Source organism: Empidonax traillii, unplaced genomic scaffold (assembly GCF_003031625.1).
Source record: "Empidonax traillii isolate 1590-97213 ecotype Southwest subspecies unplaced genomic scaffold, ASM303162v1 scaffold440:size489645, whole genome shotgun sequence".
NCBI lineage: Eukaryota > Metazoa > Chordata > Aves > Passeriformes > Tyrannidae > Empidonax > Empidonax traillii.
This window is the reverse complement of record NW_020955633.1, coordinates 6,088-130,763: the sequence shown is the minus strand read 5'-3', so window position 1 is coordinate 130,763 and position 124,676 is coordinate 6,088. Positions and strand designations below refer to the sequence as shown.

At 38.6% G+C, this 124,676-nt stretch overlaps 1 protein-coding gene across 4 annotated transcripts; it reads right to left on the bottom strand.

Annotated features, from left to right (window-relative positions):
- Nucleotides 1-6,992: 6,992 nt before the first annotated feature.
- On the bottom strand, nt 6,993-115,746 carry CHID1 (chitinase domain containing 1). 4 transcript variants are annotated; one of them, XM_027894728.1, is made up of 14 exons: nt 115,619-115,746; nt 113,100-113,172; nt 108,621-108,763; nt 107,267-107,416; nt 105,843-105,975; nt 104,872-104,916; nt 103,477-103,583; nt 102,054-102,115; nt 93,317-93,409; nt 74,520-74,621; nt 73,149-73,304; nt 13,412-13,492; nt 9,353-9,395; nt 6,993-7,253 (listed from the first exon to the last, which is right to left on the bottom strand). In XM_027894728.1, the coding sequence occupies exons 3-14, from the start codon at nt 108,744-108,746 to the stop codon at nt 7,155-7,157; spliced, it is 1,197 nt and encodes a 398-aa protein (XP_027750529.1). In that variant the 5' UTR covers nt 108,747-108,763; nt 113,100-113,172; nt 115,619-115,746; the 3' UTR covers nt 6,993-7,154. The 4 variants fall into 4 exon arrangements, with proteins under 4 accessions (XP_027750529.1, XP_027750527.1, XP_027750526.1 ...); XM_027894726.1 differs by lacking the exons at nt 113,100-113,172; nt 115,619-115,746 and adding an exon at nt 111,890-111,939; XM_027894725.1 differs by lacking the exons at nt 113,100-113,172; nt 115,619-115,746 and adding an exon at nt 111,598-111,713 and having other exon boundaries at nt 108,621-108,766.
- Between the last annotated feature and the right edge of the window lie 8,930 nt (nt 115,747-124,676).

The window sequence follows — 124,676 nt, the reverse complement described above, 5'->3', positions numbered from 1 at the left end:
GGGTGCTCTTTGGAACACTGTCCTCTTCCAAGTCCTTACCTTAGAAGTGTACCTTTTTTTTTTTCAGTGCAGTTATCCCTGACAACCAAGGGCTCCTGAGAAGGAGAGGGAAAAGGCTTCTCATATAACTCTGATGAGTTTTTCTCATATACCACGATGAGTTTAATACTGCACACACTTGAAATTCAAATTATACGCTAATATGCGTACCTGGGAAGGCAAGGAGTATTTACAGTATTCGTGTTGTCATCTGCAAAATTCACTCAATAACTTAAAGCTCTGCCAAAAAGCACTGGGAGAAGCCATCAGAGAAGTAATGTCAGCTTTTACAAATATATATGCCAAGGATACAGCACTACCTGCCAAAGTATTTCGCAGTCCTTGGCTCCAAGACAGACAGTGCTCAAAAATGCACAGGGATCATCTTGGAACGCAGGGGTTTGGGTTTCATTTTGCTAAGTCTATCTCTCTGTGGATCCTACAAGAGAGAGAAAAGGAGAAAGGGCTTTTTTTCTAAAAGCAGTTGTTTTGCCCCATTCCCTCCCTCTCATCCCCCTCAAGCAGCCACAAGCACTCTGTTTGCCTTCTCTGCCCTGCCCACCAACTCAAGAGACATGGGCAGATAAGCAAAATAGCTGCTGATAAGGGGAGAAGATGAAATCTGAACACAAAACTGGGACCTTGCTCCTGTCACAGATTTAAGCACTCTATGTTAGACATAAAAGGAAAGAATTCATTCTGCAGATGATGAAGATTCTGCCTGCCACATTATATATTTATTTAACTTATTAAAGCAATTGAAAACTCTGGTCCAGTAAGAAAAAAAAAAAAACCTTAAAAATTCCTAATTGTTCCCTCTTGTATATGAAAGGCAGTAATCCCAAATCTGAAAGCAAATACTAAAGGTACAATTTAACCCCCAGTGCCTTAAAATAGTCAATAAACTTCTAAACCAGGATTTTGAGACATGAGCTCAGCCAGTGTTCTGTGTGCAATTGCATCCTCACGTCAACCACAATTTCAGGGTTGATGGGAATGAAGAAAGGAGGAATTAAAGGGATCCTAGCCCGCTGTTTGCCACAGAAACTCCATCTAATACAATTCTAAGCTAACAGCAAATGCAACTTAATTTTAACAAAAAAGTTCTGAGTTGAAAACCAGAAGCAATACAAGAAGGCCTGATACAGCTGACAACCATTTAGTGCTGTGGTTCTAAAAGCATCATTGAATAAAACACTTTCTAATGTTAATTCCAGCTAATGGTATCAGCAAAAAGTTAAAAAAAATTGACTAATTTTAAGTTGCATCTACAGTTGCAACAAATATATTTGGGAAGAGGGATGCTTATCATCTATGAAGAAACTATTTAACTACTTACTTAGCAGAAGTGGTCTGCATTAAATATACCAAACACCTCCACCTGGTTCTTCACCAGCACCAGCTCTAGTGCAAAACAAAGGCACTTTGGCTGAAATTTAGCCAGGCTGATCAGTTGTTCTAATGAGAGCAAAATGAAAAAGATTATTAGCACGATGGTTTTTTCACATCAGGACATGAAATAGCAGAGCAAAAATAACACAACCGCTTGTTTTACACAAAAGCTCCCATCACAGCAACTGAAACAGCAGTTATGTACCAAGGGGGAAATCAGCCCAGAGGGAACTGCCATGACCAGAGCTGAGCTTTGCCACCCTACCTACCACAGCATCACTGCAGGAACTACAGGGATTAAGGAGCCAGCTCTGCAAATGACATAAATTGCTCTCTCCCTCTCAGTGTGGTCACACAACCTCCCAGGCATCTTTTCCCTAACTGCCCCAGCACAAGAATGCTGATGCTGCTACTGCTGGCCTTTCATCTCCTCATGATAGACAGGCATGTCCACTCACAGCATTCGTTCTGTTCAGCCTCCAAAAGGAGCAAAGGAAAACACAAAAAGGTTGCAAAAACTGTAATAATAACTAAATAATCTAGAGCACGTGAGTTCACCTGAAAAATCGGAGAAGAAACATTAAAGATTAGGTGAAAACGGACATACACAATCCTAAATAATCTCCTACACTGGGCAGTAACTGCCTGTTGGCTACTTTGCCTTCCCACACTAGACAGCTGCTAAATTTTATCTTATTTAAACTCCTCACAATGGAAGGAACAAAACATGATAATTTATGTGGCACATGAAGGCAACTCCACTTTGGTCTCAGCAGTTCAGTGGGGAAGAAGTTCTAACATGTTGGAAGTCATGTTAAGAGCTTTCCTTAAGAGCTTCTAAGAAACTTTTTTGTTTGTTTCTAGGAAAAATAGCATACAAGTTTTTCTACAGTATTTTTACTAAAATAATTTTAAGTTAGATTGTAGCCAATTAGACATTAAAATATATCCAGAAAAACTGATAGAAGTAGGAATGTAAAACAACAAACTGTTTTAAGTTTTGAGTCTTAGGTTCCATTCATCCACATTTTATGCAAAATAACATTTTGTTATAATGTTCTTGTTCCAACAGAATGCATTTTAAAACATATTTTGCTTTTAATTTCATATACTAACAAGACAAGTGATGTTATTAATTTTTTGTTTGAGTAAGCAGTGTTAATCAAATTCTATTCTGGTTATTTTTTCATATTAAAGATTTCTATTTTTTTTAAAGAGAAGATACTTTTTTCCCCAGCATGGACTATCAAAGTGATTGCCTGGTAGACTAAAAAAACACCAGTTTGGGCTTACCTAATTTTCACTTAGTACATATAAAAGTGATCACTGAGGGAATGTTATTTTCAGGAAATAGCTGCATACAGGCTCTTCAAGCTGCAGAGGCAGAATCCATCTGCTTTGTGCTGCCATTTTTTTAACTGAAGTCAAAGAGCTGCACTGTGCATTAATCAAAATAGTAAACTTCCAAAGACATGTCCCAAATTCAGGAGAAGCTGTAATTACAGTTCCTGTCAACATCCATTAACTTTGCAGTCTCCACAGACAAGTGTGCACAAAATAACCATCCCCACTCTTACAAATAATTACCACTAGGAGCTCATAGTAGAAATGGCAAAGGTATTCTATATTTTCACTCCAGCCCACAAACACTAAATTGTTACAGCTTGTTCAACAATTCTTTATAACTCAGAAGGTTAAAGAACCTGCTTTCCTTTGGTCTCCCTTACCTCTTTCACTCCCAGCTTTCTTACCTGGAAGCTACACTGGGTTCTGCAGTTCCACACCTCTATATGAAAGCAAAAAAGAACTATAACATGAGATACCATCACAGATTTCAGCAAAGAACGAGACAAAACCTCTCATCTCACAATGAGACAAACTAAACAATTGATTTTCCACAATTCCCTGTTAAATCTGCTTCTGATTATAAAAACTCTACGGCAGCTCCAGTTTTCAAGACATACACTTTACCACAAGAGACACGTTTCCTGAGATAAGATGAGATGCTGTTGGCCCAGAAGAATGGTCCATGTGATCCTGCAAGTAGCCAGATAAGTCCTTTTGTCTGTCTCGATAAGATACTCAGCTGTGTCCAGACACACAACCACCCTCTGATACCTATTAAAGCCACGTGTGTGACAAGAAAGCATCTCTGGCCCGGCTCATCTCACCAGAGATGTGAGGAGGGGCAAATTTCAAAATCAAGCCCTTTTCATTGGGGTTCCTGACTGCCAACTCAACTGGTTTGAACTGGTGTGATCCGGTTGGAACCAGTTTGAATCGGTCTGAGCTGGTCGGAACCAGTTTGAACCGGTCTGAGCTGGTCAGAACCAGTTTTAACCAGTCGGAACCGGTTTGAACTGGTGTGATCCGGTCGCAACCAGTTTGGTCTGGTTGGAACCGGTCAGAACCGGTTTGAACCAGTCAGAACCGGTTTGGACCAGTTGCGACCAGTTTGAACTGGTCGGAACTGGATTTAACCCATCGGAACCGGTCTGTACTGCTTGGAACCGGTTTGAACTGGTCTGAACTGGTTTGAACCAGTCGGAAGTGGTTTAAACCATTTGAACTAATCTGAACTGGTCTGAACTGCTTGGAACCAGTTTGAACTGGTTGGAACTGATCGGAGCCAGTTTGAACCAATCAGAACCAGTCTGAAATGGTTGGAACCGGTTTGAACCAGTCTGAACTGTTTTAAACCGGTCTGAGCTGGTCAGAACTGGTCAGAACCGGTCTGAGCCAGTATCATGGATTTGCTCACTGGCCAGTCCCTGGGGCTGACGATGGTTTTGTCCAGGTGGATTTCCAGACAAAAAGCCAATCACAAGTTCAGTAACGCCTTTGCTGATTACATCTTTAAGAAAACAAAAGAGAAGGTTGTGGCACAGTTGAAATTAGGAACAGGAGCCATATAGGGAGAGAGAGGCAGGCCCCAGGTGGGGCCAGGCCTCCCTCCTCCCCGGCCCTGGGCTGGGGGCAGGTGTGGCACCTTCAGGGCCCAGGAGGGGTTAGACCCAGCCCTGGGGCCGACATAGAAAAGAGAGAGAAAGAGAAAGAGTTCCAGCTGTGACGAAAAGGAGTTGTCATCCTGAGATAACAGGAGAAGAGCTTTAGAGTGCTGCAGAGTTACTGAAAAAGATCTGGAGCTCTGAGAATGGAGAAAGAGACTGCTTCTCCTCCTTGGACGGACAAAAAGTGGGGAGAGGTACTTCTGTAAATACATAGGACTTTTTACTTAAATAGAATTGTTGTAGATATAGTTCTTTAGTAGTTTTTATCTTGCTAGTAATAAATGTTAATATCATTTTTCCCCAGTCAAGTCTCTTTTGTCTGCATAAACTTTCTCTCAATTTATAGTAATTGGGGGGGGAGGTGTGAGAACAAATTGACCCAGAGCAAAACCACGACAACCGGTCAGAACCGGTTCGATCCGGTCTGAACCGTTTGGAACTGGTCTGAACCAGTTTGAACTGGTCTGAACTGGTTTGAACTGGTCTAGAGCTGTTCAAACCAGTTCAGACTGGTTGAAACCTGTCCAGAGCTGTTCAAACCTGTTGAAACCACTTCAGACTGGTTCAGATAGTTGTTGTTTTGTTTCGTTTTGTGGGTTTTTTTGGTTTTTTTAGCAGAGAGCTTCTCAAGGAAGGCTAACACCAAGTTTGTTTCCTTTGGAATATTTTTTCAAAAGCAACAAAGATGTCCTGTTTTTAAAGACAAAAGGCCACATCCTTGGCCTCAAACACCCACGTACCATGGACAGCTCCAAATCTTATCTGCTACTTCTCATTTGGTATTTATCTTTCACGATACAGCAAGAGTTAGTTTGATCTTTTTGACACACAGAGGTATTTGTTCGATCTCTAAGAGTGGAAATGACATTTCTTTCTAACATAGCTGTACTCACAGACAAACTGGAATCATGAATTTCATGAAGAATCAATATAGAATATTAAAAAAAAAACATGAAAAACATGATAGATTACCTGCATCTCTTCTAGAGATGAAACAACAAGCTAAAATAAAATGCTATTTTCTTCCCCACATCCAGTTTTGAAAGCTACCTAACAGCTCATCTAAAAATGGATGCCATTTCAGAACACAACGCCTTCCACTTCGGAATATTTCCTTCTGGGACAATCTGGTTCAGTAGTGCTACGGAAAGTAAAAAAAAAAACCAGTGTGATAGAATTTAATTCTTAAACTTTCTAGTTGGTTCAAAAGCAATTTAAAGTCACTCTGGCAATGGTATCCAGAACAGCACAAGTTAATTGAACCCAAGGATTCATGTAGCAAATTATTTTACTACTAATGGGATGGAAGAAAGAAGCCTGATTAGTGAGCCCTGCTGGATACTCGCCGTGTGAGAAGTCGAGAGATGCCAGAACTAAATCAGAAAGGTGAAGATCAATAGTTCTTTAATCAATGGGGGATTACAGTGGGATTTATTCTTCTGAAAACAGCAGGGGCAGATGAATTCCCCACTGAGATTAATTACTAGGAAGGGTGGATGTGAACAGAGGAGCGCAGTTATCTTTGTGACAACTGTAAGTGGCAAGACCACCTGTGGGAGCACAGAGCTCTTTGGCTGAGTCTCTGCTGGTGACCAGTGACACCCTCATCAAATTCCCAGCATCTCTTAGTTCCTTGGAAGAAATTGCTTTGAAGCCTGTGTATTTCTACAAACACAATATTATAGACCACAAAGCAGGGACACACAAAATTTTTTTGGCCTGTTTTTTTAAACTGATCGGTCGTTACAGCTTTTGGGTTCATAAAAAAAATCTGCATTATGGAGAAAAAAAGCATCACTGTGTAGAGCTAAAGAATGACAGCTTCAGGCACAAAGACACTGACCACATTCACAGCACCTGGGGGTTCTCAGAGCTGCTGTGGGGCTCTGTCTGTTGGGGATGTGGAATCCATCGTGTCCATGGAATCCATCATTAGTGCGAAATGTTACAGCTCCCACAACCCAGCCATTAATGCATCATGCTCTAGTGCTAAACACTGTAAACTGAGACACTAAGCAGGCTAAGCAGAATAGAGAAATCACAGAGCATCTCTTGTAAAAGAACCGATTTAGAAACAAGCCATAAATTGAGATTACTGTGACTCTGAACTACTTAAGGAATTTACCAGTGTGAAAAAACAGAGCTAACAGCTTAGCTTGTCAGTGCTTGATTTTCTACTAGCTTGAGGGAAAGTCTTCTAACTGGTCTCTCCCACGACATTTTATGTTCACTTACCTTATCAGAAGACAACAAGATGCAGAGGGTCCAGCAGATAATCAATTTGTTGGATGTAATCTGATGGATTTATTTGTTTCCTTACTTTGGTTATTACCAGCAGCTTTTTGAGAGATCTCCGTCCGAAGCTCTGATCAGACGGAATCAACTTGCTCATTTTATTTCTTGTAGAAAATACTTCAGAAAACATTTTCAACTCTGACTCCATCCAGCTTTGTTGGTCTCTTTTTAATGACTCTGAATTCAAGAGCTTTCAGAAAAATTTCTGTGGTTTTTTTTACTCTGAATTTTATCAGATACCAACAATCACATCCATGTGGCAAATCACAAAAGGGTCTTTATTGGGAAAAATGCAAATTTAATACAGATATCATATAAATTACAAACAACATTTTAAAGATCACTTCTCTGGGATACCCAAATTATTGAAGGTGGAACCCTCCGTGAAGCAAACAAAGTCTCAGATCATCTCTCATTTTAAAGCAGGTCATAAAAATAGTCCAGGCCTTGTCCCAGTTCCCAGATGGATATTCCGGTGCCCAGTTCTTTTGCGAGCTCCAAGCGCAACTGGATGGACTAAGACAAAGACAAATAAAGCAATTACACGCGAGATAGCAGACACGCCACACTGCCATGACTTCATGCCATTATCAGACCTCTGGAAAACATCTATCCTTGAACCAAGTACTGAAAAACCTAGTCTGTAGTTCAAATACTCTCTGGTTAGCAAGCAATCATTCAGTAAGAGACACTTAATCGTACCAGTTAATTCAGTGACCTAATAAAAGATCACCAGCTAAACTGACAAAATGCCACAGAAATAAATCAGATTTATGAACTATGCAAAGGACTATTCTAATTTAGGCTATCGTTTCAAAATGTATAGAAATTCTAACCTTTCCCAAAAATGTCTCAGGGGTAAAATAAAACTTTATCACTAAAGACAATCAGAACAACTTGTCAAATACCATCAAGATCTCTTGCCTACCTTTGCCTTTTCCCAGGACAGAGTCACAATTTACATTAACACAGTTCTCTCTTTTAAGAGATTTTTGGAGATAATATTGAAAAATATCTGTATTTTATCTTCAACCACTGAGTTACAGTTAGTTTAGCCATTGGTTTACGAGGCAAGTAATGCCACAATTTACATTCTGCACTTTTTTTTTTTTTAATTCAAACAATAAAAATATTTATTTTTCAACCTTTTGCTTTCAGGTTTTCTTACTTTGAAGTGCAGCACTGCAATGTTTAAACTACTCACACTGGGGATATGTTTAAAACTAATTTCCATGGAAGACAGAATAAAGCATCATGGCATCATTAACAGATCCACTGGGCCTGGTGTTCATTACTGCTTTTAACTAATTTTGAACAAGCTAATTTCGAACAACCTACCAGCAATTACACCATTAATAAGAGAAAGAAACACATTTATTATGGAGTAATAACATTCAGTGTTTCCTGACCTTCTTGATCAATACTCTTTGATTTGCCCCAGCATACAAATCTCAGAATATTTAAATACAAGCCTGTTGAAAATGGAACCTGCATTTACCAGCTATCACAGCCGAGTATGTGTTAGAGAAGAAATAGTGAAAGAAATGCACAGGAGTGAGTGTTCTTAACCTGGTTAGAACTGGCAATGCTAGGGTGAAATCCTTCCACAAAGGCCAAAGAGAAGGCAGCATAACAGCACACAGCACAGTATTATCTTTTTGCTGGTATGTTCACAATGAAACTTTCTAACACTGTAAGGCAGGTACTACTAGGAAGAACATAGTTAGACATGGTAATTAATACCCCATATGTGATGGTACTTCCACCAAATTAGATTGATGAGGGGAAATATCCTTGTACTAATGGTGCTTAAGATAACGACCCTGTTCAGGAAAACAGAGACTTCGATAATTTCACATTAGTTTATCCATAAAAAATGTCTCTGTCCTCTGTAAATATTATATAGTTTCACTACAGAGGTAATTAATTCCCTTCCAATAGGAAAAGCCAGCAGAGGCTTAAAATACTGCCTTTAGTTTAATTTGAGAAAATCTATAGATAACTTCCTAGGAACTAAGGCTGCAAGTAACCATTTTATTCTGTATTCTGCTATATCACAGACTATTGTGTAGACAGAAATTACGTGCCCTGCCAAAGGACTGTAAGGCCAAATGCCTAAGTTTTCAAAACACTAAAATATATGCCCTAGAAACAGAACTGAAGAATATGGTGATGAAGGCTGATGGGGAGAATCGGGACCCTTTTACAGAGAAAGACAAAAGTTCTCCAAGCTTTCAGCCAACCTGACGAGAGGGAAAATTTCTTTAGTCTCTCGTCTGACAATCTGTTAATGATGTGTCTGATAGTACATTAACTGTGTACTTGAACAGATCCTCTCATAGCACTGGTTTGTCCTAGTGTGTCTTATCTTTAGACATGGTTTATCTTCAGAGATCCCAAAACCCCTTGATGCATGAGAAGGAAAAAACAACCTTCTTGTACAGGCAGCTGAAGCTTTGAATCGTAACAATCTACATAACATTTAGATGAGGGCAAACTTCTTTCACAAAAGCTTCAGCTCAGTTCAACATTTTCTGAAATGTCTCAATAATGCAACAAATCAAGTAAATATTTCTGTCCTCTTACAGCCCTCTGATGTGAAAAGTGACACCTACCTTCAGTGTTGGGTAGAAGACGGCGTGTTTCCCTCCTTTATTTCTGCAAAACAGGAAAACCAAATAGTTACAATAACTTTGATAAATTCCAAAAGGATTTTTTTAAGCTAAAGTTAGAATTCAAAACCAGTTTTATTTCTTTTCTACTAAAAGGAAACAAACTCAGTGCTGAAGAAAACCGCCAACTTTGTTTTGAAGAAGTTATTGGTAATAAAAGATATGCTAGTTTGTTTAGCACATGAGCACTAATACACATATACCAAAGACAAAGACTACTTGCCGTTTAGTAACTCACATCTTTGAGATTTCTCACCCAGTGTTCATTCCACACTGGAAGCTGAGGCACTGTTTCTATGAACTCAAGACACTTTTGCTATCAATTACCATTTATTCTGCACTCCGGCTACTCTGTCTCCTGATGGCAGGGTACAGCCAAAATCTTCTCTACTTCTCTTCCTCTTCTGTTTCAGATAAGAACTTCTATTCCTGCCCCTTTTCTACTGTACATGCAAATACATCACAGCATATAAATCCAAAACGCTACTGGGAGAAGGTACATAACATATCTAAAAGTTAAGTACATAACTGTGGCACCATCCTGCAGGTATTGGTTGTAGGTAAATTTGTCAGAAAGATTCTCCTGTCATGATTCAGATGAAAATCTCAAACTACTTTAAAAATAACACACTTCACCCAAGAACTGGTTACAACAAAATACAATATAGGCAGTCAGACAAGATACTTATTTACCCATACTAGTGGCCTTTAATGAGGACAAGTCTTAAAGGAGGTGACAGAGGCTTTTGACGCTGTCTCACATGATACCCTCATAGGCAAGCCCAGAAAGCACAGGCTCAACAAGTGGGTGGTGAGGTATGTTGAGAAGTGTCTGAATGGCAGATCCCAGAGGGTTGCGATCACTGGCACAGTCTAGTTGGTAACCTGTCACTAGTGTTATCCCTCCAGGTTCAATAGCAGGCCCAGTATTGTTCAATTTACTTATCAAGGACATGAGTGAAGGGGCAGATGCATCTTCAACAAGTTCACAGACAAAGCTGGGAGGAGCGGCCAATATTCTGGTGTGCAGCCCTTCAGGAGGACCCTGACAGGTTGGAGAGGTGGGAACAGGAGAACCCTCTGAAATTCAACAAAGGCAAATGCATCTGGGGAGAAAGAGCCCCATGCACCAATAAAGGCTGGGGAAAGCAGCTCTGTGGACAAGGATCTGAAGGTCCTGGTGGACAGCAAGCTGTCCAAGAGCCCTTGTGGCCAAGAAGGCCAACGGTACCCTGAGGTGCATTAGGAAGGGCACTGCCAGCAAGTTGAGGGAGGTGATCCTGCCCCTCTACTCAGCCCTGGTGAGGCCTCCCCTGGAGTGCTTTGTCCAGCCTGGGCTTCTCATCAAGAGAGATATGGAGCTCTCAAGGTGGGTCTAGTGGAGGGCAACAAAGACGACAGGAGACTGCAGCATGTCACCTGTGAAGAAATGCTGAAGGACCTGGGCCTATGGAGCCTTGAGAAGAAAAGACTGAGAGATTGAGATGGGACCTTATCAATGTCTATAAGTCTCTAAAGGGAGTCAAGAGTACAAAGCCAGGCTCTTCTTGGTGATGCTGAGCAATAGAATGAGGGACCTTTTGGAACACAGGAAGTTCTACCTGAACATGGGGTATAAAGTTGTCTGTGAGGGTGACAGAGCACTGACACAAGTTGCCCAGATAGGTTGTGGTCTCCTTCCCTAGAGATATTCAATAGCTGTCTGAATACAACCCTGAATAATGTGCTTTAGAGCTTGAGTAGGAAGGTCTGACTAAATGACCTCCAGTGGTCCCTTCCAACCTTAACCATTCCTTGATTTTATGGAAAGGCAGACATTAAAAATACAGGATCCAAGAAGTCATCTCACAAGAGATGGTTTGATATCATATCATAGTAAACACACTGAGATATTTTGTTGCAACTGGATGACAAAATTGTCAGACAATAAAAGAGAGTTGTGCCTACTAAATGCTCATCTAAAAAAGATGAAGACACTTTGTTTTCAGCTGCAAACTGTGAAAGATTTTCTGTGATTCCCTGAATTACTAGCTTTTTGGTTAAATTAAATGCTAGCTGTATAAAATATAGAGACAGGGCAAGCTATACTGGGGACAAAAACCGAGGCTGCATTTTAAACCCCTTATAATGAGAAGGACGAGCTACAAGTCATCTCACAGCACCACTTGAGCTGTTAGGCAAGGAGAAAATACAGAGTACATGGGCAGACTGAGCAGGAATTGCTCCTAAAATCTCACAGCTTACATAAATGAATACTTACCTGTGCACTTGGATGAGCACTCAGAGACAGCAGATTTCTGCAACTATTTGTAATAGGCATTCTCAGCCTGCTACATGAAATCGTTAGCTGTGCTTTTTCTTAAAGATTCATGATTTCATTCCTTAGCCCCTGCAGACATGCAAGATTTCCAGGTGAGATGCTTCAGCAGTGAAGTGAATTTCAGGCCTGGCTGCCATCCCTGTCCAATGTAACCGAACCTTTGTAAGCTGAAGTGGTAACTGAGAAAGAGTTCCCTTAAATAACCCTCCCCTGGAGCCAGCTGAACCACTGCAGAATCACTGAGCCACACAGCTGCCTGCCAAGCACAAGTGAAGTTCAGAGTGATTTTCAGACACAGTGTGCTTTATGCATCAGAAATTCCTCCAGGAAGCCCACACACAAGAACCTCCAAAGACTGGCTTTCAAAGGCAAATGATGCCACCTTAGTGACAACCTGTCCCTTTCCCACAAGTTCATTATGCAAGGGGATGTATCAGAAACGTGATTCAGAATCCCAGAAGCAAGCCATTCAGAGAGGGCCCTCAGGTTTACCCTTCTGAGAGCAAGTTTTCACCCAGCACTCGTTGTGTCTCCATTTGGATTGCGCATTAGAGATCAGCAAAGCAGAGTTTCTGGTTTATTCCCCTTTAGCTAACAAAAGACTTGTAACTGTTTGCTTCAAAGTAACTTTGCAACAGGATACCAAATAATTAAATATGAAGGAATACAGATCCCAGTCCTTTCAAACAAAACCAGAAAACAAATTAAAACATTGCTGAACAGCAGATTTTTTTAAATGCTTTTGCCTGATAAGAAATACAAGTTGCTGAGAAGTCAAAAGAAAATTACAGACTTAGAGAAACCTTGAAAATTAAACTAAAAATAGAAAAATAGAACATTTTTTAGGGCTTGGGGTTAAAAATATTTAAAACAAGAAAGTATTTTGGAAATAACAAAGTAGTTCTGATTTCTTTTTCCTAAAGCACCCTAAAATGTGTTTTACTCTACTTTTCAGTGGTGTGTCTTCACATTAACAATACATTGACTAATATACAAGACACAGATTTGCAGAAGTAGTAGGATTTGTTTGAATCATTTTAGTATATTTTTGTATATTTGCATAAAACCAGCAAATTATCAGAGGATTAATAAGATGTTCGGGGAGGGGTGTTAAATCTATTTAAATGGATTCTTCCTATATCAGGAATCCTCTTGTCATTTCATGATGAAAAAGGGAGGACAAAGAAAGTTATCATCTTTAATGCTCTCAGTCTTACTAAAAACTTTATCTGGGAGTCAATTTTATTCCTATTACATTTTTCTGTGGTCTATTTCATGTAGTGGAAGTTTGTTGCTTGAACAATCTTATCAGGAGGACTTGTAAAACCAGGCTCTTGTACCACAGATTTTTCTCAGAATTATTTTTGACTGAGTTATTGGTAATCACCCAACAGTTCACAGTGCTAATCTCAGAGGCCCTGATTAACTAAGACTCAATAGATAACTTTGATGGACAACTCCTGGAGATGTGACTCATCAGACTTGTCTTCCAAAGATTGGCTTAGTTCACGTAATTTCATTCATCCTTCTCTGATTTTCTTCTCTTTCCTGAAGCAGTTCAGTGTTGACATACAGATCACAAACAACAGAATTTCCATTTGTTCAATTCAGTTCCATTCTACAGTCACTGGGTGGTACCAAAAAAAAATTTGCAAAATGGTAAGTTAATAAATATAACTCACTTTTTATATTCAAAGTAGTGTTCAGCAATTTGTTCATCCCAGATAATTTTTGGTTTGTGTTCCTTCAAGGTCTCAATGTACCTGCAAATTAAAAACATAGATATGGAAGTAATTAGTCTAAGAAGTAGTTATGAAACTAAATTGCAGAAATTGCTGAAAATGAAGTTTTACCATGTTTAGATGCTGAACACTGTATCAAAAATATCTTCTTGTTGACAACTAATTTTCTTAACCATTTTATAATTTTCCATGTTTTTAGGTTTTTATATATAAGCGTTGTATATAAGTATCTGAAGGGAGGGTGTCAAGAGGATGGAGCCAGGCTATTCCTGGTGATGCCAAGCAATAGGACAAGAGGCAATGGGCAGAAACTGATGCACAGAAGTTCCATCTGAATACAAGGAAGAACACTGTGTGACCTCACACTGGAACAGACTGATAGAGAGGTTGTGGAATCTCCTTCCCCGGAGATGTTCAAAAGCTGTCTGGTCCCAAACCAGTCCCTTAACCATTCCATGATTGTGTGTGATTCTTAGAATTAATTAATGTTCATCAATTGCAAATCTATAAGGTCACATGCAGGCAGTGCTTCAGTATTTCTACAGCCTGAAACCCAAAAGCACAGGAACTGAAGTCATCTCTAGGCAGTGCATAGTTGTGTCCTCCAAGGCTAATCAATGCAATTCTTAATCATAAGCCACTAAATGGCTTATGTAATTAGAAAAGTTCTTGTATCAAACAGGCTTAGTTAACCTTCTAAAAATGCAACTGTCAAGGAAAAGTCACTGCTAAGTAACTCTGCATGAGAATTTTCTCCACCACTGGTTTCTTGGCATTATTCTCTTGCACGGACATTTTGAACATGGAACGGCCTACCTCACCTAGCACAAAGTGAGAATAGAGTACTGCTTGTACCCAAAAAACTGCATGGGGAACTGGTTTGGAATAGCTAGTGTGGAATAGCTAGTATGCTGCAAATTTATGTTCTTGGTTACCTCGCAGTATCATCTCAGTGTCTCCTTGGGTCTGTGTTTCTGACTGCAAAACAGAACCAAAGCTTCTGGCTGCCACATGTAAGAGGACCAGAAGATGGCAAGCTACTGCCAGTGATAGAGGCCACGTGGTTGTGACACAAATAAGAGATGTATTTCCCCCCTGTTTCTTCTGCATCTTTTTAACCTGCATCTTTGGCCATCTATTTTCGAAAGATCTGTCAAAGCCATCTCTCTCACAATAGGTCTCATTCTTGTAACAGTTTCTCTGCTTATGACAAGAACTGGATGGAGAAATTTATTTCAAATCACCTAAATAAGAAATTTCCCTCTCCTATGTCAAAGACATTTATAACCAATTTCCATCAGCCACTATCCTGACTGCATCAGTGCTGAAATTCTACCTCACTAATATACATCAAAAACCAAAGCAACAGTATGCATTTCCCAGTTTGAAAAGGACTTCTTCTCTTATTTGGTCTTATTCTAAATGCAAGTAAAGCATTCAGCATTGCCAGGATTATCTTCTCCTTTTAGCTGTGGGTTGCTTATTCATATACTGGCAAATTGTTGCCTACTGCTAGTGGATTTACAGAAGATTTTAGTTTAGTATTTACATCAAATGAACCCAAGCCAGACATGCTATTTACCCATCTACACAAGCAAACACATGGGAGCAACTATTGCACTTTTTCTCTCTCATACATATCCTGGAACAATGGACCTTTTCAAATAGTGCAAGTTAAGCCTTGGAACCTGCCCATAAGACATGCAAGATTTCAAGTTGCCCCACTAGAAACATATGCAAAGATATCTAGCTTTGTATATTTAAAATTTAAGGATTGATTTTACAAACTGTCTCATTCCACAATGACAAGGTCAGTAATGACAGGAGACAACACCCATATAGATTATGGGACCAAGATGTTACAGCCCAGAATTACCAGCCGAGACATCCTGGCACAGAGCTTTATTCCTGAATATATGACTGCAGATGGGAAGATCGGCTCAGTTAGTGGGGATTGGTGCTAATCATGTCAAGGTCATGGGTTCGATCCCTGTACAGGCCATTTACTCAACAGTTGGACTCAATAGTCCTTGCGGGTCCTGTCCAACTCAAAATGTTCCGTAATTCTGTGATACCTGTCTGTGAAATCCTGTGATACCTGTCTGTGAAATCCTGTGCCATATTTCCCATTATCTCTGGCGTATCTTACTATGTACATCCTAAGACGAAGGGTTCCTGTGTAAAACTGCAGCACCTGTAGTACAACACACTCACTGGAGTCAAACTAATGCTTACCAGGCACCCTTAACATATCATCTCCCAGCTGAGGCAGTACTGGACTCAACAAATGTTTGATGTGCATTGGTTTCAAAAAATCTAAAAAAAAAATTAAAATTAAAAAGTGAAATTTGCCATCACACTGAGTAAGACATGGGATATCAGTATGTCTGGGGTACCAGAGATCTGTATCAATTTCCAAGTTCTCAGAGAGAAAAAGGAATGGGCAGGGAGCTCATCACAGCCAGCTTTCCTTCTTTCCACCTCTCACCTTACTCTTCTCCTTTCAACTCATATTTATTGCTATTTTACTCTCCTCTCTTTATAATTTATCCCTCTTTCTGCTGCCACCGTCCCAGTTCACATTTGCTTTTTTACTCCTATCCAGACTAATTTATTTGCTTCCTCATCTATCAGCTCCTAACTTACTACCTTTCTTCTTTTACCAAGCTGCCTCAGCACTTGCGAGAATGATAAACACTGAAAATGCAACTTCACTGCCTTGCACTTCATATTTCCTGGGAAGTTTGTGACCATTTGCAGAGGCAGTCATGCTGTTTCTGTGGTCCTAGCCTGAAACAAAGTCAGAGAATCAAAGAATCAGCCTGGTTGGAAAGGACCTCTGAGATCATCAAGTCCAACCCTTGATCCACTACCACCATGGTTACTAGACTACGGCACTCAGCGCCACATCCTGTCTCATCTTAAAAACCTCCAGGGATGGTGAATCCACCACCTCCCTTGGCAGCCCATTCCAATGCCTGATTACCCTCTCTGTAAAAAATTTCTTCCTAATATCTAACCTAAACCTCTCCTGGCAGAGCTTAAGACCGTGCCCTCTTGTCTTACTGAGAGCTGCCTGGGTATCTGGATTATTGACGATAGCCTGTAATGAAGCATCAGTGCAGCACAGAGAAATGATAAATCTGCAGGGATCATCAGGAATAGTAACAAAAGGCAGATGTCACCTGCATGTCCACCTTGCAAATGCGTGTTCTGACACAGACAAAGGCCATCTGGATGGATTTAAGCTTCCACACCTCTTTTATAAGGGACACTTCCTTGGTCTACAGACACCAACTGTTATTTTTATCACTGATACTCCTGGTTACAAACACGCTGGGCATGGCTGGACTAAAACAAACATTCCCTTCCACAGAGCAAACGAGAAGCCAAAACATACATATTATGGAGTTGTAAAGTTAGTCCTGCCAAAGATGTGTATCTCTGAACAACACTAATGTTGTTACACATACACACTATTGCACATTCACCTAACATAAAGGATCCAGATGAAAGGTTCTCAAGATTTATGGCTGGTGTTCCTTTTCTAAGATGCTTTTCTTCCAAAACATGAAAAATGGCATAGCCCTGGAATATGTTAAGGGAAAAACTACAATCTGTAGTCCCCCCGAAGAAGGTATTTATCTTCACGGATAATGCTTTGTTCAGAATATAAAGGAACCAGTCTCTAGTATATCTTTTGCAACAAGAATATATATTCTAGGAAAACAGATAGCTTCATATAAAGTTCTTAGACTGGGATTTTTTTATGAAGGTTAACTTTTTTAATCCTCAGATGCTTTGGTTTACTAGTCTCGAGTCACTCTTCAACAAAAAACTTCAGTGGAAAGGAAACCACTACTGAGCATACATTGAATTTTGATGCTCTTTTCTAACACTTTATATTTTCTCCTCAGTTCTCACATGAACAAAACTCTGACTAAAAGCAACAGGTCTCTAGTCAGAATGAAGGATCATTTGCTCCTGCTGCAAGAAAATGAGTTTATCTTCCACTATAGAAAACTTGAGTGATTCAATCAAAGGATAAAAATACTCTTCAGCTTGAAAATCTCTGCCACACATTTTCTTTCAGTTTGCTTCAGTTACAAAAGACTTAGTTATTAAACTGTGAACCTACCAGGAATTGTGTCTCCATATCTATCAACAGTGTCTGTGCATGGCAACAAATGTTTAAGAGTCAACTGGATAGGGTTCCATCTTCCCCCTTTATAGGGAGCTGTATCTCTTAATAAAAGTAAGAGAAGTCACATAAAAGGCCATATTCTAAAGTTCAAGAGTTCAGATTTCTAATGCAAAACAAATATAGAGAAATAGCTACAAAACAGTTTTCACAGTAGTACTTCTAAGGACATTCTCTATCTTGCTACATATTTTCAAAAAAAGTTCTGGTCCGTCCCCCCACTGCTCTGTGTACATCACGACACTGTCTGAAAGGGCAAATGCTCACCATCAAAACAAGACTTTTCAGAGGGATATACATGTAACACCTGTAATTCAAACCCCTTTTTAATTTTATCTACCTTGACAATTCCAATTTTAGGCTTTTCTTAAACTAGTTCCTTTTTGGTGGGACAAAATGTCAAGAAACAATACAATCTGGAAACACTTAAAAAACTTACATTGAAAAGGTTTTAAAACTCAGAATTTATTTTGCCTTCTCTGTGTCTTAGAATATTATGTCTAAAGAACAGATGTAAAATTTTTGAATATCCTACAAGCTAGCAAAGGATTCAGCCATGAAACTAACAGTTTGGATAAACGATACCTTTGATGGTAATAAATGAAAACACAAAAGGAAGAAAATTATATAAAAAAAAGGATTTTACAGAGATTTTGAGCTTCCACTCAGTCCCTAAAATTGCAGCTTGCAAAAGGTAAAGATGCCCTGCAATTTAACAATCTTTAGATATTAGCCTTTAAAATAGTCTCGTGAGCATGCATATAGTTATTAAAAGCTTAGTGGCAGAGTCAATAACAGCATAATACTATATATGTGTATGTATATATATAAATATATATACACACAGCTTTACATAGTGTGCAGTAAAAAAGGTCAGTAATAGATTAAACAATTAAGTTTTCATGGAACTGGTTCCCTCAGGATCACTTAAGCACCTTTTTACTCATCTCCTCTCCCCATTCAACACCATATCTACTATACGTAAGCATAAAATTCCAGCTTTAAAGGTGATGAAGTTGCACACCACTGCATCTCTTGTTTGCATAATAAAGAATTCAGGTTTTTCTAACAGAAATCCCGCAAGTTCTTTCAAAAGCAAACAGGTTATCCAAGAAAAAGATAGTTACTACACAAGTTCTAAATCATCAAAGGAACGCATTTACATTAAAACAGTTTTTACTCTGATGATTTATGCATTTGAGAGGAGTGGAGAGCACACTGTATAAGCATGTTTACAGGGTATGTTATTTGAAATTAGTTCTGTTATGATCCTTGGATTATTTAATGTAAAACAACTTAAACCCAAATACAGTTTGCAGAGAGAAACCAATCTGTTACCTGTTAAAGCATCCAAATAGCAGCCTAGAAATGAAAAATCTATAAGTAAGTATTATCTTTCTCTACTAATCTCTGTTGCTGCTTGCACTTTGCTCTGCCAGTTTTAAAAGGCAATAAGAATATTTCTACTATTTTAATAGCAATAGGTTTCCAACAGAGTAGTTTCTCTGGGGGTGTTGCTTTCAGTAACTTTTATAAAATCATTCTCACTGATTTCTTCCCAATACTTCATGACTGACTTGATAGATGACACTTTCCAGTGTTTCCACACTGCCACACCAACCTCACACAAACCCACTAACCTTCTGCCTTCTGCCTTGATACCCCAGCCCAGTGAAAACAAGCAGACCCTCAGTGACATTTCTACCATTACTCTGGGCTCTTCAGAAGTGCACCTTGTTTAGCATTCTCAAAATAACTTAGAAACAATAATACTTTGGTGAACACAGCTGCAGAGAGGCAGCCAAGTATTCCTATTTTACAGAACTGTGAAGGCACAGAAGACAATGTCAAGCTTTTCAGAAGCATCCTTGTCTCTAGTCTCAAGAAAAAATGAGCACCAAAACCTTTCAGTGCCTTACTGTGGCTACAGAAGAAACACAAACATTACAGCATTTCTATGTATATGGGTTTACATGTTAGTAATGCCCCTTATTATCACTTAACTTGACAGAGGTTTTATTAAGAGACCCATCTGAGAGTGTACACAATGCTACAGTGGTAAATTATCCAAGCACAGCTGAAAGTGATGTAGTACAGGCTAACGTTTCTCAATATAACCAAAATGGTGGTTCTTTACCAAAAAAAGCTCACAAGCTCACAGTTAGATACTGATTTATGAATAGAAGTAATCACATACAAGGCAGAAAGGTGTGAAAATTTCTTTATATATTTAAGATTTTGACTCAAACTGACAGATATGAGAGGAAGATATGAAAATCTCCCTAAAGAAAACAAGATCTTTATGTCTAAGGCAATAAATATTTCTCAGACAATGAAGATGTAACTAGATCGAGGCAGAAGGCTGGCATATGTGTTTGTGTACCTTTTATAACACATTGCTGTGCAGCAGAATGACTGTTTCTAAAGGAGAACTGAAAACATGTTTTGTTGAGAAAGCCTATAGGAGATTCTTTCCTCAGTCAGAGTCAAACCAGTGCACTGACATTCCTGAGACTTAATGTCCATCCTTCACAGAAAAAACAAAGGTCCTAATAAATTCCAATAAGAATTGGTAAAAGTATTAGTTCTTCCTAGATCATACACCATAGAAGCTTAAATTCTGCTCCATCTCACCCAATAATCTGGTTTACTACAGAATCTGAGACAAGATAGAGTGTCTTTGCTTAAAAATACTTCTCAACGTGATGAAAACTAATGTTTGTTTATCCCTACAGGCTTCTTTCAAGAACCAGCAGGTTCATCCTAAAAATAAAATCTCTGAAGATAAAACTGCTAGTTTAAGGGCACATTTTCTGAAATGTTTAAGTAACACTCAGTTGGGGTTGAAGCTTTTTCAAAGACATTACTCCAAGTTCAATACTGTGCTCCAGTCTTCCAAGAACTGACCTAATAGGCACTTCATCTGAAAAAAGGGGGCTGTATATCTTTGGATGCAAGGCTGAACAAAGTTCAGATATGCTAATATATCTGCTGCTCATTTTTGGCTGTAAATAAGAAAAACTAAAACCAGGCTAGTTCTGTTGCGTATCAGATTGGATTTTGGGGGGTTTCTTTTATACACATCATAAAAACTTTACAGAGTTTCCTCTTGCTCAAAATATACATATCAGCTATATTCATACAGTGCTATGAAGATTATCTATAAAAACTGTTATACTGGATTTGGAGCCTGGACAGATTCAGATAATCTTAACTTAGTGCATAGGAAATGAAATTTGATCCACTCCAGCTATGAAGATGAAGTTTGAGTGCAAACTCATCTACTTTGATATTCTTAATTCTTCCATTCCTACTTGATTAAAAGGCACATATAGAAAAAAACACATTTCTTTTCCACCCTTGCCTAAAAGGTCAGATGGTCTTAATGCCATTAAATACCACTCCAAGCTCTTCCAGTTGCTTCTTGTGTCTCTCCCCAACCATTCCTGAATTAAAATCATCCCAACGCAATACAAGCTTAATAGCAACATCATCCACCAGATTTAACAACCACAAAAGCAGGCAGGAACATCTTTTCCTCACTCCACATCAGGAAAGGAGCAGTGCAGTTCTTCTTCCGAGCCCCTACCTCACCCTGGGTACCAGAGTCCTGTACCAGGAGGCCTGTGCCAGGCAGGTGCTCACATCCTCTCTTTCCAAAGGGTTGCTAAGAGGCCCTGGCTGGGACAGATGGCCAGGGACCAAGCCCCAAGCAGGGCACAGCCATGGAAAGGATACACTTGGCAGCAAAGGAGAACGAAAGGGAACGTACATTGGGTGCAAGCAGCAGAAAGCCCCAAGGATGGGACAAGGACACCGTGACCGAAGGGGAGCATCTGCTGGAGGTGCAGCTCCCAAATGACTCTCTAGTCAGGCAGAACACAAAACCTACAGGTTGCAGGACACTGGGTGTGTAAAAGTGACCCAGGTAAGCAATTGCCTTAAGAGAGAAATGTTGTCTCTGTTCTCTCCCCAGAAACAGGAGAAACAGTTTAGGCCAGACAGAAGCAGAGTTGTCTGAAAGGAACCAAAACTTTGGGTGATGAAAAGAAAAACTACAAGACTGAGAAAGCTGACTGCTGCTTGGATTCCCTTTGCTTCACAAGATGCTGAGAATGAGACACCTCTAAATAGCCTCAGAAGTGTGTTCAGATTCCTTAGCTGATAATCACATCAGCTCTACAATTTCCACTACTTTTGTCAATGAGTGATTTGGCTGCTTAAAGAAACACCATTAAAGAAAGATATTGGCAAAAGGAGGGTCTGAACACCAAGCACGGATAAAAAGATAAACACAGTTCAGGGCTATTTTCTTGCCATTAAGTAGTTATAGATGTGCAGCACTAAATTTAAATTATCAAGCACAATACAGCAGATAGTTTCCTATAAAAGAAATAATAAATTCCATCCTCGACTGGAAGGATTGTAACTAAAGAAGGTAACTACACTAAAGGAAAATCTGTGGCTGATCAGTAAATACTACAAACCTCCAGTGTCCTATGAAGCCATGAACTATATACTCTTTTCCATCTATTGGGACCAAGTGAAGTGAAGAGCAAAGAACATCATTGCTGACCTTCGATTTAATATTTCATACTTGGCAGAGGGACCTTTCTCCTCTCAATTGACAGGACACCAGCAGAACTCACGTAAGACTTTCAGACTTTGTTTTTTTGACAAAACAGAATTATGACAAATTCATGCAAATTACTATTAATCTCTCATAAAACATGCAAATCTCAGAGGGTTAATACATTTTTAACATGCCTTAGAATAATCTAGATGGCATATCATTCCTCCTTTTTTGACTTGAATTGAAGACAGGCTATGTAATAATAAACTATCTTTAAACCAGCGAGAGTGGAGGTTCATGCCCTTTTAAGAATCTATCTTCATCAGGGCAGTTAAGTACATATTTGAGAACACAGCTTTTAAATCTCTTGATATTTAGTTAAACAAATACATATTCATGTGACAGTGTTTTCAGTTTTAAAGAAAAGCCTGGCACTTTTCATCACAACAAAACAGCAGAACTTCTTCCATATCTTTGCTGTACCTCCAACAAATATTTGTATATTTTTATCTGTTTAGTTTCTGCTGAACACACATATCTCTTAAAATCTGTTAAAACTAAACTTTAAAGCAAAACACAATGTGCATCTATTTATTAAAAATTATTTAAAAAAACCCCCTGTTACTAAAATGAAATGGTAATACTTGGAGTGCAAATCAAGGGACAAAATGATGACCATCATATTTACTTTTTTTTCCTTTAAACTAACTGGAAATTTCAAAATCCAATACTATTTTTCTCTAACAGGCATGTATATATTTTATTCTTATTTTTAAATAAAACACTACTTATCACACTACCCCTAACTATGGCCCTCTCAGAGGATTTTCAGTTTGCTGAAGAAATTGTGGATTTAGAGGAACAGTGAAAAAGAGCATTATACTCATCATATGTAGGATCTGTGCAAAGTCTAAAATTCTGGGGAAGTTAGAAAATAAATCCTTTTGCTGTGTTTATATGACAGAAGTTTGTTTTTTGCAATTATTTGAGCAAATTCAGACAGTAAGTGTTCACAATTTATTCTAATACACTGATGAAGGTGAATCAATAAGGCATTTATGTATCTGAAGTTGTTCCATATGCAAACATATTGAATTGCAATAACACTTTCAAAATATCAGTTTGCACTCCCTACAGAAGTCATCCAACACATGGAGCAATCACCAGTACAGCTGTGTAATTAATAAAAGAAAAATGTCCTTTAAACACTTGCTAACTGTAAAGCCAAACAAATTAAATATTAACAAACACTATGATATGCATGTAACAAAGGTAAATGCTGAAAGCCCAAAGCAAAATTAAAGAGCCAAAATCCTGCAAGGCACCAATTAATAAAAATACAGAAGAAGAGAAACTGATACAACGTGGAAGGAAGAAACGTCTATTTTTAATTTTTTTTAGAAACAACTGTCAGGGAAAAAAGCTTTCATTTACCGGTTTTCTTCTGATTTCATCACTGAACATTGCTTTTTGCAAAGGCTCAAGAAAAACATCTGATTGCCTTAATTAAAAAAAAATTGTTTCTATTGAATTATGTTTGGCGAGATAGTGAAAGGTTCATACCCACAAACAAGTCAACTTTTCTACCTTAAGGCAGGCCTGAGGGGAGAAGTAAAGCTCTACTTTTTATTGCAAAGAGCTATTTCAAAACCATATGGCAGAAGTGCCACCTGGGAATAACTCCCTGTGTCCCACATACCCAATTATCACAAGCTCCTGCTACAGTCATATGCACAGAGATGACGTATGAATGACCTTGTTGGGTAAAGGAAACATAAAAAGAGGGTGATAGCAAAGCTCGGAGATGAGGAGAAGCAGATGGGACTGTCAGCTGTAGAACCGCAAAGCCCGACAATGCAAGAACACGGATAACGTGGGGAATATTGCTCGGATTAGATGAAAAAGTTCCAACTACAGTCACTGAAAGACTTACTGACCTACATTTGGGATTGGTGAGGCTTTTGCTGGGTAATATTTTAATTGTACTTACTTTTCTATAAAGCAGAGGGCTGTAATCTCTTCCTATTTCACTCAGCACAGCAGCTATTGCAGTAAGTGTCAGTACTGCTTTACACGTCATAATCTACAACATAAATACCGCGACACTTCAGAAGTTCTTTTATCACAATCCCCTCCTCAGGATGACACAGTTTTCTCTTTAAGTAAAGAACTGTTACTGCCAGATAATTCTGTACTCAGCATCAAAAATGAGAATCAAATCCAGAAGTCCTGAAGAGAAATAAGAATTACCTCCTCAGATCAGGAAAAAATGCAGGTTCTTGGCTTATTAATAGGCTTTAACTCCATAACTAGGATTGGTTGAACTAGTTTTTCTGATTGATTTGAGCACTTGCTGACTTGAAATCCCAAATATTATACTGTTAGTAATCTTTCCCTTCTGCAAAGCTCTTTATTTGTAGATTGTGATGATTAATGTCTTTGATCTCAGAATGTTTCCGTGTAGAGGATCAATACAGGAGGAAAAACATAAGAACCTGCTGCAACATGATTGACAGCCAAAATACAGAGAAACACACTGAAAAGTCCAAAATGGATGTTATGTGGCCATTTGTCTATGTGGGTATCACACTGGGGAAGAGCTAAATACATCACACGTGTTAGAGCTTTCTTAAGCTGAGAAGAATAGACAAAGGAAAAAAAATAGAACGGGGCCAAGAGGTAATTTTTATCCATTAATGTTTCTGAGCAAGGAACAGCAATTCAAATATACTGGATAATTTTTTGGATCCTGGGGCATGAAGAGACAGATTACCAGACCTATTAATTTATATTCATGAAACATATTCCAATTACAAGTAGTTTCTGACCCTTTCTGGCCCCATAGCCATTGCAAGAACCTCTTTAATTACTTTCCTCTTTTGCAATAAAATACAATTAAGCAGCACTAATTATTTGACACAAGGTATTCTAAGATGGAAGAGGCTAACCAGTTGCTATAACAACATAATTTAAGGAACTTGACTGGCAGGTATTACAGATTCTCCTCCCATGGCAGAACAGTTTTGTTGTGCACTCCCTTTTTCAAACGTATCATCGTTGTTGTAATTTGTAATTTGTTGTAAAATAAGAACATATTGAACAGAAGAGTGCTGAAAGAATTCATAAAACCATCAAATTGTCACAGCATTTCACACTTTGGGATGATGCATAAATATTAAGTGATTAGGATAGAGTTGGGAAGGTTACTAATTAAAATAAAGAACCTATGTGGAAGCAAGTTCTTCCTCTGAAAGGCAGAAGTCTGGGATAATGTTATAAATTAAACTAGACAAAAGAAATACCAATACAGTCAATAACAATGGGGATTTTATATGATATAACAGTGAATTCTCCCTCCATGGGCAGCAACTCTAGATGCCAAAATATATTATTATTCCTTAGAAATATTGCCACAGCATTAGCAAAAAAAAAAAAAAAATAGAAAAAATAGGACATATCTGAAAATTATAATTCCAAGAATTATAATAATATTATAATTATAACAAATATAATTATATTTCTTCACATGATTCCAGATAATCGTCATTGTGTCCCCTAAAAGGTCACAGCAGGAAAGTGGAAATTAAGAAGTTACCAAGTTGCAAAAGTATATTCCATGACAAGATTGTCTAACGCCAGGAGCGCGCTTTGTTCAATCTTATAGCTGCTGCAAATTCCACTGTTCACCATCTGAACTTGGTCAATCACTCAGATTCAAGTTTTATTTTTAACACAATGAAAGGATGAGTAATTCAAAAGGAATTCAGAAAGGTACTCAATTTTTACAGATACAAACTCATCATTCTTTAAAGAATTGGTTCTATAATTTTGAGTGCAGAAAGACAATATATGAGCTTTAGAGAACCAGAAATACTCTTTCATTCCAACAAATGTATGCTGTTTATAATAAAATACAAGCAACATATACAGGCTTTCTTACCTGTTCATTTGAGTTACTGGATAATCAAAATTAAATTTAAAGCTAACACAAGTTATTTGTGTTTGTTTTTACCCAGAGGCTAAATCATTTCTGGAAAAGATTCAGCTCTAATAATCAAAATTAATGGAAATTAGATTATTCAGAAATTCTAATTAAAATTAGAACTTTAAACTGTATTATCTGTCATTAACTACACCCCCCTACCATTTTTTCAGTATCATATCAATCATACCTCTCTTTCCTTGAACAGAAAAAGCCTAAACTCTGCTCCTCTGCTAGTCAATGTTTGCACACATTAGTGCACAAGTACTTGCATTTGGATCCACAAATATTTCCAAAAGAGAATTTAGTTATATCATAAATTAAGAAACTACTGAAACTTGAAGATATTTTAGTATCATTTTAAGAAACACAATAAAGTTTATAGAAATAAACTGAAAATGTTTATTTAGTAGTTAAAATTAGTTAAGTTTCATTGTGCAAACAGCAACAGCATTTCTGCTGTTTAATTTGATTTTCAGAATTTACAAGTGTCTACTATTAAATATACCATTCATATTCTGTAACAAAAAACATGTTCAAGGGTTTGCTTTCTTTTCAAAAGATTTTAAATCTTACATAAATTTCTTATTTTGAAAATCTGTAAGGAGCTTTAAAGATTCTCATCCTAAAGTCTATGAAATATTTCAGTATGACATCCTTGAATATTTTCATATGAAAGCTCATACGAGGACACACTGTATGAATTTCTGGGGGTAAAAACTACAGTAATATCACCATCTCTACCACCCCAGGGTTAATATGGAAGAACAGCTGATAGAACAAATGCATGAGAATTAATCACAGGATTCATATTCATGTATCATATTTAGAGAAAAGAAAATAAATTAAAAGGATCAAAGAAGTGATTTAAAAGGACATAAATATAGTAGGGCTAAAACCAACTATAAACACAAACTAGGTTTTGCTAGAAACACGCATAAGGGTCATTACATTTTACCTCCAATGTTACTGCTGTTCTACAGAAGGGCAAGACATCTACATATAATACAAATACCTTCAATTTTTCCACACAGTATTGAAGTCTACTGGCTCAGGATTTCCACCAGTATTTAAACAACCATCAACTACTATTTGAGCAGCCTGTAAAAGTATTTCCAAAGAGGGATAGAAGACTATGGGATCTGCTGTATAGTTTGATTTCCACAGCCACTAAGAAAACAATACATTCCTTAGTCAGGGATGAAAGTCACAACTCACAGGTGAGTTCTGCTGGACTGTAGGATGCTGTTATTGTAAACAGTAAAGATGATGATCTTCATTAATGCAAGCAAACACAGAATAACTTCACTTCAGCACCTCTTAAACTTGACTATTTGACTGCTTACCTTTGACTGCACTGAAAGTGTATTTTAATATAACTATGCAATCACTGTATGCAAAACATACCAATAACTTCCACCATTTATGTATTCCAAAGTATTATGAAGCCTAATGAACCTCACTGTCTTCAGCTATCCTGCAAGATAACCCGGTTAGACAGTCATCAAGAAGCTGGTTTCTCACACCACAAAATAGAAGTTTTCATTAATGGAGAAAATACTATAAAATACATCATGTAAGGTTTTCCTTATATGCTCGACCCTGGATTTTCCACGGCAAAGTCTCAGTCCTCTGGTTCCTTTTGGTAGTCCAGTCCTGATGCAGTAACAGACAACCAGCTCGAGCTGGTGCCTCAGAGCATGGGCCCCCAGCAAAGGAATTCCTGGGATTTTGTACCCTCACAGTCTGTGCCCGTGATAATCTGGGGTCTTCCTGCTGAGGTACTGGCTCCTGTTGTTTCTCGAGTGCTGGGTCACCTGGCCAGTGCCACAGGTCCCGTGTCCTTTGTGATGCAAAGGGTCGGCACCAGCTCACAGTCCCCTCCCTGGGGCTCCCACCATTTCTCCCCCCGCCCCCAGCGCACAACCTGCAGCTCACACTGCACTGCACACCCACTGGCACTGGGTGTATTCCTTAACACACCATGCACGCAGTTGCTTCCATGAAAAAATAGGCTCTTTCTTCCTCTGTGTGAGCAGTGGAAAAGTTGGTGTTGAGGATGTTCCCACCACGTGTGTTTCAGGAGGATTTCCTCTGGACTAGCCCTAGTCTGATTCCACAGGTGCAAGGTTCAGGACGCTGAACTAAATGCACTCACACAGCTCAGCTTCCATTTCAGTCTTGTCCAAAAGAAATGAACTTTGTGTGTTCCAAGACTGCTCTGCAATGTAAATTAAAAAAAGCAGGAATGGCAGAGGATATGGAAGACTGACTTTAAAAGTGTATCCCAGAACCAAACAAAAACACACCACACTATTTTTCAATGTTTCTCACTAAAGGAATGATCAGTGGTTTTTTTTTGATTGGTAGGATTTTTTACAGTCTATATGCAGTGTACATTTTTCTTTCTTCCCCTTACTGCATTTTAAAGTCCTTTATGAACTGCCACACTATATTTCAAGTGTCAAATCTAATTGAGTTATAATTATGACAAGGAATTATTACCTGAATAATGACTTGTATCCCAGAAGATGAGTATCCTAAATATGCATATGTAAGATCTTGATTTTATTGCTAAATAGTGTCAGAATTCAGAGTATCTCAAAAACAGAGCTGCAAAGTCCGATTTATCTGCATTACAGGAGAGTGAGGAAAATGTTTCACCTTTGGAAACATAAAGGATATAACAATGGTGATACAGTATTACACCTGAAATACTTGCATCCCAGTAAGTTCTATATTAAGTCATAAATAACAGGGACATTATCAATAGCTAATAAACTCATTTGAGTAGATCTGGGGCCCCCTACATAAGGAGATGGACCTGCTGCAGTGAGTCCAGAGGAGATCATGACCAGAGGGCTGGAGCACCTCTGCTATGAAGACAGGCTGAGAGAGCTGGGATTGTTCAGCCTGGAGAAGAGAAGGCTCCAGGGAGACCTCAGAGCAGCTTCCAGCACTGAAAGAGAGCCTACAAAAGAGATGGACTATTGACAAGGACATGCAGTAAAAGGACAAGGGTAATGGATTTAAAATGAGAGGGCAGGTTTATATTAAATGTTGGGAGCAAATTCTTTACTGTGAGGGTGGTGAGGCACTGCAAAAGGTTGCTCAGAGAAGCTGAGGATGCCCTTTTCCTGAAACTTTTCAAGGCCAGGTTGGACAAAGCACTGAGCAACCTGGTCTAGCAGAAGGTGGCCTTGCCCATGGCAGGGTGTTTGGAACTAGATGATCTCTCAAGTCCTTCCCAAACCAAACCTTTCGATGATAACATTTTTATATTCTATAAAGTTCAGGAATTATGTATAGAAAATGTGCATGCCGACATATAGTTAAAAATACTTATTTCAATTTTTAATGGGGAAAAAAGTGAGTAATTCCTGAGCAGATTTGCTAGTTTTGTTTATTTCGGAAAGAAACAAACTTTCTAATTCAGAAAAAAAGAAAGTTTCACAGAAAGGATCAAAAGTAACTTGACAAAGAAGTTTTATTCTTACAAGAAGACAATCTGATTTCTAAGAAACTTAAAAATTTCAAAATTAATTTTATTCACTCATGGATAGAAATAATTTTGCCTAAATACATCAGTTACTGACTGCATTCTGCAAACAAACTTCATTTGATAAGAGTCTTAAATAGATGTTTGTTTTCATGCACTTTCCTTGATATATCCTGAGTTCTTATTCCTGCAGTTTTCAGTCACCCAGTTCGACCTTTGCAATGCTTAAATAATTTTTGCTGAATTTAGAACTCCTGTTTATTTCTGCAAATCAAATGTGCATTTATATGAGTCACTATTTGGTGGTGCTTATTCTGGGTCTTCTGAAAAAAAAATCAAAGTGAAATATGGCAGGGTAGAGATGTCATTGCAATGGCACAGTCCCTTATCAGTCCCGTTCCTTCTGCCTGTTTTTAAACATCAAGTTTGAGTCTCCCCACTCCAGTTACATTCTAAAGTACTCTGTAAAATTTTAGCTTCTTCTCATAAAAAATTTTGCTAAATTTCTTAAAGATTTTTCTCGAAGTGTTTTCCCATTTTTAGAGAAAATACATTCTCTAAGAAGCAGCGTTTCAAATTAATGTTCAAAATGATTGTATTTTTATGCTAAAATTCACAAATCACTAAGTATGTATTATGAAACAGTTAATGTGACTGAAATTACTTAAATTTTGCATATAGTAAATATTGAAAAAAATGTGTACTCTTAAAAATGAACGCAAGAGAAAAGCACAGTACAAATCCAAGGTAATTTCATTTGTAGAAATCTGGGAGGGATTGATTACTAGCCCAGAATCAAGGAGAGAAGAAACTCATAGAGAGAGATTACGTATGGCAGAGGAAGAAAAAAGATACCAGGAAAGGACAGAATTGGGAGATTGAAAATTATAAGAATCTTCAGAACTCAGAATAGATTAAGGAAAGATGAACTGTATATAAGATCTAAGGACATAGATCACATAGAAACATTAGGATTGAAAAATAATTAAATACCAATGAGCCTAGTTATTAAAATATCAGTACTAAAAACGTCAATATACAAATATTAAAATACATTAAAAATGGAATACAAAACAATATCATCACTCAGCATACCAGATGTGAACAAAACAGACTCAATTTACATCATGGATTATATCTGTAGATAAAAGAAAAAAATACCTTTTCACTATCCTACTCATAAGAAACATTAATCTGTTGATAATGTGCTGAAACTTGCTGAAGCTCATGATGGTTTTGCAAGACTGAACTGGATGCTGAGAGCAAGTTTTGCTCTAATCAGTTTAGTAAATCTAAATGATTTACTAAGGAGGGAGCAGGACCCAGGACAGCTAGGACATAGGACAGCTACTAGAGTTAAATTCTCTGTTGCTGCTTTGCTACTCCTACCTCTCTTTCATGGTCACAGGCAAGTCATTTATCAACATGTAATATTCCCATCATAAAAAAAGATTGTACCCGCTTTTACTAGATACAGTGAAACTTCCCACTGAGTATCTTATTCACGTGAATTACTTCCAACATTATTTTAGAGCCTTATATTCAGGTCTAACTGGTATGTACTGTCCATAAAGAAATTTGGGAACTTTTTTAATATAGGAAAGGACCATGAAGGATTTGGCAGCAATCCTTGATTGGTGGAAATCTGATTTCACTCTGTTCCTCTGTCTGTATAAGTCAAATAATTTACAACTCCTTGCAGTATGTAAACAAAAAGTTAGCAACCACCTCTGGGAAAGGGTCTGGAGCACAAGTCTTATGGAGGAATAGCTGAGGGAGTTAGAGATGTTTAGCCTGGAGAAAAATGAGGCTCAGGAAGGACCTTATTGTGTTTTATGAGTAAAATTTCTGGAAAAGAATGCCAGTACAGAAGGTTTAACAGCAAATAAAAATTAAATATAACAACTTATCTGCTTTCACTGTGCTACCTTCTATCTTCTTTTCATTAGGAATCACAGAATCTCAGCATGGTTAAGGTTGAAAGGAACCACTGGAGGTCATCTGGTCCAAGCTCCCTGCTCAACCTCTAAGCACATATTACTCAGGATTTTGTCCAGACAGCTTTTGATTAGGCTTAAGCCTAAGGTAATGCTTCATGGTAAGATACTTGATGGTTGTAAAGTTTTTCAGTTTTTCCTTGGCCACAAATAGCTAACTGGAGAATCTCTAAAATTAGCATTCAAGAAAAGGCTACCAGTTGCTGATCAAGCCTTTCACAGCTGGAGTCGAAAAGTAAAGGGGTCTGGTACTTGTAGAGGAGAGGGAAGTCTAATCCTCAGCAAGACTCCCAGATGATGCTAAATAGAATCAGATGGCAAGATCTGTGTTAACAGTATGTCAAAGTGGTCCCCAAGATATTCATTATGGGCTGAATGTGAAACTCAGCTTTAATTCACTAACAGAAAATTAAATATTTCAAAGAAAATGCTGATGAGTGACATTCTGGCATTGGCTGTCCCAGTGAGGAATGTGAGCAAAGAGAAGTCAGTAATTTGTGGAACAATCCCTAGCTGAACCAGGTCAAATCCAGAAGAGGACTTCGTAAAGGGAAGTATGTGGGCTGTTTAGACTGATGTGTCAGACAGGACGATGGTTGAATTTAAATAAGAAACTTCTTGGGAGGGTACACTGCAGTCTAGTGGTTACACTGTGCTCAACACATTCTGTGACAAAATTAATTGCTGCATTTGAACTATCTGTAAATCAAACTGCTGGGCAGCTCCCTTGCTACAGTGACAGTCGAGTGAGTGAAAGGAATATTACTAAGGTTTTTAACAACAACAAGAAGAAGAAGAAAAAACAATTTTTCTCATTTCTTCATATCACAAAATCAGATGTACAGGAATAAGAGAACAATCAAATCTACAACTGTAAAAGTTCTCAAAGCTCAGACAGCAGTTCAATGCAGGAGAGAGAGAACAGCTCTGAAAGAACTTTGCTAACTGAAGGAGTTCACAACTTTGAATCAGAAAACAATATAACCTCGTTAAAAAGTAACACTGTTAAAGTACAGTCTTACACCTATAAATCCAGCAAAATGTCTTGCTGAGTTATTTCAGGCAAATCAGCTACAATCATCACAGCAAGTCTTAAATGGGCAGTGGCTGAAATGTACACATGGTCAAGGTAGTTTATTTGAGGGAAAAGAGAGCAGTTTCAAAGCAGCTGCAATGACAGCTTAGCAAGCTGAAAGAACTGTATCCTGTGGTTTGCAATTCACTGTTTCAAACAGCAGTGTTTGAAACAGATGCTGTTCAAAAACAGCCTCCAAAGAACTGAGTTTTGCAAATAATGAGTTTTACAAATATCAAGTTTTTCATATAGAAACACTTAGAAACCAGTATCTGAAAGGTACACTTAAGGATTTCTCTCAGGGAAAACCTGAAATCCTATTAAAACCAAAAAGACATCCCTTCATCCCACTTTTTCATTATTCAAAATGGCAGTCAGTACGAATTTTCTCCAAGTGTCCTGTTTACTATGTCATCAACAAATGCAATTTGTAAAGCATATAAATTGCACAAAACAAGATTAGAGGACCTAGACCAGTGCTCATACAGAACACCTGAAAGAAAGTCAGAAGCAGTACACAGCTATTCTTTTTTATCATTTGGATGAAACAATCCAGATCTGATAAATCAAGATTTATTACTGGTGTTTCTTAAATCTAAATTTCTATTCCTCCATGTCAGTTACAAAAAATAAATGTTCTTTTTAAAAAATCCTCCTTACAATCCTCAAAATACATAAATAAAATACTGTCTGTAAAGTTATACACACAGGGCCAAGAAACACAAATCAAATGCTTCCATCTCTGATTTGCACATGGTACAGTGACACAAAACCGGCGTGCTAGGTCTGATCCTGCAACAAACACACTGAGCACTGCCTTGCAGGTGGTGAAGCACAGAGCCTCAAATATTTTCACACAGTTCCCTTCTATTAAGATCCTTTGCTACAGAAGACTTCAGTAAGAACTAAGAGCTCAAATGCTTTGGGCAACCTGGCTTGCAGACTGCAGAGCTCATATCTAAAGTGATGGGGAAAAGAGAAGGCTCAGACCATGAGAGTTCCAAATATATCATGTTTTATTTTTAGGGTTGGTAAGGGACAGGGTGGTCATCTATCATGTCATTTAAATATACCTACAAACTTAAAAAAGCATTCAAATGAATAATTAAGAAGATCATAAATTTTGCACTACCTGCAAAATGAATGTACTTTACATTTTTCAAATATAAAAGAAATGCATATTTCATCAGAAAACAACATGGATTGTTGGTGGCAGTAAGAGCTGGGTTTATGCATTATTCACTCATAAAAAAATTCATTAACACAAAGATTGCCTTATGGTGCTCATGCCCTTCTGCAACACTAAACCTAAGGGGGAGTGAACGTATTTCAAACCCAAAACTTGGGTGTCACACGGTTTTGCTGGCAGTGGAATGCTGGGAAATACCTGCATGCCGTGCAGTCACTTCCAGTTACACGCTGATCTGCAGCCTAATGAGGGACCAACAGAGAGAATATGGCAAAGTTATGGCTGGCAGGCAGTATTTCTCAAGAGTAAAGTGCTGCATAAGCATTTTGCACGACCTGAGCATCCCCAGGTTCAGCACCCGGGGGGGGCGCGATGTCACTCACAGAGAACTGTAATGTGTGGCTCCATCAGCCTACAATTTCCTGCTATCCATTTTCTGTCAGCGGGTAAATGGGAGCAGAGCATGGCTGCAGATTAAATTGTGAGCATGTGAAATGACAAAATTGGAAGACAACAACTACTTTAATATAAGGAGACTAATCTGTGTGGCCAAAGGACATAGGCAGGTATCTCCTACTACAGGCAGGGCAAAGGCAGACTGCAAGTAAATTTGGCATACTGATGCATCCCTGAGAGAACAGCTGTTACATGAATTTTTGCCATAATTTTCTATTTCTGATGTCTCAGAAGCCTGGTTTTTTCTGACTTTAGACCCTCTCAAGATGGAAAGAAGATACCAGTAGGAATCCATAGTTCTGCACTGAATATGGCTTTTTCATCAAATTAATAGGCATGTGGACTGTTTATCTGACAACAGTGAGTGGTTGTTTTCACAACAGAAAGAATTAAACCACAGCAATTCACAAATATCCACATTGTGACCTCTGAAGTTCACTCTATATACATAAATATCTGCAAAAGTAAAAATTAGCAAGGGTGAGAAACTTGCTGATGATAAGAAAATATTCAGAGTCAATTAAAACCAAGCTTGAACGAAGTGAGTTGTAGAAGCTCAGAGAAACAGATTATGTCACAGTAAAATGGAAAACAAAGTTTGATGCCAATTAACACAAAATAATAACTATGAGAAAAATACCATCTTGGTTCTGAATAAGCTGCTATCACCCAGAAAAATGACCTTGGAGTTTATATAGGCAGTTCTCTTTTAGCACCAAAATTTGGTGCTAGTGCTCAAAAATTGTCAAGAAGTCAAACAAAATATTATAAATTAATAAGAAAGGACCATAGAAACATGAACTACAAGTGAAAAACTGTTTCACTAACCTAATACAGTATTCTGAATGCAGTTCCCAGCTCTAGTGCTCGGAAGCTCATGATATCTATCAAGTAGATTTTAACAAATCACACAGCAACTTTCATCTAAGGGTCACATTTAACCAGACTTTGGCCAATTTCCAGGCAATGCCATCGTCTGCTAAACATCCCTTTGAACCAAGAAATAAATAACAAACCAGAAATCATTTGTATTCCTTTGTCCATAAATACTACAATCAGTTCGGTGAATGTAAAACTTATCCTGGTTTGAGCACCTATTTCAATCTTGTTTTCCCACAGGGCAAGTAGTTGCCATTGCAGTAGATGAGGGAGACATCCAGGTAAATGAAAAAGTCTGGAACAGAGTTCCATCAGTCATGGTTTAATCTCCATATGGGAACAAGCACTAACAGAACCTGTCAATCACCTGCAAAGTTTGTGGGCTCGGGAGGAACTGGAAAAGAGCAGATGAGATTCTGAATCGCATTCCAACAAGTGCTGATTTGGTGCATAAACCTCACCTTGAAACCTACCAAACTCCAAGGTAAATCTAAGCAAGTGGGTTAATTTCAGAGTATTTAGAAAAGGATTAGAAATAGAACCAGATGGTTAATTTTAATTGCAGCAAACCTGGCATCGTACTGGTCTAATTTGCTGAGCAGACTGTACAATACACTTAAAGGATCAAGGGTTCTGAAATTTGGTATAATATTAATTCTTTAGAAACATACACCATGCAAATATGCTGGGAAATGCCTTAAAAAGAGAGTAAGCCCTGATGCATCATTTATATATGGGTTCTGTAACACCAACTAGTCATTAAACATGATCATATTTTTTGCAAATTGAAGTCTCTTAATGCTTGGAATTTAAGGACACAGGTAAAATGGCTGTTATTTTTAATCACTGTTATGGTATTTCAGCAAGTCAACTGCAGACAGAGATGAGCTACATTTTCTAGTAATTTGTTATTTTTTCACTTCTCCCACCGAGAGCATTACCAAGTTTCAAAACAGATTGCTTACCACTGGAAACTGGCTCTAAAAAGTCAATGTCAGTGTAATGTCAGTTAATATATACATGGATTTGTTACAATGATTTTAACTTCTCTATTAAAAACATTCAATAACATCAAAATTATTTCAAATCAGTGTGATAAAAAAGTAGCCAAAACATTATTTGCAAAACTCCAAACACAATTTGAAGAACATGATTGTGGCACACAAAAACTGCAGCCCAATATCAAAAATGGAGGTGGTACTGCAACGGTATCATGGTTGAATATTACAGTTGCAAGTAAGTTCACTGAGATATACTTCAGAAATTTCATGGTCTGCAAGTCATGTGCATGAGTGATAACACAAGATGATGCTGTGAAATCTGAGGATTTAAAAAAGAGTGATCAAAATTCTGGAAACTTGCAAGTGATAGCGAAAGATGAGAATTCTTTACTTATGAAATGAAAATAACAAAAACTCCATAAATAACAGGCACTTCAGAGATCACAAAGCACACATATTTCTTGCCATTCTGCAGTTTTAGGCTATAACACAGGATAATCCTGGCGTACCAATAAGTGCATAATCCCTCCAAGTTTCATCTTACTGTCATTGTTAACAAAGCAACATTTCAGGATGAGACATAAAACCATAAAATAATAAAGGTTTTCTCCCTGTCAAGAAAACCAGGTTAACCCAAAAAATGGTGCATATTTAAAAAGTCAACTGGCATGTCATGATTTAACCCCACTTTGTCATCCCTCCCAAATGAAAACACACCTTCAGGACTGTCACAGATTTTATTGGCAGCACTGAGATCAGTTACTCAGTCAGGATAAGTAAAATGGGTAAAATGATAAAGGAATCTGCACCAGAGTTTTGTCAGCATAAAACTTTGCTAGTTAGGAGAATAACTTTCATCACTTTTCTTTCTAATATTTTTGGCAACTACCAGCATTCCACACCATCATGTCACCTGGAGTAACAATTTCTTGCATCAGTAACATCTAACTTGCGCAGATTGCGCAATGTAGATGGAATAGCGAAAGAAACAAAATCAAACTGTGACTTAACTGTAAAACTGAAATATTTCAATGCAATTATTTTTCTCCATTTCACTACAGAGGTGGAAAAAAATCCCAGTGTTTTGAAGCCACTTGTTATTTTGTGCAAGTGAACAGACTAACAAAATAGTTAACTATGTAAACGTAGAAAATGAAAATTTTCAAAATAGTGAAATAGAATTTACCATATAATCCAAATGAAAACCTGAAGCTGGACAATCCAGTGCACCTCACTTCTTTTCTGCTTACAGCAACTCAAAAACAATGATGTATGCAGTCCATCTTCTCAGGTTTATAGATTTAAACAAAAACAGATTCTAGAATTCTTGTGCTGACTAACTAAAATTTGTGAAAGTAATAGAGATGTGTTTGCTCCTTCACTTTTCATGTCTTTCCAAATACTGTATCATCTGTTAATGCACTTCCACTGCATTAACAAGCCTTTGCATTGGCATTCCAACCATGTTCTATCCAAAAGCAACATCACAAGAACTTTTTCAGAACATTTTCTCATTACTTCTACAGTACAGATCATACAATGTAGTCCCCAATAAATCTTTTAAATTTCATTTCTTCAAGATGTATTTCCATCAAATACCTCTGACAATTCAGAGAACATCACTAAGTTATGAATTTTGCTTAAGGTTATCAAAACATGGCAGCATTTACGGCCTCAGGGTGTACACCCTCCGCAGTTCTCTGTCAGAGCAGCATCTGCTCTCCAAGGTCAGATGCAATGAAGAATCATGTGCTGACCAGCTATTCAGAGGGAGCAACCTTGCACGAGGGCTTGCTACACAAGATAAAACTCACTTTACTCTTAATTCTAGCAAGCTCTAAACACATGAACGAACTTGGCTCCTCAGACAAGGCTGCCTGGGAAAGAGAGACAAAGGATTATAAAAGGAGGGGTTGTGTAATGGCACCTTAGGGAGAAAATAGCAAACAGACAATACTTTTTTCCTAAGCAGAAGGGTAAAAACTATGTGCAGGAGGGGAATAATAAACTTTTAGAGGCTCTGACATTAACTTCAAATAGTATTTTACTGAGGAAAGTAAACCCATAAGAAATACATAGACTTTTATTATTTTGCCCTCTGTATGTTTCCCTTTCTAGCTAAACTGGAGAGTATTTGTTTTCTCAGACCCATTATCAAATCCCAGGGGGTATTTATTTGTTCATTTTTCCTGTAAATATCACAAATATCTGACAAGAGAAACTGTACAAGAAGAGCTCAGGAAGAGTCTGTGCTAACAGTCAATTTTCAGGATTCATGCATGTCTGGGAACTTAGACAGCTGCAAAGCACACTCCACCACCAGGGAACAAACAAGGATCTGCCTCCAAGAAAACTATCAGGGAAATAAGGAGAGTGACAGCACTGTAAACAATCAAGACCCAGCCAAGGTATGACTACAAGGATGATGCTAAACTTCAAATCCAGCAACCTGCAAATGCAGCAACAGAACAAAGTGGTGCTTGTGACATCATTTCATTGCTTGCTCAGCCTTTTTGTGTGCAGCTCCTGCAAAGAGTTGTCTAGCTAGGTAAGACCCAACTGCAGAAACATAATTTTTCTGTGAAATTTTTCTAAAGAAATCTCACCACATTAATTACATTAATTAGAACTAGTGCAAGCTGAAAATAAACATCTCACCTTATCTCAAAGATTGGGGTAAGCTGTTCTGAAGAACTTAACCTGTGTTCTCATTCTCTATCATAGGAACAGGCTATCACAGCTGTATTTTGGTTTTACTATACACCCCCACACAACCCTCACCTCCCACCCTCACCCCGATAAAAGATTTGCTCATATGAAATAGTTCAAGTACTTGACTACGTAACAGAAGGAACCCAAATGACCACAAAATGTAATTTTACACACTGAATTGTTTTGAATTTAGATTCTGTTTAGAATGAACACGAAAGAGCTGCTGAAGTCAACTGAAGCCAACATTTTAATGGTTTACCTACAGTCTTTATCTGGCTCTGTTCATTCTGCAGATAAGTGTGAAGTCATTGTAATAACAGATTTCACTTGAAGCTTTTCTTAGTAGAGTGGTTTTTATTTTTTATTTATTTATACTTTCAATTAACTCACCACCAAGAAACCAGAGGTAATTTTCTAGCAACAATTGTAGCGTAAGTGAAGTTTTTGCTGGGATAGCCTTGATGGTTATTAAGTGTGATTCTAGCCACATTATTTCTCATTTGCTAAGTGAAGGGATTTTTTGTGCCACAGTGTCTTTCACACAATTCACCCTGCAAATGTTTACCTGGTCGCTATACCTGCAAATATTTTTATTGCCAACTGCAAACATTTGCAGACTGCAACAAAATATTTTTAAAGTATACAAGCAAATATTTACAAAAACTCCGAGATCACCAGTTACTTTAGGGTCAGAAAATTTCCGTTAAAATTCTGTAACAAAGAGGAAAATATAGAAAAACCCTCCAGGAATGAAACAACTCTTAATTATAAAAAGACATCACACATTACATACAAAGACTACATTTTTGGGCAAGAATTTAATGTTGGAAATCTTAATGTTTGGACTTCATGTTACAATGAGGCAAGTGCTTTTCATGTATAGAGCTATAAAGAGATATATTAAGCAATTATTTTCTGTCTTTAACTCATGTACGTACATGCACACACACGGATCATGGCAACTCCCTGCAACAACAATCTGAATCTTCAGCTGAACCAACATTTTGGCAACGGCATGGCTGAAATAACAGCACTGCACTAACCACAAGAAAATGTGACATCAGAAATTAAAATAACATTGACACTGTCAGGAGATTTGGCAAGAACCTCCCATAAATTCACAGTTACATCAGTCACTCACTTGAAATCTTAGGAATCCCAGTGACTTTATCCTACAACAGTAAGACTGATTTAAATACGTCTTGAGTTCTTTACTACGTGTGGTATTTTCAAACTTTAGGAATATCTTATCTGTCAACATTTTACTTTCTACAACTTCTTAATCCTTAAATCTCTCCCTATTAATCTTCTATTTATTTATCTTAAAAAAAAAACCCTAATTGCCAGTGTGCAACATTAAATAACCTTTTTTGAGAAAAATAACATTCAGGCAATCAGATAAAAATATAGTACCAGGCAAGTAGTTACTAAAGTTACTTAAGCCCAGTGCTTTTAAGCAGTGTTTGCCCCAGAGACAGTTTTGTGTCATATAGAAGTATAGAAAACACATCCCTATCCCACCCAAACCTTCCTGGTTTTCTTTATCAGCTTTTCTGTGATTATGCTGTAACTCCACGGCTGGAAGTCTCACTCTTGACTTAATGACATGGAAAGATAATGAGATGCCCCCAAACCCTTCTTTTCAAAATGGTTGCTTTATCTGCTGAAGTAAATGATAAATATTCCCTAAGCTACCAGAATTTATTTGGAATGATGTCACCACTCTTACATTTGGCATATAGTCCACTTCCTCCTTCCATTTTCCAACAGTGAGGCTAGTTAGAATTAACAAGCATTGGTTATGATCCAGGCTGTTAATAGCAAGATTGATCCACGGGGTATTTTATAGCTCATTAAATGTTTATTAGCTATTGCAGATCATCAATAAAACCTGTTTATTTGGCTAATTGCTACAGCTGCTGCTGTGAGTGATGCTTGTGACTCTTTCCTCGTATAGAGCAGCATGTTCTCCTGAATTCCACCTGTCTGATACTCCTTTCACAGGAGTGAAAATTTTGTACTCAGTGATAACAGAGCAGCTTTTACCTTCTAACAGTTCCTCTGAGAAACACTGGATCAGGTTACAGCTGCAGTCAGAAGAATCTTTCTAAAATGTGTGAAAAATTAACAAATTTAAAGCCTTTCAAGTGTATTGGTTTGACAAGTAGTAACCTCTGAAAGTCAGTGTTTTGATGACTAGAGATTACTACTTTGTTCAAGCCTTTCTTGCAGCTGTTTCACCATCTCACAAAGCTAAGCAAGTATTTACACTGAAAAACATCCAGCAACAAAACATCTGGCCAGCTGGAATTATGAGAATGATATTTCATAATTATTATTTGATAGAGAGTATTTTTACTTGAATTCTATTTCAAGAGATAAAATTATCATATTTGGTGTGCAGAAACTTTTCATTTTCTCCATAGACAACTTACTCTAATTGCTTGTAATATGAAAACTGTGTTTAAATACATCAAGACTGTAATTTTGCTCACTAAAACAGCTCTTAACTGTTGCATGGGAACAGCTGACTGTCATGCTGTACTGCAGATGTCTGTACGACATTACCAGTTCTTCCAGTGTTCTCAGAGCAACCCAGAAAGTCAATGCAGCATATGAAATATCATCTGCATTTTGCTTATTAGAACCTGTTAAATGCTGTATATATATATCTCAGGGTTTCAAGCCTACACTAAACAAGTACAGCTACTTTATCAATGTGTATTCCAGGCAGCTCTGCCCAGGCTTTCACCAGCAAAGAGCACAGGCCAAGTATTCTTCTGAAACAGAAGAAATTCCTAAGAAGTAAATGCATACAGTGTTTACTTATTTATTCATTCATTCATAAATTCCTTCTGAAGATACTCAAACACTATATGCCTGAATAGATGGAAGCCCTCAAACACTGCTCTGAAGTATTTCTGCAAGACACCTCTTTAAAAGTTCTGAGCAAAGAGCACTGCATTTATTTATAACTGTACAAGTTCAGTAAAGGGAGGGGAGGTGTTTTAAGCCACAACTCCCTCTTGACCTTCCCATCGTGCTGCTGAAGGTTAATGTAAGAAAGCAAAATATACAAATACACAAGAGGGACTTAATTTCAGTTATTCCTATAGATCTTCTAAGGTTCATTTTAAAACAAGTCCCTTATCAGAGACTTGTTAAGGTTTGAAAAGACCTCTCAGATCATCAAGTCCAACCATTAACCTAAAACTGCTATCTTCACCACTAACCCATGTCCCCAAGTGATACACGTAAATGTCCTGTGAGCCCTGACCCAACGCCTGACCACCCTTCCAGTGAAGAAATTTTTCCAAATATCTAACCTAAACCTCTCCTGGTACAACTTGAGGTCATTTCCTCTCATTCTGTCACTTGTTGCCTGGGAGAAGAGACCAACCCTCGGGTTGCTACAACCTTATGCAGCACAGCTCTGCATTCCTGACACTCCAGTTCTAAAGCCGGTGTTATACACACCATACTCCACTGGACTTTGCCTTCCAGTACCAACTTGATGTTAATAAAACACACAAATATTACACTCTGAAATCCAGAAGCACACAACACATTGTCTTTGCTTGTTGAACAACAACAGTGTTGTTGTGATAACCTTTCTTTAGCGGCCTCCCTCTGCCCTGGATTTTGTGAGATGTGAGCACGATGCTTATGCAACAGAGTATCGTCCTAGCAGATTGTTAAATCTGCTTACTAATTATACATTAAGCATTGATCAATGCTGAAAGTGAATTAACTCATTACAAATACATGACATGTATCTTTAGCTACTATTAAGGCTACAGTCTTCTGAATAATAAGTGAAGTAACAATGAATTTTAACCACAGCTCAACAGGATAACCACTTTTCAGAATAATAGTTTATGGTATGAAAGCATGAGTGCTTTCAAAGCCAGTATGAGCTTACTGAGTCACAGAAAACTAGATCAAACACAATTGATATTGCTGCTTTAAGAGTCTTACACATATTACTTTAAATCATCTTTACCAATAAACTTAAATATTCAAATTTTAATCATGTTTCAACATTTCTTACCCTTCAAAAAGGTATCTGTTAAGTTTACTTCCACAAAAGGGCAAGGGAAGAGGAAGAAAAGATGTAACAATGTATGAGACCCTGGGAAGAGAATATTGTCTACAGTTCTGCCTCTCTGAGGTTTGAGAAAAATCACATTCCTGGATCTCAGTTCCATGTCTGAGATAAATAGAAACTCTTGAAGTTACAAGAAGCTGTGATGGTGGCTAGATGGAATTCATCCTGTGCACAGTACCAATGTCATAGGGCACTTTTTGACAGCTTCTGGGATTTTCCAGCCAAATAGAATCCTCTGTTCTATCCAATCAAAATAACTGAAAACAATATGTTGCATATGGAAATTTAAACTAGTATAGAAAATAAATATTAAGATAAATCATAGAGTTTCCTTTTAGAAAGAAAACTTATTTCTTGTTTTCAAACCTCATAAGTCTTCTTGATATTCACAGATATGCAAGAACTCTAGGAAAAAAATTTGAGTGTCAGCTCTTGATTATTGCACATCAGTACTGGGATGCAAATAATAAATAAAGTCCAAAGCAATATGATGGTCAACATAATGTTGATAAAGTAAAATAAAAGGTCACAGAACATGTACAGCTATACGACAAGGTTGAATTCGGAAAATGTCTAATTGCTTTGTTGAGAAATCCGAAGGAGAACAAAAATTGAGAAAAAGATGTAATTTCCACTGAAAGTTTTTCTTCTAAGACAGAGTCAAGAGGACATGCCTGTTATTCATCAAAGACTACGGATAAGCTCAGAGCAAAACACGCAATGACTGACTGTGTGGGTTACACTGCAATCTGTCACCTGTCCTGTTGGGCCAAAAGCTCCGAGAGATTTGTGATCTCCAAAATCTTTTACCACGCAACAGAAACCTAAACCCAAGGATCCTGATAGATGGCATCTTGAGATAGAACAGCCAGCCTAATGGTATGTGTTAGAACCACGGTTCTGTCAGACTTCAACTTTGAAGTCAAATTCCTTAAGAACAAGTGGTGCCAAGTAGGAAACGACCCAGATAAAATTTTCTTCTGAGGTAGCAATCAGCAAATCTTAAAAAAAGCACAGTGAACCTCTTCTAATACCATCTGTTAATACCAGATGAAGACGTGAGTACTGGGTTTCAGCTGTACCTGAAAACCCCACATGTTAGTTAATGACGCAGACTGTCTGCAGAGCACTGAATAAGTCCAGCTGGGCTGATTAAGAAAACCCAAATGGAGAAACAACTTTTTGTAGCACTCCAGGTTTTAAAAGGCTACTACTGTTTTCCTTTAATACAAAGACCTAAAAGACCTAACAAGCTCAGAAACACGTGCAAAAACACAAGCCAATCTGAAGGAAAGGTGCAATGAAATGCATCAAGGTTTTGTGTTGTGATTGACTGAAAGACAGTTTCCATCTGAAACAATACATGTTGCACACACAAGATGGTCGTTCATACAGTCCTTTACTAGGAACTTCATCCATTCTAAGGTAACAACAGCTCTTCCTGGTGACTATCTGCAACTGGAAACAAGATCTCTCAGATTTAATCAATATTGGCTGGTACAACAGTGAACACGGCATTCAGTATGATTAGAGAAGGGTTTTGGAATAACTTTTTTAGCTATTAACTCCTGATACAAGACATTACCTGCTAGTAACAATGTTTAACTAGTGAAAGAGAATAAATTAAGCATTTCCCACTGTGGGACTGTCAGTGTTCTTCCTGTAAGATGTTTATCATGCTACTGAAGATAATAATTAACCTCACTGGCACCTTCACAACTTCTCAATATCAAAACAAACAGAGCCCAGGAAACATAATTCATTCAACCCCTTGTGAACAACCCTTTTGGCAATGATAGTAGGTATGATACTAACTATTTGGTTAGAAACATTATTGCAACATAAAAACTAAATATAGGTACAATAGAGATTTTATGAGTGTATTACAGAAAATTCTCAATGTACCAGTCCAGTAGCATTTAGAACAAAAGTTTAAGGTGTGACATTGGGGTGCTGAATATTAACTAATTATAAAATATTTCAGTGTGAAAAAATCACTGTCAACCTTGCCTATTGACATAAAATGTGTATATGTTTCAAAAAAGTCAATTCAGATGTGTAAATGTCCCAATTACTAAGAAGTTTATTATACAGCCTCAGGGCAGAATCAACACAAATAGTTTAATCACTTTGATCTAAAACAGATGTATGTTCTGTTCATAAAAACAAACAATTTCATGGAAATCAACAAGTTTTAATCAGTATTTTTCAGTCTGTGGTACTGCAACAGTTTTTCTTAGAATGCAAAACTATACTTTCTTTTACCTGGAAACAGTGAAGCTGGTATTTTTCAGTTCATCAATCAGAGCAGCTTATTTCACAGGGCAAGAAATGAAGCTGCCCTCAGCTTTGCAATGTCCTCACGTGTTAGAATGTCAAAGTCTTCACATCTAAACAAGCATTTCAGGGCACTGAAATGTTTTGCAATTTTTGCACCGAGGGAATGATGGGGAACCCGACTTCATGCACAGATATCAGGCTCATAGCTAGAGCATGAATTTCACAAATTAAAGTAATTTGAGTTGGTTACAATTCCCTGTGCAAGTATATAATTAATAAAATGGGAATAAACCTTGCTGTACAATTGTGCCAGCACTTGCTCTAATTTTCCAGACAGCCACAGCCTCATTACCTCCAGATTTGTGCATCTCATTACGATGCTGACACTCACATTTGTGCGATTAGTGATGAAATTACGAATTCATCCTGATTTAGCGTGGTCTTTATTGCTGTTAATTAGGCAATGAAATGTGAAAACTGTTACGGCATTTTAATTATCTGAATGCAATGAGATTTGTTAAAACCCCCCAAAACAACAAACCGAAACCTAGAGAAAATATTTTCTTGGAAACAGTTACTGGTTTTGATGGAAACAGCTGATTGAGAGAAATTCGAAAATTTGTTCTGCTGCTAGTTGAGGTGACTCCTCCTGTCCATATCTGCCGTGTACAGTTTTATTTTTTGCAGAAAGACAGTTCAAAATTGCCTGCTTATTAAAGAGCATCAACACATGCAGTAACAAAACCCTGAATTAAATACGGACAAAAGAATTGCTTAATCTAAGTAAAATTTTTTGTATTATTTTGGCTAAGATACCTTTAAAAAACCCTGGAGGAACAGACACCAGCAGGCACAACTTATGTGCAGAAACAAAATCTCAAAGGAGGCAGCATCAAAACGCAAAGGAAATCGCACCCTTGTTGTTGGACTTAGGTTTAAGTAATTTTAAATTACTGATTGTTTTATAATTACTGACTGTGGTCATGCTGAGGGGTCAGAATGACCCCATTCTTCTCAGTTCTCTCGGCTAAGATGGGTGCCCTCCTGCAGTCAGATGTCACGGAAGCTGCATGGGAATACAACCCCTGTGGTGTAGCCACAGCGTGGGAACACAGCACGGAACTGTAACGAGTCCTGTATGAGTGAGCTGTGTGTCTGAGTGTGTCTTCTACTATTTGAGCTTTTCACTGTTAAAATTACTGTTTCATTGAGCACTATTGATTTGCTTCACTAGTTTTAGTTATTACTAGGCCATTAATTTTTTTCTACCATACAGTAATTGATTAATTGTCACAGCTCATTTTGAAGGAATTGGTTCATGGGCAGAAGTTGGCTTTAAAGAGCTGGAGAGCCACGTTTCCTTTCATGCTGGCACCATGTCTGCCCTATGACAGCGTACAGTAGAAGGAAGGCAGCCACAGGCTGCCCCTCAGACAGAGGTTCGCTGACCTCACCAGTCATCCTCCAGTGGCTGTGTACCCCTAGGCTTCACTTACTAGAATGCTTTGTCAGGTAGGCAGGTTACATGTGGGCACTTAAAGTGCACACAAACATTCAAGTCTGAATCCTCAAGTGCCCCACACTTTGAGGGTTTGTATTTCTGTAAATACTTAGTTCTATCAGCCTGTCTTCACAAGCCCCCAAGAGGATGCAGAGGCTTGCAATTCTGCAGACAAGAAGCTGATAATAATTGTGTGGAATTTGTAGAAAAGAACTGTTGTCCCACACTTTTTATTACTGCCTCAAATTTGTAGGATACTATTCCCACTAACCCATTTAAATCTTTCTTCAACAGTATAACCTACGTAAGTGCCACCTTATTTGATTACAAATAAATTTCTATACATAATACTTTTATTTTGACAATTCTGACTGAGCTATCTTAAACTTGTCCACTCCTTTCATCATATATTGGAGAGAATTTCATTGGTTTTTCTTTTACAAGATCTCATACACTCACACAATTTTCTTTGTAAAAATGAAAACGAACTGGTGTCACAGTTTCTCAATAGGCAGGAGATTTTAAATTAGATTTTAAACAGATTTTAAACATCAAGCATCATGAAATTTAAAAAGGAAGGTTCTCAAAGAACTGTCAAATTAAGTAGATTTTATATATATATATATCACACATATGCATCCATCAGTATTCTGTAACATCAAAATATAATTGGCAAGGTGCTACACTGGGAACTTCTCTGATCTCTCATTTACATCCTAATCTTCTGTACATTAAACTTTTTTTTTCTAATTAAATAGCCAAGGAGAATATTCTTAAGCAAGATTATATTTTACTGTTCTGTATACCTCTAGTGAAACCAAATTCAAAACATTAAGGTGAAAATACTCAAGTATTAGCATTACTGCTACTAAAAACCCACTAATTTTTATGATGTAAAAATCCAGCAAGCCTTTATCCATACATTTAGTGTCCAGAAAGCGTGAAAAACCAGAGTGTTTCAGAGATATTTCATCCATTGTTTTTCTCATGCTTTCTACGTCCTCTCTACATTTAATATCACAATCAGTTCTCTCAAAATAATTTTGGGAACTGCACCAGAAAGACAATATTATTGAATTGGGGCTTTTTTTGCCTGAGGAACTAAATATGAAAGAAATCTTAGAGTGATGGGCTTAATATATAGAAATAAACATTACTTTATTCAGCAATTTTTCACTCTAAAGCTAGCTTCCCCCAGAAGCAGTATACAAAAATAAGCACCAACATTTTTCAAATACTAGAAATGCAAATATTAGGCAGTTTGCCAAAGGCTACGCAAGTCAATAAGAGAATTCCGAGCAGAGTCCAGTTCCTCGCTGAATTCATTAAACTGCTAATCAGTAAAGTCCTTAAAGTCAGGGCAAGCAACACATATTTTCTAATATAAGCACAGAAATGATGTTGACAGAATATATATAAATATGTGCACACACTCAGTGTGATAGTACTGCAGCCCCTTAAGCTTCTTGAAAAAGTAGACTTCAAAATCTCTAAACACAGAAGCATTATTATCTAATTTTCTACTCAAAGATACTGCATAGTTGCCTGTTCCACTTAGCACAGTGCTCAAGATCACCCCTTTATGCATTGTTCCACAGGATCCTACCTTCTGGATCCCAGAAAGGAGATGAACTTGGTGTGTGCATTCTTAACAAATATCCCTTTTCCCTTGTCCCTTACACATTATTACACTGACATTATTTTACTTGCCAGACCGCCCTTTCTCTTTTTGACCATTCCTTTGCACACACACAAGTAACAAAAAATCTCCAGCTGGATACACACACCTCCTGGAAAATTTTACAGCCGTCACAAAACAGTAGAAAGGACAGTACTGGCTCCACTAGGCCAGCTGAGTGTCCCAGCTCACTGCATTTGTTGTTCCCAGTGAAATGGATGTATCTTCCTATGAATATGATCCTTTTGGTACAAAAATATAAGCACAGCCAAGTAATGTAAAGCAGTAAAACAGACTCCCAAATGTGAAGTCAAATGGATTTGAAGGTCCAACCTGAACAGCTTCCTTAAACCAGCTCAGAATAATGGACATCTTAAAACTGAAAGAGGAATGAAGCCTAAATAATGGAATATACTTTACCCATAACTTCGTACAGCCTTTTTCAATGACAACTAATGAAAAAAGCAATGAAGTTATTCCTGCCTTTCCCCTTATTTTTTGGCTCAGTGTGGAGAATGAGACAGTAAACTGTTATTTCTCTAGCTCAAAATCAAAAGGTTGATGTGTTACATCGAAGTCTAGAAGATACTTCGCCAATAAATTTGCAAGTTAATGGCTTACGTATTCATTATCTGGCAGACTGCTATACAAGTAGATTTTCCATACAATAGTACCTAATCAGTGCAAGATGATGCATTTCATTAAATGTTTTGAAATGACATGAGAATGGAGGCGCTCACATGAATTCTAAAATAAGCACACTGAACTTATCATAGAACTGTGAAAAAAACCCCTAATGTACCACCCCCCTAAAACATCACTTGTCCCTGCTCTCTCTAATGCTGATCTGTAAGTTCTCCATTGGCTCCTCTTCCATCCCCAGACAGAGCCTCACGCACTCCAGCTGCTCATCCACATAGAGGGTGACATCCACTCCTCATCTCCCCTGCCTGTGCTTCCTAGAGAGCCTGTATCCTTCCATTCCAACAGTCTAGTCATCATGCTGCCAATAAGATCATAGCCCCGCAGGCATACACACCTCTCTCACTCCTCTTGTTTACTTCCCATGCTGTGTGTGACTGCACAGAGGTGTTTAAGTTGGGCCCCAGTGAAGCCAACTTACTGGCTGGAGTGTCTGGGATTCCCTTGTGTTGCCCTTCAGGTGCTCTTCTGCTGACCCGTGACTCCTCTCCAGGCTCAGGGTGTTTACTAGTGGCACTGGAATTGAACTGCTAGGAGTGGGATGAACTGAGGTTTCCCTTCCCTGACAACTTTATTTGAAAGTCCTCTTCACTGTGTTGGCAAGCATGTGACCTATAATGCAAGGGGGGTTTGTCACTCATGAAACACTCCCTCCCTGAGCTTTCATCTCTTACCTTACCAGATAAGTGGTTTCCTTCTCCATATTCTTTTCTTGTTGGGACTCACTGGTTATGACAGTATTTGGAACAAAGGAAGATGGACAAGAAACATGTATAATAGAAAAAGTTAAATTTGCTGAAGAAACATCAAGAACTTAACTAGAGTCTTCTGCTTAGTAAGAGGGACTGTGTCTGTCTCTTGCAACAGTTCACAGAACTAGAGACTAGATTTGAGATTACAAAAAGCTCTGCTGAAATACAGCAACATCACAGTAGTGCAAGAGAAGAATTAAAAAAAGAAAGAAGCTCTGTGCTCTACTTTGCACTGATACTGCCACTGAACACAGAAACAGCTCAAAGAATGCATAAACAGTCCAATTTTAAGAATGGCTATGAGGGTGTTTCCTCAGCCCTTCAACATTATGCTTCAGCATCATCAGTACAGCACACTAATACATGGTTGATAGAGTACATATCCTTCCATTATCCAGCACCCCATACCCAGCCGATGTTTTCTCAGAGGAAAAGTCTGCTCAAGAATATTTTAAATTCAAGGCATATTTGTTCTACCACTTGTCCTCAGCCCCAAGATGACTGCTACATCTTTCACTGGATCTATGTAATTTGAACACAAAGAGGGGATAAAAAAAGCATTTGAAGCCTGTGATTTACAAAGAAAACACCCAGAAGAGGTGGGGAGGCTGGTGAAAAGTAGTCAAACATCAGTGCATGGCCCAAGTGTTGTCAAGGCAGCCTAGAGGGCACTGAGAATACTGATAGACAACAGCAACTACAGGGATGTAGTACATGTGAACTCTTTGCTGGTGGTAAGCATCACCTTTAGGTCATAAAGTAAGTGGTAATTTCATCCCAAATCTTTTTATGAACACATTAAGTTACAAAGGTTAACTCTAAAAAAACACCGTGTGATCATGTAAAGCACTTAGAATACGTCAAACAAGCATCTCAGACACAGGAACAAATAAAGTTAAAATGCCCTAACACATACAATGTTTATAAACAATCTTGTGGACAGGGTTATTCAAAACAGTGATTCAGATAAAAGAATCTGCTCTCTCATGTAAAACACTTCTTACCTGAAGGTAAGATAATTCTCGTTTTAGAGAAGTCAAAATATTATGCCTTAATAATATCACTTGGATCTTGAAATACTTCCTTCATGTAAGACAGTTGTGCTTCTGTTGGTGCATCACAAGAATTGTGTCCTTCCATCAAGGCCATCACTCAAGTGCTTGACACAATTGAAGAAATGTTGACCCACCTCTCCCTGGATATTACTTCCAAAATTACGTCAGCTTGAAAGAATACACAAAATCCGAAGTATATCCTCTGCTAACAGCCACTGTTAAAGGAAGTATACTTATTATCCAGTGCAATTAGATACAAGCTTCTGAAAGTCAATTCACCGCACAGGGCTCAATGACAGGAGGGGAACAGTCAGGTTGACCACTGAGGTCTTTATGAATTGCAGACATTAGCAAATCTCAGTAAGAAAATGCCCTGAAGTATGTATTTGCAATTCCACTGCTATTAGAGAGTCTTAAAAGTTATTCATATGCCACAGCTAGAATGAGACAAAAATAGAAAGTTTACATAAGCTTCTATTATAAAGAATAACTACTGACCGTAAAAGTAATTGAAAATGAGATTGTAGGCAGACACTGCAAGGCTCTGCTTGCCTTAGCTCTAAAAATACACAACAATGTAAAGGACATAGAGCTGATCCGCATCCATTTATAAACAGTGCGTGTGACCCGGTCACTGAGGTAGTTACTGTATGCTTATAGGAATTTGGTTTAGTAAAAGAGCTGTTCAGAAACTGCACAGAATCCTTGGATTTGCAACAATTGCCAGGTTATGAATGAATCCACCAGAAAACATCATTAATGGAAATACTGGCTGTCTTAAAGCTCAAAGCTGCAACAATTACTTTGCCAGAGACAGAGGTCTAAAGGACCTTTAAGAAAGTGTTTACTGTTATTTCAGGTGGAATGTCAAGTGTCCTAAAGTTTCCCTTAGGAAACATCTTTTCTCTAGCATTAAGAGTTTCCAATGATCAATATTTTGTATGGATTAGTCATACAGTGATTTTAAGTTTTCTTTGTAACTAACTTAAACATTATGCCTGGTAAATCGATAGGTTCTTGGCTTGCCTAATACTGTGAGAATACATATTTAAAGAAAACATTGGTTTAACAATTATTTAAAGTAATAAGATATTTCCAGAGACAACTCTTCTTTCTTAAACCTTCCAAAATAATTGTTATATAAAGGGTCATGATGCCCACTCACATTTCTGTAAAGCTCAGGAAAATGAGAACAGCAGATACAGTGTGGGATCAACAACCCCTACTTTCACCAAATTACACTGCTCATTGTTTCACAAACATCAGTTAAAGAACCTTCCTAGCTGCAACAAAGTGCTACTAAAATAATGAGGTGCTAGAAGGAGAAAGAAAAGGAGAAAGCAAATTATGTGGCCCTGTGATACTCAGAGATCACGGCAAATTTAATCAGCATGTGTTGCCATCAGTGCTATATCCCAGAGTTCAAGCTATCTGAAGATGAGAGAATATAAAATTAAAGCTGAACTGTGACTGAGCAGAGAGGTTGGAAACAACCTCCTTTCATTTTCAACTTGCCTATTAACCAAATACACTGTGTGCAATGGTGACCTTACCCCCTGAAGATGATGCACTAGAAAAATGTTTTTGTTTTGGTTTGGTTTTTTACAGTGCACATTAAGGAAGCCTTTTTACTGTATCTTAATAAGTATGTCACTAGTAGACAATGGCCCTTGTGAGAATACTCACTGCAATTTCAGAAAACAGTGATTTATTAATCACCAGTACACTGTTTTGTTTAACAAGAAAAAAAATGATCCCTCTAAAACACAATAAAGAATCCCATCAACTTCCAAAGTATCTCTTTAATTCCAAAAATACAAAGTAAAGCACCAGCAGGTACTCACAGTTAAAGACTTTTGAGACTTAAGGTCCTTAAAACCATATTAGCAATAATGTCATTCAACACTGAATCTCAAGGAGCTTTACAAATTATCACTCTGCAATGCAGCACATCTGTGCAAAAGAACACATTCAGAGTAATATACATAATGACATCAACCCTGGGAAAAAAAACACTGCCCACACAATGCCACAGGAAAGTCTGTGTGAGTGGAAAGAGGCTTTGCTTTTCAGGTCCGATGGAAGCCCCCAGTAAGCTGCATTTTCTAGAAAGTTACCAAGCGAACCAAAGTTTCTATTTATACACGAAAGTAGACAAGTATTATTATGTGTGGATGAGTATGATTTTATATGTCATTATTTTTAAGCAATATGTTACATTACCTCTGGTATTTAGCACCAGAGAAAGCAAAAATCTCTTGAATTAAAACTCATCACAAAACTAATGGCAGTTGGTCCTACAAAGGCACATCTCACAGGTGACTTCCAAATCATCCAGATCAGGAATTCCACATATTGCACAGCATAAATGCAACTGAGAACCACCACCAGATAGAAGTGATCTGTTCCTTTATAGTTATTCTACTGAAAAGCTGTTCTTCAGTTTAATATTCTAGGGAAAAATATCTTGATTTTTAGTAAAGAATAAGAGTAAAGGCACCCTTAAGAAAAAAAACCAAAAACATAACAAACCCAAAAAAGACCCTCCTAACAAACACCAAACCACGGAACAAAGAATTCTCTAGGTTGTGCACAATAGAACACAAATGTGTCTCAACAACCAAAGCAGGTGAGAAGTATTTTCATACTTCCTTTGTTGAAACAGGTACAACTTTCCATCACAGAAATAGTATGGGTGATACCTGACTAAATCTGTAAAACAAACTGAATTCCTGGCTGGAATTTTCATCATTGAACTCCATCTGAGTATTGAGCCATTGACCACTACTCTCTGGATGCAATCATCCAGCCAATTCTTTATCTGCTGACTAGCTCATCCATCTCTCTCCAACTTAGAGAGAAGGTTGTGTGTGGGATCATATTAAAGATATCACACAACTCCAGGCAGATGACATTCATATTTGTTCCCTTATCCACCAGTGTAGTCCCTTCATCACAGAAGGCCACTAGATTGGTCAGGTCAGGGCCTTGGTGAAGCCACACTGGCTGTCCCAAATCAGCTCCTGTCCTCCATGTGCCTTAACGCAGCTCCCAGGAGGATCTGTTCCATGGTCTTCCCAGGCACAGAGGTGAAGCTGACAGGTCAGTAGTTCCCAGGGTCCGCCTTTCTACCCCTTTTTATCTTCTCTTATGGTGGGAGACTTTGCCTTGAGGTCCATCCACTCAAGAAATGTGGGAAGAGAGCTTGCCAGAGAAGACTGAGGGGAAAAACATTGTTTAGTACCTCAGTCTTCTTTCTGTCTGTTGTTACCAGTTTGCACCAGTCGTGTTCATCAGGGGGGTACATTTTCTTTTGCCTTCCTGGCACATATCTGTAGAAGCCCTTACTATTACTTTTTGCATCCCTTTCAGAGATCAGCTCCAGCCATGCCTTGGCCTTTCTGAGCCCATTCCTGTACATACAGGCAATATCCCTATACTCTTCCCAGGATACCTATCCCTGCTTTCACTGACTGTGCATTTCCTTCTTGCCCTTTACTTTCACCAGCAACTCTTAACTCATCCATGCGAGTCTCTTGCCATCCTTTTCTGATTTGTTACAACTCTTGTGCTCTGTGGAAAGTGTCCTTAAAGATCTGCCAGTTCTCTTCTGCTCCTTTATTCCTCTGGGCAGTTTTCCAGGGAGTCCTATTGACTAACTTCTTGAACAGATGGAATTTCGATTTCCTGAAATTCAGGGTCCTGACTTAATGCTTCCCTGACCCATATCCCTCAGGACCATGAACTCCACCAATGCATGATCACTTCAGCACAGGCTGCCTCCAATCTTGATGTTGTCCATAAGCTCACTTGCATTGGTCACCAGTAGGCCCAGTATCACATCCCTGCTGGTAGGGCTGTCTATTACCTGGCTTAAGAAGTTACCCTCAATGCACTCCAGGATTCTCCTGCCATACCTACAGCTCACTATGTCGAGTTCCCAGCAGACACTGGAGTGGTTGAAGTACCCCAGCAGGACAGGAGCCCACGAGCAAGATGGCTGCACCAACAGGCTCCCCTTGATAGGGTGGCCAGGAGTGAACACCAACCACAAGGTCATCTTTGTTGCCTCTGTCTCCAGGTCTTCCCCACAGGCTTTCAACCTGCTCACAGCTATTCCTTAGAGCCAGCTCTTCACCTGGGCTGTTGGATGTGTCACCTTTTTAGAGCAACACACCTTAATTCCTTTGAGGTATTTCACTGGTGTTTCCCTGTTGGCTCTTATTATCTCAGGAGCCCCTGGCTCCTCTGAAAGACTTCAAGTGTGCTCCAATGTATCCAGCACATTGCAATGCTGAGGGCCCTTGCTAGCACTCCATGCCTCTAAACTTGGCATGTCATCCCACAACTTGTCCCCCTCTCGCTTCAAATCTGGTCTAAAGCTCTGTCAATCAGCCCCACCAGCTCATGAGCAAAGACCCTTTCCCCCTTTGACAAAGGTGAATCTCATCTGACATCAGGAGGCCTGGTGCCGCATAGCCTATCCCATGAGCAGAAAACCCAACAATTCTGAGTCACACCACCCACAGAGCTATGTATTAACAGATTGAATCCATCTGTTTATTACAATATTGCTGCCCACAACTGGGCTCTGAATTCCCTTACCAACCATCCCAAGGCCCTGAAATCTCTTTTGATTGCCCTTGGACAACATGTTGTAGTTTCATTCTCATCCACGTGGAAGAGCAATAATGGGTAATAGTCTGAGGGCTGTACTAGGCTAAGTTTCCTAGTGACTTTCTTAACCCAGGCCCCAGGCAGGCAGAAGACTTCCCTAAGAGGAGGGTCTGTCTGGCATATTTGGACCCTCTGTTCCCCTCAGAAGGGAGTTATCTACCACCACAATCTTTTCTTCCTTGTAGTGATGGGTGTCATAGAGGGAACAGTCTTTTTTGACCTTGGCAACACCTCTTGTGTAGCTGGCCCATTATCCATTGACCTACCTTTCACATCCAGAGCCTCATAGCTGTTGTATAGAAACACCTGGGAAGGCAAGGTGGGCAAAGAGGGGGTTTGCCTGCTGCTCCAGGGACATACTTGTCTCCATTTACTCTTTTCCTTTAAGTTGCTGCCTTCTGTCTGCCAGGGTGAGTATAAAGGATCCCCTTGATCTTGTGTTTTTTTCTGGTGGCTGTTCCTGTCTCTGTCTCAGGGAGAGCAAAGCACAGTTTTGCCAGTCTAACTCCTTCTTATTTCCCTACTAATGACCCCGTGTTCCACTCCTGTACTTTGAAATAGCAGCCAAATATCCTAATAATGGTGGCTGATAAGCATAGCTCTGAATAACAAAGTGCAATGTCTTTGAAAACACTGTTTTCCATTTCAAACAATGACATTAAGCGATTCAAAAGCATTATTTCATGCTTCTTATAACAGCCACATGAAATGGAAATTTCCTTTTTTTGCTCACAGTAGCAGATGAATACACACAAAAATGTATTGCTAGTAAAGGGTCATTTACTTCTTGTTTTATAGATTTTAACAGGCATACACATCAAGCTAGTGTAGAAGCTGTGTAATATGACTGATGCGGAATGAATTCCATCTCACTTAAATTATTTTGCAGTGCTTATTCTCATTAGAGGAGAAAGCTCCTTAGGTCAAAAGACAATGGAAATTATGTTTCTTACTATCTTAGACACTGAACTCTGAAATGAAACACAATGCTTTAATATCTGGATGCATTTAGACCTGCTCAAATAGGATTTAATATCCTATAAATAGGAAGCTCTATGTTATCACTGGTACAGAGACAACTCTTGAAAGTGTTATTATATTTATAGGTAAAAAGTACACCATATTCTATACATGCAGCACTCTCTGTACATATACATAGGAAACATTACAATGAAATAAACATTTTTATACTGCAATTTCTACCATAATAAAAGCTTTTTCTATCCAACAGTTATTTTTGGATTAACAACATTTCTGCTAATTCTAAAGGGATAAGCACCTAAGAAGTAACCATATCAGTGAAATGAAATGGAGCCAAATAAGGAATCTATTAACTTCTGGAATAAGAAATGCTAATTCTTTAATGTTAACTGGCCTTCTGGGATTTCTAATAGGCTGAATCTAGCATACTGTGGGATTTTAGCATTGACATGTTTCTAACGAGAGGTTAATGAATCTAATCTCTCAAACCATGGTAAAACACAAGACTGGGATTCAAGGAGCCAGTTCTGACAGTGTTTGGCTTTGTTCCAGTTGGGTTCACTTATTCATGAAGAAGTTTCCATCAGACCCTCTACTTCTTACTGAAACATGAAGTGAGCTGGAAAAGAAAGGTCTCTGTGGTATAGAAGGAACTGTCAACAACCCAAGGAAAAGGCCAAATTAAAATTAAAATTCATTAACCTTAGCATCTGTCAAACAGTTTCAAAAGGAAGAAGCAGAAAAAGAAAAAGAAATGGTGAATACAGTAGCCTGAGACAAACAGAATGCTACCTTTTACCTGTTCCCCAGAAAACTATCTATAACATCAATAGGCTTAGTGTTCTGAGAGCAGTATCTTTGATAAATAGAAATTATGTAACACAGCTAAGTACCATTCCTCACTGACAACTCCTTTGTCTACCTGACATTTGAATGTGACAAGAATACCTTTTTCAGTCCTAAATTATCTATGGTCAAGGAGAAAGCGTCCCACCAGCTACATCTACCCATCAAAAAGCTGCTGCAATATTCCCTGAATCCACATCCAAGGAATCACAGTGAGAAATGCATAGGCATGACTTACTCTAGACCAGTTCACAGCACACAAGAAGACCCTCAGTTCCAAAACCAGCAAAGTTTCCTACACCTTGAGCTTTACATGGATTCTCTGGCAACCAGATTATCGTGGGGAGGCTTGCTCTCTTCACAACCCTAACTTAGCTCTGCTAAGCCATCTACATTCAGAGAAGTTTGCTTATCTTTGAGAGCATCAGTCTTTGTCAAATTTGAAGTTGTTCATATATCCAAAAGGCACTGCAGAGAACAACTGCATGAACAAGTTGACCAACAGAGACAGTATAATATTTATTTTCTTAAGAAATTTAGAAAAATATTAATAATATGAATGACCAGGTGCAGAATATTCAAGATGTGAAATTTATCAAAATAAACCCAAATCATATATTTGAACACTAGCATATATGTAACATGCATAAGCAGCTCAAAACCAAATAGAACTCAGTGAAACTTCAAGCTCATAAAGTGTTACTATTTTTCATTGCTAGTTAAAAAATCACTCCTTGGCATCTCAATGCATAATTTACTTCAGCTCTGTCCTCAAAACAGCTTTTCTTCTTTTTTTTTTTTTTGCAGAGTTCTCTAACAAATTCTTGGATTTTGTCTTTATACATTTTACATTTCCTAGCAAATGAAAGCACAATTCTCCAATTTAACAGTGCCATTTACCATATGGGTAAATAAATAAATACATTTTATGCAAGTTCTTCAGCCAGTCTCACTGCTTTTCAGATGTTGCAATTGTGAATGATTAGCAGCCCTCCTTCATCTTTCCCTGCTTAGCTGCCTTTTAAGTTTGCTCTTGCTTAAGGCAGAGCTCTTTTTCAATACAAGCAGAACAGAATGATCAAAAAGTCCTGCAATATTTTCAATATTTTATTTATATTTCTAATTTATTTTAGGATTAACATGCTCCTCTTCCCCCCGATCAGATCTTGAGTTGAATTTCAGATCCTAATCTAATTCACTTCATTTGGGAACTCTGTTCCCTTATTTGGATTAGGTAAATTCCAACTCTGGCACCAGGAACGTCCCTTTTTGGTACTGCAACACTGTGAGAAGGTTTAAGGCACTCTACCCACTTGAAGCATTCTGATTGGAGAACTTTTTATTTTAATGTGACAAAGTTTGCAAAGTATGTAGAAATTAGAATGAAAAACAGGATCACTTTTTTTAAGCTATGCTTTAGCATAGTGTAGGATGAGAGAACATGCCTGGATATGGCAAATGTTCCATGAGGTGAACATACAAATTAAAAACGTGTAGAAGAAGTATTAAAGATTTTGAATAAATAGCTTAAAAATCACACAGAAAATAGTAAGCCTAAATAAAACAACTTCTACTGAGATTTACACCACTGGTACTGTTACTGGACTGTCATTTGTTCCTAGTACAGAAAAAATCCACTAAAATGGTCCTCCAGTACTGCTACAAGACAGTATTATGTATCCTTTTCTGACAAAGATTATTCTTTCTTGGATAGACAGCATTCAAAACTTCTACTCTGTACAATAAGATAGAAAAGAGAAAAAGAAATACTACCTTGGAATCTCCTCAAAATAACTTCCAAGTAGGTGAAAATATTACAACACCTCCAGACAATCCTTGAACACATAGTCCTCAGACAACCTTTTACTACAGAGAGAACACTATAAAATGACCTTTTTTGTTTAGCTATAATGGAGGAAAATGCTGCCAACTAATATCATGAAGAAAGAGAAAGTATCAAATGCCACCATTTTCAAAAACACATTTTCAAAATCCGAAGCAAGATCCCTTGTTGTACAATATTTCAGGATTATTCTTAAAAATAAACAAAAAAGGCAAAAAAAACCCCCCAAACCTAAAATAAAGTAACTTCCCAAACTCTAAATTTATTTCATTCTTTTAAAAGTTGGAAAAATGGTCAAAAAATCTCCCTTTCAAGAAGCTATCAAATAAGGCAGAACATTCTATGATTTCCTTTTATTTATTCTCTCCCAGTAGCTCTGGCAACCATAAGGAGAACAGAATTGTTATCCACTGGAGGGCTGGAGAAAGGCTGATCATCTGGATCATTTCATGGGATGATTCTTGCGTTGTCACTTGCATGATAAAAATTACGTACCTGAACCAGTGTTAGTATGAAACACATTTAAGAAGCAAAAGTTCAGTTTACTTCCCATGACAGTGAATTATTTTTTTTCCCCCAACTTTACTGCAATCCTGGTGGAGGTTTTGTTTGTTTAACAGATTCTATATTTGACATTTTTCCTATCTGTCAAAAATCTATCCTCCAGAAAAACTGTCTGGAGGGAAAAGGCAAAGCAACTTCCTTCATGAAGACTGCCTTAGGTTCTGGCTAAATATAAACAACTAGTAAGAGTCTGAAGCTGCAGAATACAAGGCAGGAAGTGAGGTTAATAGGAAGAGCCTTTAAGAGAAATCAGAGGACTCAGGAATCAAGAAGAACAAGAGATAGTGGAGAGAACTCATTAAATAACTGACTGAATGTATATAATTAAAGTCATTCAAGAAACTGGAAATTATTAAAAGCTGTTATTGGGGAAGGTAAAACAAGCCTTTGCTTTTGGTGAAAAGATCAGATATTCCTTCTAACTCCTCAAAGCCACCCTCAAGACAGAAGCAAAGCCCAGTTAAGGTTTCCAGCTGACAACAAAATATTTATTACTGCAGAGTGTTCTTGAATTTTGTATTACCTATTTTCACCATTGTTCCGAACAAAACACCACTGGTGTTTTAATTTTAACTGGTATCTTTTCAATCTTAGATACGGAAGCTCTACAAAAGCACAAGCTGCATATTGAAATGAATCCCAAATTGCTTAATCTGTACTAAAAATCTCAGTATTTGCCAAAGTTCAAATGCTCAAGTTCAAAGTTCAAAATACTCTTACCAGCATTACTCCTAGAAGTAAAATAAAAACTTGTTTGCTTTTCTAATAGTTCAAATAAAAAAGAGGTTAAATAAACTGCTAAGGTTTCACAGTGAAGTCATCAGCATCAAGAAAGGGAATAAAAAAGAGCAGGTATAGATCTATTAAAAATTCTGCTTTTTCACCACTATATTCATTTCCTTTCCCTTTATAGACATAACCTTGATTTTTTTTTTTTTTTTTTTTTTGCTGGCTAAAGTAACAAGGGTCCCTCTCCACAGAAGCCTCTTTTGAATATGTTTTCTTACCATTTGCTTTCCAACCTCTAGAACAGTTCTAGTCTCATACAACAGCTTGCTTTGGAGGGCATGGGAAGCTTCACTCCCCCCTGACATAGCACCATCACTTATCATAGTTAGCATATTGACTGGAAATACTGATTTCACAAAAATACCAGCAAAGGAAAGGAAAACATTTGCACAGCACTGCTCCCCTCAGATACCATGTTGGCAGTAACTACTAGTGGAAGACTGAGGGCCTCAGTCTAACAATCCCAGCAAAAAAACATTGTGAAGGTGGGAAATCCTATGTCCCAAGGTCAGGTCATTGAAAGGACAGCTTCGACTTGGAATAATTAAGGCTGTATTTAAATAGGAATAGAAACTGCTCAAAGGAGGTGGAAAAGGCAAGGCAGGTTATCTAGTTAAAAGCACAGCTTCAGACCACGAGATTTGAAAGTTCTGGTCAAAGGTCTCCAATGCATCCCTTTAATTTGAAGGCTCCTTCAGGACAAATCTGATGCTATTGCTTTTTTTAAAAAATAGCGGAACAATAATTCCAGATAAAGATACTTTTAATCATAATTGTTTTATTATTATATTAAACTTGGAGACATGACTACAGAAAAGTAGTCACTACATTACAACAACTAAAATGGCAAAAAACAAAAGAAAGCATGGGGAAAATTAAGACATTTAGTGCCTGTTGCACTGGAGCATTATAACATGGTCAGCCACAGCATACCTTATGCCCAATATCCCAGTAACTGCAACCACTTGGGTTTTATGCATCCTTAAAAAGATAACTGTACTAAACGGCAAGATGCTCCAGACTTTAACAGCTATGAAAGATGACATAAAGAGAATCACTGCTCCACATACAAATGAGCAGCTTTATAAAGAAGTTAAATTCAGAATCTGAGCATTCTGCAGTAAATAAGTATATAATTTTATCACTTATGCCACAATTGTATGGTTTTTATTTCTTTCTTCAAGGGCCAGTACCTGTGTAGAAACAGTCAACCTCTTTTTTTACCAATTACGACTCAGACTTATTTCTGCAAGGATTTTTCCTATATTTCTACAAATATTGCTAGTTCAACTTATCTATAACTGGCTACTAGAGAATACAGTTAGACCATGAAAAAATAAATCAGCTTTAAAACTGACATTTTAGTACTGAATGAATACATATACCAGCATTTTTCAAATTACAGATTTATATAAATGAGGGAAGGTTACTTTCAAAAGCCTTCTCTTCCCCCATCACTCTTCTTGTCTTTACGTCTGATTTTGTGCCAGCTGAGGACTCATTTTCATGAACAAACAGTTTTTCAATGGATGCAGGCTTTATGTGTAAAATACGGTAAAATAGATGAATGTTAAAATGTGCTTCTCATTCCTAATAACATTCAAAACAAAGATTCCAAGTTGAAACTTTAATGTGAAAATAAGCTCTGGAATAAAATCATTATCCTGTGAACAAAGAGTTTTATTGTATTAATCATCATCTTTTAAAAAAATTTCAGCTCAAGAAACATTCTATTACTAAAATTCATCTACCCAAGAAATCAAAGCTGTCAAAATACTTTAATTGCAGAGATTTCAAAACTCATGCAGGGAGGAAAAGAAACATTTAAATAGTAGATAATCCAGTATCAGAATCCAAGAAATATTTATAACCGTGGTCAAAATGTAAACAAGCAAGCAGAAAATATGACCTAGATTAGCTAATACTACTCTAGTGGTCTGTGAGCACATTTTGGAATTTGGATACTAAGGAGACAGGAAAAACAATTTTGGAAATAACTCATTCTTAAAATTTTAAACCCTCCATAGGTTTAAATCAGAGTGAATTACAGTAGATTGCTTCAGTGGATTTTCTACACAGAATGTATATAAATAACAGTGCCACAATTCCAAGGACAACTTCTCATCAAATCCACGTGAACAGAAACACTCTAATTTCAAATAAGAAGCTGCCAACATGTAGCAGAGCAGAAGGGGTGATCATAAATTGTGTCCATTGCTAAGGGAATTCTAGTAACTAACTGCAGTGAATTTAGAGACAGTGAATGGAGAAATTACTTAGAATGTAATTCTGAACAGCACATGTGAAAATATGCACATTAATGTCATTTGAAACAAATGGCTCCATGTCATTTTTTCCATGCTCTAAAGCTACTATTTTTTATGACATTTACTCTTCCTTACTGCACAAAAAAAAAAAAAAAGACACTTCTTTTCCTGTTAAAGTATGAGATTAGTGAGGAATTCTTCAGAACAAATCGTTTCACCTGTTGCCACAGACTCCCTACTGCCTAAATCTATCCGCTAATGCACTTGAAGATTTTATGTTCCTAATCCACTCCTATTTAAACATCTCTTTCTCACAGTACTATAAAACAGATTCTAATAAAATACTATTTATCTTGGAAGACATTCCTGTACGTGGTAATGGATGCTATCAGTCCTTTATTACGCAGCTTGATAACGACCATTTCACAAAAGACTAATGGCAAATGGTTTCTTTGCAAATTAACAGTGGGTTACTTTAAGGCAAGCTCATGATTCAGTATCCGATTTTTGCTTTAGAAACCCACAGATTTTCAATTATTCTTAATACATTTGCTGAATAAATGCTGCCAGTCAACTACAGGGTTCCAGGCACATCTTATTCTTAATATTCCTGCTACAGATTTTCTCAAGGAAGACTCTAGGGGTAAGAAGCAAGATGAAAACTCCTCATTTTTTGAAAGAGATTTTCAGATCTGATTGAAATGTATTGGTGGAGCTCTCTGCAAGCTTGACATACTACCATCAGTGGAACAGGGCTTTCTCTTTTTTTTAATCTGGAGAGTGAACTAAATTCACTTTATTTTTAGCAAGAACTTTCATTTCTCCTGACTCAAATCTAAATTGATTTTCCTAAGACAAAACTTGTTTTGGTGGACAGTTTCCATCACCAGATTGATCAGTTTTCTTCCATTATTACATTTGTGAGGAGGAATTAAAAAAAAAAAAAAAAAACAAAACAGGTAAAATACTCTTGAATATAATTGTTTCTAAATCAGGAAAAGTATCCCACAGATACTGCTGTACTTGGCTAAACCTTAAATGGAAGCACTGTGTCTCTTGCCCTTATCAACTCACAGTTCTGAAAATCTTGTAATTGGCACCTTCAAGTAAGGTTCACAGAGACACAGACACTTCAGATTTAAACCTTTGCAACATGATATCCACTTTACACTTACAGATGCTTGTCAGATTGTTTTCCAGGGTCAACTGTAAGAGAAATTATAAATGACAAACAATTTACCCTAAGTTCATCTTTTACTATTCTACGCACTCCTATCTGCTAATTCATGTTCCCAAGGGTACACACATCAACAAAAAGAGAATTTTTCAATATGCAAACTCAAGCACAGAAACAAAACCAGGAGAAACTAACTCAAAATTAACTGCAGAGACACGATGCTCCCCATAAATCTTTCTTCACATATTCAGTGGGTAATGAGGGCTCAGCAATGACAGTTTGTCATGACCCTATTGGTTTCCCAGGTTTGGTATCTAAAGGTCTCCCTAAAGAGGCATGCCTCATTGATTTTCCTCCATCCACTTATAATCCACAAGTGCTAAAACCTAGGACCAATTCTATAGATTATTATTCCCCAAAGCAATCTTGACCTAATTTCTGCTGTCAATACTAAAATACATTCCACTTCTATATTGAGTTTTCTCAAACTATCTAGTGTCTCATTACCATAAAATGTAGAATCTAGTGAAATGTAACTATACATATAACCATTAAAACATATTCAAAGTAGAGCAAGAATATGGAAAGTGACAGCTTCATTGACTTTTACCTTTCTTGATTTATGGCTCCAAGTGATCAGCGTATTATGCACAGACCTCTAACCCACAACTACTTCTCAGCTGGAAACATCTTATTTTCTTAAGTTACTGGGGCTCAAAGCCCAGGACTCACAGACATTTGCTTTCACTCACAGGAAGAAAATAATCTTATGCACTACTAATGTCTCTAAGTTTGGTAAATACAAGGAAATCCTAAAGATAAGATGACTTCCTCTAGGTTTTAACTACTGTAGGAAACTAATTTATATTCAAAATTGCAAGCACCATCTGCCATCTACACCCCATCTTCTATTTAATGTTGGCAGTAGGACTATCCCCAGTCTTAACACACACTGGATCAGAGAACTTACAGACTCCTATTTAGCCCTCTTGCCCAATCAACATCCTCACTCACAAACAGAATGTACCTGCTCTAAGCATGGCAATACAGCCACCTTGCACTTTACAAGAAAAACCATTCTAGAGGAATTTTTTTTCCTCTCAAACCTTAAGGACTGGTAAACAACAAAAGGCAGAAGCTATTTTCAAAAGGTTTAAAGAGATGTAGTATACGGAGATAGTTTTACTTTTTTCAAAGACAGTTTCTTTCTAAAATAGTGTAACAAACCTGAAATTTGGTTTAAACAATGAAGTGCCATACATAAAAATGTATGAAATGGGTAACTATATAGGATATATAGATATATTTTGGGCATAATCTTGTAGATTTCACTGAGTTTTCAAACAACTAATTTGTAATAATTTTCATAATATTGAAGTTTTTACTAAAAGTAGACGAAGTATCAGAGTCTGCCTTGATTTCCATTTTAGCCATGAACAATATTGCATTTCAGTAAAACTCTGAAATGCAACTCTCCTAGTTCTAGAGCTCAAAATCTAAAAAGTTACTTTAGCTCTAATTTATTACTCAGCATACTAGACCCATTCTCCTAACATGGACATGAATCCATTGAGGGTGGAAAAACTCCACTCTGCTTGCTAGCATTACTAATAAACTGAAATATCTCATAAAATCATAAAGAAAAAATTTATTGGACCTTGTATCAACACTGAATGTTATCACCAGAAACCTTTTTCAATCACCTGCCTTGTAATTCCAAGTGTAAACAAGCTGTTTGCACAAATCAAAAGCTGTTAATGTTGTGGAACATACTTGCAGTTCTATTACTTCAAAGACTGGAGAGCTATATGCCCCATTACTATTTCCTGCAAGTGTTGCTTCAAGCCTATTCCTAAATCTTACATATTTCCACACTGGCTCTTCCCTTGGTTATTGAGTCCTTCTATTGGTAATTAAATGACTCTGCACACTTTGCTGCTGTAATTGCTACTTTTCTCTAGAATTGCAATAAACATGCACATTTATTATTGCCTTCTGAAACAACTATGCCTAAAAAACAAATTCTTGAGAAATGTAAAAATATTTTTACAGACATTTTCCCACTGCCTTATGTGAAGAATAATCAACGTAACTTTACTGTTTTTTTTTTTTTAATTGTCCTGTTTAAAAACACTGTGTCAAAATGAAAGGAGGCATTTGGATTGTGTGATTCTGCCTATATCAAACTTGCAGTTCACATCAGGATGGAGCTTTTACAATAATACCTCACACCATACCTCAGACTGCATCATGGAACAGTCTCAGAGTGCATAAAACGGATGCTTTTTTTGGATGAAACAACTGCAGAGGAACTCGAACTGCTAATGAGTTTCAGCCCATAGGACCAGACTAGAGTCATCCCAAAGAAAAAAGCCCCCAAGACTCACTGTGTAAGTGCTAGGTCCCTGGCACCACTTTTCATAGAATCAGTCAGGTTGGAAAGGACCTCTGAGATCATCAAGTCCAACCCATGATCCACTACCACCATGGTTACTAGACTATGGCACTGAGTGCCACATCCTGTCTCATCTTAAAAACCTCCAGGGACAGAGAATCCACCATCTCCCTGGGCAGCCCATTCCAGTCCCCGATTACCCTCTCTGTAAAGAATTTCTGTTTGACAGCATATAAGTAGCCAAGTAATAAAGACATGACTTCATTAAAAAACAAACAAAAAACCCCCAAATACAAAAAGGGGGCTCAAAAAACTGTGCTTTGGAAGTTGTGCTCTTTAGCAAATGAAGGAGTATATAGCTGTCTTCCTCTAAATTCAGCCAATGGAAATTACATTACATGTGAATTACTTTTAAAACTATGCTGATGATATTAAGATCAGTTTCAAAAAAATCCTATCTTGATTTTAAATCAGACTGCTTCCTCAATAATCATGGCAATTCAATTCACTGAGCAGATTAATGTTAAAAGTAGATAATAAGGATTGCAAGATCAGTTCAAGATTAGAAAAAGTCCAAGCTATTTGCTCTTAAAATAAAAACCTGTCCGTTAAAAAAAACCCCAGGCATAACATCAAACAATGCCCTTCCTTCAACAAAATATAAATGATCTCATTAGTGTCACTTTTCAAGTAAGAGAATAGACAATCAGTTTAAAACTCCAGTTTTTCTTTTTTATTTTTTTTTCCTCCCCTCAAGTAAAGGTCAAAAACTCTTCCTGTTTAGAAGTAAGAGAAAAATATATCCAGCTGCCTGAAGCCAACACTTTAGCCTCTGCATCCATCAGTGGCTTCTAGGTCCCAGCACAGGCTTCACCCAGGTTGCTGTCTTTTGGCTCCAAAAGAGGACTTCATGCCTTCAGACTCAGAAGCTTCCCAGAGGAATCTGTACTGCACACCATCCAACAAGGCAGCAGAGTGCACTTAACCAGCTCTAGGCTAACTTGTACAAAGCCACCATGCATTTTCAGGAAGCTCTTTTAAGACTCATCCCCAATTGATTTGCAGTGGAACTGAACCTTGCGAGGGACAGCCAACACCAAGCAAAAATGAATTGTTATCTTTTCAGCACAGGGCATGAGAGAGGATGGGGCAATGGGAGCTAAGGATTCATGGTGGAGTGATCTGGACACATATAGTTATCTGTTATATGTTCTTTATTAATCATCACATACTTGAAGAGATTCAGTCAGAGCTAGTAGTGGCTTTTAGTCTACCACTTGTGATCTCACAAGCCCAAACAAGGCTACCAAAGGCATGAGTTTCTTTCACTCCACACTGGGTGCACATATGTAAATTTACTTTACAGTAAAGGCTTCTGGCTCTTCTCTTTGTTTTAAATCACAGAAGTAATTTTCCTAATTTCATCATGCTATCTTCTAATGATTTGAGTACAACGAGATAGTAAAGAACTATATCCTTGTTATTTTGTCAACATTTAACTGCCTAAATATTGCCTCCAGCAAATTTACTATCAGCAAAAGATCCTCAGACACAGAGAAGAGCACATTTTTAAGGTATACATATATATATATTTTAAGATATACACACTCCCCCATAGCCAATATGTCACTGTACCACTGAACTTCAGAACCCATCATTTGCTTGATAAACAAAAGCCACCTTTCCCTCATTTCAAAAGAAATAAAGAATACGTTTTACATAAAAACCAACTAAAATAGGTTTTGTATTTACCATCATATTTACAACTTGAATAAGCTGAAATATGACCACAAATTTACTTCATTAGGTGTTCTATCCACCTTATGTGAATCACAAGTCTTACACTTCCAGCTTACAGCTCACACTCACCTTCTATTCCTAAAGAGATGAAAGGACAGATATACCATGGAAGCCACACAAAACAGAATATTCCAGAGGAAATTTACCAGAATAAACCTTTTGAAACATTCCTAAAATATTCAGACATTTCTAATATAGAAATAACTTCTGATTTCAGGCCCAATTGTAACTTTATCCCATCACTGCCACGATTTTACCATCTGACCCAGCGGTACAATTTAGGAAGAAAGAGCTTAACAGTTTCTCCAGTGAAGAGGAGAGCTGGTCAACAGGCCAAAACATTCACTCCTACAGAGCTAATTGGTCAATCAGTTTATTTGAAATACTAGTATCTCCCCAACATTATATAAACAATGAGAAAAATTGATTAAATCAGGAGACAGAATCCTGGCACACAGGGAAGCAATGGAAATCCTGGGAGAATTACAGCATGAAGAGAAATGTTGTGAAACCCTTGCAGCTTGAAGAGTAAAAGTGTTCCCAGCACTAGCCTTTTGCTTACCTTCTGTAAGACAAAATCATGAGTCACAGTTGGCCCAAATATTCTTAAATTGCTGCTAATAAAGCCACTGCCATGATAATACAAAGAAAAAGTTCACCTCTAACTGTTTCTAAGTACTACTTTTTATGACCTGCTGTTCACAGAATGGCAGGCAGCCAATAAAATTCTTGGTAGAATTCTATATCCTCATATTGCTTGCAAGCCATCTTATTTTCTGTCTCTGAATAGCACAGTGCATTGTCAAATTAGTTTCTCCCTTGCTTCATCTGGCAACTTATTATATCAATCTTCTTAAATGTTTAAAATTAACATAAAAATCCCTATTCGGATTACTTTAAATAAAATGTAAGCATACACAGCACTGTTTCAAAATAATGGAACTATTCACATATCTATTTTCAATAGCTAAGCCTGGAACAAAAGCAGCTTGAATGTAGAATATATTCGGAAGCTGTACACAGTCAGGTGAAACATTAGAGATGTATCTTCCCTCTTTCAACACTATACAAATAGAAGGAAGAAAATAATACATTAAATAATACTTTAATTAAATAATAATAATGCATTAAACTTACAGGGATATGCTCGATCAAGAAGGTTGATTTATTAAAGGTAAGCAACACCATTGTCAAATGACAGCTTATGATTTACATTTCTTTTAATTCACAGTCTATCAGTGCCCCTTTGGCCCAGGTCATAAGGGATATAGATTTTAGATGGTGTGGAATGAAAAACACCACTACACTGTTGTCTAACCTCCCATGAGAATACAAAACAAAACTGCAATTGATATATAGTGTCCCAATGATTAAGAGAGATTCCGTGGAGCAGAAAGCTAAGGGCAAAAAATATACACTGGAAGTAAGAGCTCGTGAGATTGAGGGGCTTGCTGACCTACTACGGGTCTCTAAAGAGGACTCAGAGGTGAAGATTCCTCAGAAAGACTCAACAATTTCTTAAGCTTCAGGGTATACTGAAGAATTATTTACCCAAGACATCCACTTTGGAGGTGAACAGGAAATACTGTCAGATTGCAGTATCAACAGAGGACGTGCTGGAACCAGCTGATCATTAGAACAGCAAGTCAGCAGCACCAGGTGGTTTGTTCAGATTTCAATACAGTGCAAAGTTAAAATGACTGCATCTTAGCAATTCAGACACCTGATTCTTGACAGCCAGGGGGTAGAAAACAGTGCCAGAAGCACTAGAGGTGATTTGGGGAATCACAGACACAAACCCTTTATTTCCAGCTTAGGACTTGATGCAAATTACATCACAATGAAATAAACTTGAATGTAGCTTCTCTCCACATAACCCACAATGGCACTTGGTTGATTACAGCACCAGAATGTGCTATAATCTCTGAGACTGACTCACTGAATTAACAAATCACAGTTGTGACTGAGCTGCAAGACAAACACATTGTTACTGCAGTTATAGAAACTGTAGTTCCTACTGTAACACCCAAGGACAACCTATCTTGTGCTGTAAGAGAAAAAGTGTTTTCATTTCATTTAATCCTGAGATACAGATATATATACATGCAAGAATATACATATATACCTATTACTTCTTACAGTGTGTAAGAAGGAAACAGGATATTACACAGAAAGGTTGTATATCTTTTCAAGTACTTCTACCTTTAGATTACATTCTGCAATAAAAAACACTGCCAAATAATATTTTATGCAAACAGGGATTCTACTGTATAAATTATTTTATGCATTTCTGGACTGAAAAAATATGCAGTGAATGAAATCTACTTATGTTCAGAGTCTCTTTTCATCACCTAATTCCTGTCCTAAAGAAAAACAAAAACATGAGACCAGCAAAGGTTTCTGCATTCAATCCTATGCATGTGCTTTACTAATCATCAGTTTAAGCGCACAATATATTGACATAAAACAACTTGAGAATAGATTCAGTTTGCCACTGAATCTTGCAGTTCTCCATCTTTGTTCTTAAAGAGGATCAGACTCCCATGAATATGCTTCAGCAAAACAGTGTGCACCTTACAGTGAGCCAAGGAGCACTGACATGTTGGGTACTAGTACATGCAATAAATTTCAGATGCAAAAACTTAAGCAGAAATCTACAACAAAGTTGATACTCACTATACTGCACTTAACTGAATAGATTTTGAATTAATTTTAATACCAGTACTTTAGTTTAACTCCACTTTCAATACAACATATGGAGGGTGCCTTAAAGGAATCAATCTTCAAAACTTCTGGCAGGCCAAAGGACTTCCTTACAAACAGCCTGATACCATTTAAGTGGCAGAAATATGATTTTACATTACAAACCTTCCCTGCCCTGTTTTCTCTATGTCAGAAGCTTGGCCTATTTTGAAGCTGTTTTACTTTGAATCTATTTTACTATTACATTACTACATGTTACATGTACAACAAAGATTAAAACATAACTGTGTATGCTCAAAACTATATTTCTGGAAAATAAACTTAACCACTGAGCGGTGGGTAAGGCAGCACATTAAAAACAAATGTGTTTTATGTATAAACTCAAAGTCTCTTAAAGACTTTGTCCAGAACCTTGCTCCTGGTAGATATCTGAAAAACTAAAATCATGATCTGTCAATGAAGAATACGTTACCAGGATCATTCTCTGTATAAAACATACTGTCCCACACTGTGCACTAGTGTCCTACATACAGCCAAATATAGCCTCTTTCAGTAAAACTTAGAATAGTCATACATAAATCTTTGTTAGGCTATTTTTGCCATTAATTAAAAAGCAACATGAATTAATACCATATGAAATTATTACTATGAAAGAAGAATCTATGAAAAGTAAAAGTAGATGCCATCCTAGTGCTCAGTGTTTTTTTCAAGGGGAAACTTCATTTCACATTTTGTGGTTCAGAAAAAAAAAAAAGCAAGAACCTTTTATTGTGCTAGATAGTGCTATACTCCTACTTGCACAAGGAACCGCAAATATTACAGTGAAGCTACATAATTTTGCTGAGCTTGTATAATTAGGTCTGTAAATCAACAATGCTTTCACTATTGAGTATTTTTCCTGCCTAATCACTACAACTAACTTTACAGAAATCATTCTGAAATACTCTCTATATACCTTTTGCTGTAGACAATGGCTTTATTTTCTTCTTCTGTTATTCAGTCAGATTCAAAGACAATCCAGCACTGGGAGAAAGCTGTGTCTAGAGTATTATACCCCTGCATAGAGCCAAGGAGAAGCAGGAAGAGAGCAGAGGCAAGCACAGTGATGACAGTTTGTGTTTGCATAACGGAAGGCATGGACACAAGAATTCAGAGCCCTGCCTTACACAGTCCACCTCAGATAGCATTTCAATGTCTATAAAGCAGTCTGTTATTATATTTAAATATTGTGGGGTAATGAACTTAGTAACTTCTGAAAGTGAGAACAGCTGCCTTGTGTGCTTTAGGTTTGCTTCCACTTGGTTTGGTTCTATTTCAAAATAGAGAAACAAATTTCTAAACAAACCTAATTTTCCTGCCAAATTCATTTTTCTTCTGGTTTGATGTACTATACCCTGAATGTATTTCTACAAAGCTTGCTGTTATTACAGGTGGTTATTACCCAAAACTAAAACCATTCTCCTCTGAGAATCAATATAAAATTTTAAGCTAGTTTTGGAATAGTTCCCTTTATCTTGTTACAGATTCTTTTCTCCAGATGCACTTCTTGCAGCTTTTTCTATGGATGGCATATTGCTGTCTGAAACCAGTATCAAATTTCAAAGTAACAGGTAACAACTTTGGGAGCTGAGAGAAACAATCCTTAGGACAACTGCATGAATCCCCAAAAATGATACAGAGCAGAACATTTTGACACCAAGATGGCAACCTGCACGTACAAACATGGATAGAGGAAAGAGGGAAAACTACACGAATCATTTTTCCATAGGAGTTCTGACAGGATAACTGTGCCATCTACCTGCATTTCTGTACAGCGAAGAGAAGTTACAGGTCTTGCTTTAACTGGTGAGCTACTATTTCAGGTGCAGATTTATCACTTTTGCCATTTCTATGTTGCTAACACATCCGTATTTCTAAGCAAGGATACTCACGAATTTTTAAGTTTTGTGAGAAAATATATTATACATAAGTACTTATTATCCAGAGAAGTCATACCTGCTGCCAAGGATTGGCTCCCCAGAGGGTCCCAAAGCAGAATAGTCCATGCCATAGAAATTCAGCCCTAGAAGTATTTTATTCCTCCATTTTGAATCAGGATCCAGTACTTGAACGCAGGCTCGTACCCAGGGAAGAGGGGAATTTGGACCAGGTCTGTCAAGTTAGCAAAAATCAAACAGGCTGTCAGAAAAAGTACATGTTCACTCTCAGCCTTTTGACTTGTGCAATTGTAAAAAAAAGTAAATTATGGCACACAAAAATCAGTGATGATGAACCTACAATCCTATGAAGGTTAAATGCACATTCTTCAACAGGTTGAAGTGTTGAGGCACAAAACATGCTTGCCCCACTTTTGACTTTGTAATTCAATTCTAAGGTGCAAGGACATAAAACCCCTTACTCCAGAGAGTAAGAAGTTTCCCCCAGCACATTTTCTCTGTCACTGGGCGTTGTACAATACCTAAGCTACAATTCAAAACCTCTGTGTGACTTCAGTTGTTTTCCAGTATCCTCATCCTCAATGTTTTTACTGCCAACTGGCAAAACATACTGGGACAAAATCCACTATTTACTTACAGAAAGAACTATAAGATTATGACTGGTAAGCAAGGCAGGGTTCAATGATTGTTTAACACTTATTTATGGAAAAAAATCCTAAAAAGGCAATAACTTCACAAAAAGCTACATTAAGAAAAAGAGTATAGCCTTAACACACAGAGTAATTGAATTGTCATGTATCTAACAGAATAGTGACTCATTCCATTCCTATCTCTTTGGAGAGGAGAGCAGGTTTTCCCTCAAACACTTGCTAACATGATAAAAGGAGATATATATTCTAGTCTTACAAATACCAACATCTACTCCCTACTAATTATCTGCCTCAAAGCCTTCATGATATCTGTGCCATTAAAACCCAATATGCTAATACAGCAGAGGAATGTTGCTGGAAATCATGTTCGTGTTTAAAGGCAAATGAATTATCAATTGTGCTTTAAAGCTAATTTGTTCAACAATGATATGTCGTAGATTATTCGTGTACCTATCATGCAGAACTGTGCTAAATAAAACAAAAGAACCTGGCCTGGAAAAGAGTAAGTGTCAGGTTATCCTTTTAAAAGGATAACTTTTTAGCTCGAGTACAAAGTCTTTCATAAAATCCAAACCCCAAAAATACATTGCTGTTAAAAATGTACTGAGTTATGAGCTTGTTCAAAAGTCACCTACCCTAACTACAAATCCAGAACTTCAGTATCAGGTACGGTCACAACACACTATCCACTTTACTAGAAAAAATTAACTCATACTGTAAATTTAATAATGGCTTAACAGTTCCTTCAACAACCTTTCTAATGTTAGGTGGAGTCTTACCGATGTGGTGCTGAATAGTCATACGTCATGAGACTGAAGCTGTCTATTGCTGAGGCCAACTGATCGAATTCCTTCTTTGTGAACATTCCCGGCTGGTTAGTCCTTCCAAAACAAAGCAAAACAGAAACAAGAGGAAGAGATAAATTACTACAATAACCTGGTTTATTCTCTCCTTTGGGTTTTTTTTGATCACGGAAGAAAAAAATTTCACTCTGAGGTGGGGGAAAAAAAAAAAAGATATTTCAGTGCCATTCTTATAATAAATGTCTAAGAAAAACCCCCAAATTTAATGCCAGAAAGGTTGCCAGCGGGAATAATCATATTTCCACAGCATATCTTACCAAATAAGCATTTCTAGCATGCCTACAATACTGATTATAAGGGCTACAGACTAATCAAATTGCCTTAGGTAGCAATCAATTGAACTCTAAAAGTTTTTGCAAAACCTTTAATTGCCTGGCCTGTCAAACTGGTTTTGACACTTGGAAAACTAAGTTCTCTGAGGCATACTTAAATAAATGGATGGGTGCAGCTTTTGAGAGAAAAACATAAACCTAAGATAATTTTTTTATTAATCTCAAAAAGAACAATAATTCCAGTTTATGTTGTACTTAAGAAAGACTATACAAACCTGTTTTCTTTAGACAAAAACAGATCCATTTCTTCCTTTGTGGGGGGGAAAGGGAGGAAAGGAAGAAATCCATTCTACGACCCTCTCTGGACAAAAGTCTAGTAATTCCTTCAGCACATCTTTGTATGAAATATGGAAGTATGAAATACTTCCCCCTTTCTTTTGCCTACCCTTGATTTACAAAATAGAGCACTGGATTATTATCTAGTATTATTATCTACTATAGCTTCATGGGTGAGAGAGAGAGTGTATATTTTGTCAGTTTTGGACTCATACTGGCTTCCTTCAACCATTCAAGCTGGAAACAATTAATTCACACAAAAAAACCCAATGAATCTGTTTCAAAGAGAATTTGTAACTTCAAACTAGTAGCACTAATAGCACAGCAGGGAACAGAAGCCAGCCTTAATCACATTGCAAAGATGGGACTGAACTAAAAAGGAAAAGCTGCTGCCAGGAGAACCATGTCCTCAGCCAGAGGGCTCTGAAGCATGTTGACATGAAACAAATAGGTAGAGAAGTAGCATATTGTCCTAAATAATCCAGGAGAGCAGAGTTCATAAGGGGACATTATAAAAGAAAAGAAAAAGGGGAAAAAAGGTGGTTTAACAGGTGCAAACTCTGTAATGCATCTCTGCTATTCAAGGGGCAGACTTACAGGATTGTGCAAGATTCCTCTAGAGTGTAGAGCAGAGAGACAGAAGAATCCAGACCTTCCCAATAATATCAGAAACCAATACTTGCTCTAGAAATTAGTAGGCAATCCCTATTTAGACAAGGTACACTTTTAAAACCACTCACATTCCATCTTTAATGTAAAAACGAAAAAGATGTTCAGTGACAGATGCCAGTAATAAACAGAAAAATCACATATTTTGACCCTTAACCCTTTTGGATCAGTTTGCAAATTCTACATCCAACAATATGTGCTGAGCGGATCACCAGAGCATAACAGTGTTCATTTATCAGTTTACAAGGACACTTTCTGTTCCATTGCACTGGAAAAGTGAACAGAATACAGGTTACGAAGTGGAGTGGATTAAATCGCTTAACATGTCTGTTGTGTTACAAGAGAGCAAAGCATGAATGATACGTGTAAAACAGGTCAATGAACCTGCCCAAACATACCCTGGATTATGTAGCTGTGATCTGCATGAAGCACAGCGGTATTGTGGAAGTCTCAAATGTTCAGAAACAGTGATACACTGGTCCTGTGAAGGAGGAATCCCGTCCCTTTCCCTCCAGGGTTTTAACAAATTAAAACAAATCCCCACTTCTGGAACCTATTGGGTTTTTGTATAGTTATCTGCTTGTCATTTAATGTAATTGCAAACTACAGTTGTTCTACAAGAATTTTAGAAAAAAAAAAAAAATCAAACAAATCTCTGAAACTATGTCATGGCAACTTGGATGTCTGCAGGCAAAGCAATTCCCCAGTGAAAACTCCAGCTAAACACATTTTCATTAAATTGATTGTGATTACTCATGAGGGGAAAAGCACAAAAAGTAATTATAATGTGTATTAGGTATTAGGGCAAATTGGATTGCTTTATAGATAAGGCTAGGTATACTTTAATGGAATTTGCATGTGTAGCTTAAGAAACACACAAGTTAAAATGGATTTTGTCATCATTTTCTCCAAAGCAATCTTGTAACTCAACTACTTCCATGACATAGGAGAGCCATCTAAGTGGCAAGGGCACAAATTTCCAACTTGGAACAAACCCAGCAGCAATGAACACGCTTTGTCCATTCACGTAGAGTTTTAAAATGCCACCACTCTTCACAAAAAAGCAAGCACCCCTCACCATTTCAATGGTGAGTACCACCAGCCAACTCTGCTAGAGTCAAGCACTTTGGGAAACTGTCCATTGGAGCAAAAACCAGACTATTTGATTCATGCCTTTAGAATTGTTCTGAGTCAAGAAAACCGGCACTCAAGGATAAAACCTAAATACTTTTCAACAGCTATTATGCTTAAAATTTGGGGCTTTCCAATCATCCTGACATTTAATTGTAAACTTAGCTCAAGAGCAAGTATGTTGACTACTGACTACTTTGTTGAGAAAGCCAGTACAAAGAAATTCAAGCGAGTTGGCACCGTATATGTGAAATCCATGAAAATAATATTTCCCATATCTAAGTCAAAAGCCTGTCATTCTTTTAAACCCTGAATACCATCTCCAAAATCTTCAGTAAAGAGGCAGAAAATTCATCATCATCATTTATTTGCTCTGTACAACATACACAGAATCATTGAATATGCTGAGTTGGAAGGGACCCACAAGGATCATTGAGTCCAACTCCAGGCCCTGCACAGGACACCCTAAGAGTCACACCATGTGCCTGAGAGTATTGTCAAAACACGTCCTGAACTCTGGCAGGCTTGGTGCTGTGACCACTGAATATTTCCAGTCTTATAAACTGGGACTCAACTCCACTCTCACTTTGGATGGTTTTTAACACGGTACGTTTCATTTTAAAACTTTCTCAAGAAGATTTAAGAGACACTGTGGAAAGAGAGGCAAAATTAATAACTGAGTTTGCTCTGCAAATCTGTTCTTAAAACTCCCATCAGTCTTGAGCATCCCAGGGCTCCTCCCAGCCCCTCTGCAAAACCAGATCCAAGCCCTTCCCCTGAGATCCTGAAATCCTCCCAGAGCCGGGAGAAGGATGATGATGGAGGAGGGATGCCCTAGGTGGTAGATTCCACAGCCCCAGCCCTGCTGCCCCAGAGCTCCAGCCCCCCGGAGGTGACACAATCCCCAGGCACTGCCATTCCATGATGCGTGGGGTCAGGGAGGCCACGCGAGCGAAGGGACTGGAGGCACTTGGGGGACCGAGGTCCCTGACCTGGACGGAGCGCAGGGCACCGTGGGTTTTGTTCAGTAATTTTCAGTAAGATTCAACAAAATACATGAATGTGAACCATAATCAACAGAAAAACTGAACTATATAAAATGAATCTATAACCAAACCTGCTCATCAGAGTGTCCCCCAGAGAAAAAACCCCTGCCTTACACTATTAAAAAACCCCATAGTGGTTTTTTTTTCATTCTGAGATGCTTGTTTTCCTTTTGCTATTAAATAGGTCTTAAACTTGCTCAGGCAACTTCTCATAGTTATGGGTTTGGTTTGTGCTATTACTGAAGAAGCACTGGAGTTTTTAGCTCCATTCACGGCAGTTTCAATGTGTCAGTGCAGTATTATGTCTCAACCTATACAACCAGGCATTATATTGTATTTTTACGTCTTCCTTACCCATTAGGCTCTCCGTGTTTCCAGCAAAGAGAGCTTCTCTAGCCATGATGAATACTCTGGTGAAAAGCAGATGCAAAGCTAGGAAGTGTTAATATTGGAGGCATCACTCAACCTACTTTTCTGATGGAAAGTCATGATCCAAAAATTCATCATAAACTTGATAGTCAACTTTCAGTACAGGGTTCTAAGTCTGTGATAAAGAAATTCCCTTACACAACATCCACAGAAACCATCTTCTTATAAGAAACCCCAGAAATGCAATGTGATCTTTACAACTTCTCCTCAGTAAGAGAACAAAGTCAACCTGGCAGAACTCATAGAACAACTATCCCCCTGAGAGCATAAGTCTTATTTGCACATATTCCTGAGAGTTTGTCAGCAGTTTCCAATGGCATGCTGTCATATGTATAGAAAAAAACCTATTACTGGGACAACAGCACAGACTTAGAAGAAGAAATCACCTATTTTCCTTGGTATTTCTTAGCTTCACAGTCTCTTTTTACCATCCTGTCTTTTCATGCCTAAAATAACTGCAGGGGAGTTTGCTTCATAGCCTAGAATGTCTATTACCTGAATCTTCCAAATTACATACAGTCATATGTATCAAAATTCCCATTAGTGCCTGACTGATAAGCATGTCTATAAGGTTTTGACTTTTTAGTCTTTCATATTGAAAGACTGGAAAAATACTTCAACAATGCAAGATGCTTTCATTTATTTTCAAATGAATCTACATTCTCAGTTACTTCTTGTCTCACTACAATTACTCTCCAAATGAAGTAAGGAGAAAAAAAGAAAAAAAAGGTGTTGTAACTGACTGCTATTCCCTGCAAGTTTGAACTGCATTCTTGTTGGGTTACCTCACCTTCTCCCTCCCAAGAAGTTTCCTGTATATTCACATCTTTTCAATAGCCTTCATAATGGAAAACTGATTGATTTTCTGTTTCTGCTATGATTCTATTTCAGAAGTCAGCCTCTCAGTAATGACTTAATTTTCTTGTCATGTATAATTTTCTGTAAAGCAACTATTTGCAAATTTTCTCCCATCTTTCTTCACCATCAGATATTATTGGTTTTCATAGCTCGTTGCAGATAGGAGCATTATAGTATAATGCTAATCCATTTTATGAACAGAGCACTGAATTCAGTTAATGCACAATCACTGAATAAAAATTCAGTGTTTCTGCCTGCATGAAGTCTGTTCCACAGCAAACAGGAGAAAGAGTTAAAATGCCTACCCTGTTCATCATACAATTATAGGCATTGATAATGAAGTAATCAAATGCATAAACAAGCTAAAGCTGAAACCATTTTCTTTTCAGAAGAAATCCACAACAGTTTTGTAATTATCCTTTCTCGCTTTAGGTTTTTCAAAACTCTTAAAATGACAGCTCACTGAAGGAATTCTCCACTGTCAGTACCTAAAAAACAGTTCCACATGAATCCTGGTTTCCATGGATGTTTTGCAACTAGATTGTCTGGTGTCTTAGAGATGTCTCATCTACAATGTCCTCTTACAGCTGGGTCTTGGGAAAAAAAAGAGATATGTTATCTTCATCTGTCCAGCTGTCTATTTTTAAGTGACAAGGACCTGATGATTAATACTCTATGCTTATGTCAATTTGGTTTGAAACTGGTCAAATGCCAAAAAAGCTTTAGTAGAGAGATGAAAAACATGAGAGAGAAAGCTTACAGACACTTTGTTACCTCAGAAATCAGGCTAAAAGTGGAATTAAGATCTTTCTACAATAACATTGTATGTAGTAGGCAAGTCAACAACAGGATCTTGACATAATACTGCTGTTCAAAGCCACGAACAATAATTACAGATCTAATCCCTGCTGTCAAAAAAGAACGTGACCATACTGAATGTTTAACCAAAAAAGAGAGATTCTCAGACAGATGAAAACAAATTTACTACATAGTAGAGGATGAATTCCATGCAGTTGATTGAAGATTTTAGAAAGCAGAGCATGTTCTCCATCTCTGACCTCTCTCTCTCAGTGAAAACATCCTTGCAGACAACAGATCAAGGCTTTTGCAGAGATGAATGTTACTCAAACATTTCAGAAAGTACACAGGTTACTACTCAAATAACTTCACCAGCATTTGTAATACAGAATTCTTTTTCTCTATTTCCTTTCTAAGGACAAAATGATGCAAGAGGTGAAGCATGATCCAAACACAGTAGCTGATCTCGTGGTCTACAAACCCAGATCAATATAACAAACCAGGGACTGCGCATTCCAAACTCAAAAAGGTTAGTCCATTGAACCACAATGTTGAGGTCAGTCCACTTAAGGAGAAACAAATAACAAAACTTCCAAGTTAGTATAAATTTCTCTCCCCACACACTTTTTTTTTAAATCTCAATATAAAAATCTTATTCCTCTTAAAAGAGAAATAAAAATAAAACTGAAAGGTAATTCTGCAAAACCAGTGCAATCACCTCTGCCCACATGCACTCTCCCAGTCATGGATTTTCATCTGGTTCTACTCATAGAACGCTCTCCCAGTTCCACACACTAAAGAGTTGGAACAGATGAAGGTAGAGACAAAAGTAGGAGGTTCCTTCTCCTCCCACCTAAACCCCATCTTCTTAATATCTCCAAATCCCAATATTATATAATATGAATATATCCAAATACAAATATTTTCTTTATATAATATGAAAGGCTACCGTATTGTTAATAAATCATAGAAACATCATTCCTAGAGATAAAAATTATAAAAGAATGAGCAAATGAAAAAGGAGAATTTAAATGGAAACATGACAATTTAGTTGTTCATTTGTAACAAGTTGAAATAGCCTGAATATCCCAAGAGGATTACTTTAGCAAGCCTGGGCTAGACATTAGGGAGAACCTTCTAATGGTGAGGTAGTCTGGGAGCACCATACTAACATTCATTCACTTGTAGGTTTTAAGAGCTTATTAGATAAACTTCTATGAAAAGTCATGTAGTTAGGATCTGCCTTCGTATAATTTTTGTTTATTTGCACCTTCCAATACTATTTTCTAGTACTCTGAATAGTAGCTTAAATTCAGAAGTAAAGACCTGCAACCGTACTTGTGCAGTGTCTTTGGCTGGTGCACTGGTTTCATTATAGGAATGGTGACATTCAGATGTCTTTAGAGCATAGGGGCCATCTGTCAGTTGTCCAAAAAAAAGATCACAATTTAAATTAAACAAACATCTCTACTGAAACCCCCAAACCACGTTACTGACTGTGTTCAAGTTTTCTTAATGGCAAAAATCTCTTTACCAAATTCTCAGATAAGATTAGGATAGGTATTTAGCCAGCTTGACAAGCAAGAAAATCATAATGGAGTGCTACAGATTCACAAGACAGGAGTGCTGGGAGTGGTCACTTCATACACTACGAGTGCTTCATATCACCAGAGGACTGTAAATTATAACAGACTAACAAGTAAAAACTTGCTATATTTTATCAGGAAACAAAATGGTATTTATGTACCTAATGAATTTTTTGCAGAACATTAAGGGCTGGCACTCTTCTTTAATATACCCATCCCACCCCAGCTGTTGCCTTTGCAGTCCTTGCTCTCCAAACAGGGAGAAGCGTGGATACGCTCTTGTCATGGAGTAGCCTACACAGTTTTCATGAAGCCAAACTAATTACCTGTGGCCCATCTGGTTTAAAGCAGTACCAGAAGTCAAGAAGGAGAAACATGCCAACAATTATATGTCCTGAAAAAAGGCATGAAGCCTCAGCAGACAGCTAGGGACAAATGAGCCTGAAAACTGCTGTCCTCAGAGCTGAGGCATGCTGGCAGAACAGTCTGCACCACTTACACTCTGTTTTTCAAGTGACTTAAGAATTTGTATCTAAAACTCTTAATTCAACATAAGAAATACACCTGTTTGACCAAAATGGGCAATTTGAATATCAAAGAAGAAAAAAATTCCTTTTGATACTTGACACTGTACTTATTGGTTCCATTTTTGGGAAGGTCAACTGTTCTCCTTTAGCGCTGTTTCTGTTGTGTTGTTTCACCCTGTTTATCAGAGTCATTTAAGCAAGGCTAGGCATAAATGAACATCCACTGTGTCACCATTTGCTTATCCTAATTTCCAAAGTATTCTAGTGCCTTTTGTGCCAGGGCTTAATGCCCAGGCAAGCCATGCTCCAACAGCAGAACATCATGCAAAACAAGCTTGTACTCTGGAGCATATGAGCCTAATTTAAAAACTCTAACACACCAAATGTAGCCTTAATTCCTCCTTGCAAAAATTAAAATGCTCGGAACTTTTCCTTTCTTTTTTTTTTTTTTTTTTTGGAAAGTTTTCCAACTTTACACTGAAACTTATGCAGTAATTGTTCTATACCAGCTAGCTCAGGATTGGTAGAGCTACAAATGATGGGCCATGGGGAAGAATACATTTCACTCTTTCTTCTCTTTGACCATTATTAGTTGACCTACAAGTTATTTTAATGGTTCTCCCTCATGGGAATTCAAACCCATATGTGTATACCAGCTTCAGCAAGTGTCAGTACAGTTGCATTAATTTTACATAGTAAGGCATAGCCTTTAAAAAAGCCAGTTCTAAGAATAGATTTGTTCCTCTCGAGTCTTTTTGTGAGTCTATACAAAATGCATGGAACCTTCCATGGCTGCAGTCAGAGCCACGCTGTACTGAGCTGGCAGCCCAACAAACAGCAGCAAAACCAGGCAAGTAATCAGCAAGGGAAACAGCTGTAGTTTAGAGTTGTTAACAAGCATCCAGATTTACTGGGGCTAATAGAATTGAGTTTAAAAAAGAGATGTGACTGACAGGCCTATATCTTAAGCCTTTATACAGGGAAAAACATAAGCCCAACAGCATGACTCTGAGTATGGTTCAATAGTACTACCATAATTTGAAGGCAACTTTGAACTTTATCCTGGAACTGTTACTCAGTAGTCGTCAGTGGTCATTTCCTACCCAGCTTTCTCTTCCCCTCAGTATAAACTCGTATCTCAATTGTATCTTGTGATCCAAGTCACACATATTTTACAGGTTCTCTAATATGCAATAAAACCCCAATTATGCCTAGAAAGCCCACTTAAGAGTCATTTTTGTGCCTTCTTGAGTGTTGACTTTTAAGAACAGAGCCCAATTTCAAAATTTCTTGATAGGTAATTGTATTTTCCATATTCTTGACAGTCTTTTTTTTTTAGGATACTCACAGGAACACTGACAACTACGGAAACAATGAAGGACAACGTGTTATTATCAGCTAGGCACAACAGATAGGAAACTGTGCATAGTTAGCTTTCAGATTTTCCTTTCTAAGTCCAATTTTCTTTATATTGCTTGTCCAAAGAGATTGTCTTCCAGCATCAAATTTCTTTAGTGGCAACAGTAAGCACGGGAGAGTATACTGGGTGTATAATTGCTAACTCTACAATGAACTGATTATTTTTAGAATTGCTTGCTTTTCTGTGGCCTCATTTGTCAAACTGGAAAGAAAAGTAAGAAACTTCAAACATGTAGAAAGTTCAGAAAAGCACAGCAACAGTATTATTGATTCCAACAAAGTAAGACTATTATGACCAGGTTTCTCACAAATATCTTAACCCTTCTGAACTTTAAGTGTGGGTATTGGTAAAGCAGAATCCTACTTAATAAATAATAGTCTACAAAGTTGGTTTTCTAGTGTACTGTTATTTGACATAATCTGATAATTGAAAACACCATCTGAAACAAGCAATACATTTCCTGCTGGTTTTGGCATTATTTACTTACCAAAATTTCAAGGCTTTAAATTCTGGCCCTGAGAATAATGTTAAAAGTAAGTGACAGTTCCCATTTCACTCCAAATCAGAGACAAGTTAAAAGCTGCTTATAATTTAATTGAATTTGTTTACCATACATTATCATAAAAATTACCCTGCTGTTTACTTGCAGATTCTGCATCTGAATTACTACTTGCTAGAAATACTTGTAATGAAAACAGTGTGTGGGTATATGCTGGACTAGTAAACCAACAACAACATCATTCTCTACACACAAAGTTATGGCAAGGCAATTGAATCCGCAGCAACTTCTAAAGATGATAGACTCCCGGTGTAAAGCAGATTACCCTAATAATTACAAGTATCTGTTAATAATCAGTTTCTAAGAGACCAAAACACCCGTTTCCTTTATCAAAATGCAAAACACTGGTCAATTGTGGTATCCATTAAGCTGAACAACTCTCAGTCAAATATATATCTATTTTTACAGGAAGGGAAGAAAAGAGCATGAGAGTACAAAGCAAAAAGAGGGACAAGATGTCTGCCCTGCTGCCAATCTTTCCCAAGAGGCAGAGTAGCAAAACTAAGCTGGTATCCACTGCTACTGCAGTAATGAAGATTGCACAGATTCAGGTAATTTTCTCTGCACAGCAGCTCTAGGAAGAATAAGCTGAAGCTACTTAAGACAGTCCTTCAACAACATTTTTGCAGCAAGAATTAAGAATAAATTGAGTAGCTAAAATGTTAATTTTGAAGAAGTGCTAGTTTAGGGGTGGAAAATAATGACAATATGTACCTAGAGAGAAGCTTTAAGTAACAGGAAGAGAGGCTGTAGATTCTTCCTTCCTTACATATGCAAATATGAAATATAAATATAGGGATGCTTACTGTATTTTGATGAGGCAAGAGCATACATTATGTTCAAACATTTAAAGAGAAAAAAAGTGGTTTGGGTTCCTGCAGCTTTAAAATGAAAGCAGTTGCACTACTGCTGTGCATCTCAAGAAGTCAACAAAGACAGACAAATTGTTCTAGAAGCTGTGAGGTTAAGTGCACCTTTTATCAGGGAGAAACATGTTTGGTTTTAATTTAAATACCCCTTTGATATATACTATCAGAAACTGGCCAGGAGATACGTTATTCTAGCTAGCCTGTATGCAGCGTACCAACAGAAGCATTTTTTGAGAATGTCATGAGGACAGCAATAGCTACAGTGGTTTGTTTACAACGTGCTTCGCTCTTTCTAATAATCCCAAACACTGTGTCCCATAAGGTTAAATGAAACTGCTCAACCACCTCTGCTTTGTACTGGTATGGATGTTATTAAAACATCACTAAGAACAGCAGCTATTTTGCATATAATTACTTAAATCAAGGAGCAACGTCTGATACACATCTAGTTATTATCATGCTAGACTTGATAGAATTACTTAAGTATAAAGCTACTTTGTGTTACCTGGGGCTTCTTAAACAATTGAAACAATCTCTTCTAAAACTGTCTTCCATGCATTTTAATTATGATTTATACATACAAAGCTCCAAAGTTTCAGAGATTTTCAGCAGATTTTTGATACTTTTTCTCAGAAATGCAGCAATCACTACTTTAACAGACTTTTCATCTGTAATTCTAAAACTCTTAATAGTGACAAAGTAAGTCATACTTTCTGTAGCTTTATCATTTACTTGAGGTATGACAAAACCTTTAGTATCTTAAAGGTGAACTTCCTTAAAAGAGACCCCAAAAATTCTCAGTAGCATGTCATATAAGTTATTTCATAGAATCATGTAAGTTGGAAAAAACCTTTAAGATCATCCAGTCCAACTGTTAACTTAACACTGCCTAGTTCACCACTAAACCATGGCCCAAAGCATTGTGTCTACACATCTGTCAAATACCTCCAGGGATGGTGTCTCCATCACTGCCCTAGGCAGCCTAGTCCAACCACTTTGGATATTAGGAAAAATTTTTGCATCAATCTTAAATCTCCCCTGGTGCAACTTGAGGCCATTTCCTCCCACTGTACTATTTGTTACTTGGGAAAAAACACCAACACCACCTCCCTATAACCTCCTTTCATGTAGCTGTAGAGAGTGGTAAGGTCTCCCCTGGGAGCCTCCTTTTCCTCCAGGTTGAACAATCCCAGAGCATCTCCATGTCTCTCTTGCAGTGAGGGGCCCAGAACTAAACACAGGATTTGAGGTGTGGTCTCATCAGTGCCGTGTACAGGGGGATGATCCCATCCCTGGTCCTGCTGACCACACTATTTCTGATACAAACCAGGATGCCATTGGTCTTCTTGGCCACCCAGGCACATGGCTGGCTTATGTTCAGCTGCCTGTTTACCAGCACCCAGGTCCTTTTCCACTGAGCAGATTTCCAGCCACTCACCCTCAATGCTGTAACTCTCAATGGAGTTGTTATGACCCAAGTGCAGGACTGGGCACTAGGGCCTTGTTGAACCTCATACCATTGGCCTCAGCCCATTGATCCAGCCTGTCCAGAACCCTCTGCAGAGCCCTCCTGCCCTCCAGCAGATCAACATTCCTGCCCAAACTGATGTTGCCTAGAAACTCACCAAGGGTGCCCTTGATCCCCTCATCCAGATCATTGATAAAGATAATAAACAAGACTGGCCCCAACACTGAGCCCTGGGGAATAGCACTTGTGATCAGCCACCAGGTGGGTTTAACTCCATTCACCACCTCTCTCTGGGCCTGGCCCTCCAGCCAGTTTTTTTACTCAGTGAAGAGTACACTTGTCCAAGCCAAGAGTTTCTCCAGGAGAAATCTGTGCAAAATCACTTGTTTTAAAGGCTTTACTGAAGTCCAGGTAAGCAACATCCACATCTCCCCTGCTCACTGAGGGAATCACCTTGTCATAGAAGGAGATCAGGTTGGTCAAGCATTCTTCCCAAATTCATGCTGACTGGGCCTGATACTCTGGTTGTCCTGTACATGCTGTGTGATGGCACTCAAGATGAACTACTTCATGACCTGTCCCGGCTGGGGAGGTCAGACTGACAGGCCTGTTGTTCCCCAGATCCTCCTTCTGGCACTTCTTGTAGATGGGCATCACATTGGCCAACCTCCAGTCAACTGAAACCTCCACGGAGAGCCAGGGTTGCTGGTAAATGATTGAAAGCAGCTTGGTGAGCACTTCCACCAGCTCCATCAGCACTTGTGGGGATCCACTTGTCAGTGGATCCCATCTGATCCCACAGGTTTGTGCACATCTTAAGTGGTTTAGCAGGTCACTAGCCATTTCCTCTTGGATTATGGGGGCTTCATTCTGCTCCCTCTGCCTTCCAGACTCCAGGAAGGATAGAGGAGAACACTCACTGTGCTACTGATCCTTTAGCCAGTCATCTCAAGGCCCTTAATTCTCTTTTGATTGCCCTTGGACTTATTATAACTTCATTGCTGCCTACATGAAAAATCAATAATGGATAATAATCCAAGGGCCACATCTTTGACTCAGGCTCCAGGGTGGCAGAAGACTTCCCTAAGAAGTGGGTCTCATCAAAGGGTTTCCTATGACAATAACTCATCTTTTTTCCTTTATGGAAGAGGTTTTGATGCAGGGCATAGGCCAACTTAGCCATGGCAACTCTTCCAACCTTGATGAACCATCGTCCTCATCATTGCTCAGTTCCACTTGCAGAGTCTCCTACCTCTTATCCCAGAGCATCTGAGAGGGCGGGGTAGTCACAGAGGAAACTCAACTGCTGCACCAGGTAGAAACTTGTTGCCATCACCCTCTGTTCCTTCAGTCACCACGTTCAGTCAGGTGGAGAGATGACAGGGAATCTTCTGTGTCATGTGCCCTGTTTGCCTAACAGTCTTCTCCCAGGGAGGGTAGGGTGCGATTCCCATAATCTATTTCTCTCTTGGACTCCTGGATAGTCCTTAACCCATTCACCTTCTCCCAGAGTTCCTTGAGGTTTTTCCAGTTTAGGAAAGCTCCCTGGGCACCACACTAGAGTGCTCCACCACAGATAACATTGACACTACAGTCTCTCCCCTCAGCAACTGAGCTTACTTATTTATTTCAGATTTTACCTTTTCTCATTTACAGATTCCATACAACATCAAGAGATAAAGAATTCTCTGTTGTTCAAGAAGTGGCTACTGTCTTGTAACCTGAAGACAGGTATTTTAAAAGGACATCCATTACACAGGACAAACTGCCCAGTGAATATCCTAACCATCAAAATGTAAGTTTTGCACAGTATTATATTATGAAGCGGCACAACCAGTGCCATTTTTATTGTTACTTTGTGCAAAGGATTATACTTCAGGGAACAATAAAAGCCAAAGGAAAGTGACTACTAACAACCTGTCTGTAAATACAGAGTTATTTAACACTGTGTTTAGCAAAAGTAACAGCTTTTAATGACAGTGTACACCAAGTTGAGCCTTAACATATTGATATTGTATGTCCAAAGTCTGTAATAAACTACAAATGGCCAGAAAGGTCGTGGTTATGCATCCACGGATACACTGAAAATCCCTGTGAAGACAACAGCCTACCAACAGCTTCCAAGAGCATTTTGTTTGCCTTTGCTCTTTCTCAGAACAACAAGAAAAAGCAGTATTAGTGATGCTCTTTCTGGTGATAGTTTGCATAAATAATCTTAATTTTCTTTACTCATTCTTTTATTCACAGCAAGTGGGAGTCACAATGGATAAAATGGTTACTGAACCTGGACAAAATATGCAATAATCTAGTCAGATAAACTAAACTCATTTGCAGACAGAAAATAGTTACTATAAAAATTCAAAGTCTCACTTTTTGGCTTTGAAAATGCATCACTAATATTAAAAAGAATGTAAGTTTAGATAAACAAAATAACCAACTTAATCCCTGTGAGCCTTCAAGGCTCGTTTGACTTATTTAATTTTTCCCCAACATTTTTATGCATATGCATATTAAGGCATAAAGATAGTTCACTCCAGCACAGCTATCCTGTTTGGAAAGAGGTTTGTGAAATCAGTATAAAAACATCGACACAGCTTTCACCAGTTTAATTTCTGCAGCTCAATAAATCACTGAAGTGCATATATTTAAGGCAGGCATTTAATCAAGCCCAGGATTAGTAGGACCAATGGAGTTACTCATCCTCACCAATGGGCAGAAAATGCCTGGCTACCCATTGCCCTTTTAGAAATGGTACTCAGTTTATACACCCATCAAAATCCATGCATGTTAAAGGCAGTAAAATTCTAACATTTTGAGACAATCTGTTGAAAGACAGGCTGGAAGTCTTCAGCAACCCATCTGCTCTAGCAACCACTTACACACCACTGCAATGCTAGCACCTCTCTTCAGACATTCACAACTGCAAGTCTCCAATCCCAAGGCAGAGTTACAGTATAACATACACACACTTTGCAGAACACAGCTTTGGCTCCTGCTGTTCCTCTCTCTCTTGTAAATCACTTATGTTTGCAGTAAAATTATGCAATTCCTGGACATCAGGTGGATGGAAATACTATCTCAATCTCTGCCACCATGGGAGCTCTACATGCATTCTCTGTGACAGTAAAACTGGCTGGAGAGATTCCTGCTTCCTAATCACCCCACACACACGTTCCCAGCTCTTGATGCCAACAGAACTGCCTCTGCTTAATGCTGTGAAAAGCTTTAAAATGTCTGGATTAAAAAAAAAAAAATAAATAAAAAAAATTGGGAGTGAAGTTGTTTTAGCCCAGGACATTTCACAAGCAAATCAAAAATCAAAAGACATCACCAGAAGCTTTAGTTACCAAAGGAAGCTCCAGCTGGAGGATCAGTCTTCACTTGGGTTTTGTTTGAAGGAGTTGATTTTGAGAAGTTAAACAGAGGACCCAACATGTTTCCTTCCTGCATCACACACTCAATCTAATGTGCAATGCTGCATTTTCCAGACTGATTTTCCCTAAGCAAACTAGTATTTTTAGCTCTTAAGAGTGTCTCCTTTCAGATAGCATTTGCTGACAGTCTACTTTGATCTTAATGCATATCAAAGCAGCCTAAATTACAAATTCCTAAATAAACTACTTACATTTGACTATGCTCTCTCTTTAAATTTTAATCAGGGTAGAACACAAAAGGAACAATGTTTCAGCCCCTAGCATCTCAGTTGGTTGGGGTATTCCACATACAGCTCATGTCTCCTTTATCAGTCGATTGCCAGCTGCTGAACTCTAATATATTATTTGATTCTTGATGGCACTTATTTCCAAAAACGTCTTTCGCTGTATTTTTGATTAACAGTCTACAATGATTCCAAAAAATAAAGAATATAAAATGCATTAAAGCACACTTTCAATCATATGTAAGTGTTAAAACCCAAAGTGAGTTTCAAGATATTCAATACACAATAGGAAGCACTTTTCAGTTCAAGCCCTGTATCCTATAAATCAAAAATCTTCAAGTACAGATGCTGTTCAAAAAGTCAAGAAAAGAAGAAAGAAAATGTCAGGATTCTGATAACTGACATCATTAAACCCAATGTACTTCTAAGCTTTAAAGTATGCATGGACATTGTGCATGTCTTAGGATGTTTCTGTAACTTCTGAGTATATTTTCAACCATCTATTTACTCAAGAAGTTACAGTGTTTTTTCTAGTTAATGCAATAACAACACACATGGAAGACACAGGCAGGTGGCTTATGTAAGATTATTGATTGAAAAGAATGTGACTAACGCATTCTCCTGGGCAATAAAGGTTTATGGATAAATCCTACAAACTTTAGGAATGCATAAAGAAACAATATAATTGGTTTAGAGGAATGAGACTCTCTTTCATATAAACTACAACTGTTATTTCCCACAGCTGAAAACCAGAAATACTTCACCGCTCCTCTACAAACAGGCCATTTAGGGACAGGCATGTAAAATTTATTTCAGGTTAAAAATTGCACTTTAGATAGACAGCTCTTCCAAGCTCTAATAGGGCATTTCAGAGCCCAGTTCAGAAAGGTTTCAGAACTGTGACCTCACTATTGTGTCAATATGCAGGACAGCAGGAGGCAGCAATGACAACACAAGATCCAAATCTCAGTGTGGTGTTTAACAGAGGAATAGTCCTGAAAGATACAGTTACCATAACAATGCAAATTCTGGTCCAGGCAAAACTTGTTTAAGAATCCAGAGGTCCTACACTGACTTTAACTCTTGCTTAGGGATTTAGAAAAAATAGACTGTAGAGGGACTCATATAAACAAAACAGATTTAGGTTCCTCTGGCTACAAGACTGAACTTGGTAGTGTCAATAGGCACCATGACAAACAGGAATATTGAGGGTTTTACTACTCTCCATTTTCTCCCTAACACCAAAAGAGCAAATGCTCTTCAAATGTGAACACTGTTTACAGCAGTTACTTAAATTCTACCAGAGCATGCATTAGCATTTTAAAAAGCATCTGTGTGATGCAGTGACTGATAAAGCATTTTAGAAAAACGTTCCAAAGTGTTCTCCTTTGCTTTATCTGTAATAGAATACAATTAATGCAATAGAAAATCACTTTAAAAAGTAACTATCAATTGAGATGAAATGTAGGTCATCAGAGGGCAGCATGAAAGATTGGAATAAATGACAGACAGGACAGAAGACATAGCAGGTTCTCATTATTTTGGACTAAACCAAATCACAAGAAATCCAAAGTATTTGTTAGCACCACTGAAAATCCATGTGACACAAAGGCATACCAGCCCACAGTTTTCCAGAGGAAACTGCAAGAAATGAGAAGATAGTGATCCAGAACCAAGGTAAAAGCAGAGGTGTCTGAGGGATAGGAAGGAAGCTCCTCAAAATGCAGCTCGGCCTTCAATCCCTAAAGAAAAGGGCTCTGCACAAGTATTATTTTACAGAACTGTCTACTTTATCAATGTACATGGAATTAATTTTGTCTTTTCCCATAGCTTTCAACACACTGAAGTCTCTGCCTATCAAAATTGGGTGGTCAGCCACACAGAAGCAAAGTGGCTTTTGCATCAAACTAGCTACTTCATTTTAGGGATGTACAATCGGTTATACCATGCAACAGAGGAAAATATAAAGAAACAAAAACCATCCCCAAGTACATAGTTTTACAGGAAACGAAACTGCAATCTGATTTCATGCAGCTATTGAAGAACAAAATTACCTTACAGTCTTAAGAGGGTAGGAAGTACTTATATTCAGGAATTGGTTGACATTGCTAACCTACAGAAGAGGTGTTACCACAGTTGAGGTGCAGGTGCTAACTGATCTCAGCACACAGGTAACTTTTGAGTCTCCTACTACAGGGTCTGTGAATCTTTTCAGCAAGATGCATTTGAGTCTGAAGAGGTAGCTGTAGGGAGAGATGCTTTATTTCCCCCATGGGCTATAAGACCTTCCCACGAAACTCAACAATAACTTGAGACCATTACATAGAACAGTCCAGCCACAGAAGCGACATTTACCAGACTGCTCAAGCATTCCATTTTCTCAGCCTTTTTGGCACCTTGAAAATGAATGTACACTGAGAGATGTGACAACCTACAAGAAATTTAGGAGGCTATACAACACTGTCCTGAAACTGTGCTGTTAAAATGTCATAATCTGTATTGGCTGTGAGCCTATCTGTACTGCTACACAGCCCAAGGTGAGAAAAATAAGAAATTGTTATATTTTTTTTTCTTTAGCTGTCTACCAAGTTTCATGTGAAAAAAATACCTAACAGTGCTTCTCTATTTAAGTTTGACTTATATTACTGAGTTTTCATGTGTAGGCATAAAGTTGCTGAACAGCTTAAACGAAAAAAAATAATCTTGTTTTGCCAACGATGCATTGGTGGTCAAGTGTGCACTTGCAACCCAGAAATCCAACTGTGTCTCGGGCTGCATCAAGAGAAGCATGACCAGCAGGTTGAGGGAGGTGATTCTGTCCCTTTGCTCTCATGAGACCCCACCTGGAGCGTGGGTGAGAACAAGGTCCAGCACAGCACCTCTCCTTGTTGACTCCATCACATCAAAAGTTGAGAGGTATATATGAATGCACATAGTTACCAAGACTACTCAGAGCAACGTGCATGAAGACAGAACTACCAATCAAACCCAAATAATTCGTTATTCATTTAAACTATATAGCTATAAACACAGCTTTGAACTTACTGTTTTTCATTTGGAACCTGCCATCTAAACAGCAATACTCACCCTGCTGAAACTGCAGGAGGGATGACCAGTATGAGTTTAAGTTGTGCTTCATGCAGAGCTTCAGAAAGGTGAATGAGCAGGTGAATCAACTCCCTGAAATACAAATATATTATTAGAGGAAAAGGCAGGAAAACTGGTGCTATATATTCTCCAGAGCAAGTAACTGTAGAAATAGTTGAAAAGATTCACTGGCAAGAGAGCCAAACACAATTTGTTGCAAATGACCATAGCACAAAAAACACCAATTAGGAAGACTGATCAGAGGTCTATTGTCTTCAAAGATTAGGAACACTGAACTGCTTGAGACAGTCTTAGTTTTCTTGGAACTGGTGATCACCTTGGGGCTAAAATTTTTCCTAGTTTGACTTTAATCTAAATATGTATTGTTAGCACGTAAACCAAACCAGTGTATCTTATCAGGGCATGTCATCTCTTAAGGTAATATTCAGTAAAAAGAGTTAGATCAACAGAAGAACCAAACACTGTTCTGAAGAAACAGATGTTGAAGAGATTCAAGTTGTTACTACGCATAAGGCCTGTGAATTTGTAAGATGCTTTCACAGCAAAACATACAATCTTCAAGGGATATTTCTGAGGCCTGTGTTTAGAAACATTTCTTCTGCTGTTTTTTTCTGTACAAATTATCTTTTTGTTTTTCAATACATTACTGCATATCTACAAAATGCACGTCTGACAGTGTTGTATCTGGAAGTATCACCTTCCATATGTATCCGTTAAATAAAGATTTCCACAAAAGCTGATTTTCATATCCATGTACTAGGCATTTCAATAGGAAAACAAAACTAAAAATTCTTATACAAACTGGTTTTAGCACTCCTGATTTGAAGGGTGATGTTAATAGAAAATCCTTCAGAGACAGACTGCAGAAGTAAAAAAAAAGTTTATTGTTATCTTAAGAGGAGTCCAGTATTACCTTAAAACTGCACTACAAATATGGTCCTTTTGATTGTATTTCTTAAGAAATTTGATTTTTCAGAACAAAGTAAACTTTCATATTTACTCACTGGCTGGAGGGATCCATAAAAAGTCAGAGAGATGATATCAGTACAGAACTCCAGACCTGTCAAGAACTATGCTTAAACCTGAACAGAATAGAGAACAACTTCATGACCCATTCCAGGAGGCCGAAAGTGCTTAAGCAGGAAAAAGGCAGAATACACAAAGGCAACCCAACCAAGCTTTTTGCTCCACTTAAACTGAATAAGATCTGAACTTTCATGAAAAAATATCTTGGTATTGTACCTTTGAAGGTAGTATCATCCTAGAGATATACTTCTGAAATCATTGCTCTTCCATATAATCATCTGTCACAGTAATTATGCTTAACTTGCACAATGCAGACACTATCCAAAGGTAACCAAGTATTTTCATTTTTGCTGAAATGGTTTGATGCCTGATGAAAACTTCCAAAGGCCTAAAAAAGCCATTACTCTCAAAATCCTGGTGAATGAACAAAGCAAGTTTTATCCCTTTCCCAATACCAGCTGTATTCTGTGCTTACAATTTGAGAGCTGCCTGTGCTGAACAGCCCTTAACAATAAGCTGTCACACTGCTATCTATATTTCTCTTCTGGGGGCAGACATGAGATTACAGGAATCAGCTTTTGGTCTGTCTGCAAAATGCACTTCTACCATTCTTGCTCTGGGAAAGTAACAGCTTTCCCTCCTGTTACTTTATCACGTGGATTCCACATTAAGGGTGTCACTATTTAGACAAAACAATTACAGCATACAAGAATCCTTTTCCACAGGAACGCATTAAAAAATTACAACACTAAACTAAACAGACATTTATTGACACCAACATATGCATCACAACTCCCACATGACACAATGTTATCAAAAACTATAATCACTAGTAAAACTAGCCAAGCAAGCTCTCCCATTGATTCGAGTCTCCTGCCTTAGTGACCTTTTTAACTAATTACGCCCAAACTACAGTATGAGTGCAACCTTTATTAGATGTCAGAGATGTTAAATATAAATTTGACCAAAGAATCAATTCCTGTGGCACTAAGATTATTCTGCAGTGTTCGTCAGCAGGATCTCTCTTCTCTGCCTGGCTGCCTTTGTTAGCTGTAGGAACTTAGAGAACTCCACACCACACAAAACATTTTCTAACTTTAAATTTAATTATTTAGAAGATGAGGGGATAAGAGGAAGGGCAGAATAGGACAAAAGAACCTAGCATAAATAGAGAATAAGATAATATATTTTTCTTTTCCATTCAGAAATAAGGCTAATACCCTCACTCCCATTCTGCATCTTCACATATCTGCCTCAGCTCCTAAAATTTTGCATTCCAGATAGCAATGCTTTGAAGCATAAGAAGAAAAGCAGTTGGGATTATTTTGAACCAGATGCAAAGAAAAACAGAAATTCAAGGGAATATTAATTTCAAGGTTTCAGCCTTCCTCAGCAATGTCAGACACTGGTAGTTGGTCAGCAGAGGCAAAAACTGATCCACAAAGGCTGTGACATGCCCACAAGAACAGTTACTACACAAACGCAGTCATATTTCAAAAGTAGAAAAACACAGAGTGTAGAACCATAACCTGTAACTGTAAACACAGGACAGAGATCCGTGGCCTGATCAAGGGGTAGGAGTGTAGTTTGGATTGTTGGTGCATTTGGGACTCTAAAACAGACTGCAGTGAAACAGCCACTTCCTCTCCTCCCACCACCAAATTCAAGCAGTATTGATCTGGCTAAAAAACAATTACCTTCAACTTGAGGAGATCAAGAAGAAAAGGGGTAGCTGGATGACTTCAGACTCTTGCTCAAGAAATCCAGATTAATATCTACTCATTACCCTATCAAGCCAGGTCTCTGGGCCCTGAAACCTTTTTAACAAATCAGACAGGATTAATAGTTAAAGAGTTAATTTAGGCTCACTTCCATGTGTCGACCAAGACAAATTACGTAAATCAAACGTGCACTCTTCCCCTCTCCCCCAAAGAGCAATAGCAGAGTGTTCATTTACTGTGCTATAAATTAAAACTTTACTGTGTCCCAACAGTGCTTTCCAGTGGTCTAAACACAACATTCTCCAATGTTATCATTGGTAACTTTGAAAGAAAAGCTACTGACTTTTTAAACATTCTAATGAGGTACAGGAAAGTAGGAATAGAATCAATCTTCCTAAAAAAGCTTCATTAAATATTTACCAGAGACTTCACCATAGTCAAATTTAACTTCAAAGCAGCTACTAAAATACTGGCAGCTTGAAGATTCTATCTTGAGCTAATTAAGGTCTACTTCATTCCTACTATTTCAGGTCTTCTCTTATCACAACCATTTGGTAGGTCAATTTTCCGAGTGTTCATCATTTCAAAGTATCTTGTCCCCTATAAAGTATGAAGATCTCTGAATTTTCATCATCCAAAGCTCATGAGAAGCTTATTTTTACAGAAATCACTTTCTTCCAGAATTGCTGGTCTATTGTGTTTTGGACATCTTATAGTACAGTTTGCTTCAGTGCATGAGAATGGGCTGTAGATGCATTTGAAAAGCCTTGCAAAAGACACATAGGGCTGTTATATCCTTCCCTCCAGTTACATGGCCCTTCAGAATTCTGCAGCTTTCGAACTTCAGTCACCTTTTTGCACAAGTTGGTAGTCAGTACTCCCTAGAATTTATGCCTTGCCAAGAAAATTGGACAAAATAAAGCTGTCTACTCGAAGAAGAAATTGCCCTTTCCTGCCATTTCATTGCCTAGTTAATACCAAGAAACCGGAATGAATTATGGCAAATCTTTGATTAATAGATTAACTTTTCAGGGACTAACATGAAGGATACAACTGCCAGAGGAGCTTTTTCCTCTTATATTCCTACCAACGTTAATAAGATGTCTGAAGGTCATCTTCTGCATGATACCAAGTGCCTGCAGCATGTGGTGGCAAAAAACCCATGTTTTTCAGATTGATTCTGTGGGATGGCAGTGCCATCTGTCAACTAAAGCCGGACTGATCAGAATATTGTGTGCATTTTTATGTAGGCTGTGAGATTCTGATGGGTACGTTCATGCCTTTTTCACAACCCAGGTCTGGAGAAAAAAATCCCACCCAGTAAACCCACAACTGAGATTAGCAAGGGAGACAGGGTCCTGGTGCAGCTGTTAACTAAATAAGCAGGTGAGCCTTTGCTTGCGCAAGTTTCTCAATATTTCTGCCATGTACATTTCTAAACTTAAATGCCACAGGATAACAACTTGGAATATTTTATTGGAAAATTAGACAAGAAAGTTTTAGGGAAAAAGGCAGTTATTTAACTAAGAAGCAGGTTTAAACTATAAGAAGCAGCAAAACACATTGGAATTGAGGTATTTGCATAGGGTATCTTGGCTTATTTAGATTTTTATTTGGAGACTAATTTCCTATTTGTCAGAGTAAAAGGTGGGTAGCTGAATACTTTTTCACTGTGCAACAATTGCTAGCATGACAGGAAGCAGCATCAGGTAGATGCAGTCCTTCATCTCACGTTAAATTTGATGTCCCTGTGATTTGTATATTAATAGTTCTACATCCAGAAATCATAGGGAAGAAGGAGGCACCAGTACTATAGAGAGTAATTTAAGACATTAGTCTGCTGAGCACCACAGAATAATTCCTAAGACTAAGCCAGAATGATTGGAAAATTTTTTGTTCTTGAAAAAAAAACAAACCAGATTAAGTTAGTTCTGCTTAAGAAGACATAAACCAGAAAATTCACAGTGGGATTGAAACCACAGAATTTCATGTCTTAGTGGATGCCAGCAACATAACTTCTTAAAACATTTCACCTCATCTGCAATGCCAGCTAGAATAAAGAGGAAACTGAAAGCCCTTTTTATAGAATTTCTCGGGCCTTGGAGAAATAACTTTCACTCATTTCTAAAGCTGAAGTGAGTGCCCCAAAAAAATAAAGGGCTTCTAGAAACATGCAAAGGGCTGACAAAGGAGTGTCTAAATTTACCTCATTTAAAAAACATTCAGTGATCGCAGGTCCTTAAGGAGGCTGGTCATAGGATTTATGTGTTACAGAAGAGCTAACACTGTTACCTTGTTACATGAAGATATAGAATTTAATTGTCACAAAGTCTTTAGGCAATTCAGTGTTTCAAGCCCCAACATCAAGACAACAGGGAGAACATGTGTTATGAAGATATCCATCTAATACTCAGGTTCAGCTACTGAAAAGGCTATCTCATGGGGACACTTGCTCAGCTGAGGCCTATTGAGAAGACAGCTTCAGCTTCAATTAATCCAGCTTTCTGATATATGAAGTAATATTTCAATCATAACCCAATTTATTAGTGAGTTAGAACACTAATTTGCAGGTTTTCAGTTTCTTTTGCAGACTCACCTGCTTTGAGGTGCACTCTGCTAAAAATTCTCACTACACATTGTCTTTAGAAAGTGGATTCACATTTAGTAGCTGAAATATCTTATCAGGCACAAAAGTTCCATGAGCAAATCCCCCTCTCCAGTAATTTTGAAGATATAGATAGGGATAAAGAAATCTGCACAATATTAAGTGTTCCTGCACCACTAAGGCAGTATGTTGGACAGATCTTCTCCATAACACTGTTAAAAATGTGACAGGAATAATTTCCAGAGCTTTCCCCTCAGCAAGATACATGAAACATATTTACTGCCATTTTATTAATTTGTTAGCTAGATATCCACTTACTTTAGGTTTTGAAAAATGAACTCCATAATGACTCACTGTGAAATATTTTTCCTTAGATCCACACCATGGCTCTAACATTCTGTAATGCAAGCTGGCAGCTGCAGCATATCCCCATCTATTTTATGCACCTGTGTTGACTTTCAATAACCTGTTGCTAAGTGCTTATGTGAGACTATTCCTTCTATTTCAGGGGGAATAAATCTGATTTTTTCTTTTCTTTTTAAACTAAAACATGTTCACTTTAAATAATATGAATAAACTGTATTAGCCAAGCAGGTCTTCTTATATTTTCAGACTGATCTGAAAGTAATTTGAAGGGAAACTGTTTGCCTTTACCCAGAAGTAGGTTAAGCTACGTTCAGGTGTTTGACCTTGAAGGATCTGAATCACGAAAGCCTACACTGTACCTACACAGTTAAGACAGATGCTTTATTTGGAGCATACACAAATACCGTTCTATGAACACTTCACATCTCCAAAGGATTAGGCTTCATCTCTGTGCTGACATCTACCTGTCAACCAACTCCCAGCCTTCCAAGCTCAGAGCGTGCTTTACTGCTGATGTTTGTCACTTTTGAGACACAACCCGAAGGAAGCTCAGGCATGACTCATGTTACACTACTGCCACTCTGTGGGCTAAAGGGGGCATTGGGCTGCTGCAACTCTTTCAACAGCGACAGTGGAAGCAAAAGACCATCCATGCTTACCCAATACCAGAAATAACTCTGCTCTGCTACTCAAATGGAAATTAACAGATCCCAAACTCAATGTGCAATAAAAATACAGGCTTGCCAAGGTGCTAAGTTCACTTAATTCTGCCCCTTACGATCTGTTCAAAGCAGCTGTTGGCTCCAAACAACATTGATAGGGAAAACTCCTGGGCCACTGCATAGCCAAGCCATCCAGTTTTAAAGCAAGTGACAGGCAAACAGACTTAATCTCAAAATGAAGACACTGGTCCCATAACTTAGAAGCATCATGAGACAAAATTTCCATGTAATGATGCAATTCTCCTACTTTTACAAAACAGCTGTTACTGCTTACACGAGCCTACCTTCAGCTTTCTGTCTACATTAGCCATATTCAGACTGCCTGACCCAAGGAATTGGGCAACTTAAACACTAACCATTTCTAGGAGAGTGGAAATAAAGGGAGTAAAAACCTACAGGGGAGTTTACAGCGAAACATTTAAATCAAAACTGGTCTTGAAATGGAGGAAAATTTGCAGTTCCTAGCATCTGTTTCTATTAATGTTTTTGTAATAAAAAATCTTACCCATTTTATGTTCGGAAAATCCTAAAGTGTTGTTCACAGGTGGCCACATGATCAAACATTACTGCCTCAGAGTAAAGGATGCAGTTACCATCCTACTGTATGAGAATAACCCTCTCTTTCCCTGAAATTATGGAAAATACTACCCAATCTTTCCTATCATTAACAGACAGACAGTAAATATGTAAGTGGTGCTTCACCTGAACAACACAGATACTGAAGGCTAAAGCAACTAAACAGCAGCATCTCCTCTAGTACAGTTTTTATCACACAGGATGGGACAAACAACACTCTTTTAGATAAGCATTACTCTTGGCAGAGAGCAACATTTTTACCATGCCACAGATAAACTCACCCTGGAGCTAATAAAAAAGTATGTTTTGCTTATGTGTGTCATTTGCTACACAGCACTTTCATACCAGTGTGCTTAAAGTGATCTTCAATGAGTCTTAAAATTACAGTGACACAGTCTGTCTTACATATGTGTTAACTAACGGAAAAATCATTCAATTTTACTGAAATACAGTAAGCACAGTGGATAAAATGACCACTACTCCCAGCTTCTGGCTGGCAGTACTAATTGGTTAAATCACCTTCTTGTCTCTCTTATTAAGACACTGCAATAGGTTCAGAGCTCAGTATAGGGATCAAGTCTTAGGAACAGCCTGGCAAATTACCTAATTATGAGCAAGAGCAAGTTTAAGGATTACTCATTCTAGGGCAATTGGCAGAGCCCCGACAAAGCTACAAAGATTCTGCAGTTCCAATTTTTTGTTCCCAAGTGTTCATTTTATAGGGACAAGGTAGGACTGTTAACAACTGCCCTCAGTCAGTAACATTTGCCCTAAACAGGATAACAAGGTACCTATTTTTGAAAGGTTAAAGTCTTCCACAATGAAGTCTGCTTTCTGTGCAGCTTTCCTTAAGCTTCTTTCCCCCAGACCTTTAGGCAACAGAGATCTGGTAAAAATACTGGTCTTTAGGGAAATGGATGCCTGAATTCCCTGAGAAACTAACACAAAATCTTCAGATTGCTGCACTGAATCATTCATTTCACTGCATATTCTGCCTTTTCCTCACAAAGCAGAAACATATAGCTTGCCTTACCTTGACTCTGTCCAAGTTATTAAAACAGCAAGGAGCTTTTGCTCAAGAAAACCAGATTAGAATATATCAGGAAACAGTGTAATATACACAAGCCCTCTAGTTTTAGCAGCTACAATAAATGCAGACTCACTGAAACTTCAAAGCAGAGCTACCAAAAGGTAGGTGAACTACTCCAAAGTTTAAAATATACTGTGCTTGCAAGAACTGGAAGCAGTTTCTCCCTAGATTTACTTCAGATTGGGGATTTTGTTTTTAGCTTCAGTATGTCTAAAAGATCTCTGTGAAAGTTTCCTATCAAATCATCACACCCTTCCAAGCTTCACCCAGTAACCCAAACCAATCCATGGTACCATAAGGCCAGTGGCAACACGTGAGTGTGCAGCTGAGGTACCCTCTTCACCCTGGTACAACAGTAACATCATGCAAAACTCAAACATGAAAGGCTCATGTGAGCTGCTAAGTCCATTATGAAGATTATTATGTAATCCTTGAGTTCATGTAGAGTGAAGTAAACTCTTCTATTTCTTTCTAAGGTAAGCAGAAGAATCTTTAGTTGTTCTAGAACGAAGTGTATTTCTATATAAAGATAAATTCAATTCAACATGGACAAATTAAAAAGATGCTTTGAAAGATTTTTAGGAATTGCATCCTAGAGACTCATACTCACGTTTGCTTCTGATTTCCCAGCTGACTCCAAACTTCAACTACAAAACCATCAAAATTTTCATTCTAAATAAAGAGATTTGACAACAATATACAGTTAATAACCATCCCTTTCATTATGCTTCTATCAGAGATGACAATACAGTATCAAAGCACACAGTTCTGTAGTTTTTCTTGTACCATTAACAGGCTGAACATGTTTTGTATTCTTACACCAGCTTCCCCTTTAACTTCATGAGGAAGTCCAAAAGAAGCACAAATTATTTTACAAACGTGCAAAAGTTGAAAATCTCTATTAGTTAACTGTGAGTTCTACTCTTACAGAATCAACCAAAATTGGATTGGGAAAATTAGACATTAATGAAGCAATTGGTTGTTAAGCAAATCATTTGACACACATTTAATTGTATACTGGGGAAAAAAAAACCTCATTAGCTCTTGAGCCTAAAGATGTAAATGCTAATTTGGCATAGACACGATTCCAAATATTTCCCACAATTAATCTCACAGGTGATAATTTATGCTAAGCATGATCAAGGATATTGTTGTACTTGACTTGACCTCCTTAAGAGGTCAACTGTTACTGAGGACCTAAAATTGATGTACTGGTTACAAATTTTAAGAAACTACTCAGTTTAGCTCTACATTCATCTTCCTCAGAGCACAGTAAGATTTCTTTACATCATGTAGCAAGTGAGAAATCTTATTCTGACACTAATTAGGGAGGCTGTCATGAATCAACCACCAAAGCTGAATGTCTTTTTGGTGCAATTTGTCTAGTCCTACACATGCACAGCTCTAAAGCCATTAGGTAAGGGGCTGGCCCAGAAAACCTTAGCAAACAGTAACTATTCCTTAAAGAATTCCTCCTCCTCTCCCCAGCCCCTTGATATTTTGAGAAAACTGGTTTATCAGACCTGGGCAAAACTGTTTAATAACAGACATCCAGTGAGTTATTCTTGGTATTAAAAGTGGCTCCTTAGCCACTGGGCCTGAGTGCATTCCTGTACAGAAAACAGCATTCACTGCACCCATGATCCTTTTTCTGCCTATCAGACAATGCCACTAAGCTGTTTAGCCCCTAATTAGTAATTGCATTTTTAATAGAAATTTAAAAGAAGGCAATTTATAGCAGGCAAAGGTCACCATTGCAGCTGTCAATGATAACTTAACAAGGTTATCTTGATCAGGCTTATGCAATCTCACATTAGACTTGTAGTTAACTGCACTTAAATGTGCTACAATTCATATTTACAGGAATTAGACACATACTAGAATACACTATTAAGAATCCCACCTTATTATTGTTTTGAGCAGAATTTCATTTTGTAGAATATAAAATCACTAGAAATGAGAAAACGCCCATTACAAATGGAATCCAATATCATCACACACTATTTTCTAAGTATCATAAAAAGTCTTTTTACCTTGGCGAGCAGAACCATGTTTTTGGAAAGCTCCTCTATTTCATCTTCACTGCCAAAAACACTCTCAAAGTCCTGATAAGTCCAGCCATCAAACAAAATTCGAGGCACTATCAAGCAAAGTTGTCAATCAGTGGTGAAAATTAGGAATTTATTATCTACACTGGAAAATTTCTGCAGAAATAGAATACAGCAGATAGAAGCAGAGATACCACTAAACATCACATCCCATGACTAAGATGATTGCTCTTTCACTCTGACCACCTTCAGCAGCACAGACAAATTGACATAGTAGAACATTCTTCTTCATTTTAAGTTTAGTTAAAGGTCATACTTATGCAAGTTTTAAGAAAAGATACTTTCACTTGATTGAACTACCTTAACTGAACTACCACTCAGGGCCCCAAGTAGAGTCTTAAAATAGCACCAATATTAGACAGCAATCTGTAAGTTGTGCATCTCTTCTACCACAATAACAAGGTAAAAAAGTTCACCTCTAATTTACTCTTTTGTACTCAGCACTGTATTACTTCACTCTTCTACTCATCTCAAGCCCCTGTGGCAAATTTTTAATTCTGGAAAAAGTAGGCACTTGAACGCATATAATTTCTTTTTCTAAAAACACAAAACATTAAAAACTTAAGACAGTCAGGAAAACTTTTGCTGGAACAGTCAAAAATCATGCCCACTTATGGAGCTATGTCTAAGCCCTTTCTACCTATCAAGGATGTAAAAGAGTATTTTAGAAGGGTATGGAGAGATTCCAAAGGCTCTGTACTCTGGCAGCTGAAGTACTTTAAAATATCTGACTGAACATTCAATTTTTCAAACTTCATACTCCCTTCTGAATCAAGAAGCGTTTCACAGTTCCACAGAATTCCTGCTACAGACAAATGTAAGAAGTCTGGCAGAGTAGAATCTCTATAGCAATGCTTGCCATTTTCCCTAAAGACACACAGTGTAGCACATCCCATGAATTCCCAGCTTCAAGGGGAGAAGAGACAAAGCAGGACTTTTCTACTATCATGCAGGAAAGTCTGATTGATGCAGATTTTGATTTTTTCTTTCTTTTTAACTACACAGAACCCTGAGAAACAAGTTTGAAGACTGCTTTCCCCGGGGAGGCAATACAATGTTATTACTAAGTATCCCTGCAGTGAGCACCCTGGGAACCAAGACTCATCCGGAGACAAGAGGTTAAGGCAAAACATTAAGGCACCAAGGTCAACACTTCAGTTACTTAACTATCTATGGTTAGCTGCTTTTATTTTCCTTCTCAGACTGTGCTAAGGTAACCTCCCTTTCTCCCATACCCGCCTGGAACAAAGCCTTCCTTTGCTCTGCTGGTAGTTAAAGAAGGTAAAAAAGCAAGCAAGCTAACACAAACCAGAGGCTCACCTATTTTGATGTTTTTGGAGGTTTTCCTGACATCTTTCATCCAGCCTGTCAAACAGTATCAAGACAACTCTTAAAATACAAATGATGTTGACAATTATATATTTTCAAGCATTTTTCAAATAAAGTAGCACAGATTCATTATAAGTATCTTTCTGACACTAACTACTAGTTCACAATCAACGAAAATAAAACCAGAATTTAAAGCTATTTATTAACCCACACCACAGCATTTACTACAATCTTAAAATAGTCCCTACCCAGCTCCTCCCTGCTGCTTAGTTCTGCCTCATTAGGGGAAACTACCTTACAACCTTACTGAGAACAACACTTTTGTAGTCACCAAGCATCACCTGGGAGCAATGTTGTTGGGTTTGTTTTTTTTTTTCTGATGGTAATTTAAAGTGTCTCATCCCCTCCTCTTGGCAGTGACTGACTAGGATAAATTTGTTAGTAGGCACCAACGAGGTAAGAATCATAGCTGTTTCAAATGAAATTCCACATTCACTCAAGTTGAAACACGTAATCTAGTACATTCTAGCTGAAATTTGAACTTGCTGCCACTTCCTTGAAGGAAATGGCAATGAAGGAAAAAATTCTCTTAAAATTAAATTTAGCTTCCATTTCCAAAACAAATTCACCTAAAGGTTTTGGCAAAGGAAAAAAGAAAACAACCAAAATCCACAACAGGTGAACAACTGCACGGTGCAAACACTGAAGACTATTTACTGCCTGTACAGATTCTTTGTCCATTCCATTTTTTAAGAGGGGCTTTGTAGCCTGATGGAAGAGCCAATCTTGCCACTTGGGAAGGAGACTGTGGTAGCAGATGGGGACAGAAAGAAGTTCACTCTGAAAAAAACTCTCAAAGAAATGGAATGGATGAAAGTACTTCACCATGAGGCAGAGCCAGCAAAAACCATGTAGTCTACAACAATATTTCACTTCATATTCAAAGAAAAAGAAAATAATACCTTTATCAGCATCATGGAGCCCAGTGAACTGGAACATTTCCTTCCCTCTCCTTTTCACTTGTAACCAAACCGGTGAGATTAGTGTAAATTTGTTCCCAAATATTTTGGCAATGTCATAACCATGGTTATTCCACTTGAAAAATAAACGAGGAAAAAAAAAGTGAGAGACTTAGAAGCAAGATATACACTTTACCTTTGACCTTCTGGAACATTATTTTTATTTAAATAAGAAAGTACTCTGGAAACTCTGGTAGCTACATGAAAGACAAACTTCAAATTGTGCTAATTCTTAACTACAGAAACTTGAATGTAGGTTCCAATATAGTTTTGAATTTACAGACTCTGTATTTATGTTCAAGAGAACTTGAGAAAGTCGAAAATTTATAGGGCATATATTTCTCTTTTGAGCTGTGTAAGACTGAAACAAGTGAAAACCATCTTTCTAAACAAAAGGATGAAACATTTATTATTCAATAAAGAATGCTCTGAATAATAGTAAGACAGGATAGCAAAGGAGATCAGTTCCACAGCAGCATATAATCGTTAACTGTTGATTTCGAAGGTTCAAGTTTCCAGCTGTAGGATGAGGACACTTAGTAGCCCTCCTGCTCTGATTTCACTACAACTTCCTCTGGTTCATCAGCAACAAGAGAATACTATCATCAATGTTATAACCAGCCCTAAGGAAACTTTGCTGTCTGTCCAGCCAAGAGGCATTCCTGGAGTCACACTCCCACCACCCCAGACTTTCACTTCTGGGACTGAGACCCCTTCACATCGCGCAGTTCCAGTGACTGACAAGTGCCCATCTTGTCTCCCTACTCACCTCCCACTCACAGTCAGACTAGTTTCCTTACCAGCTCAGCCTTGAGTTTCCCACAGCGGAGACTCAGATGTGTAGATCCTTAAAGCAATTTAATTTTGGTGGGACCCCCAAAAAAGGAATCCCCAGGATTTTGTACCCCCACAGTCTATGTCCATGACAGTTTGGGGTCTTCCTGCTGAGTCATCAGCTCCTGCTGCATATGAGTGCCCGGTCACCAGGGTGCCACAAGTCCCTGCACTCTTTGTGGTGCAGAGGGTCAGCACCAGCTGCCACCATTTCCCCCCAGTCAGGGCACAACCTGCAGCTCACACTGCAGCTGCACACCCAACTATCAGCACTCAGTGTATTCCTCAACAACAGTGAGAAGAAAAACAATATAACCTAGACATCCTCCAAGAGACAGATGAGAAAACAAGGGTTTGAGATGACCGGAACCCCAAGCCAGCTCTCAAATAATCCTCTGGCTATTTGACTGTGTTTGACCAGCAGTTCTCATTATTATAAAAATGCTTTTGAAGCAGGGATGCAAGCTTGCAGGTTAGCACAATCTGCTGCATACCTATTCAAAGCACAAATTTTATCCATTGTATCAACTTACAGGAGTAATATATCCCAGAACATCTCCTGAGAAATGTCTTTCCTTCACCTTCTTGGAGCAATAACTTCTATGTTCCCATATTATATCCTTTGCTTTTGGATCCACAACTACCAGTCCCCGGTCCTGTACATTTTTATCAGAATGCAGCACCTACGAAGAGAAGACAATTATCAGTTAGATGAAATAACCACCTTCAGTGGCAACAGACTTTAAACACAACAATATAATAAATCACTTCATTAAATTCTGAGCACTCCTTTGAAAGGATGCAGAGCAGTTTGATTTAAAACTGAAGTATGCAAGTCCTCAGAAATGATTTGTCATCATCAGTAAACTTTGTTTGGAAGGCAAAAAGCACATAAACACATTAAAAAAATCAAGACATAATAAGATTAGGAACATAATTCATGACAGCTGATGGTGCTCTACTCTTAGGCCAATGCTTTCTGCCATGCCATGTTACCCCCAAAATAATAAAAAAGGGTTAGGAGTTCTTAACCAAGAATTTGAAGACAACTTTTAAACTGGATACGTTTTAGTCTGAGAATGCTGTATTGTGGTTACTGAAGGTCAAGGTTTTGACCACTCTTCCTTAGGGAAGATGCTTCAACTAAATCAGCACAAATAGTTTTAGCAGATAAAAAGAGTGAAAAGACCTAATAAGGTGTGCATGGTGAGTACACAATAACCACCTATTGATTCAGCATAAGGAATTTAGAGATATGACCTCTCTTAACACTTTTATTATCCTCACTACTGCAGACTAGATTTTCCTCTGGCAGATGCTGAGCAAGTAACACAAACAATGAGAGATGTATATCCATAATGACAGGAAACAATAACATGCTCAGCAGCTGAAGAGAGACTTCAGCATGTTGGCTCTGCTTGCTCTTATTACTGGGGGACTCTGAATCATTTCTGCCTGCAGAGGAGCTGCTGTTTAGAAGCCCCTTCAAACTCTTCCAACAGGATACAGCCTTCCCACTGGCAAGGCTCCATTCTGCCAGTAAATGATCTAGTGCTCTTGGCCCAAACTACCGTTCCCCACCCTGCCCTCCAAAGGGATGGAAGTATGTTTCCTGAGGGGACAAAAACTTCCTGCCTCTGCAGCTTGCATGGAGGATAGAGCTCCAGAAGTCTACATCATATTGGTTCAAGGAGTGAACCATTTGTGACACCTAAAAAAGTTGAAGAAAAAAGACAGTTTCAGAGAATCTTATTTGTGAGCACAAGCTTCAACCGAAATGCATTAACACTGTTCTCACATAAGTAGAGTCCACTTACCAAAGTGGACTACTTCAATTAGGTCACCGAGCATGTCAGATAAGACAAGCATTTCTGTTATTTCTCTTACCTTTTCTTCCAGTTTTTTTGTAGCACCTTTCTTTGCATCTGTTTTTGACAGGGTACCTTCAGATAGCCAGCAAATCATGGTAAGAGAAAGTGAAGCACAGAGAACTCTCATGGTGTTTTTCCTCATGTCAAGTTTTTATTTCCCTGAAAACATAAGCGTTCAAATCTCTGTGAACGGAGGAATGTAACAGTTTAATTTGGTTTTCTTGTCCAAGAAAGACATGCCATTGTCTTAACTTCTGCCATTTAGAATCAGACTTATTAAGGTAGTACTGCTTTAATAGTGCTTTCACTCTGGCAGCAAAATATCAGAGGATTTTAAGAGATTCCTAGGCCCAAACCACCTTTTTTTGTCCTTTGCTTTAGTAGCTGTATCATAGGTAAAGGGAGTTGGACACTTGCAGCTTCCCTCTTAAAGAATCCCCCAAAGAAGTGTAACAGTTTACAGCTGAAACTGAGATAAATGTTTGCTGCCCAGAACAATTACAGTACCCCCTTACCTTTTTATAGCAAATAAGAGATAACATTTGTTTCTGCTCCTGCCTAGCCCAGTTGGTATGTCATAAACTAATAAGAGGTAGAAAGAATAATAGCTATATGCTTGCAGCTCTGTGCCTTTACTCTAACAGGTACTTTGCTTTCAATTCCTTGCCAATTCAGTGATACACATAGAATTGAAAAAAATAATAGTGTGAGGGAGGTGTCCTTTTGGTCTAAAAGAACAGCTTTGACAGTTTATCCCAGCTCCAGATAAAGAAATTGAGATTAGTAGAGAACAGGTCTGTTCTGTGCTATTTATCTATCACACCTTATTTCTCTAAGAGGAAAGACTTTACAGAAAAAAAAAAAAAATCAAATACAGCCAGAGCTTGTTTTTCAGCCTCTCCCCATTCATAACCAGCCTTGGTTTTCCGGCCTAATTTTCAGCAGTGAATAAGAAGAAAACAGAGAGAAATACTAAGCATTAGGGAAACCAGGGCAAAAGAAGTAAAATAACAGAACGAAAAGCAATCTGTTACTAACTGTGGATGTCCTGAGTATCAAACTGGCACAGCTTTCACTTATAATAAACTAGCGGCTCTAGATACGTATCTGGCTGCTTCTCGTAACTATGAGATCCTGGTGGACAAGAAAAAAGGTTATGTTTTCCACAATTTTCTCAAGTTTTGTTAAACTTAAAAAATTATCTTGCTTCCTCTATTACTCTGCCACTCACTTTAAAGACTTACAAGATCATTTCGGCAAGTCACATTTACAATACTTGAGCTGTTCACACTGATAAGAAGTGCTGCTCAAACTTTGAGTATTTTATTTCTGTACAAAACATCAAGTGAGGGATCCCATAACAGCAGACTGAACATTCTGAAAGGGTACTGTGGTAGAAGGAACCTTAAAGGTTCAGTGCAAATGTAATCAATGAAATGGCAGGGATAATGTAGAGATGAGACCAACAACCCAATAAACTTACTCGCATTTGGATGTGTCTGGCTTAGCAGTGAGGTTTTAAAAAGTAGAGGTATTTGTTGTAGGAGTTAGAGATTCTGCAGAAAAAGAGAGGAATACATCATTAGGGAACAAAGCAGAAGGATGATGGCAGCAAAAGTGCTTGAAAACCTCATGTGAAAAATCATTTGAAGGCTTTAGTCAAGTCTCTAAAGACTGCAAAATAAAAGCAGAAAGCCTCCTAATATTTCTTGGAGGGCAGGGTAAGAGCTAAATTGCTATACAGTTTGAAATTCACTATTATTAATAATTAAGGTGTTATGCTTCCACTCTGACTTCAAGGTCACTGGTAACCTCCTCGTTTTCCACATCCTAAAAAATTAGAAAACCAGGTTGCTCTTGATATCATCTCCTCTGTTCCATCTAGCTTGGCAAGATCTATAAACTACTGCAGGGAAGAACAATTGAGATCCTGAATAGTCAATACAAGTCTTAACTATTTGGACAGAATATCAATTCTTCCAGAAGCTCGTATATATTGATTTGGAGGTGTCTGATTTCACTTTCAGAAACAATTAGCAACTGCATCCACTTCCCTGAAAAGAAGATAATGTTTAACAGCTGAAGAGCTGAAGTTTAAAAAACCATTACTGAACTTCAATTAGACATCAAAATGTGCTCATTTCCTTGACATGATCGTATCCAGCTGCCAATTATTGTCAAAACAACATCCACTCCTAGATTTATAGAAGGCACTGAGCCTGCAGCAAAACAGTTTCTGACACTGACAGTCCAGTATCAACTCCTGGTTGGAAAGTTATTTTAATAATTTGTTCTTTAACAACATCAGTTTAGTGAAAATTAAGTAGACAGCATCACTCTAATATATGAAGATGAGTAAGTCAAATGTGCTTTATGGAAACTATAAGCATGAATTCTGCAAGTTTTATGAAACTAAATCCTCATCAAGTTTTTCTTCTGCAAACTCACCACCATTTTTAAACTCTTCTTGAACTAATTAACCTCAGTAAAACTGTATTTGCTTGGCAGCCTTGTTTATCTCCTTTATCACTGCAAAATGCAACCAGAATTGAAGACTGTGTCCTGGTTCAACTGGTACTATTGACAATTTAAAGTTTAAAACATCTTTTGACAAACTGATCTGAAGCTCAGCTTTCTCTTTCAGCCAGGTCACAAATGTCGTTTAACCCCAGTCTCTACCTGAGGTAATATACTTTTAGTCAGCTATTTTAAATGCATTTTTATTTTTGAAAGGGAGAAAATCTGTCATAGATTGAGGCTGTCCAAAATGAGCAACCAAAGAAAATAAATAATCTTGGAGGCTGGCACTGTACTGAGTTAATGATTACAGTTTTATTTATAAAGATGAAATAAATTCTTATTACAGCTGCAGAAGGACCCTGCATCACTTAGTACGGAAAGACCAGGAAGCACGCTGCTGATGCGTTTGCAAATGAAATCAATAAAAGCTATACTGGGAAGTGAAGAGTGAGGATAAATCCTTTTCTAACCCATGTAAACATGAAACCCTTTCCTACTGTAAGGTAGCCCTACTGTGACTGTCAGAACTGTCTCCCTCACTCGTCTGAATCTCGTGACACCAGAGCTCCCCAGGCAGCTGCACGCCCGCTATGGCAGCGCCGGCCCCGCCGCGGCCTCCCCCGAGCTCAGAGCCGCCCGGGCTGCTCTGGCCGCCCCCGGTGCCGCGTTCCCCCCAGCCGGCTGCAGCAAAGCCGATGCCCCCGCACCGCCGGAACACGGCCGCACCGCCCGGCCCTGCCTGCCCTGCCCGCGGACACCACGTACCGCCCGGCGCCGCCGCGGAAGTGCGGGAGGGCGGGCGGAGGCGCCGCCCCCGGCTCCGGGCCGCTCTGGGGCGGCGGGAGGGTGTCGGGCCGCGCCAACATGGCGGGGCGGGTGAGGGATCGGGGCTGGCTCCGACTGCGGCTCTGGCTTCAGGCTGGCGCTCCGGGCGGGCCGGGAATCGCGGGAGCGACGCCATATCCCGACTGAGCCGCTGGGGCAGAGCCGCCGGCTGGGCTGTCCCGTCTCGTCCCGGGGTGCGGCTGCTTTGGGGCTCATCAGTACCCCAAGAAAGCAAATGCTAGTCACGATCTACAGGAAATTCCCGTGAAGAGCCTCCTGCTTTAGCCCACGCTGTAGTAAATAGCTACAGCTCCAGGTTTAGCCTGGACAGGAGGAGGCTGAGGCGACCTTACCTCTCTCTACCTGACAGGAGGCTGTAGCCAGGTGGGGGTGTCGGCCTCTTCTCCCAGGCAACCAGTGACAGGACAAGAGGGCACAGCCTCAAGCTGCACCAGGTTTAAGCTGAACATTTGGAGGAATTTCTTCACAGAAAGGATGATTAGATATTGGAATGGGCTGCCCAGGGAGGTGGTGGAGTCACTGTCTCCGGAGATGTTCAAGGAAAGACTGGCCGTGGCACTTCGTGCCATGGTCAAATTGACATGGTAATGTTAGGCCATAGGTTGGACTCAGTGATCTTAGAGGTCTTTTCCAACGTAATTGTTTCTGTGAATCTGTGAAATAGTGTAGGTAAATCGGGAGCTTGGCTAAAATACACGCACTGGCCTGGAGGCAAAATGATTGTATAGACAAGGCTGCAGAGTGCCTGCAAGCAATACTGCTAACTCTCGGTGTGCAGAGAGGAGGGGCTAAATCCCAGATGGCTTTTAACAGGTTCAAAAATAAAAAAATTATGTTTTAAATCGAGATTTTTATTTTCTCCTGTTCTGACATTCTACAGTTTTTTGGGTTTTTTTGCATGCAATATGGCTGCGCTACTGCTATTTTTACTGCAGCCCAAGTTTTGTTGTAACCCTATTATTTCACAGGCTGCTTGCAGGGACTAAATACTATATCAGAAGACTTGATAATAAAAGGATGTGTTATGTCATGATGTAGTCATGCCCAGCATATCGTGGCAGTGTGCTTCCCAAAAAAGACTTGCTTTCTGTATTGGTGAGACCTCCTAGAAGCTGAACTGGAAGGTTACCTTACTCTGCTGATATGCTCTCTTCTTTCATTCCTTCCTGTGTAACAAAGATCTTCATGAACATCCTTTAGCACTGAAAAGAAGAATATTATTTCTCTGAACAAAAGTCTAGCCAGTGAACCAGATGCATGGTCTTCTATGCCCACATCCATCCAAAATGTCTGGAAATTTTGAGTTTCATTATAATGATTTTAATGTTGAAAGCAGCACATCTGATACTCTGGCATGGCAGAAAGCATTGTGCTCTCTGTTAATGGATAATGAATGTTAGATGTCATGTGCAGAAACAGGATTGAGTGTACACATGGAGGAGCCACTGATTCTGTTTTCTCCTCAGTTCTTTTTGCTTCCAGTAATGGCTAGAATGATCATGAGGAGCAGAAGAAAACAATAACTAGTGGTATAAATCTGACAAAAGTAACAAAGGGAAAGGAACAATTCCCTTTTTGTAGTTCCCACAACTGGATACATTCAGTTGAGCAGTAATAGTTTTATGAAGGTCAGCGCAATTATTCAAGTCTTTGTACCAAAGTGCAATGAAATTCTGAAAAGTTAATAAAGCAACTCCCATGTGAAATGGGAAAGAAGGGACAGACATTGTGGATCTGCAGGCATCCGAATTCGATACAAAACATTTTGTGTAATAGCAAAATGTTTCTTGACACTATTTCCTCTTTAATGCTGATTTTATAGTAATAAGAAATCTCTTAAAAATTACAGCATCGTGGGATGGGTGAAACCAATGTAGTTTGTTTTTACACGGACTGGTGTTTTACACATGTTAGACTCAAACCAAAATGTTTTCCAGAATTACCAACTCAGTGTGTTTGCAGAAAGCTGTGCCTAGTGTCAGCTCTGAGCTGGGTAACAGCTGAGCTCATATTACAATGTTTCTTTCAGTCAGGATACATCTAGAGACCATTATAGGCTCTCTTGCCTCTAGCTATCTAGTTATTCACATAAAATTTGTATCTTGTCCCTACCAAAACTATCTGAAATAGACTAATAAGTCTCAGTTATGATGCAATAAGGGCAGACATATGGCTACACATTTGTCCTAATTGCACAAGCCTTTGTGTTGAGGCAAAAAGACGGGGCAAGGATGAATACAGTGAAGCCTCAAAAGCCAGTCAAAGGATGTTGATGTAAAATAGCCAGAGGATGTGTACTGCACACTAAGCTCCTTCAAATGAAACATTTAGCTGTATAGTTACAAAATTAGAGATATCCTATGTGTTAACCCCTTGAATATTTGCCCCAGTTCACGCTTAGCTTGGTACTGCCACAGCTATTCACTGTCAGTATTTAACCCACCACTGAGAAGGCAGTTGAAGTGTATGTACCTGCATGACTTGCAGTTGCAGTATTGATTGGAACACAGCCAGACAGGACTGATAGACTAGCCTTTAGGTGTCACTGTGATCTTAAGACTAGAAGTTAGTTCAACATTTTGGATAGCTAAAAAAAGGTTGTGTTTTTTTTTTTTTTTTTTTTTTCTGATTACAGAAAAAAACTTCCTATAGTGACATATGAAGTTTTGATCTCTTTAAAGGTATATGGAAATTATATATAAGCATACAAATCTACTTGTAGAGCTGTAAACAAGGAAAGCATTCTTCATGTAAGCCTACAGAGAATCTGATTTAAATAACAGGCTAGTTGTGCATGACTGCCTGTACTTGCACTTGGAGTACAAAATGGATTCAGGGACAAAGGGATATCTGCTAACGTATCACTAACTTAAAGGCTCTGGAGCTTGATGAGTCTAAACAAGATGCAAGCTCTTAAAGGACGATTAACCATGGAAACAAGCTATCCAGGGAAACAGTGAGTTTGATTGTGTCAGCAAGACTGAGTGCCTTTCTGAAAGATAGACTGTAGCTAAAAGCTAGATTTTGGGTTCAATTGGAGGGGGTGGGGGGGAAGAAGAGGTGAAATGAAATGGCTTGAAGTATATGGGAAAAGAGGTGAAATGACTGCTAGGTCTCCAGTAGCTCTAAACCCCATGGTTCTAAGGTCATTATTCTCCACTAAGCATACTAATCACTTGTGTTTAAGGCTGAAGCTCCCACCATATTTGTGGGTAGGCAGACTAGGCCAGTTTTGACACCATTTGAATCTATTTTCAGCTGACGTGATTAAATGTTGTGCACAGTCCTACCTCTTTGGCATATTTAAGACAGTTTAACCTTGAAATGTTTTCATTCTCGGGAGTAGATGTAGCGTGGGACTGTGTCGCTGTGCATGTTCGCAGCCTTCAGGAGAAACACATGGCCCTGGATTTGCAGCCTGCAGGCCCAGGGAGCCAGGCTACGTGTCACACGGAGCAGCTGCATCACTCACGCTGTTGATGGCAGGCTCACAAGGGGCAGTGTTCAGAGAGACTGTGCAGGGTATGTGACACAGATCCCATGCACTGTTTTGGGGTGCCTATGGAGCAGCAGGACCAAGGCATGGCCTCCCACGGTCCACCCTGTGGAAAGCATGTTCTTACGGCCGGCACCGTTCCGAGTTTGTACCTTACTCTCCATATTTTTGCAATAAGATCCCAGATTAACAGCCTGCTCAAGGCTTAGCAGTGAAGTGAAATATTCCTGTCTCCTGATCTGGTACCCCTCTCATTCCCCTCAGCTCCTACATCCTCTGAGGCAACCTTCAAAGGTCATCGAACTTGTCGACCATTAGGGGCACGGGGAGCAAAAGGGATCAGGCTGTTCCCGATCCCGGAGCACGCAGTGGGTTCCACACGGACCCAGCGGCTGACGCCGTCCTGCCGCCCCTCGCCTCTGCCCGGGCCCGTTTGCCCCGGTGTGCGGTGACTTGGTAATCGCGTCGCAGCAGCGGCACCGCCGAGCCCCAGGGCCCGCAGGGTTGCAGGAGGGATGCCTGGGAGCCGCAGGACACCGCGGGGCCATCCCGGGGGCCGGGCGGGGCCGCAGCGCAGGGAGGCGGCGGGGCCCGGCGCGGCCCGCGGCGCTCCCGCCTCCGCTCGGCAGAGGGCGCCCGAGCGCCGCCCGCCCGGCGGCTGCGGGGGCGCGGGAGCCCCGGCGGCGCCTGCGCGCTGCGGAGGCGGCGGCGGCGGAGCGGCCTGAGGAGCCCGCGGGGAGAGCGGGCGGCGGCTGCGGGGCTTTGGCGTGTCGCGTCCCTGGGCGGCCGTGATCCAGCGCCACCATGCCTGCGGTGTCGAAGGGCGATGGCATGCGAGGCCTGGCGGTCTTCATCTCCGATATCCGCAATTGTGAGTGGCGGCGGGACCGGGGCCTGGGCTGGGCCGGGACGGGCCGGGCGTCGCCGTGGGCTGTTGCCCCGTGGGGCCGGGGCTTCACCCCTCGATCCCCGGTCCGGAGCTTCCCCCTGGTCACCTCAGCGGGCAGCTCGGATCGCTCCTGCCTCACGAAATGGCGACGCGCTCGGGGGGGCGGTGCGGCGGGGAAGGGTGGGCAGCGTACGGCGTTTGGCCGTGGGTTTGCGCGTTTGGGGTGGGTGGGTTGCGGTGTTTCCCTGCCTCCCTGGCCACCCCAGTCACCTCTTTTCGCCCTCGGGTGTCGCGGTGGCCGCCCCGGCGCGGGGGGTGCGGGTGGTCGGTGCTGCCCTTGTTCTTGATGCCGGAGCGGTGCCGGGGCGCGGTGGGTGTGTGGCGGGGCAGGGAGAGGCGTCCCTGGGCTCCTTCCAGATCCCTGAGCGGCTTTCGGCTCATCACGTCACTGATGGAAAACAGGCCTCTGTAGGCGCCTGAGAGCAGGGCCCTCAGTGCGTTGTGCCTAGGCTTGGCTTAAATTGGCTTTAAGATTCTGCTTTGACGGAAAGTCAGCGCTTGGGATCAGTGTAATTAAAAATGGGGTGGAGGGGAGTGCGGTTGTGTCTCGCTGAGGGACGCGGGAGGAGCGTGTCCGTGAGTGTGTGGTGCAGAGATGAGGAGCACAAATCTGCTGCTGCTTGGCGTGGGGGGCAAGGTGTATGTCTGAGGGCACAACCCAGTGCTCAGCCTTCCTTTCTGTCCGAGAATTGCATGCGATAGTTTAATATTAATCGGAGTTAGAGATCTAAGTGTATGATGTGGCAGGAATTGCCTGGGGAAGGGCTAAGGTCGCTGTGGTTGGTGTGATGAAACAGCTCTGTTTTGTCCACCCGTGTGTTTCTGTAGATCACTTGAGGCTATTTTAAATGCAACGACAGTAAGGTTCCCTCTTTAACAGATGAAAATGGATTTGGAGAATTTTTTAATGGGAATTATGATGTTCTAACTGGGCTTATATTGGGATAACCACACTGGCTTGGAAAACTCTGCATATCGATGATTTCTAATACAAAAAAGAAGCTGAGGAAAAATTATACTGGTAAAACGAGACCATTTAAATGCAGAGCTTCCTTAAACTAAAATCAAGTGATTTGGACTTCTAGCCATATAAACAGGGATTCTGTTTGTAAAATTCAAGGTCGAGAATTTTCCTTATAGCAGAAACTGTCTCAGTAGTTGTGTTGGTTTTTTTCTTTTTTTCAGAACAGAGTCCTTAGGATTCTGTAGACTTCACTCTTTTATGTGTAGGAGGTGGATCATAAAATGTGTATCAGTTCAAGGTTACATGAATTGCTCTCGTGCTTTGTCTGGTTGGCCTGGCTGTTTACTGAAAATTTCCCAGTGTCCTGGTGTTCTGTGCACTGCGTAACATAGTTTCACTTGGTGTCATAGTCTTTAGGACTTGCTGTTGTATCTACCTGCTAGTTTGTAATCATTGTTTTCATTCATTTAGACAGAAGTAGTATGATTTTATCCTTCAGTGTCTTGTGTCTTGCAGTTGGTTAACGCATTTGTATGCTCTTGTTTTCAGTGGAGTTCAGTAGGGAGAAATACAAGAGAAGCATTCAAGCTCCTGGGTTTGTAACCTGTGTTTGGAAATGTGGAATAACAATATTTAAGGTTCTAGGATATAACAGATAAGGTACTGATTTCCCCACAAGTTTGCTAGTGCATAGGCAGCGTGGGAACAATGCTGAAACTACCTCTCTGTCCAGATGGGACAACAAACCAGTCATGCTCTCAGTATCTACAGGAGCAGATGTAACAGATGTGAAACAAATAAAATGTTAACACTATCGCTATTTAAACAAATGCTGGTATTTCTCAAATGTTTTTTTAGCATCCAAACAGCTATTTGGGGGAATAGTGATTGTAATTACTTGTGTATCTTTGTCATCTTCATAATGAAGAAAGTAACTACACCTTCCAGATAGCTTAAGAAGAGCTAACAGTTCCCACTAGTAGATGATCTCTGAAACTTCCTAATAGTTGTCTAATGGCAACACTGACTAAGATTCACAAAAATACTTGAGAATATTCTCTAGAGACTGTGCTTTGCAGGCACTAGTATTGGCTAAAGCTCCCTCTTTCCCTCTTCAGGGAGAAGCTAGATGTTGTCAAGAACAAAAAGTAACTGCTGTTTAGGTGAAGAGAATCTTTTCATATGTAAAGAAAAGAAAATGTTCCTTTTCTGAAGTGGGAGGGAAGCTAGACACCAAGTTTGGCTCTTCTGTCTCTAGCCTTAAAATTGCACTAAATTTCTGACGGTTACAGTGGTTTGCAAAATTCAGACATCCTTTATTTCAGTCTGAATTTTGGCTGTGTTGGATTCATGTGTCTTTGTAATACTGCTGTAAAAGCCCTACTATTTTGCCAATAGCCCTTCCAGATGGTGAATAATGGTGAAACACGGTGTGGGTTTTTTTCTGGAAGGTTTTGCACAGATAAGGATTCTACATTATAGATGTTGCTGACAAATGAAAATGCAGCTGTTATGTGCTGACCGTGCTCAGGTGGATGCACAGCATGTGACTTCAATAGAGTAACCTAAACTTCAGGGGGTTACTCATGTAAATTTTGACGGCCTACCTTTGGAAATGCTTGATCTTCTTACATTAAGTTTTATTTCTTGGGCATTTGTACCTACAATGTCTGCAGCACTAAATAATACATGATTCTCTTACAGGTTTATTATATTACTCATTTGGAAATGATGCTGGTCTTGCCTATCTGTTTATGCCAATCTGTTATGGGCTTCAAATAAGTCTTGCTTGATAGCAATTTTCAATGTTTACAATTGCATTTGACTGTGAATGAACAGCTCACACTACAAGTCTGTCTTTAATAGTTAAAAAGTTGGTTGTCACTTCTGTGTTGGTTAGACATATTTTTGGCACTTGGCTTATCTGTTAAACTTCCTGGTCTCTCTCTTAAATACTTCTGTGCCACATATGACTTGCTAAAGCAGACTTTTTAAGAGCATGCTGATTTCTCAAATGTCTGTGAAGCTTTTAATTAAAAAAATTTGGTATACTACTTGTAGCAGCAACTGTAAAATACTTTAAGGACAAAAAAGTCCTCTTAGCCCTTTGACTTTGCTCTAGTCTCTGTGAAACTGTTGTATTGTCTTTTTTCAAAATGAAGTGTTCTTTATTCATATAAATATCAAGTGAATTTTCAAAATTTGATAATACAAGAAAAATAATTATCCTTCAGTTCCTGATAGTTCTCCAGAATTTTGTTTCGGGGCAGCTTCTTGTTCTACGCTCTGTGTTATGCATATAAGAGGTCCTATTGCAGATGACAGATAAAAATGTTTTTAAGAAAATAACCCTTTAGATGTCTGTCAGTTTGCCAGTAGATGTATGGGCTTTTCTGGAAACTTGCTCATTTGGATTTTTTTTTTTTATATGAACTACTACAGTAAATAGCTTTTTAGCTTATCTTTTATAGAACCCAGAGAAGAGTCAAGAAAACTGCAGATTGAAAGCCAGACTGAAGTCCTTGGTTGTAATAGCCCAGTTAATTAGTGCTTAGTTAATGTGACCCACTGAGAAAATAATTAGGTGTAGCTGTGCTGTACAAAGGATTGTGGTGGTGGCAGAGCTGGAAAGCTCTGAATCCTGTGATTTGGGGAAGTGCTACCCAAACTTCAGAGTTCAGGTCAGGAAGAGTCCTTGTCAGCTTCATGGATTAAGCACCTCATGAATTAAAACCTAACAAGATCTGCATGTGTTACACACCTATGGACTCCTGCAAGAAATGTTTATTCTTAAATAGTATGTTAAATCTTCTTTTCTTGTGTATTCCTGCAGCACTGCTGAAGTGATCTGGCTTATGCAAGATGGTGCTTTATAAACTCCCCAGTTGTCTTAGCTGACAGATCACCAGGAGTCTGTTGTCATTTTTTTTAGTACAGCTTTATGCTTATCACACGATGAAGTCCTTTTAAGTCATTTGTCACTCAACCTATTTTGCTGCAATAACAGTGCTACCTGCTATTCCCCCTGAAAACTAGTAAAGCTTGCTTTTGTCCTTTCATTTGCAGGCAGTAGTGTAGAAATAGTTTCTGTTACAATATTGAGTGTACAACTGGTTCCATGGGAAAATTGGGAAGTCCTCTACTCCTGGGTTGATGAAATGTGTCTACACAGAGGCAAAAGCTGCTTTTGTCACAGGCTTGGAGGACAAGATAGTTCTAATTTCCCTCACTACTTTAATAACTTTCTTACCTAGAAGTCAGAGGGAGGGAGGAAGGATTCCTTTAGTTTGTTCTCCAAATGTTTCTGTACATGTTCTCTTCCAGGGTGCTGTTTCTTTCTCCTCAGGCTGTATTTTTTCCTTAAATAAAACCCAACAAATGTATTTAACAAAGGTCTATCTTTTCTCATAGAACTTAATGCATTGATTTTTCTTAGTACTGGGCAGGGATAGTGTCCAGAGGCTGAGCCTCCTAAAATGTAGCTTTGCTTGACTGAACTGGGACTGATGCATCAGGTTACATATAAGCAAGTGGGGATTGAAAAAGGCTGGTTCATTAAATTCCTCATATGCTGATCACCTGTTTGAATGAATGGTAGTTATGGAGTGCACTACAGGTGCATGTGGGAGGAACATGTACATGGATTAGAGGACTGCACGGGTATGTATAGAGCTATTTGTTCTCTGTAAGAACTGCCTGACAGTGAAACAAACTCTTCACAGGGGGAGTTGAGCACATACAACTTGGTTTAGTTGTCTGTCAGTAATTATTTTATGTCAGTAATACAGCTTTTAGTGTGCAGGCAAAATTCCTATGAGGTGTAGGTTCTTATTTGCATTGGGTGTAATTTTAAAGTAGGACTTGAATTACTTCTGCAGACAGTGAATGACTTTTTTTGTATTCTTAGATTACTTATCTCATTGAAGGAATTTGAAGGCAAGGCATCTTGCTTGCTCTCCTCTTTCTCTTGCAGGGATACGGAAGCTCATCTAATATGGATGGTTTCTGGCCTGAAAAAACAATCCTAAGTGCTGCTTAGAGCTATAATAAGCACTAAGTGTTGCATCACTTGCTACTATTTGCAGGAGAGTGATTTAAGGAAAACACAATTAGCCTTGAGATTAGTCTGAGGAGGATGTCTAAAACAAGTGCTCTGCCCATGGATTCTCTGTCTTGGCTTTCTTCTAGTCATTTCATGGAACTCTGACTGAGAGGGCTGGTTGGGTGGTTAGGTTTTTTCTGGTTTGTGGGTTTTTGGTTTGTTTTGGATTTTTTGTTTGTTTGGGGTTTTTTTACACTTGAATTTGTGCATGTTTGACTAAAGGGAGAGTAGTCAAAGAAGGTAGTGGGTGAGAGGTAGTAAAGAGCTAGAATTTTTCATATGATATCTAACCTCTCCATTAGATACCCTGGAAAATATGGTATCTGCTTAATTTGAAGTCCTTTGGATAAAGGCTGCCCATCTGGACTGATAAGAGGAAATTAAGGACTATTGCAGAGACTATTATGTATCTGCATCAATTAATGAGGTAGAAAAGGATTTTTAAGGCCCCTGAAACAGTAGAAGTGGTAACTAAACTAGGAAGCTTTGGATAAGCCTCAAACTGTTACTCTGTATGAACATGAACTAAAGTAGAAGAGAGTCCCCAGTGACTTGTAGTAAATCAGTGCAAATATTGCCTTGCCCCGTTGAAGGGAGTGTGACTGTACAGTATGAAAAGACTGATCAAGGAAATGACTAATTAGGTGCTGCTCAGTCAAGGAAGGAGGAAGAGCTGCTTTATATAGAAGCCTAACCCTGCACCTCCTGTTTGCATGTCTTCTTGGCTCAGAGCTTCTCCTGATAGTCAATGTCCTTTTGTCAACTAAACTGCTAAATAGATGTTCTGTATGTCATAAAGTCATTCGGATATAAGCTTCCAGTAAGCTTTCAGTTCTTTTGGGGATAGATCTGGTCTTAAGCTAGACCCTATTACCTAGTTACTCCTCAAACTGGTAATGTTCTTCTTAACTTGTGGTGCCTAGTTAGGTGCTCACCGTAGCTGTTTTTTTTCTAAAATCATTAAACTTATATTAAATTGCTGCAATTTAATACATCCGTATTTGGAAGCTGCTTTCATGCTCTTATTTCCCTTCTCTTATGAGGACAAGGAGTTAATGGATTAGTGGATTACAGTAAAGCCTGTGACTCCCTGCTGTTTCATGAGAAGTGTTGTTACAGGGGCAGATCTCCAGCAGCATACTGGATGAAGAAATCAGTTCGGTGGATAGTAGTTTACTCACTGTGCAGAATATTAGAAAATGCACTTTACAGAGTTCCTAAATATGATTAGTAGGTCACTGATCTGTCTTTGGATATCTAATCACAGCAGGATGTCCTAAGACATGACTGTCTTCAACGGCCTTTGTGCCATTCATGATCTTCAACATGACAGACACTTCTTTCTTCTGATCAAACAGATCTTGTGAAAGGACAGCACTCATGTTTTCATTCATAACAGGATGTTAATACGTCATTAAGCAAAAAGCTTCTTGTTCTGCAGCCTTGAACAGGTCAGTTTGTGAAGAAAAGTGAAGCCATAGTAACATTTTGTCAAGGTACAGTATTTTATAGTAGTCCCTTTGGATTAGCTGTGCAATGAGTTTGTAAACAATAGCACCAGCATACTCAGGTGGAGCTGGACCTTGCAGCTCTCTTGTAATACTATAGGTAATTTAACCAAATAAAGGAATTTATGCAGACAGACGCTCATAATGTGAGGGCAGGCATACAGCAAACACGCCACTCTAATGTATTGCTCTGCAACCTGCCTGCCCTCCTTTTGGCCCTCTTCCCTGCTGTGCTAAAGAGCCAGGTGAGAGACTGGGAGAGCTGGAGGATGGATTTGGTGTTTTACCTCATGAAGATCATAATCTGCATAGCAAACAGCTAATCTGTACTCTAGAGCTGCAACATGAGTATCTATCCTGCTGGCAGGTAAAAGTAGTGGTTTAATTTACTGATATGAGATAAAAGTACTGTAAAAACTCTTTCACAAAAGCAGGAATGGAGGCGCTGATTACATGAATACTTTCCTATATAAGTATTTCTACCATTTTTACTGTAGAGACTCTAGTGTTTGTTTTGATTTTTCCTCTCTTTCTACAAGTTTCTTTTTCTGTTCCCTGACAGCAGGGTTCAAGAATGCAGTGTAGTCAGTATCATGCTTGCAGGATATTTTAGCAGTAGGAAAAGCAAGTGGATAACTTGATTGCTTTATGCCAACTAAAGTGTGTTTGGATGGTGAATGTGGTCATGCTTTATACCTGGTCATGTCTTCTGCTGGCATTATCACTTCTAGCAAAGCTGATATGACTTACCCTTTGGATAAACCAATCTTGCCTTCTGCTGTTTGGCTCCCCAGCTGACCTGCAGCCAGTACAAGGTAGTAGCAGGAATGTGTATGCCAGGAGGAGAGCAGTGCTTTGGAACAGTCTGTGGTTGTCTCTTAAGAAGTATAACCTTGAATCAAACTGATTCTGAAACTGTATCAGTGTTTTGCTGAAGAGAAGCTAGTAGCAGTTTGTTGGTGATGTCTTTCCCACAGAAGTGGCCAGTCAGCTTGGATGTTCTTAATGAAAACATAACAAAAGAAAAATTCCTATGTTTGGAAAATAATGGCTTGCAGGTCTCAAGAAAGGTGTCTAACAACATCTTTGAAATTGGGAATTAATCTTTTGTGTAAGAACTGTTTTCTTCCCAAGGAGGTGTTCTTAGCCATTGAGGAGTTCAGAGAATTTTCTGCTCTTAACTATGGCAGAGTTTGTATTGCTCTGTCCTAAACAGAACAGTAACTTTGTCCTCTCTGAAAGACCTTTTTGGTAATCGAATGTGAACGGAGTTGTGTTATGTTAGTGGAAGTACCACAAGTAGTCACTGACACCACTACTGTCCTTCAAAAAGTGTGACAGAATTGTGGCAGGCTTTTTCTTGTGCTAATAGAGCCTCCTACCTAACATGCTTTATAGTTGTTCATGCCAATAATGGCACCTCTCTAATCCTGGATTGTCAGATGGCCACAGGGCAGGTAAGGCTAAGAGGTAACGTGGTGCAGCAGTTCTGACCTGTACATAAATTTAAAGCAAATGGATTATTGGGTGGGCTCAATTACACTGATGGCTGGTCCTAAGCAGATTGGAGCCAGATGAGTACTGGGAACATGTAAACTTTTGTGAAATGATTTTTTTGTTGCTTTAGATGTGGCCAGTATGCCCATGTCTCAAAACCTTGCCCGCAGAAATCTACTCTGCTTAGTAT

Bases quoted from the DNA above. Each gene is read 5' to 3' on its own strand.
- CHID1 (XM_027894728.1), bottom strand. From the start codon at position 108,746: ATGAGGAAAAACACCATGAGAGTTCTCTGTGCTTCACTTTCTCTTACC. The intron at 74,622-93,316 runs GTGAGTATTGCT...TTGTTTTGGAAG, and splicing joins CCTCCTGCAGTTTCAGCAGG to GACTAACCAGCCGGGAATGT. The intron at 13,493-73,148 runs GTATGACTTCTC...TTTAATTTGCAG, and splicing joins GAGCCAATCCTTGGCAGCAG to GTACATTGAGACCTTGAAGG.